The sequence below is a fragment of the Nelumbo lutea genome, chromosome 2 (assembly GCF_056320005.1).
Source record: "Nelumbo lutea isolate HS-2025 chromosome 2, American lotus-T2T, whole genome shotgun sequence".
In the NCBI taxonomy this organism is placed as follows: domain Eukaryota; kingdom Viridiplantae; phylum Streptophyta; class Magnoliopsida; order Proteales; family Nelumbonaceae; genus Nelumbo; species Nelumbo lutea.
This window is the reverse complement of record NC_142685.1, coordinates 83,596,865-83,741,043: the sequence shown is the minus strand read 5'-3', so window position 1 is coordinate 83,741,043 and position 144,179 is coordinate 83,596,865. Positions and strand designations below refer to the sequence as shown.

The 144,179-nt window shown below is 42.2% G+C and overlaps 1 protein-coding gene and 1 long non-coding RNA gene across 2 annotated transcripts; one reads left to right on the top strand and one right to left on the bottom strand.

Annotated features, from left to right (window-relative positions):
- The first annotated feature begins 30,200 nt into the window (after positions 1 to 30,200).
- Positions 30,201 to 141,001, top strand: LOC148871657 (DNA damage-binding protein 1). The gene is made up of 20 exons (XM_088970268.1): positions 30,201 to 30,423; positions 30,527 to 30,733; positions 36,184 to 36,232; positions 36,931 to 36,990; positions 37,163 to 37,254; positions 55,620 to 55,671; positions 55,910 to 55,972; positions 56,109 to 56,158; positions 64,749 to 64,824; positions 65,224 to 65,433; positions 65,603 to 65,709; positions 67,559 to 67,667; positions 73,889 to 74,089; positions 74,175 to 74,390; positions 102,213 to 102,323; positions 103,242 to 103,517; positions 104,158 to 104,432; positions 106,386 to 106,737; positions 131,520 to 131,804; positions 140,143 to 141,001. Exons 2-20 carry the CDS (start codon positions 30,630 to 30,632, stop codon positions 140,722 to 140,724), a joined length of 3,270 nt encoding a protein of 1,089 aa, XP_088826394.1. The 5' UTR covers positions 30,201 to 30,423; positions 30,527 to 30,629; the 3' UTR covers positions 140,725 to 141,001.
- On the bottom strand, positions 40,070 to 58,733 carry LOC148871658 (uncharacterized). The gene is made up of 2 exons (XR_016107310.1): positions 57,818 to 58,733; positions 40,070 to 40,306 (listed from the first exon to the last, which is right to left on the bottom strand). It is a non-coding gene; the product is annotated as an uncharacterized LOC148871658 (long non-coding RNA).
- Positions 141,002 to 144,179: the final 3,178 nt, after the last annotated feature.

Below are 144,179 nucleotides of genomic sequence, written 5' to 3'. Positions count from 1 at the left end.
TTGAAGTTGTGCTCACATCCTGTGTGACTCTTGCTAAAGAATTGGGGTTCTTGCTGAATCTCTTTGTTGACCCCACCTCACCTTAAGTTGTGTCATCTTCACTGGAGGAAAGATTTAGTGAACTCTTTGGAAGTAAACATTTGCATTGGGAACTACTGTTGATTCCGTATCAGGTATATCCCTTAATCTTGGTTTCAAATTTGGTCTAGTTTGTTTCAAGAACGAACCTTGAAAAATGTAGTTTTCTAAATCAGGGAATAGGATTCGCATAATGGAGAAACTTTTGAAATTTCACCCAGCCACCCTACATGATTTAGCCATCCATATGATGAATCTCCCTTCCCTTCAATTGGGACAGTATGGGGCAAGACTGGGCACATCCACAACCTATTACCCATAAGGGAATTGGTAAGTAGAGGCAACCAATAAGACCTTGTTCAAAAAGCTAAGCAAGATGGTGGTCGAGAACCAAAAGGATTGGGTAAAAAAGTTGTCTGAAACACTTTGGGCTTATCATACAACAATCAGAAAGAGTACACAGGCAACACCTTATTCTTTGGCATATGGCCAGGAAGTAGTTCTACCGGCGGAGATACAAACAATGTCTGCCCAAATAGCCTATGTAATGGGAAAACACTTCCAGAAAAAAGAGATGGACCAATTGCTTAGCAATAAACTACAATGCATATAGGAGGCTAGCGAAAAATCAATGCAGAAACAAATTAAGTACAAACAGCTCATGGCCTCTAACATGAATAAACTGATGAAGCCCCAAAAATTCAAAGAGGTGGACAAGGTACTAAAGACAGCAATCCATCTTAGACAAGGTAAATCAGGCGGCAAGTTTCCACCTAACTGGGCCAGGCCTTACATAATCAAAGAAGCACACACAAGAGGATATTATGCACTAAATGATGTATAGATGGACAAGACGAAACAGTGAATGGTCACCGGTTGAAGCTATATAATGAGCAATAATGTAAACCTTGTTAAGTTAGAACATAAATCCTTGAATAAAGCATGTTACATTTTGTACATATCAACAAAGCATGTTATGTTTGTATATATCATCAGTAAAACATGTTATGTTACTTTTTTACATTCCATCAATCTTGAGTAAAGAATATTATGTACCTTTCATCAATCTTGAATAAATTGATCAGAGTTCTCTTTCACAACTATGTTTACTATCTATATTATTATCTATACCTCGGTCCGCCGGGAAAGCCCTGGTCCACCAGGTGCGACGACCTATACCCCGATCTGCTAGGAGTGATGACATATAAACTGGTCCGCCAAAAAGGCCATGGTCCACCAGACACGAGGACATATACCCTGGTCTGCCAAGAAGGCCCTGGTCTACCTGGCGCGATGACATATACCTCAGTCTGTCGGGAAGTCCCTGGTCTGCTAGGAACAAGGACATATACCCCAATCCGTCTAGAAGGCCCTAGTCCGCCAGGAGCAATGACATATATCCCGGTCCACCAGGATGGCCCTAGTCCGCCAGGAGCGATGACATATATCCCGATCCGCCAGGATGACCCTGGCAATGCTAGGAGCAATGGCAAGTCCAAGCACTAAGCACTATAAGGAGCAATGAATTACCCTGGCAGCCACAAAAAGGTCATAGAAAAACCAATGGCGATGAAAAATCCCAACACCTAGTTCTCTTAGATGCGATTAATTACCCTAGAAAACCTAGGAAGGCCTAGCAGTACCAGGTGCGATGACAAAATCCCAACACTTGTCAACCTCAAGTGTGATGACTTACCCCAACAGACCCAAGAAAGCCTTGGCAACGCCAGGTGCGATGATAAGTTCCAACACTTAGTTTCCCAAACATGGAAACATGCTTTGGTAAATCCAATAAGACCCAAGATTCCCCAAGGTGGACAACGGACAATGGCAACAAAAATCGTAGCAGTGGTAAGTACAACAGTGAACCCCAGTACTTATCATACTTAAGCACGATGACAGAACCTAGCATGACCAAGAAATGCTTGATAATCTGAAATTTACCATAGGACTTTAATAGAGTAAAGCCCTCAGTAACTACAAACATAGCTTTCTACAATGCGATGAGATGACCAAGTCATCCCGCAAAAGTCTAAAAAGGGATCACATATGTGATTAGATAAAAAGTGGAATAACACGCCCGGGATGAGATGGCAATGACCTAATTATAGTTAGCAAGGTCATCAATTGTGATAAGCAATCCAAGCATATCATCACAAACCCAGTGACATAAACCTAGGCAGTAAAGTAAACAGATATACTCTGAGTATAAAAGTCTACTCAAAACCTAAAATCACTTTGTATCGTACAAACTTTGTGCATTTTGTTCATTACAAAGATGAACACATAAGACAAACTGCTAAGCCTTACAGTTAACCAGTCACATGGAGAATAATATTTCTGACTTGACAATTTGATGAATGGTCAAAAACACAGCATAAGTGAACCAGGCTACTGAGAACACAAATGGTTTTGATGAACATTACTAGCACTGTGTTCAGCCCAATGGGCCTATTGGCATTACGTTTACCCAATATTTCACACAAGAGCAAAATTTTACCACATAAATCAATAGGAAAAGAATTAGTAGATAACATACAGAGAATCAATTTTTGCTCAGTCAACTACCTGAACCTTCAATTTGCATCAAACTCTCAATCAGACCCTTATGATCCTTCTGAAATACCCAAAAACCCAAAAAACATGAATTTTACCACAAAGCCCTCAAATCCATCGTTAAACATGCAAGATACCTATCTGATAGCCACGATCGACCCCCATTTACACTGACCAAAACACTTACCCGTAAAATGTCAATTCAAGATTCCACCATTTACCCCCTCATCAAACAAAGATTCCATTTCAACCTTTTTCATTAGCCTAAACACTCAGAACCCATATTACCATGGTCTTGACACATCTGAACTAATCAGGCCACTCCTTTAGGCTCCAGACATACCAAAACATATGCTCATAAAGTTTCGCCCCTAAATTCCCACATTTGACCATCCATAAAAAAATTATATTCCAAAGCATTCCATTGACCCAAATCCCGATGATCTTGACCCTCTAAGACTGATCAGGCCTCATCATTAGATCTTGAACACCTCCAAATACCCACTTGTGAAATCTCAGCCCAAAATACCTTTATTTACCCTTTAATCAAACCAAGATTCCGTTTCAAGGTTTCAAATTGACTGGATTCCAAGTCCTACCAATATGGGTCCTTTTGACACAATTTCACCTAAACAATCACCTCAAATCACCCAAAAACCCTACCCTATGAAATTTCACCCAAAACAGAGGTTGTTTGCCCCACAATGATACAAAGATTATGTTTCAAAGCCGTAGATTAACCAAATCGAGTCATTTCCAAATCTGCCCAAACCGGGCCCAATTGGGCCAATTTCCCCCACCAACCAACTCAAAAAGTTTGAAAACCCCACCCTATGAAAGTTCAGCCAAAAACACCCCCATTTACCCTTCCATCTAAAAGGATTCTATTTTGGTCATCTTCACCTTTAAACCAGAGCCTCCGGTTTAGTCTCCTAAACTGGTCTTGACCCAGGTTCACGAAATTCCAAAATTACCCATAAATTTGGTAAAATTACAAAAACTCCCCTACATTCAATATATAAATGCCTAAACACTTCATTTGCCCTAATCCGAAGTATATTACGGAGGGAGCCACTGTTCATTCTCCTCTCCGCTCGAACCAGTGGCAGAGCAGCGAAAGATCTTCCTCCCTTAATTTTGCCATGCTTCATCTCTTTTTCTCCCTTTCTCTCTTGATCATCCTCCTCCTCCCCCTCTTCTTTTTTTTTTCATCTTCTGCCGAACATATTCTTAGAGACGACGACACTATGCATTTCTTTCCTCCACTAGACCCAAAAGAACAATGGAGGTGATAAGGAATCCTTCCCACCAGCGATGAACAACAACGGTGAATGAACCCCTTATGGTTGCTCTTTCATGCTTTGTATAACTCCTTCTCCCCTCTCTTTCTTCATTTCTTTCTCTTCCCAAATCCCTTGCTCCTTCATCGCCCATCCCACCTTCAACGTGAAGCAAAGGAGTTGGAGAGCAAGCTCCTATTTAGATAAAACCTCTATGCAACATCAATACTGATTTCATCAAACAATCTAGGTTTCTGTGAAGTCCAAAAGAAAGCCATTCCCCCTCCCACTAGAGCTCAGTCAAGCTATTCTCTTCTTTCATTTTTCAATAACATTTTGGGAATAAACGTCATCAGGTAATACTTCCTCAACCAGCTCTCTCACTTCTTTTTTCTTATTTTGTCTTTTTTATCTATTTATGATTGAAGGATAAGGGAGGGGAAGAGTCGACAGGATTGATTTCATCAATTCCTATAAAACTTGCATACCCTTCCTAATCCTACCATAGGTTGTCCTATTTTAAATTTGTTTCTCCTTATTGTTAAGCATGTCCACAGATGATGAATGCAATAGAGGATAGGTTATTATTTCTCTTAGATGGTTTTTAGCTCAAGTAATCTCCTTCTTGTTCAAGTAAGTTTAATAGCTTAGATTAATAAAGAAATAATTGCCAGAGTTACAAGCTTAGTTAACCTTTATTTCTAAAAATTAGCATGACACTCTCTCTCTTTTCATCTTGATACAGTTTGTCTAGTCCTCTTTGTTCTCTTTATATCTCATTTTATTTTATTTTATTTTGGTTACTTCCTCTTCTTATCCTTTTCACTATGGATCAAATGCGTCGCATTTGATTAAAGGATTTGCTTTTGGTTTGTCCAATATGTGGAATGTTAGGATTTGCTTCCGGTTTGTCTAGTATCGGCAATGATTTCTCTTTCGATTTAATTTTGTTTATTAACATGATTTCGGCTCCTGATTAATTCAGATTTCTTAGTTATTTTACCTCTTTGATTTATACATACTTATTCTCAAAAGCTCATGTGGGCCCCACTTATTGGATCCGAGAGAGAGGTGACAAATCCCTTCCCCCTCCCATCCAAGTCTTACCCAGATTGGTTAGTCAACGCTTGGGTTTTGGAGTCACTACAAAAATAAAAATATTTTTGCAAATCATTCTCGGAGGTCCCATCACAATGAACATCATCTTTTCATTAAGTAGTGAATGTCTCTACAAAGTGCAAACACTAGTCCTTATACCACTCGTCACTCAAACGAGTGATCTCCTCCAAACTCTGTCGTTAAGATCAGATCTCTACAATCTACTTATCCTCCTCCTCAAATTGCCATACTATTTTCTATTGGCGAGTAGCCTCATCAAAAAAGCATTCAGTTTTTCCCTAGCCCTTGCAAGATTTGCCCAAACAACCGTTTGGCGTTGGTGGAGTTCATCGAAAGCTTTTGCGGTCAAAGGATTGGACTCCCTATACTCGACCTTCCAAAAAATGTGTGTCAAGAGAACCACCCTTTCCTCTATCCAATCCTCTTGAAACCCAAGGAGGCAAATGATGCACAAGTTTTCATCCAGTAGGCAAAACTAGACCATGAGAGTTCATTTATCGATTGTCGTTACAGAGTTCATCATTGCCGCTATAGTGTTCAATGACCCTCCCATGATCAATGTCATAGTTTTTGCCAAAGTGTTCAAAACAATGTAATTTTCATGCTTGCAAAGGCTTTGAATGGCAACTGGATCGAAAAAAGAGTAATCCAGAGGCACGAGCTCATGCTTTTCACAATAGTCATAGTTTTTGCCAAAGTGTTCAAAACAACGTAATTTTCATGCTTGCAAAGGCTTTGAATGGCAACTGGATCGAAAAAAGAGTAATCCAGAGGCACGAGCTCATGCTTTTCACAATAGTCCTTGAGCTACGGATGAACCAATGTGAGCTCCTCAGATTACAACCAAGGCTCAGCTTGCGATGAAGTCTCAACATCCACAGGATCAGGTCCAGGCTAGGTCTCAGAACATACATTTAGCTCCATTGAAGCCATGGAATGCAGGGATGAAATGTTGATACCTCTCCACCGGTTTCAGTTTCCCCGGGTTCAATAGGTACAAGCTCCTCTTTGCACTGAGATTCTGGCATCGCATCCCCATCAAACTACTCGGGAAATATGGCAACAACACTCTTCTCATGCTCTTCCCTAGTGGGTTTCTTTGATACAACAATATTTGGCCTTTGGGTGCAACCAGTTCCGTCCACCAGACTCCCGGAGTGATACTCTAGCATTGTAGCCACTAGCTAGTCCTCTTGGCCATCCTCAGCCTAGCCCACTAGACTCCTCGGGGGCTGCTCCTATAGGCCCATAGTAGTTTCTTGCTCTCGCACAGGCGCGACAAACACTGAGTCACCAACAACGCCCTCTCCATCAACCATTGCATCCTCCAAGTCAACAGAATGCTTCTCAAGTGCCTTTTGCCCCTCAATAGAGGGCAACAAAGATTTCAAATCCTCCACCAAATGCCTGATCATCGGCGCAGCTAAGAAATCTATGAAGTCGCATCACAAAATCCCTGGGATGAAGTAAACAAACTGCAATTAGAACAAGTAAGCATAACATATGCAAGAATCAAACAAATAACTAATTTGCGCATACCTCTTTACACATAATACTCTCGGATGTAACTTGTGGGATTTCAGCTTTGGGTTGAGCCTTAGTAGCAACTACTCACTTTAAAACAAATGACTGCAATAGCACAGTTAGTACATAACAGCATTTGACACAATAAATTCAAACATAAATTGAACAAGAATAATATAAGCTTACCAATCCAGAACTTTCTACCTCCTTCCTCCGATGATGGGGAGCCATCTTCTTCACTTGCCCAACGGCGACTGAAACTAGGACCACCAATTGCATCGATTTTGTATCTACTGCCTCCCCAACTTCAAGAAAAGGAACTAGGAGATCCTATATAACTCCCGCAGAACGCTCCTATCGAGCACTTCCAACAGGATGATCCTCTGTTTGGGACACTGGAATGTCAAACTCTGATGCACGAACTGGCCTCGATACTAATGGCCATAAAGACCCAAGTGCCCTTGTTGTCCTGGACCTCTTCTGGGCACAGGGATGGCTGCCTTCACCATCTTAAACAGCAGGGTGCTTACCTTTACAGACAATGCCCAAGAACTCCTACTCCTCCGCACCAACCTGATGGACATGAGACTGGGAACGATCAAGTTTTAAAATTTCGATATGATACACCCAATATAGGGCGTATTGTATCGTATCTTAGAAAAATAGATATGGGATGTGCAAGGAAATCAAACGTTTCATCTTTTTCATGCGTATAAGACCCATATTGGGGGCATATCGGCGGTGTATCGGGGCGTATCGGTAGAGTACCGACAAAAAAGGTACGACCAAAAACTATAAAAAAAATTAAAGAGGGAAAGCAAGCTTCTTTTCCCCCGAAATAAGCCTTCTTTCACCCCCAAATGACTCTAAAACTCTGAACTTCATTCCTAGAGTGCTAGATTTTGCAAAATTTTACAAGAAACAAGTGTGAATGATTAATTTTTTTAAAGATTTTTTAAATTTTGGAAAAATATGACAAAAATAGGTAAATTTTTTTTCAATTTTTTATAGTATCTTATGATTTCTTTTTTTTCTTGAATGTTTAAATCTATGCTGATTTACATTTCTTACATTCAAAATCACATTTTTTTTTGTATTATCAGTAGATTTATGGAAATTTCATGAAGATATTTGGGAAATATAAATTAACAAAAAATTCAAAAATGATTTTTTTTCTCAACCTGATGTAATGCAATCTAGTTGCTCTCACGTGTCTGATGACTCAGACACTAATTTGGATGCTTGCCTCATTAGTGGCCAAGCTATGCTAGAGGTAGGATTAAAGTGTCCAGGTTGTTTTTACCCAGGGTGGGTACTCTGATGCTTAAGTCAACGACTTATATTGAGAGTTCTTAAGTGATAAGAGAATGCAAGAGCTTAATCGCGCGTACCTTCTTAGGTGAAAATGAGGGCTTTATATAGATGTAAGTGACCTGAGTCCCTTCGCAATGGGTTTCAGGTTCTCATTGAGTCATTTCCATTAACTCGGGAGAATAATTACGCCGATTACATAATCTACGCAGGGGATACGGTTCGCCTTATTCACTCTGATGCGTGCAGTGCGGTAGGATGGCCTAACAATCGACTCATTAGTACTCTGGAGATCTCGGACTGGCAACAGATCTATGAGACTAGTCATCAGGCTCGCACCGCTGGTCATCAAAGGTACTCTTCGTAGCTTGGTCGGTCTCTGGAATAGGTCACTATTTGCTGAAGACCTAACATCCCGGTCCAAGCAAGGTATTTGAGGTCAACCAGGGCAAGGTGTTTTAGGCCGACTTACTAAGGTGATCCGCTTATTCAGTATCGAGGTTTCACTTGAAAGCCATGTGTTGCGATGTAATTCGAAGGACCAAATTACCCCTCCTCAATTGCCCTCCATTCTCAAGCTCTCATAAGCTCGGTGAAGGGAGAAGTAGTTCTTAATAAGGTAATTGGTTTGACTGCTCTGTAGGTCACTCGGCTCACACACCTGACCCAATCTGAGATAAGGTGGGGTCATGGCAGAAACCAAATTTCAAATTTGGAAAGGGGGCATAAACAATGGTCACACAAGATTCAAAATTTAAATTTGTCCGCACGCGGCAGAGCCTTCTCGACCGTGGATTTCCTGGTAGTGCGCCTCAACCATAGATTTTTCTTCCTAGCAGACTATAAATATCGGGTCCCCATTGAGGTCCCACTCACACTGTTTTTTGATTTTTCTTCTGAAGTGGAGGGTGACCAATCAGAGGAGACCTTGGTTGATGTGTTGATGTCTGTTTGCCTGTTGTAATCCTGTTCGTCATCGGCACCAACTTCCTTGTCCTTCTCCTTGGTGAGTAGTTTCCTTAGCGATCAGGTCTTCAGGGCCTTCTAGGGGTAGGAATGTTAGGTGGGTAGGAGGAAGAGTTCCCCACGAGAAGAGGAGGTCTCTAAGGTCGAGACATCATCCACTCAGCAAGAGGTCGAGATGGAGGCCTGGGAGGAGGAGTTTCTCTTCGCTCACTCTAAGCTCTTAAGAGAACGAATAGTTGAGCTATATACCTTTTATCATATCCCCAACGAATATGATTGTGTTTAGCTCGATCCTAACCATTTTCCATGAAGTCACGGCCAAGATGAGGTTTGTGTCTTCGATGAGGCATTGGTCGCCGGCCTCTACTCTCCTTTACATCCTTTTATTCCCACTATACTTTCCCACTACGGTGTTTCATTAGGTCAGCTTCATCCCAATGCTGTCTGAACTCTAGTAGGTTTGATTTCTTTGAGCCATCACCTCAGCTTTCCCTTAGATTTTTACATCTTCGTTGGCTTGTGTATTATGAAGAAGGTTTCGAATGTGCCCTATTGCTTTTATCTTCCTTTCCACCGAGGTCGCAATCTTTTGGATGGCTTTCCTTTGAAATTAAAAGATTAGAAGAATAGATACTTCTTCCTTTTTTGTAGTATTGGTTGAAACATGGACACCATTTGGTAGAGGGATTGCTGGAGATTCGATGTAGAGTTCAACGACGAGCTATGACTTGATGTCCAATCCCTCATGTGCTGGAACTTTAAAGTAGAAAATTTTTTGGCTACGTATATGCTTATCCGGGCCAGCCTGAGCCATATAGGTCGGTCGGCCAACTTGTCTTTCTGCACTTTGCTTTTGTTGTTTACTTTCTAGCTCACCTAACCTTTTTCAGCTTTTTTTAGATATGGCAAGTATGGAATCACTTTTGGCGGCATCGAAGAAGAGAGCCTTGAGGAAGAAGAGGAGGACTGATCGCTTGTCTATGGAGGGCAGCTCGGCTAGTGCCAAGGTGAGGTCGCCATCACTTGCTCCTCCTATCATCGACCTAGAGGGAGGCGGCGACCCTATGAGTACTGAGCAGGACTTTATGGGCCCTGTTGCATTTCAACCTCAAGTCGCCTAGGAGGAACGTGCTGCCGGTCCTTATACTTCCAACATACCCTGCTTCATCTCGAATGTTGATGTTTCCATACTCGACTGCCTTAACAACCCATAGGTAGCCCTTCGAATGAGAAGAGGCATGTTGCTTCCAGAAGATGTGTAGTATTACCGCGGCTTGGACCCTACTAATGCTGGAGCTCGGATGACTCGTTGTATTCTTCAGGTTTCTCTTCTAGTCTTTTGGAACTTCTGTGTTTTTGTTATGTATTTCTTGTGCTGATTGCACTTTCTTCTTTTGTCAAGCGAATACTATGGGGAAGGTGCTGCTGGACCAGATCGCCTCATGTTGGAGAGAGAGGGTTGAGCTGCAGCCTAGCGTTGATGCTCCGCAGTCCCAGATGCGAGGAATCCAACTCAGCACTAAGGAGGACCGTCAGCAGTTTATCGAGCCAAGTGGAAAGGTGCAACATAAGCTAGGTGAGGTCTGGGAGACCATTGCTGCCCAGGAGCGTCAACTGGAAGAGAGGTTGACCAAGTATACAAAAGATATCCACCGAGCAGAATTGGTAACCATCGATCGATACCATGACTCCCCCAAATAGGCCCAGGAAAAGGCGAAGAATGCAGTCCCCGCTATTAGAGGGGAATTTAAACTTTGTTGCCACTACTTAAAGATGTTGCATCCTGATTTTGACTTCAGCACTTTATCTGTCAATGATGTGTCGAATAAGCTCACTATGCAGGTCGATGGGGAGCCCCTGACTCCCAACAAGGATGAAGAAGTAGCTAGCGCAAAAGAGGGTGAGGAGGGTGACGATGTCGATGATGAGTTGCAAGGCAATAATGAGGAGTAGGTCGGCCTTTATATTGGTTTCTTTTCTTCTATTGTTTCCAGGAGCCTACGTGCTCTTGTAAGTTTATGCTTCTTGGGCTTGCGTGCCCAAAATAACAAACTCTTTGTTAAAGAAGGTTTTTTTTTTAATGTACCTTAGCCTTGGGACTTCTCATGCTTAATGGAATTTACTTTGTTCTCATATCTGACTTCCCGGTATATGTTTTGGTCAAGTTGCCAATAGGTCGACCCAAGTGCCTTAGTGCTAAAAAGAGACTTGCAACCCTTCATCTTTTAACTGAGCTGCTAGGAGGTTTACGTAGGTGCCTTGGTGCTAAAATTGATTTGGCATCCCTTATTTTTTATTCACCGAGATGCTAGAAGATCGGCTTGGGTGCCTTAGCGCAAAAAGCAATTTGGCATCCCTTAAGTTTTTATTAGTTGGGCTGTTGGGAATGTCGGCCTGAGTGCCTTAGTGCTAAAAGCGATTTGGCATCCCTTAATATTTTTCTATACTTAACAAAATTTTGCTAAGTTGTGGTTATAACTCGGAACTCTTTTCCTTTCAGAGATAGTATCTCCTCATGTTGTCTACATTCCATGCACGAGGTACCATCTTCCCTTCCAGTGCTTCGAGTTTGCATGCATTTTCACCTATCACTTTGAAGACTCTGTAAGGGCCTTCCTAGTTTAGTCCCAACTTTCCTACATCGGGCTCAGGTACCATAACCTTCCTGAGTACCATGTCGCCAACTCTGAATTGGTGTTTCTTGACCCGGGCGTTATAGTACTGAGCCACTCGTTGTTGGTATGCTATGGTTCGAATGTAGGTGAGCTCTCGAACTTCTTCTATTAAGTCAGGGTTAGTCCGTAAGTCATCCTCATTAGTCTCTTCGTAAAATGTCTATGTTTGTAAGGTCAACACTTTAATCTCTATCGATATCATGGATTCAGTTCCATATGTTAGGTTGAAGGGCATTCATCCGGTCGCCATCTTGATGGTTGTCCGGTAGGCCCATAACACACTAGGCAGCTCGGCTCAGGAAAGCCGAGCTTTGAGGCCACAGAGGATTGCCTTGTTTGTTACCTCGGCCTGACCATTAGCTTAAGGATGAGCGGCCAAGGTAAAGTTTTACTATATGCCCATCTTCGCACACCAATTCTGAAATTTGATATCTTCGAACTACTTACCATTGTTTGAGATTAGTAGCCTCAGTATCCAAATCTGCATACGATACTCCTCCAAAAGAAGTTCTTAATGTTCTGAGTTGTAATGGTTACTAGCAACTCGACCTCTACCCACTTTGTGAAATAGTCTACTACTACAACTAGGAATCTTCTTTGCCGAGTCACTGGTAGGAAGGGGCCTAGTATATCAATTCCCCACTGTGCAAATGGCCATGGACTGGTAAGTTATTTCAAGTCGACCGCTGGTTGGTGTAAGATATTGGCGTGTCGCTGACATTTGTCGCACCCCTACACTAGCTCGATTATCTCCCCTTTCACCATAGGTCATTAGTATCCTTGTCGCAAGGCTTTTTGGGTGAGTGCTATGCCCCCCAAGTGTCCTCTGCAGAGTCTTTCATGAATCTCCCATAGTACTTAGTCTGCTTCAGCTCGGCATAAGCAGCGCAGGTATGGGGAGCATGAATGATCTTCTATATAGTTGCTTGCCCATGATTATGTAACAAGCTGCTCGTCTACCCTCGGTGTTGCGTTACGTTCCTTTAGTAGGGCCCCACGACGTAGGTAGTCAACGAGCAGATCCATCTAACTCAGTTTTGTTGTCATCACTGGGATGACCTCTTCTACCACCTTTTCTATAGTCGGGCGCAATAGGTCTTCTATGTAAACCGTCCATCATGTAGAGTTGATTGCACTAGCTAACTTAGAGAGTGCATTGGTTTCAGTATTCTTTGATCTCGGGATTTACTGGATATGCCAAGAGTTGAAGCTAGGGAGGAGCTCTCTTACTTTGGCCAGGTAGGCCGACATGGTGGGCTCCCAAGCTTCATACTATCCATTCACTTGGCCGACTACTAGTTGAGAGTCACTACATGCTACAAGATGTTTAGCCCCAACTTCTTTTGTTAGCGACAGCCTGCCTATGAGTGCCTCATACTCGGCTTCATTGTTCGAAGCTCGGAATAAGAACCAAAGGGCATATTCTAGCTTTACTTCACTAGGCTCATAGAGTATCAACATAGCCCCACTTCCGCACTGATTGGGTGAGCCATCCACATGGAGAATCTAGGGCTCCTCATCCCAAATTGGGTTTTCCTGAGCCGAGGTAGGTGCCACGCTAGATGAGGCCTCTGCAATAGTTTCTAGCTCAAAACCTCTAGGGCTTGACAAGCTAAAAGTGCATTTGGCATTGAAATCCGCTAGGACCTACACCTTGATTACTAATCGTTAGACCTCAGGCTTTCTGAAGGACTTGCCTCAGAGGTTGGTTGGTCAAGACCACGATAGTGTGAGCTTGGAAATATAGTTTTAACTTTCAGGCTGCTACCACTAAAGCAAAGACCAATTTCTCAATGTCCGGGTATCTAGTGTTGGCAGTATGCAGCACTTTACTTACGTAATAAACAGATCGCTAAACCTTTTCTACTTCTCTAATTAGGACCGAGCTTACCACCTCATCGCTCACAGAAAGGTAGAGCTTGAGCTCATCCCCGATCTCTAGTTTGGTCAATAAAGGTGGTAAACTTAAGTACTTTTTCAGCTCGTCAAAGGCAAGTTGACACTCTTTAGTCCATTCAAAGTCCTAGATCTTTTTGATTGCTTTAGAAAATGGTAATCATCACCCAACCAACTTACACAACAATCTGTTCAAGGCATCTATTCGGCCAGTTAGTTTTTGCACTTCTTTAATTGATCTAGGGATCGTATATGTAATATTGCTTGGATTTTTTCTAGGTTGGCCTCAATGCCACGTCGGCTAACTTTGTATCCGAGGAACTTGCTTGATGTGACACCAAAGACACACTTGTTCAGGTTGAGTTTCGTGTTGTATTTTCTTAAAATGTTGAAAACACATCCCATGTCAACAATTAAGGAGTTTAAAAACTTAGTTTTTACAACCATATCATCCACATAACATTCTACTATATTTCCAATCAAGTCTGAAAAAACATGGTTTACAAGTCGTTGGAAGGTCGCTCCAGCGTTTTTAAGGCCAAAGGGCATGACTTTGTAATGGTATAAGCCCATTTCAATTATAAAAGTGGTTTTTTCTTCATTGGTTGGGTCCATAGAGATCTGGTTATAGTCAGAGTAAGCATCCATGAAACTCAACAGCTCAAACCCTGAGGTCACATCTACTAGGCAATTGATTTGTGGGAGAGGGAAGCTATCTTTTGGGTAGGCTTCTTGCCATTGGCTTTCTTCATGGGCACTGGGTTTGTAATCTAGCTCAAGTATTGAACCTCCCTAACAAAGCTGGCTACGAGTAGCTTCCCTACCTCCCCGTCAACTAATTTCCATCTTTCCAGAGCTAAGTTCATTTTCCCTTTGCCAGACTGGTCTGATTGAGGGGTCAACATTCAACTCATGAGTTATTAGCATATGGTCTATACCAGGCATTTTTGCTACCGACCAAGCAAAAAATCTAAGTTATTAAGTAAGAAGCTTACCAGGTTGGAGTGCACCGATTTAGTCAAGCGAGCCCCTATTTGTACCATCTTCTCTGGCTCGGTCTTTGAGACCGGCACTAGGACGGTATCTTCCATGGGCTGAGCTCGCTCATCTATGTTCTCAAGTGGTGGCTCTAGGTTGAAGTCGACAACAACCATGCCTTTTGCCTTCAAGGCTACTACATAACATTTGCGAGACTCTAGCTGATCACTTCGCAAAACTCTGATACCTCCAACTGTGGGGAACTTCATTGCCAAATGATAGGTTGATACTACTGCCCGGAGGGCATGCAAAATAGGTCTGCCCAAGATGGCATTGAATAGGGGGGCGTAGTGACCACAAAGAAATCATGATCAAACCAAACTAAGTTTGGGGGTGAGGCCGCCACAACTGGCACCCTCACTCGTCCAAGGGGCCAAACTACTTCTCTACTGAAGCCGACCAGGGGTACATCGGCGAGTTGTAGGTCCTTTTTGTCGAGCTCCATGCGCTTGAACGCTTCCTAGAAAATAATATCGGTCGAGCTCCCTAAGTCAACCATAATTCTTTTCACCTCAAAATCATTGATCGTCAACCTTACTACCAGAGCATCGTCATGTGGATATTGTATTCCTCGTGTGTCGTCTTCAATGAAGCAGATTACTTCTTCTTTTAGGGGGCACTTTGACAGATTGTCATTGTCATGCTCTAAGTTCTGGACTAAAATCTTTCCAGCCGAGGTGGTACAACTGGCTACTATGGACCCTCCGTTGATCATATTGATGACCCCCCGGATGGGCTGCTCATGTTGCTGTTGTTGGAGACCTTGGTTCTCTTCCTTGCTCCCTGCTTGTCTGGGGTGCCTCCTTGCGTTGCTTGGTAGGTCGGCCTATTTCTTCTTTCTTTACAAATTGTCTCAGGTATCCATGATGGATGAGTTCCTCGATCTCATCTTTAAGTTTTCTACAATTTTCAGTGTCGTGCCCCATATCACGATGCAAATGACAATATTTGTGCGGGTTCCTAGTTGATGGGTTGCCCTTCATCCTAGGCGACCATCTAACATACTCTACAGTTTTTATTTGCATTAAGATCTCACCCCATTTTGCATTTAGGGCGATATAGGTTTTATTATATAAGGGTGGGGTTCTGGACCGTCGGTTTAATCTAGAATTCCAGTGAGGAGACTTGCTCTTCCTTCTGGGTGACTTACTTCACCTGCTTCATGGTGACCAACTTCACTTGGGCAATATGCTCCTTCCCCGTGACTTGCTTGTTGCCTCTTCTTCTGTTTGCTTCCTTTTACCTAACAACTCTGACCGGGATCCTAGCGCCTCTTTAGCCTTGATGAATTTGTCAGCTTCAGTGAGGAATCTTTCCATGGAGGTCAGAGGATTTAAGTCGATCTCCTAGTGTAGATCAAGGTGACGGATGCCATTTGTTACCGCGGTGAATTGCACAGCTAGGTCAAGGTTGGGAATTTGTAGATGCTCCAGGTTGAATCTTCTGATATACTCATAGTGTCTCATTAGGTCGATGAACAACATTTAGCAGGCAAGTCACAGATTTGGGGTGCCTCTTATTGGTGATGAATAGATTAGCGATCTGATCCCAGCTTTTTATGGAACCAGGAGCCAATTCAGAGTGTTTTCACCATTAGTAAGGTTATGAAGATTGGTTGAGTCTCCGAATGTCTGGAGAAGACAACAAGAAAGAGAGAGGTTGTGGGGAAGAGAGAGGAAGAGGGGAGAGAAGGGAGAGACCCCCTTGTGAGAAACCCTAGGTCAAAGTTATATTGTTCTCCCTTAAGGAAGAGTTACTCTCCCCTTTTATAGAGAGAGAGCCAAAGCTTATATAAGGAGAATGACTCAAAAGGAGACCTTTCCTGTAAGGAAAGGGGATCTTTCCTTTACGTTTGCTATTAAGGGAGCATTATTGGAGTTTCGCCACGTGTCCAGCGAGGTCATTTAAAACAGGATTTTTCTTTCCCTTAAGGATTCTCTACGTATGCTACTTCTTTTTGTGACCCTTTTGTACTGAAATTTATTCATATCCACAAAGCAATTGAAATTTATTCTTTAAAAACTATTTTTTAAACATATTATATAATGTTTATTTATTTTTTATGACTTTTGAAAATGAATAATAAATAATTATTAATTATATTTTCACATAGAAGTTGTGCCAATGAATGTTTTATGGTTGGATAGGAGAGTTGAGTTTTTCCAATCCCATAAAACATTAAAATTTAAGAATTATAATTTATAAATTATAGTTAGGCATAAGATTTTTAATGAAATTATAATTAACTACAATATATTTCTTCATAAAACCATTAAAATATATTAATTTAATGTACATACACCTCATTGAGGTCTTATATTTAGTGTTGTTGATGTATTTTTATGATTTATTAATGTATTTATAGTGATTCCAAGCATATCTATGTGTATCTTAGTTTTTTTCCGATACACATGCTTATCCAAGGCATATCCCAATATGTTTCTTAAAATTGCCTTTCCAATACACTTGGCATTTTAGATACTTTTAACCTTGGTAACGATTAAAGGAGATAGCCAACAGGGAGTAACACTGAGCGGAAACCGCTCACAAATAAACATAAAGAGAAAAGGAGAGAAGATGTAACTGCAATGCCGCTTGTAGATTGGATCCATTATTTGATGGACAGTGTCATCCATTTGGTCAAATAGGTTGTCCAAAAACATAGAGGCCAATCACAATTAATGGCCACCAACAACAAGAACAACAAGAGGAGCCAAAACTATCCAAAGGTCGTAGTCAAGGACACGGGAAACAAGAGCTGGGGCGCAACATAAAGGATAAATGTTGCAAGATGAACTGGTTGTCCCCCTTTCGATATGGGTTTATTTAAACTAGGTGTTTACTCTAGAGGTTTGATTGAGGAGTTTGAAGAGATCAATAATGTTTTGACAATAGAACGATAAAATTAGGATTATGAAAAAAATTTAATGATAGTTCTAAATAGTCCAAAATGTTTTATAAGTAGAGCGCCTATTGATGTTATGTGGGGCTTAGGGGGAATATGAATCGATCTTTTCATGAGCAATTTGAGCTTGACTCATGAAAAACTTGATTCGATTAGGTTTAAATTGAACTTCAAGACAAGCTAAAGCCTAATATGTAGGCTTGTTTTCTAATCAAGTCGAGCTCGAGCCTAAGTTTGTGAGGCTCTTGAACCTAATTGAGCATATATTATATATAATATTTTTAATTTATATATAATAACAAGTAAAGTTTTTATATAATTATATATATAATTTTTAATTTTTTATATGTATAGTTTTTAATTTTTACATGAAACTCGACTTGTTATAGAGCTCAAGTCGAGTTGAACTAGAACATACGAGTTTTGAGTTGAGCCAAATTTGAGCTCATGTCTCTAACTCACATTGAGCTCCAGCCCAAACATGAGCCTAATGTTTTTTTGCTGAACCGAGCTTGAATAGTTGGATATTGAGCTTGGCTTGACTTAATCCACCCGTATATGTGGCTGTCTTAAAAAGTACATATAAATAGTTTTTAAAACTAGATGACAAATAAGTATTTCCCTCAAACTTAGGGCACACATAAGTAATTAACCCTATTTTTTAAAACTACAAAACATATCAAACCAAACACCAAGGGGAAGATATATGATGTTCGAAACATATTGGAAGAGCATTGACAAATCAAAACCCCCGTGAGTTATGATGAAAACCACCCTTATTGGTTACTGATGGAGGGTGATTTGGCCCGACCTTGTGGCTCAGGTACACGTGGGCGTAACCTTGCTCAAACAGTGACTCAGCATGACAGCGCAACGGACGTGAGCACAACTCAGAGGGAAAGTCCCACCGAGTTCAGCACGGCAACTCGGCAGGTAAACTACTCGCCGAAAGCCGCCTTGCCCGCACCTTCTCCCAGGGGTTGAGGCACTTCGGGGGGTCCCGAGTTCGTGGCACCCTGACCCCTTTTGAGTCCCGAGCTCCTCCCAATGGACCTCGGGCCACTCCTAAACAAGAACACACCGATTTTCTCCAGACGTCCTGAGGCACAAAGACCTCGGGTCGGATAGCTCGGCATAACCGGCTACAGGCAGCCCGTCACTCAAAGGATAGCCCAACCTAGGGTGATTCAAAGGAGAATAGTTCGGTATCCCATATGTGGGCTTCCTGCCCGACCGCCATACCCGACAAACCTGTGGACAGCAGGCATGTCCCCCTCTTCGCGTCTACCACCTTTAGAAAGGCGTCCCACACCTGACAGACACGTACCCAACACAACGGCCCCGTGCGTGCCACCACAGCCCTGTTTGTAACGGCTATGACAGACTGACAGTTGCGGTTATACCTGCCCTGTTAGAGGTCAAAGGGCCTAAAGCAACGATATTCAGTTATAAGGGGTTTATTCTCAAGAAACAAGGTATCTTCGAATCACCTGCGTAACCCGCACTCTTAGCCTTCGTTCTCCTTTTGCTTCTTGCACTCAATACTAACTTAAGCATCAGAGCGTTCCCGCTGGGAAACCCCCCGGGAATTCTTCCTATTTCCTCTCGTCTTAGGTACCTCTCAGGAGCCACGCAAGCGCCAGGTAGGAATGACTAGATTGCGCTACATTAATTGGCATCGTCTGTGGGAAGCACTTCAAAAGGCCTTTCTCTCTAAACTTTCTGAGTTCTTTTCTTCCTCGAAACAATCCAACGCTTATGGCTTCCTCCAGCAATGTCGGACGAGGCACGAAAATGGATAACTCCAGGGAACAACCCCAGCTTCCTACTGTCTGTATCGGATAGTTCACTGTCCCCCTCTCAACGGACGGAATCCGCAGCTTGAATGTGTCTCTCACAGTGGCACCTGTCGCCGTCCCACTCCCTGCTACAGTCGGATCGACGTTCACCGAACCCTTGGTCGGCCCCCAGCAGCCAGCTCAAACCAACTAGAGGACTTGATGCAGTGCATGCAAGCCATGAAGGCCTAAATGCAACAGTTCCAGCAACTTCAGCTCTATCAACAACACGTACTGCACTAAGTCTCCTAGAATCAGTATCAGCAGTAGTTTCCCCAGCTGTCTCAACCTCAACTTCAGCAGTCACAGTTCCCACCTCGGCACCCAGCCTCGCAGCAAGCTAAGTCTTGTCGTCAGGACGAGCACCTCTCTGGCCAAGGAGAGGCCCCCGAAAACCTCCCAAAAAACCTGGCCTCCCCCCGCAGCAGACGAGAGAGACCGGCTACCCCGATCTCACCGTGGGCGAACAGGTCGGGAGGACCCCAACTCGACAGGCCTACGTCACCTCAGCAGTCGAAGTTTGAAACCCCGCTCCTTGAGAACCGGTTCGAGGTCCTGGCAACAGACTCCAAGCAGGACCCCTCTGTTCGCAACCGTCACCAACAGACCGGGGTATTCCCCGCGTAGACTATTCCGAATAGCGCAGAGGTGAGCAGCACGAACGCCGAGCCCACCAAGAAGTAGAGACGCCACCACTGGGCTCGTCGATCTATCACCCACGATTTGCTAGAGTTCATGGGCAAAGAAGAGGTAAGCTCAGCCGGAGTCAAAGCTCCCCTCCTCTCGGTTCCATTCCCCCAGTCTTCCAAACACCTGGCGCGAGCCAGTGAGTCGTGCATGTACGTGGCCTTCTCCACTACTTATAGGGGAGCAGCCTGCATGTGGTACCGGAACTTGGCACCCGGGTCAATAAGAAGTTGGGCGTAGTTCGCACAAACCGTCACGTTCCACTTCGTTACTAGCAAGCGGTGTCTATGAACTGAAGAAAATGTCTCCTCAGCATAGTACAGAGAGAGGGAGAATCCATCCGAAGTTATATCAAACGGTTCAATGATGCCTATATGCAGATACCGCGCCTGGACCCTGCCGTACGCCTTGCAGCAACTAAGAAGGGCGTAGCGCACAAAGAGTTTAAATGGCACATGGTCGTCAACCAACCAGCGACCATAACTGAGTTCCTGATGCTTGCGGACAAGTTCATAGCCACCGAAGAGGAGATTAACCAAAAGGGCGAGGGCACGCCCGGAAAAAGAAAGAGGGAAGGAGAGCTCTCCAATCAAGGAGACAACCGAAAGAAAAAGGACACAGCTCGGGGGACAAGGCCAGGTCAATTATTCTGACCTCCTGTAGCGGAGCGGTGGAAAGCGGTCAACGAGGAGGTCGAAAAGCTCCTTGCAGCTGACTTCATAAGAGAAGTCCACTACACGAGTTGGGTAGCCAACCCTGTCATAGTAAAAAAGGCCAATGGCAAGTGGCATATGTGTGTCGACTACACTGACCTGAACCGGGCTTGCCCAAAAGACTGCTTCCCGCTCCACAGAATTGATCGATTAGTGGACGCGACCTCAGGGCATGAGTTGCTAAGTTTCTTGGACGCCTATTCAGGCTATAACCAGATCAAAATGGACCCGGCAGACGAAGAAAAGACTGCCTTCATCACGGAATTCGGCCTATACTATTACAAGGTTATGCCCTTCGGGTTGAAAAAATGCAAGGGCAACCTTTCAAAGGCTTGTAATTAAGTTGTTTGCGCCGTTAATCGGAAAAAAAAGTAGAATGCTATGTAGATGACATGGTCGTCAAAACTCGATTCTCACATGAATTAATACAAGATTTGCATTCTATTTTTGAAATTCAGTGTAAGCTTAATATGAGACTTAACCCAAACAAGTGTGTGTTCGGTGTGACCTTGGGCAAGTTCCTAGGATACATCGTTAACCGGCGCGGCATCGAGGCCAACCCGGACAAAATTAAAGCTATTTTAGATATGAGACCGCCCTAGAAGTTGAAGGAGGTTCAGAGGTTGAATGGCTGCATAGCCGCCCTGAGCCGCTTCATGTCTAAATCGGCGCACCGTTGTCTACCGTTCTTTAGGGAAATTAAGAGCAAAGGGTTCGAATAGACCCAAGACTGCCAGCTCGTGTTCGACGAGCTCAACAAATACCTCACTAGTGTACTGACCTTAACCCGGCCCAATGAGGGCGATGCTTTAGAACTTTACCTCTCGGCGAGCGACGAAGTGGTCAGTTTGGTACTAATAAAGGAAGTAGATCGGGTCCAACGACCCATCTATTATGTTAGTAAATTATTGCAGGGAGCAGAAACAAGATATCTAGAGATGGAAAGCTAGCATACGCACTGATAATCGCAGCTCGGAAGCTCCGCCCATACTTCAAGCTCATACTATTGTCATCCTCACCGACAAACCTCTGAGGCAAGTGTTGCTCAAACCCGAGGTCTCTGGTTGGTTGACAAAGTGGGCCATTGAGCTCAGCGAGTACAACCTCCAGTACAAGCCGCAAACTGCCATTAAGGCCCAAGCCTTATCAGATTTTATATCCGAATGTACATTCAGCTCCAAAGTTCCCAGGCCTGTTGAGCACGAGGCTCCTAGCTCGGATGAGCCCAAAGCTCCTAGGTCGATCGAGTCTGAACCCCATGAAGTAGTAGCCAGTGTGGCATCTCTCCTTCACGTAGATGGTTCATCGAACCAACAGGGCAGTAGAGCCAGAATAGTTCTACATGGCCCAAGCGGCACGGAACTGGAATACGCGCTACGCTTTGAGTTCGCGGTGTCTTACAATGAAGCAGAGTACAAGGCGTTGATAGCTGGATTAGCCCTACCCAGGGAAATAAAAGCAAAGCACATTGTTATCTGCAACGACTCCCAGCTTGTGGTTAACCAGGTCACCAGCGAGTATGAAACTCGCGAGCCAACCATGATTGCCTACTTGACCAAGGTTAGAGAGGCCCTGCTTGACTTCCAGTCACACTTCATCAGATAGATCCCTAGGTTGGAGAACGCTGAGGCCGATGCCCTATCCAAGTTAGTCAGTACTAGCGACATCACCATGACAAACGTGTACATAGAGGACCTGTCTCGGCCTAGCATTCTCAGGGGGCAGAGGAGGTCACTCCCGTCGTTCAAGTAGAGTCGAGCTGGATTGACCCTCTCGCGAGCTTCTTGCTACACGGGACCCTCCCTGCAGATCGCAATGCGGCCAGAAGGGTGCAACGCCAGGCAGCCAAATACATCATAATAGACGAGCGGCTGTACAAGAGATCCTACACGCTCCCCTATCTATGTTGCTTGCGGCCTACCGAGGCCGAACTCGTACTCCATGACACTCATGAGGGTTTGTGCGAAGGGCACTTGGGGGGCAGGGCCCTTGCCCAGAAAGTGCTTCGACAAGGGTATTATTGTCCAACAATGAAGGCATACGCCATTGAACTCGTTAGAAAATGTGACAAATGTCAGAGACATGCCAATATCCACCACCAACCCACTGCTGACCTCAAGTATCTCACCAGTCCGTGACCCTTTGCACAATGGGGCATCGATCTACTCGGGCCATTCCCGTCAAGAATGGGAGGAAGGAAGTTCTTAGTGGTAGCAGTGGACTATTTTACCAAGTGGGTAGAAGTCGAACCCCTTGTGACGATCACAGCCCGAAATGTCCAAAACTTCTTTTGGAAGAACATCGTGTGCCGCTTCAGATTACCTCGGGTATTGATCTCTGACAACGGCAAGCAGTTCAATGACATCAAATTTCAAGACTGGTGCCGAGACATGGGAATCCAACAGAATTTTACTTTAGTTGCGCACCCTCAAGCAAACAGTCAAGTAGAAGTCACGAATAGAGCCATCCTCTGTGGACTAAAGGCACGACTGGACCAAGCTAAAGGATTGTGGACAGACGAACTACCCAGTGCCCTATGGGCCTACCGGACCACGGAGAAGACGGTCACAGAAGAAACACCCTTCAATCTCACCTACGGCACCGAAACAATGATCCTCACAGAAATCGGAGTACCTACATTGCGGCTAGAAACATACAGTGATCAGATAAATGAAGATGAGCTACATACCAACCTTGATCTACTCGACGAAGTAAGGAACCTCACGTACATTAGGACCGCAGCCTACCAACAGAGAGTAGATCGGTACTATAATGCCAAGGTCAAGAAGTGGAACCTCCGCATTGGCGACCTGGCCCTTCGTAAAGTTATGGTACCTGAGCCCAACGCTGACGAGCTTGGGTCCAACTGGGAAGGTCATTTCCAAGTGAAACGAGTGCTCGGGGAAGGAACATACGAGCTTGAGACCCTCGAAGGGAAATAAGTACCTCAAGCATGGAATATTGTCAACCTAAGGCAATATTATCTGTAAGAATCGAGTAGGCCACGAGCCACTCCCTAAGCCTAAGGGCCAGAATACCGAGCTAACATGACCTCAGCACAATAGGACCCAGTCACCTCTATGGCATGAGCAAACCTCGAGAGTGGGCCACGAGCCACTCCTCCAGCCTAAGGGCTAAAACACCGAGCTAATGAAAAGATCTCAGCAACGTACAAGACTTAGTGGCCTCATCAGCATGAACTAAGTACTTACAACACCCAAGGTACAGGCGATTCAGGCACGAACCTTGTAACAAATAGCCCGCCCTGGCATGCGACGAGTCGAACCCATTAAGGACAACCGATGCCAACTTAGCTCAAGCGTAGACAGGTCAGGCATGTACCCTACTTTGTTGCTCACTTCGGGTACGCAACGATAATAGCTCGGGTGTTAAAATCGCCTTAGCAAAGATAAAGAGTGCACACCATACTTAGGGGAGAAAGAAGAACTTTCATTACACCATATTTAGGAACATACTATGAATCCCTCCCAAAGCCTAACGGCCACAAAACGCCAAATTGACAAAAACCTAGTTATTTCTAACCCTTAAGGGAAAGGCAGCTCGGGTATGAACCCTACGATGTCTACACCCTTGCTGCTCTTACACAGCTCGGGTAACCTATACATTAAATTGACCAGCTCGGAGTCCACTCACGCTTAGAAGTATTTTTGCACTAAGAGATACTCGATAGAAAATATATTTCATTAAAAAGAGAGTTCAAGTTCAAGAATTTTTACCCGAGCTCAAAAGTTCAAGATAAATACATTCATATTTCAGAAAGGGAAAATACTAAGTTACAAATATAAAGAGCAAACTACTTCGGGGGCTCGCCGCCTCTATCAGGGACCCCCTCAAGGATAGTATCTGGACCAGCATCCTCTGCTTCATCTTCGGCGCCCTCATCATCGAAATCGGGGTCATCTTTTGACTAACGCATGATGTTGTCAGTAATTTACGAAGTAGTGATGGCACTTGTGTCCAGCTCGGGGTAGAGGTGCCTGATCAACCACTGACTGAGCTTGAAGCCCTTACGGTAGGCCTCCGTCATCACGCCGTCGAATCTGGAAGAGTTGACATAGTCAATGACGGCCTGAGTCTTGGCCTCCTCAAGAGCGCCTTTGAAGATTGCAGTCTTCTCCCTTATGTCCTCCTAGAGGTACCCCACTTCATGCTTCAGCTTCCCCTTCACCTCCTTGAGGCTTTGCACCTTGAGCTTCATGGCATCCCGCTTAGCCTTGAGGCTGCTCACCTCGAGCCCTAAGGCCTCCTGACCGACCTTAAGGCCATTCACCTCGGCCCTCAACTTGTCCCTGTCTCATACCAACTCCCCCTTCTCTGCCATTAACACCTCGATGAAGCTCTTTTGAGCCGAGGCGTCACTCTCCAGGCGGTGAACCTGACAACGAGCTGCCCTCAACTCAGTATGGGCTACACGAGATGACTTCTCAGCCTCCAGAGCCCGCCTCAGGTGCCGATCTAATTGGAAGGTCAAGGCGCGAATGGCGGTGTTCACCTACAAAAGGGAAACCAATCAAAAAAAAAAAAAGAAAAGAAAAAGAGAAAAAGAAGAGAGACTCACCACCATAGTATGAGTGGTAGCTCGGGCGCCTAGCTGACCAGGAGTGAGTTCAGCCCACTCGCTGACCTCCCCCGGGTATGCAGCAAGCGTACTCTTCTTCAGGCTGCACTTAGGGTTCAAGACAGTTTGGCTCCACTGACCCTCCGAGCTGGAATCCATCATCTCCACATTGTTAGTAGAGCTCTCGGAGACCTCGGCAGCAGCTTCAGCAGAATGAGCCCCGGCAGTAGCAGCATTGGCTCGTCAATGTTTTCTCTCGCAAGTCTAGTGGGCTCGACGGGCTTAACGGCAGGTTCTGCCATCACCTCGGGCCCCTTAGGCTTAGCCCCCTCTTCCAAGTCGATGACGGGGCGCGGTTGCCACCTCGAGCTTCGAGGCAAAAGTCTGTGGAAGTCGAGGCTCAGCTGAAGCTTGCGGGGACCCAACGCGCACCTTCTTTGCCACACATTTCTTCCTCTTCATCTGGTGGAAGAGCTTATGATTGTCTATTTTCTCCACCTCCATGGGACCTACGGTGAAACACGACATCAGCATCCCGAAGCAAATATATGAGCGGAAAGCCGAAATGGGGAAAACCTACCCAGACTCAATCCCACTCGGACGAGCTTCTCCTTAAAAGTGAAGTCTTTATAATGCAACCCGAGCTGAGCCAGTGACTGGAGCTCCTTCTTGGTCTTCCCGTCCAGGATGACACCAGGAACTTGAACAGCTATCCTCCAATCGGTGGGGAAGGGCCACTCCGTACTGCTTCGGACTATGAAGTAGCCCCTTTGCCAAGCTGGGACTTTGCTTGGGAGCTTGTGCATGAGTTTGAAACTCGGGCGGGACAGGTAGTGGGATCGCCTATGCCCAGGGAGAGCGCCTGAAGCGCTCTTCTTTATAGCCAAAATTGTACTGAGAACATCTAAATCTATGGAGAGGGAACAGTCAAAGCAAAAAGAAATGGACCCCACCACATTCCATATGGAGTTCGGGTGGAGTTGGTACAGGGTGATGTTAAAGTGTACCAACACCTCAATGATCAAAGGGTGAAGTGGAAGTCTAAGCCTGGCTATCAGTTGCTCCCTGAAGATCACGATCTCATTGGGACCATGCTCCCATGAGAAGTTGCCGGTGGGAAGACTATACGAGTACTCGTTAGGGAGGCGGAACCTCTGTATGAGGTCCTGAAGCCTCTCTGAGGTCATTATGGAAGGCCTGAACTGATCTGGTTCCCGACCTCAGTGGGAGGTGGACGCCAGATGACCCAAAGCCACCCGTACTTCGGACGGCTGGGCAGCAGAGGAGACACCCCGAGTCGAGGTACCTACCTCTGGCTCGTCGATGAGACTGTCCACACTAGACGACATACTGAACTAAAAGAAAGAAATAAACTAGAAGGGAAAAGGAAGCTCGGGAGGACTTGTTAGACAGTTTTGTATGCCCTTAGCTTCAATCTGATTTGATGTACTTTTGTTATTTAGTGGAAATAAATAAAGTGCATGTTTGATTCATGTTGTTTGGTTTAATTCTGTATAAAACCCTAAAACTGGACATTTATAGAGACTCATGTTAGTTTTAAATGTTCACAGCCTTTGGATAAGTCTGGGGAGATTAATCCTGCCAAGGCTGATACTGGTGTGCCACCAAGTATTGGGATGGCCTGTCTCAGCCATCAAGGTAAGACCCGAGGCACATGTAGTATTGGATTATTTGAATCCTTGAACCGGACCAGATTTCCAGTATTGCCCTGGACCTTGGAGATAGATGGGCAAAACTAGAAAGTTACACTTGACCCCTAGACTCGATTATGACATTTCACTAGGTGTTGGATCAGGCTGCCTTTGATATGCCATTCAGTGAGATCCTTAGCGGGGATCAAAACCTGGGTATGTTGGGGCAGTTTGAGAATTCATCTGAGTGGGTGATCATAGTGACAAAATCAGCCACTTTGTCGGACAAAGGGTAATGATCGGGAATGCACTCTCTCTGATGGAAACCAAACTGCCGGCAGTTGATTTCAATCGTTGGAATTTTGTTTTGCAAAATTAATATATTTATATATATATGTACGGTTTCGAATTGTTTGCAAATGGTTTTAACTCTCGGGATCCATGTGAGAGGAGAGTGCGGCACTGTTCCTTGCAGCCGAGGGAGAGGTCCTCTCTTGTCGGGCAGTGCTTGATCATTAAGGGCTAAGAGGTTAAGTGTAAGATCATTGAGGATAATACCTGATGGGCTAATCTTGCACCTGCCCACAGTCCCTGGGTTTTTATAAGATGGCTTGGCCTAGGGACCACTTAATGTAAGTGTTGGGCCCATAGGGTCCATATGATGGACTCAAGGGGTTCATTGAGTTTTTTAGTGAATTTCGGCTGGACTTTGTTTTAGAGGCTGGGCCGAACCCATGTGGCTGGTGTGTAGATCAATGCTTGGGTCCCACGCCATACAAAGAAGCCCAACTAGGCAGCATATTGGAAAGTAATTAGACACTGAACACTTAATGGGCCAAAAGCCCATTTCGAGGTGGGCTGATATGATCACCCATCCATGGGGCGAATTTGAGATTAAAGTTAGTAAAAGGATTGGGCCTTTAGCCTTATCCACTCTTAGAGACCAAATTTTAATTAGATTTGAATCTGGTAACCTCCTGATAAGATCAGGAGTAAGCTAACTTTATCTGCAGAAAGGATTAAGATTATCCCCTATCCAAATACTGATTTGGATTGGGATAACTCCTAAAAAGGAGGTTTCTTAATCAAGAAGAAAGGAGGAGATTTCGAACCACCTTGAAGAGGTATAGGATATCTCCTACGAATTGAGAGAGGATCTCATTCATACTCTCCAGAAAAAACAGGAAAAGCAGTTCAGCCTTTTTCGTTTTGGAGATCTCCTCCTGCTGCCGCCATCTGCCATTGCAAGATTAGATCTTTGCAGAAAAGAAAGTCAAGAAATCTGTTCTTGATATCAGTCTTGCAAGAAAGACTGAAAAAGATTCAGTGTTTAGTACTTCCAGAGGATTCTTGTGAAGGATCCAGTGTGTAGGACGCACCCTGCTGGTTTTGTTCCATTCACAGCTATGTCATCTTCAGCAGGAACGGATCTTGGAGCATTTTTTGGGCGTGAACACCAACTTTGGGAGATACTGTTTCTCCGGATCAGGTATATTCCTCCCATTTATCTTTTGGTACAGATCTGGTTCGATTATGGTTCAAGTAGGATCTTTGAATATTGTATTCTAAATTTAGGGAATATGATTCGTAGTTGAGAGAAGGTAGGAAATTTTTGAAATTCGCCCACCCATTCCGCAACCTTTATGGCGTCCATTAGATGGATCCTACCATTCTTTCAGGACTCACCAAAGAAATGCAACCGAACTGGAAGAACAAAATGAACTGGAGGACCTGAGCTAAGAGACCCCTGGCACGAGCTCAAATGCTAACGACGAAAGCTTTGTGGCAAAGAAAATGGCCAAGGGACCCCCTATTTATAGTCGCGACCACGGGTTCTTCGAGGCGAAGACGATTTAGCGTGTTTTTAACGTCCACGAAGTCCAAGTCGTGTGAAGTTCGCGCGTAATCTAGACGCGACTCGAATCTCTTTTCGGTTGAGCCGAGCGCTAGACCGGTACAACTAGACAGAACGCGCGACAACGCAGCTTAAATACCAACGCCAACGCAGGGAGTGGGGGGAATTGATGGAGGGTGATTTGGCCCGACCTTGTGGCTCAGGTACACGTGGGCATGACCTTGCTCAAATAGTGACTCAGCATGACAGCGCAACGGACGTGAACACAACTCGGAGGGAAAGTCCTGTCGAGTTCAGCATGGCAACTCGGCAGCTAAACTACTCGTCGAAAGTCGCCTTGCCCGCACCTCCTCCCAAGGGTAGTTCGGGGCACCCTGACCCCTTTTGAGACCCGAGCTCCTCCCAATGGACCTTGGGCCACTCCCAAGCAAGAATGCACCGATTCTTCTCCGGACGTCCCGAGGCACAAAGACCTCGGGCCGGCTAGCTCGGCATAACCGGCTACAGGCAGCTCGTCACTCAAAGGACAACCCAGTCTAGGGTAATTCGCAGGAGAACAGTTCGGTATCCCATAGGAGGGTTTCCTGCCCGACCGCCATACCCGACAAACCTATGGACAACAGGCATGTCCCCCTCACCACGCCTGCCACCTTTAGAAAGGCGTCCCACACCTGACAGACACGTACCTTGCACGATGGCCCCGTGTGTGCCACCTCAGCCCTGCCTGTAACGGTTGTGGCAGACTGATAGTGGCGGTTATACTTGCCCTGTCAGAGGTCAGAGGGCCTGAAGCAACGGAATTCAGTTATAAGGGCTTATTCTCAAGAAACAAGGTATCTTCAAATCACCTGCGTAACCCGCACTCTTAGCCTTCATTCTCCTTTTGCTTCTTGCACTCAATACTAACTTAAGCATCGAAGCGTTCCCACCGAGAAACCCCCTGGGGGTTCTTCTTCTTTCCTCTCGTCTCAGGAGCCACGCGAGCGCAGCTAGGAGTGACCAGATTGTGCTACATCAGTTACTACTTTTATGATGTTGGTTGATTGGTTATAAGTTTTTCAGATATGATGTCTTTCAAAAAGCCAAGGTTTTACACGCTATATATTTGTATTTTTACTCTTTAGAGAACCTTATGTTTTTCACTTTTTTTCTCTCTCTCTCTCTCATTTTTTCGGTAAAAAGCCTTGAGTTTTTCAGGTACTTTAGAAAATTACCATCTAGGGGGTGCTCATTAAAATTTAAAAAACCGAATTAAACCAAAAATCCAATTAGATTCAGTGTTTTTGAAAAACTAAGGGTAGCAGTTCTATTTGGTTAACCGATATGAAAACCCGGTGGTTAACCGGACCACCGGTTAAATATATATGCATTATATTTATATGTAGATATTTATTTTATATATTATTTTTAATATAATATATAATATATGACATTGACATTATATTATTTATAATATAATATATGACACATGTCCACAGACTCACACGTGACACATGTGAGAATGCAAAGCATTGGTTTTGAGCTCACTGCTCACCATGCCAATTGCCGAGTTCGGCTTCAGTCAGGGCAAGACCGAAAGCGAAAAGCTTCATATTATTGCTAATGGTAATTCTCACTTGATTGATCTTAACTAAATGCCAAAACCCTCCTTAAATCGTCTCTATCGTCTTCTAACCACCGCTTCGGACCTGCAACCCCCCGTGACCCTACCCTCTGTTGCCGCTGGCGCCGCTGCTTATCATCGTCGAACAGTTCGTATCAGAACCTGTGCTATCCTCTCTCTCTCTCTCTCTCTCCTTCTTCACAGCTTCGATCTATTCCTAATTTTTTCTCTTTTTCTGTTATGTTTCTCAGAAATTGAGGAGCTTGAAAGGTTAACATTCATCATAATAGAAAGAGAGAGGTTTCAGGTTTTGACTGGAAGCTGGTAGAAAAAGAAGAGATCTTTAGAAGCGAAATGAGTGTATGGAACTACGTGGTGACGGCTCACAAGCCGACGAACGTCACGCATTCGTGCGTAGGGAATTTCACGAGTCCACAGGAGCTCAATCTGATCATAGCGTAATCATCTCTATACATATATCTAACTATTTCTTTGATTATTTGTTTGTAAATCCATTCGATACTTAGGGCTCCTCTTTTTCGCGCTCCCCGTGTCTTCTCCTTCTAAGGTTTTCTTTAATTTAAAATCATTTGCCCATATATTAGGTAGTTTCTTTTTAATTCAGATTGAAAGGTTTGCCTTTCCCCCCTTATTGTTCTTTAAAGGATTCAGAGCTGCATCCTTTTCGTCAGTGTTGTTACCATTTGAAAATTTGAATAGTTGTTGGTGAACCTGCTTTGTCTTATTACACTAATGTAATCTATGTGTTGATAAGATCATAATATGAGGAGACAGGCACTGCTGGTTCTAGTCTTAGAATTGATCTCTTGTTTTGGAAATATGAATTTAATACTTCAATAGTAGGGCTAAAACAAATTAATACAGTGCTTTACCAATCTCTCGAGCTCAATTACTGATACACGCTTGAATGACTTGACAACTGAACATTTATGTGCATGAATGGACTACATTTATTGGGGATAAATGAGATCACTGTTTTTATATAGGATGCTCAATTTGACAAATCCACTTGCCATTTTACAAAAGAGTCCTATATCACCACATTTTCTTGATAAAAATACCAAAGAACCTGTTGCAATCCCATAATATATCCAGCCAGTAAAGATGATTTCAAAGATCCCCAGTGTATCTTTTTATTTATTTATTTTTTATTTTTTTATAGGAAACTGTAACTTTCATTAAGTTTAAAAATTATAGAATTACACCTGCCACCTTCCTAAAAGGTGACCCCTCATAACATAATCAAATTATAAGCATGCCCAAAATAAAGTCTCCCCATTAACCCCTTGCTTTGCTAAAACATCAGCCAACCTATTTGCTGTTCTCCTAACCCAGTTAAATCATGCTCCTGACTCCCATTTCAAATTCATTATTTCCCTTATATGCTGTCTAAGGGGCCAAGCGCCCAAGTTCCTTGTTTGCATCCAGCCTATGACCAATCTTGAATCCCCCTCCACTTCTAACTGTTGGAAGCCCAACTGTTTAGTCAATCTGAGCCCTTGAAGGAGTGCTGTTACTTCTGCTCTTAGTGAGTCACCCACTCCTAAAGGGCTAGAAAACAAGGCCAAAACTCTTCCTTCCATATCTCTAAACACACCCCCGATTCCAAAAGGAGCAGGGTTGCCCATAGAGCTGCCATCAAAGTTCAGTTTCACAGAAAACTGTATGGGTGGGGTCCACTCCTCATTAACAATAGTAGGAGGGATGGAGGAGTCTGCTACTATGTTCCATTTTCTAAGCAAGTCATCTGCAGAAAAATCCTTGAAGAGATCCATAGTTTTCAGCCAATGTTTTTTCTTGCCCTTGGAAAATCTTGTTATTTCTCTGTTCCCAAACTGCCCTAGCTGCTCTCGTTGTTCTCCACATCACCCTTCCCTTCTTCTTTGGTTGTCGGAAGAAACTAGAGTCAAAAAGTTCTGCGACTCTTGGGGGGGAGTCCACTTGCAATCAAAGAGGGAAGAGAACCATTCCCAGATATGAGTAATAAAAGGACAGGATAAAAATAGATGATTCACTGTCTCACCACTATCAAGAAAAGGCTACAGACATGTGGGGATAAGCACCAGTTTGGTCTCTTTTTTGAAGCATATCCAAAGTGTTAATTTTTTGGAGTACCACATGACTTGAAGCTTGTTCAAGGAGAGGGAGTAGATGACTGAGAACCTACCCTTAGGAGGGGAATCCTCAATTCCAGAAAAGAATTTTATTACTTGAGCAAGCATCATATCTGATGAATTGAGAGAACAAAGGTAGTACACCAACAATAGCTTTCCACGGGGAGAAAGAAGAGGCCCTAGGGTCTAGTCCAGCATCCCATCCATTTGCTGCCATTCCATGGATACTTCCCACTACTCTATGCCATAAACTTTTCTGCTTCATGGGAAATCTCCACAGCCATTTGCCTAGCAACACTATGTTTCTCACTCTAATATTTCCAATCCCTAGCCCCCTTTATGTTTTATTTATTTTTTCTGGAAACCACTTCCCACTTTACCAAGTGATCTTTTTTTTAATCTCCTGGCTCCCAAAGAAAGTCTCTCATTATCTTCTCATTCTGATTTGCAGATTTGCTAATGTAGACTTAATTAGGGTGATTCTACCCCCAAGCGAGATGTAATTTCTCTTTCAACCTGTTAACTTCTTTGTGAATCTTTCCAAAATTGGGTACCAACCTTGGATTTCTCCCCAATGGTAAACCTAAGTATTTCAAAGGCTACTCACTTACCTCACAACCTAAGATACTAGCCAAGACATGCACCTCCTCCCCTATCCTATTTATTCTAGCTACACAACTTTTGTTCCAATTTACTCTTTTTTTTTGATCAATAACAGAAATCAGTTTATTAATGGGCAATAAAGTTACAATAATCCAGGAAGAGGTAAAGAGGCTTAACTCTCCTGAAAAAGAAAAAAATAGGATTACAATACAACTGAAAACATCTGTTCCCATCCCACCCCTTGTTTCGCCAATGTATCTGCAAAAGCATTTGCAGTCCTCTTCACCCATTGAAACTGAACCTCCATCCCCCTAGTTAACCATTTAGCTTCCCTTCTTTCATTTGCATATTTCCACAGTCCATTGTCCTTCTGTAACCAGCTTAGAACCAGCTTTGAGTCTCCTTCAACAATTAGCCTATTAATACTCATCTCCTTTGTTTTTTGTAAACCTTCCATTAAAGCACATATCTCAGCTCTGAGTGAGTCACCATTCCCAATGGGGCCTGAAAACAAAGCAATGTTCTTTCCATTATCATCACTGAACACCCCACCAACACTCGAGGGCCTAGGATTACCTTCACTACTGCCATCAAAATTTAATTTTACACACCCTAGGCCTGGTGGAGACCATAAGGGAGATGCAACTGATGAAAAAGAAGCAGAATTTGCCACTTCCAGCCAGCTATTCAGTAGCATAACCGTAGAGACATCAGCAAACATATCCAAAGACTTCAGCCAATGCACCACCCTAACCAATATTACCTCAATGATACCTTCTTTGTTCCTTTCCTTATCAGAAAAAGGTTCTAGAGTTTCTCTCTTCCCATATAGTCCGGCAAATGGCAGCCCTCACACACCTCCACATAACCCTACCCCTTTTCTTAGGCCATCTAAGGAAAGAGGTGGCAAACAAGCTTCATATATTTGGTGGAGGGGTCCACCTGCAACCAAATAAAGAAATAAACCATTCTCATATATTATAAACAAAAGGACAATAAATTGGTAAGTGGTAGGAGCTTTCACCATTAGCCTTGCAGAGGGTATGCTGGTTTGGGGACAAGCACCAATTTGGCCTTTTGTTCTGGAGTAAATCACATGTGTTACATCTTTCCAAGAATACCTCCCAACAAAAAGCTCCAATCCTTGGAGGGATCGGCTCATCCAATATTTCCTTAACTGGGAAATGGGTGTCACTTTTAAATTTAAAGTGTTGCTAGCTCCTCCCAAAATTCTTCCCTTTCCCTATATGAATTAGGTCAATAGACATTGGTTAATGCCCATTCCAATCCATCCTCTTTTCCTCCTTAATTTAGTTGTAACTGTGAAATTACCAATTAGCTCTTTAGTACAATCCATCTCCTCTGTCTTCCAAATTGTAGGAGGCTTACAGGTGCCTCAATATGGAAAACATCTTCCACATTGAAAGTTGAACTAATTCCCATGTCCAGGTAAGTCAAGTTCATATGCATTAGGTTCTATCCAAGGTTTTTAAAACTGGACCGGACAAGGAACCGTTCTAGGGTCTGGTTCCCGGGTTGAATGGTCTGACTGTTCGGGCCGAACGGACAGCCCGCTTTGACAAAAAAATAAAAAAATTTAAAAAATTAAAAAGGTAAAAAATTGACCACCAGGGTCAGCAGTTCACTGACCAAATGGTGGTTTTTGGCTAAAAAGCAGTTTTGGGGTGAAGCGGAACTGGTTAGGTGACTGGTTCCCGGTTTTTCCGGTCCAACTGTCTAGTCTGGTCCAGTTTTCAAAACACTGGTCCAATCTTTTGGGTGATGCGAAATGGGCCATTGGCTTGGGCATATAACTTTTTGTAGGAGAGCTTTGGGTAGCACTTAGGATGCACATGAAGGCAATTGAGAATTTCAACTTAGTACCCTAGAATTTCCACAATGTTATAAAAAAATCAACAATCCTAACATCTCAATTAAATACACTTGAGAAATATTTGCTGATGTGGGAAATCTGGTTGTCGACCAGGTTTTGGCTTTACCAGAATTTTCAGAGATTGAAAAGTGCTTTCAGGGTGGGTTTTTAGGGTACTCTTGGATTATAAGGGATTGTGACAATATAAGCTATTGTCCCAAATGAGTTCTGTTGTAACTTCTCTCATATCATAGGTGCCAGCTCATCACCCTACTTTTATTGTAATCTTTTGACTTGTTTAATGAAAGTCTCTTTAACTCAGAAATTTGATGTTGAAGTAGAAGTTTTCCATTGTTGATGTTAGGTTGTTGCAACCAGATAGAAAGGAACAATTAGATGATCCTTTAGAGCATATATCCTAACTAGAGAATGTTCTTCACCTTAAAGGAGGATCTTGATTCCACCCAACTGTCTCTAATAACCTATCACTAATTCACTATATCTGAAGTTGGAACAGAAGCCAATCGTCTGTCATGGATCTATGAAGATTGTAGGGTTTTCAAGTCATTCTTTTTGTCACAAAACACAAATAATGGTTTTTGGTTACATGCTCCACTTTTGCTTGGTTGAAATATGGCAGACAGATAGATAGATAGATAGAGATAGAGATAGAGATAGAGAGCTACTTCTTTCTTTTGACTCTCTCTACTTTTGTGCTTAATGCAGCTATGGTATTTGTCCTTGAGAAAAAGCCCTTTCCTGGGTTCTTGATTGATTTTCGAGATGTTAAATTTGCTCAATGTAAACCATTTCCTTGTGCTTATTGGTTTCATCAAATCCTTTTGATAAATTATTCAAACTTTTCTAAAAGCATGACTTCCTGTTCTCAATGATGAGGCTTCCTTTCCTTGCTCCTGTTTCAAATAATTTTGAAAGTTTATTTTGAACAGAAGATCCCTCTTTTCATGTGTTTTTTTGGTTTTGGTCAGCATTCATTATATTGTATACCATAGTTTTGTGCTCCCTTCTTCTAGAATTTCTTAAGTGTCAGGTTTTTTCTAGTTTTCAAAACATTAATAAAATTTGCTGACTAGCACTCATAAGAAGGTAAATCGAAAGCTTTCTAGGATAACATGGCTTTTGAAAAGTTATTATATCGAAGTAGTTTCTACTTTCATTTATATCTAATTATTTATTTTTTCCATTCATTTGCATGGTTTTCTTTTTATTTTATCTAGTTATATCTTTTCTCCCTTCTTGTAAAACCCAATATACTGATGATGTAATTTTCCTCCAGGAAATGCACACGTATTGAGATTCATTTGCTCACACCTCAGGGCTTACAGGTATTTCCTTTTGACCTGCTAGTGCTGCATTGCATTTATCTGGTTTGTTTTTTATCATTGGTTATCGTGGCAATGGTTTTCCAGTGGTCTTAAGTGATTTTACTTGTCAAGTATTCAACCAGTATAATTGATTAAAAAGAAGTTGGACAGAGATAGAAGAGAAAGAACTAAAGTGGGGTGAATATCCCTTGGGTTAAAGTAGAAATTGAATGGGGGTGGGCGGAGCAGGGATAGACTATGTATCTTGGTGCCATTTTTCTTCTTTGTTATATGAGTGTAGTATACCTTGTACATTTTTTACCATCAAGAAAATTTCATCTGTTCTGATAAATACAATCAGTAGAATTGATTGAAAACAAATGGGAGAGAGAGATAGAAGAGAGAAAAATCATGTACACACCAAAAAGAACAAGGCTTTAAGCCCTCTATTCTTCATATGTAAAGCATGTACAACGAGAATAATGCCCTTATTTCACTGAACAGTTGTGTGTGCCTCCACTGTCTTGTCATGGATTTGAGTTATTCTCTGTCACATGTATTAAGTTGTGTGGCTATTATTTGCTTGTTTGGTTTACTATTGGAATTTTATGGATTAAGTACTTTTCAAAATCTGTCTTCTCTAATCTCTCAGTAGGAGTTTTTATTTCTCATAATATGGTAGCTTTTCTTGAATGAGAAATAGCGTATCTGCTTTGCAGCCTATGTTGGATGTGCCAATATATGGAAGAATTGCAACACTTGAGCTTTTCCGTCCTCATGTAAGTTTCTTTATTTTTTTTGTATTGTAGATGTATTTTGCTTTTTCCAGTTAACAAATTTTCTTTTTTGTTTACTTTAAAAAATAAGTTTCTTTATGTTTGTGCTTAAAAGACTTGGCCATGGGGATTATGTTTTATGTGGTGTCTATTTATTGGCCCTGTTTTTGTGCAGGGTGAGGCACAAGATTTTCTATTTATTGCCACAGAAAGATACAAATTTTGTGTTCTTCAGTGGGATGCAGAGACATCTGAACTCATAACAAGGTTTAAGCTTGAGATGTTCTTTTTTTCTTATCTATGATTTGATATCTGGCAGTTTTGATATCTGTTATTTCTTGCTTTTTTCTATCTTGCACTTCTTTCAGTTGCCAAATTTGCAACTACCCTTTTCTTTTTTTAGGTTTGTGGTCTTATTGTTTGCCTTTCTTTTTTTTTTCTTCTTTTCTGTTCTTTTTGAAAGTAGTGATTGCAAGTTTCAAAATTTTGACACAATACGCAACAGATTAGGCGTATTGTATCAGCAAGCCCTCGATACAAGAAATACAAGGCTTTTGGGGTTTGGACTATTTTTAGGGGTAGGCAGGCCTAAGACCAACCCCCTGACCAACCTTGAAAAAAAACCCAGAAAAAAGTTATGAAGCTTTGAAACACCAGATACACATTTTCATGTGTATTGGATGTATCGTACGTTGTGCCCTAAAAGATTGTATTATTCAATGTTTTAAATAGGTGCATAGGTGTGAACCTAGTTGAAGCACTTTTCAAAAGCTGCCTAGTAAGCCTCAGTATATGCTTGATGCACCTTGCCTTTTTATGTGTTCTACATTTTTGTAATGGTTAAGAGAACATGAATTGTAGTTATTTTAGCAATTGAGGCAAACATCTCCTCATAATCAATACCATACTCCTGTGTAACTTTGAGCCACAAGACATGCTTTATATCGATCTAGTGAATCATCATACTTCAACTAGATAATGTAAACCCATCTAATCCCAATAATAGAAGCATTTGAGGGGGTATGAACAAGATCCCAAGTGTCCTTCTCATGCAAAGCTTGAATCTCTACATCCATGGCATCTCTCCAATGAGGACTGATAATGGTCTGTTAGTAAGAGCGAGGGATATCTGTGGAAGATAAGACAACAGAGGAACTATGGTTTGAAGGAAAACCATAGTGATCAGGTGGTCTAGAAATACAAGTAGAACAATGGCATAGGTGCTGACTAGTTGGTTAGTATAGTCTCCTACTGGTTGTAGCGAAGATTTGGGATTGAATCCCGCCTGCACCTGGGTTGGGGGATGGGCTACCCACCCACTGTCTAGCCCTTCATATAAAAAAAAGAACGATGCAAAGGAGCAGAGGGATCAATAGGGTTATTTGAAACTGAAGTATCACTTATAGGGGTATCTGAAACAGACTGATGATCTGGGTTGGGAGGGAGTTGTGGGCATAAGTGCTGCAACATGAATTCGCTTGTGAGAGAAGACGAGAAGATCCTTCACAGTAGTCGAAGAAGGGACATCCTGTGAATCAAAGTCACACAGAACAGAAAAAGATGGTGTAGATAGTTTGGCTACTCTAGCGAAGAAGGAAATATGCTCAAGGAAAACAACATCATGAGAAATACAAATGCGGCAAGTGGTAAGATCATACCAAAGAAATCCCTTGTGGTCAGGACTATACCTTACAAAGGTACACATAACACATTGAGTAGAAAGTTTAGAACGTTCACAAGAAGGAAAATGCACAAAACATACACATCCAATAACATGAAGATTAGATAAATTTGGAGGACAACCAAACAATTTCTGATAAGGAGACATATTAGCAAGACTAGAAGGACACATTTGATCAGAAACACAACTGTACTAGTTGCCCCTACTCAAAAAGAGGGTGCATGTGACTCTTGTAGAAGAGTTCCCACTAGATTGAGAACATGCCCATTCTTACGTTTTTCCATGCCATTTTGTCAATGAGTATATGGATAAATTCATTGAACTTGTATTCTATGATTCTTTAGGTAGGACAAAAATTTTTCTACAGTATTCTTTCCCTGAATCTGAATGGAGGATCTGTACGCTTAATTGAAACTGAACTTGAACCATAGCATGGAATAGCCGAAATGTTGGAAAATTCTGACTTGTGCCTTAGGAAGTAAATCCAAGTGTACCTGGTACAATTATCGATAAATAATATGAAATACTTGTATCTCAAGCGTGAAATAACAGATGAAGTCCATACACCACTATGTATAATTTCAAAACGGAGAGGTAGCATGCTCAACCATGTGAGGAAAGGGAAAAGTATGGCTTTTACTCAAATAAACCATAGTTTTCAAGGCATCTAGGTGATTCTAGGCGACATTGGGGGTGCCTAGTCGCCTAGGCAATAAAACTTTTATAATATAAAAAACTAACTTTTGGATGGTTCCCTAGTTTTATATACCATTCAGCATGTATATTATTAATTGAAAAAATAACAATTCTCTTTAGTAAGAACATTAAATTTCCTTTAAAAATGTGGCAAATCATCACATCTAAACGATAAAAATCTTTTACATATATTAATTTCATTATTTTCAAAAATAATACTACTATAATAAGTATTTAATAGAGCAATTTCATATCAATTAGCGGCTAAAGAAGGTTATTAACTTTATATGATAAATATTCAAGATGGAAAGTATAATAGAAAAAACAAGGATGGAGTTTCTGTTTTATTTAATTAGAGAGCGAGAGAGGATGGAAAAAAATAACCTCTTTATAATTCTATTCTTTCTTTCTTTCTTTCTTTCTTTCTTTCTTTTTCTCTCCTCAAAACCCTTTGATCTTTTAAATTTCAGTAGTAAAACATTAAAACAAAGTATAATTGATATATAATAATAATAATAATAATAATAATAATAATAATAATAATAATAATAATAATAATAATTTAACACATACATTAATAAGATACAACAATATAAATGGTATTATAAAAGGCTCCCACCTTATCAAGGCATTTAAGCAAGGTGCCCTACCAAGGGTGCCTAGTTGCTTAGGCGACGCCTTGATAACTATGATAAACACAAGATGTATCAAAAGTTTGTAAAGAAGCACTTTTATTTGTAGTAAAGCTAGAGTCAAACAAAAACTTAAGTTTTTCAGAGTTGGAATGACCTAAACGTTTATTCCATAAATCCCAATCATTATTTCTTTGAACCAAAACAGGACTAGATGAAGAAGAATTAGAATAAGTTGATGACTCTGTTGTTTGAGATTTCTTGAACTCCAACACAAGCAAAGCTTACACCCCTTTCCAGTGCACCGGCCCTGAACAAAACAACCATTAGAAAAAAAGGTAAGAATGTGACTTTCATCAACAACCAATTGAAATAAGGTTAGTAGTAAGATTGGGATAAAAAAAGGTCTTCATAAGGGGAAAGAAAGTTGAGGGTGAAAAGCTTAAGCACAAATCATTACACCCAATGATGCTTACTTTCTCACCATTGGCAGTAACAATGTGCTTATGGTGGGTCTCAGAAAATTTACTTGAAGGTTCAAGGTAGGCTCCGTTCATATCATTTTGTAGCCTTAGAATCAATTATCCAAACATGAGAGGGAGGAAATGCAGTAGCTAGAGAATTCACCAGATAAGCCAATAGCAAAAAAGGTAAAGAGATAGCAGAGGATATTGGTTGTTGTATTTTTTCCTCATCCATAGTAGTAGAAGATTCACCTTTGGTAGCATAAGCATTAGTAGTCTATTCCTTAGTCACCTGATATGCATGTGGCTGATTCTTCTTCTGAGTACCCTTGTGTGGATGAACAGGAAAATCTAGAATAATATGACCATGCTGTTTACAATAAGTGCATTCTTTTTCTTGCAATGAGAAGTAATGTGCCCAAACCCTTTACACTCATAAGACTTGGTTCTAGAAAAATCCTTACAGTAGATTTTTTACTCCCTTGTGCAATAAAGACTATCAACCCTAGAATCAACCAGTTTTCCATCAATGTTTGCAATAGTTGTAAGTCTAGTATCTTCCCTTAGCAACTCTCCCATCATAGAATCTAAATCTGGAAGGGTGCCCTCTACTCAAAATATTAAATCTTATTATTTCATACTTAGGTCTAAGCCTCATAAGGAACTGTCAGTGCTTTTGAAGATACTTGGTGCACTTTGAGGAGTCCGAGGGATTAATGTGAACCAATTCATATTCTGCCCACAAGTCAGAAACCCAACATAGTATTCTTATATCTTCTTATCCCCTTGGCAGTAAGCAAAAATTTCAGACTCAATTTGATATTACCTTGACATATTGTCTGATGATAAACCTTCTTCAAATAGGCATACATCTCTTAGCCTGTTTGCATTCTTGTCATGGGTACAACAATGTGAGATCCAATTGAACTCTGAATCCAGGAAACTATTTTTCCATTGTCCAACTTCCATTGTGGAAAGGCCTTGGTATCAGTTTCATCAGGTTCAGTAATTGTCCCATTCAAGTAACCTTCTAGGCCTTTTCCTTCAACAAATAAATCAAAATGGAACTTCCACATGCTGTAGTTATTTCTATCAAATTGCACCGGAATAATATCAACCTTTTTTTTGATAGATAAAATTCAATTGATTTCATCAGAAGCAAATGATAAATAGTTCGTTACAAGCATCCCAATATGAGGCGTGAGGTGCAGCCTCACTCATTGATACAGAAACATCATAAAGGGAATAATATCAACCTTCTTAGCTATTCTAGATAAAAGATACAGTCCAAAGAAATAGAATGACAGCACTGAAACTGATTTCTCAAGGTGATTAACCATTCAAACTTGCTCAAGAAACAGTCCAAACACTAAAGTGAATATCACAACACCTGAACAACGAAGATTTTTCAAGGAAAAACTCTCAACAGCAAAGACAAAATGATGAAATAAAGAAAATAGAAGAGAAATTGAATATAATCAATCTACTTAAGTCCAAAGGGCAACAGAGATGTTCCAGCATAGAGAGAAATCGAAATCTTCCAAAAGATGCCAAAACAAACTCCAGCAAATAGATACTTAGTGTTGACAGTCCAAACAAAGGCAAGCAAGCAAACTGTACACCACTTATTCTACTCATGCCAGCTAGCAGACTGCATCTGGAGTTTCTTCTGTTTTCTTTTTGGGATGCCTATATTCCATCCATCTACTTCAGCAGAGATTTTCTCTTCATGGCCAAAGTTTAGGGGAAGTCTGAGAGCTAAGATTGTCTAGAGCTGTATCCCCTTTGCAGTTTGTTGGTCATTGTGGGGGGAAAGAAATAGGAGGCTGTTTGAAGGAAAAGAAAGGACTGAAGAGGTTGTGGCTTCAGTGGGCAAACTTGTCACAAGCTGGGTCATCACTTTGCCAGAATTTGAATATATCAGATTTTCAGATTTTGCTGATGACTTATGGGAAGTGTTAGAAGTTCAAAATTGTAATGTGATCTAGTTTACCAAATCTGAAGTTGTTGATTGTATTTTGCGCGGGGTGCCACCTAGACACTAAATGTTTGATTGTAGCTTGTTTCTGTTTTAATAAAACTTTATTCTTACTCTTCAAGAAAAAAAAGCAAAGGCAAGTTTCAGGACTGTCAAACTAAGAAAGGGATAAAACACCCTCTAGAACCAATCTAAAAACTCAAACCAAATGACTAAGAGGCAAGAAAACCCTAGGGCAACACCAAATCTAGAGTTCCAAGTGTATTGAATCAGCTGATTAAAAGAAAGAAGATTTACCGACCCGTTAGGGGTTTTTTCCAGGAAAGCTGAGGTGTTTTGTGCTGATGATTGAAACAACCTCAAAGAAACTCCAAACAAGAGCTTGAATCAGATATTAGACCTTGGGATTACCCTTCAAACTGGAATAAAAAACTGAGGTCACAAGCTGGTATTAGATGACCTGCTCTGATACCATGCCATGTTACCAGTTTGAACAAGAAAGGAACACCAGAAGTTAGGGGGTTGGCGATCTGGGAAGTGAATCGACCTTCAATTATTGGAAGCCTAGATTCGGCAAAGGCGCGAGGGAGGTTGGGGGTTGACGATCTGGGTACAGAATTATTGTTTGCAGAAGATTCTAATACTGGTATGTTATTGCTGAAAGAGGTTAGGTCTGGTGAGGCCTCCCTAGATCATGAGGTGGTCTCGCCTGTGGCTGATGAAGAAAATTAGGCAACCTTATCTCAAGCTAAAGGGTGGATCTTAACTCTTGAGGGCCCTGGATGTAACCTGCAGCAAAACAAAGAAGCACATGGCCTTGGTCCAAAAGAAGACATCCAATTCTCACCTTTGAAGGATTCCAACCAGCCTGAGCTTGTTAAGGGTGGGGCTTGCGAAAGTATTGAACAGGGAGTTCTCTTTCCTTCTCTGTTTTCCTCCTCTGGTAATTGTTCCTTTGATCATTTAGTAGTTAATGCTACTACTGATGTCATATTGTCCCCCTCCATCCTTGCAAAACCAGCCTTGTTTCAGAAGCCTGCAGTTGCTGAAAATCCTTGTGTCGCAAAACCTGAGGGTGTTTTGGATTTAAGGGGAGAGAGGAAGGCAGGGGAGGAAAAAGGGGTCCCATTGCCAGGAACAAGGAACCTAATATTTTTAGAGCCACAAGAAAAAGAAAGGGAGATGGTTGAGCTAGGAAACCAAGCAAGTGTTAGGTCTTACTCTAGAGTGAGGAAGGTGAGTTAGAATTCAGAGAAAGCCTAGGGGGTCACAAGGACTTCCCTAAGGCTCCGTTTGGTTTGTGGGATGGGGATGAGAAAAAGGGAATATTTCAAAAGTATTCCCTTTTCTCTTATTTGGTTTGAGGGAAAAAGAGGGATGCGATGGGAAATACGTGGGATGGCAGTTCCCAAAATCATGGAATCGGGGTCACACCAAAATAGTGCAACCCCGGTGGAAAAACTGGGAAATCACTGTTACCACTTACCATCACGATGAGCAGAGGAGGGAAGGTCGAGAAAAGCGAACCAGCAACAATGAAGAGGAAGGAGGGAAACAGTGCGACTCTGTGTTCTTCCCTTTCTCCCTTTCTCAGCGATGACGAACAAACGGTAGTCCCCTATCTCTGTCCCTGGGTTCGTCTTCCTCTTCTCTCTGTCCCCTGTCCTTGTCTCTGTCCCTTTCTCCCTTTCTTAGTGCGACTCCATCTTCCTCTTCTCTCTTCTCCCTTGTCTTCTCTCCCTCCATCTTCTCTCTTCTTCCTCTTTAGACTATGACGGGCTCAACGGGAGGTTTCGGCTCGGATGGAGGGGGTTGGGAGATGGCGAGAGTGCGCATGTTTTGATGAAGGACAAACTGGGGAATCGTCTTCATCGTCGTGCCAAGACTCCGACTCTACCCAGAAACGTACAAACCACAATTTCGCAGCCCAATGTCACCTAGAATCATCTCTTCTAAATTGCTAGACTATTTTCCTTTTTTTTTTTCCATTATTCAGGGTTTTAATGTGAAAGCAACCCAGATACTCTGCTTAAAAGTTGATTGATTCCCAAAAGTAACGTCGGTTAAAACGATGCAAAGAACAAAAATTTCTCATAAAGCAGGAGTTACAATATTAGCAGAAGAAAAGATACAGGATCATTGTATTTTAATCGGAGAGATATCGGTTGAAACAACCACAATCGAATATATTCTATTTCCCATTCTACTGAAACAACCACATATCTTGCTAAACAGCCACGAACAGCCGTGCCTCTGTTCGTGAAATTCCTGAGGAAGGACGAACGGAAGTTCCTGAAGGGGTTTTTTGATATGGCGGTGCCTTCTATCTGAAGGGGTAGTCGTGCCTCTGTTCGTCTCGAATGAAGGGGGAAGGTGAACAGTGCCATCTTTTACACTTTCCCATCCCATCCCATTCCAATAAAACCAAACACTAAAAAGTTAAATTTTTATACTTTCCCATCCCATCCCATCTTTTCCCATCCCACCCAAATCTTTCCACAGGCCAAGCGGAGCCTAAAAAGAAGAAAAAGAAAGCCAATATTGAGAAACGTTTAGGAGTAAAGGTATACTCAAGAAAGGAAAAAGACAAGGTTAAAGGCAGGAAAAGGAAGAAGCAAAGTGGAAAAGTTTCTTAGTGAGATAGACTATGATAGGGAAGAGAGAAGAGGGGTAGGAGAGTGGAAGGCTGTCAGATAAGTTTCTAAAGTTTGGGCCCAAAGGTTGGTGTTGGTATGAAGATTCTGAGTTGGAATGTGAGAGAGCTAGGGAGTGTGAAGAAGAGAAGACTAATAAGAGAAACCCTTAGAATGAAGAAGCCGGATGTGGTGTTACTAGAAGAAACAATACTCCAGGAAATTGATAGGAGATGGATTATGAAAATTTGGGGTGTAAGGGGTCTAAGCTGGGCCTTTGCTTCGTCTTAGGGAGCCTCTGGAGGCATTCTCACTATTTGGAAGAGTGAGGTGTAGGAAGGCCTAGAGGAGTTAATAGGGCTTTTTTTCAGTCTCAATTAAAGTTATAAATTTGGCTGATGGTAAGGAGTGGGCATTGAAAAATGTTTATGGTCCAAACGCTTGTAGAGATATATTCATCAAAAAAAAAACGCTTATAGAGATAGGTTTCAATTTTGGGAAGAGCTAAGTGCAGTTAAAGGTTTGTGGGAGGGACCATGGTGCTTGGGTGGTGGCTTCAATGTAGTATGATTTACGACAGAGACAAACACACCAAGCTGGAGAATCACTACAAGCATGAGGAAGTTTAATGGGTTCATGGAGTCTTTTGAATTGAAGGAGATCCCTCTCTTACAAGTAGGACTTGGTTGAATTTTCAAGGCTTCCTGATTTGCTCTAAACTGAGTAGGTTTCTCTTTCCAGTGGATTGGGAAGTTATGTGGGAGGATTTAATATCTTGAGCTTTGACTAGAGTTACCTCAGATCACTGTCCTGTTTGCCTAACACAAGGAACTCTGTTGGATGCCCCATCTCCTTTTAGGTTCAAAAGCATGTGGTTTAGAAGATCTCACCTTCGTGAAAAAGGTCAAAGATTGGTGGCAAGAATTAAGTGGAGAAATTAAAAGCCTGGAACATGGCTCTCTTTGGTAAAGTGGAGGAGCTTAAAGAAAGAATTATTTTAATGATAGAGGAGTTGGACAAGAGAGAAGCTCTTAGAAACTTTAGTGGAGGGGAAAAAGAGGAAAGGTGGAGGCTAAAGTGTGAGTTGGAAGAAGTTCTAAGGAAGAGAGAGATTTCTTGGAGATAAAAATCTAGATGTAAGTGGCTCTTGGAAGGGGATGGCTACATGAAATTCTTCCGTTCTTTAGCCAGTGGTAGGAGGGAAAACCTAATTGCCAAGATAGAAGTGGAAGGCCATGAGGTAACCGGGGTGGTGGATATTATTAAGATTTTTGTAGACCATTTCAAGGGCATTTTCTTGAGCCTTAGGGTCATTGGGATACAGTGCTTGAAGCTTTGGCAATATCTGTGGAGAGTGGTTTTACCCTTGAAGGAATTAAAGAGGCTGTTTTCTCAATGGAAAGATCTAAAGCCCCAGGACTGGATTTGTTTTTCCTTGGCCTTCTATCAGGAGTGTTGGGACTTTTTAAAAGGAGATTTGTTGGAAATCTTTAATGAATTCTATTTCGAAGGGAAAATCTCTCAAGGAATAAATTCAACCTTCATTGCTCTAATCCCCAAGGAGGCAAAAGTACCAAAGGATTTCAGACCAATATGCATAGTGGGAAGCCTCTATAAAATCATAGCAAAAATTTTAGCTGGGGGTTAAAGAAAACCTTACCGCTGGTAATCTCACAACATCAAGGTGCCTTTGTGGAAGGGAGATAGATTATTGATCAGATTTTGGCGTAAAATGAATGTGTAGCAGAGAAGAGAAGAAAGGGAAGGGTGTGGTGTGCAAAATGAATTTAGAGAAGGCATATGACTTTGTGGATTGGTCTTTTCTCCTAGAAATAATGGAGAAAATTGGCCTGGGGGAGAGGTGGAGGAGATGGATTAAGGTTTTTTAAGCTCAGTTCTTTATTCTATATTGATTAATGGTGTGGCTAGAGATTCTTTCCAGCAAAAAGAGGTTTGAGACAAGGGGGTCCTTTATCTCCCTTCCTTTTCACCCTAATTGCTGATGTTCTAAGTAGGTTTTTTCTTAGGTTTTTTCTAAGGTTGACTAGAGCAATCTATTTAAAGGTTGGAGGGTAGGAAGACTTGAGTTGGTAGTCACACATTGTAGTTTATAGATGACATTATTTTATTCAGTGAGGGAGGCAATCAAGCAAATATAAGGAATTTGAGAGAGCTTATTAATTCCTTTGAATCTGCTTCCAACTTAAAGATAAATTGGGGAAAGAGTTGTATAGCAGAGATCAACTTGGAAGAAGAAAACGTGAGACTGTTAGCAGAGGTTCTGGGATGTGAGGTTAAACACTGGCCATTGGAGTACTTAGGTCTTCCGTTGGGAGGGAACTCAAGATCGGAGGCTTTTTGGAATCAGTGGTAGAGAGGTTTACAAAGTTGGCTTTGTGGAAGAGGCACTACTTGTCCCTAGGTGGGAGAATAACTCTGATTAGAGCTACCTTAGCCAATCTACCAATCTACTAAGGTCTTCCGTTGACAGATTCCTCCTGTTCTCTAACCTCTCCAGAAGGGAAATGCATTCTTCCAATTCTCTATCCAACATAATTCCTCCTGAACTTTGGACACCAGACCAACTGCTCCCCCCTTATTTCATAATATTGACATATGGTTATTTCAGCTTCAGATAACCTATACAGACTTGGACAAATCTGACATAGTTTAACTGCTCTGCACCAATCATCCTCCCAAAATCTGATTCTTGCTCCATCACCAACTGAGAAACTTGTTAGACCCCTGAACTCCTGGTTAAATTTCATGATCCCCTTCCATACACTCACCCCATATGAAGACCTTACCTCCCTGGATTCCCACCCGAACCTCACCATCCCATTCTTACCCACTACCACTCGTCTCCATAATGTGTTTTCCTTCCTCCCTGAACCATATCCACACAACCATTTTCCAATCAATGCCTTGTTAAAAACCTTGACTCTCCTAAAACCCAACCCACCCTTCTCCTTTGGTCTACAGACCTTTCCCCAGCTTACCAAGTGAAACTTCTTATCCCTACCTTCCCCACATACTCCTTCCCAAACCCCTTTGAATTTTTTCGGTTCTTTCAGCCACTTGTGATGGAATCCTAAGTAAGGATAAGTAGTAAGTTGGTAGACTTGAGAGAACACTCTTTATTAAGGTTATTCTTCCGCCCAAAGATAAATATTTTGCCTTCCACCTATCCAGTCCAGCCTCTTCTCCACTCTTTCCACTATAGGTCTCCATAATGCCATTGATTTTGAGGATCCTCCAGTCAGGATCCCTAAATAAATGAAGGGGAGTTCTCCCAGTTTACATTCAAAGGCTTCAGCGCACTCCACTAGAACCTCCCTTTCAATCCTCCCAAGTCCCAACTCCAATCAGCACTAGGGGTGACAAAAAAAACCAAAAAACCGAACCGACTGAAACCAAACCAAAAATTCGGTTAACCAAACCGGTGGATTTGGTTTCAGTTCAATATTTTAAAAAAACCAAAGGTACTGGTTTGGTTTCGGTTAACCAAAATAGAAAACCGGTAGTTAACCAAACCGACCGGTATCCATATATTTATATATATTTTATGTATATTTATATATTTTATATTTTCTATACATTATAAATTAATAAATATGCATTATATATAAAAATATATAATATATTTATTATTTAAAATATAATATTATATATATATATTTCTAGTATTTTATTATATTTATATATTTTTCTATAATAAATATTGTAAATAATAAAAAACTGAAAAACCGATGAACCGAACCGATGGTTAACTGAACCAGTCAACCTGTTAACCGATCGGTTTCGGTTTCCGGTTTTCCAAAAATTGGTAACCCCGGTTCGGTTTCAAAAATTAGCCCACGGTTCGGTTAATTGAACCGTGAGCACCTCTACTCAGCACACTTTCTGATAGGTTCACCTTTAGCCCTATCAACAGCTCAAAGTTTGCCAAAACTGCTCTCAGATTTAAAACCTGCTCAAGTTAAGCGTCCAAAAAAAAAATCAAGGTATCATCTGCACCTTAGCCCTATCAACAGCTCAAAGTTTGCCAAAACTGCTCTCAGATTTAAAACCTGCTCAAGTTAAGCGTCCAAAAAAAATCAAGGTATCATCTGCATGTTGCAGATGAGAGATACATGGTCCATCTCTGCCCACCTGCTTTCAGGTGGATAAAATTCCTCCTACCCCCCACTCCTGTCTTACCCCTTCCAGTTCCTCCCACATCTCTAGCCTTGCCCTTTCGTCATTAGGATGATAGACATTTGTGAGACCCCACTGCCACCCCCCTTTCACCATCTGAAAACAAATTGATATTGAATGTGCTCCCCTCCTTTGTCTGATTTTCTTTAAATATCTAGGGTCCCATATGACTACTAAACCTCTCGATAAACCATTCGCCTTCACCTCTGTCCATTCCCCACTATTGTTTCCCCAAACTTTATTTTTTTTTATGCCCAAGTCAAAAACCTCCAGCTTTGTTTCTTGCAGTAAGACTACTTCTGGAGCAATCTTCCTCAACATTTTTTTTTTCTGAAGATAAATAAAAAAAAAAGTATTACTATTAAAAGAGTTTACAGCTCATAGGTGACAAGAGGTCACCCCCAAGAAATAGAAAAACAGAAAGGCTTACAAACAAAATACATCAGAAAACCAGAAATTAAGCATTCAAGGAGGTCCAAAAGTCTTCCCCATAATCTTCTTTCCTTAGACCTTGAAAATCTGGCAGGATTAACACCCAACCTATGACTGAAGAACTGATTTGAGCCACCACCTCTTCCCAACTTTCTCCTTGTTCTCAAATAATCTTTTATTTCTCTCTTTCCATACTTCCCAGCACACTGCGAAAGGAATACAACTCCACAGAATCTTGACCTTAGAACCACCCTGAACTTTTGGCCAACATCCAAAAATTTCAGCTTGATCTGAAATGGACCACCGGTCCCTCTTAAACAAGTTGAAAAAATAGGACCATATTGAGGAAATGAAGCTGCACCTGTAGAACAAATGCAGTATGTCTTCTCCAGATAGACAAAGGATACTTCTGCTTGGGAATTGAAAGCCTCGGCTCTTAATGTTGTCCTGTGTCAGGATACACCCCTTGGCTAGTTGCCAAGCAAAGGCCTCCACTCTTGGGGGCACAGGTTTCCCCCAAACTCCCTGAACTGGATCAGCTTCCATATGTTTCTGATCAGAATTGAGTATATTAACTTGACTGTAAATTTCCCATCCTTGCACTCCTTCCACCACTTGCTATCAACTGATGGATTGATCTCCACTGACTGCAAATAGCTAAAGCTCTTCTTCTTTCTTCTCTCAAACCCCGCACATTCCAGGAGACCAGTTTCATTTTCTGAGCGTGTTCCTGATCCCCTGCTTAAGCCTGCACTTTTCCTCACCAACTAGATCATCTTCCCTCCCTTCTCCTTCATCCCAAGCCTCTCCCCCTTCACTTAAAACCTTGCTTTTATTGTGCTCTTCCCTTCTATTCTTCTCAAATTGTTTGATGGCTCTCCTTATTGCCCCTTCCCCTCCCAGAAAGAATAGTCCGAGAGCTTTGCCTATCTCGACCTGTCTTCCCATCAATCTATTGATATCCACCCTCCCTCTCCCTGTGCTTACTTCCCCTTTTTCTTTTTCTTTTTCTACTTCTTTCGAAGATTTTCCTTTTCCCCGTATCCCTCACCTCCCTCCTTCACATCTCACCACCCATTTCCACATTTTTCCTCCTGTTATAAGTTCTGTCAGTGTCCCCCCCCACTCCTTTTCCTTTTCAGACTAGCTCCAATCCTTCATTCCCCTCCCATGTCACACCGCCATTAATATCTGGATCTCCCACATCTAAGGGTGAAGGAGAGAAGAGAATAGCAGAAGGGGGAAGAGGAGGGATATTGATTGCCCGAACTTACCTCCTTGAATTGGATCTCAATGGAAGATTTGTTTCTTACTTCCTCTAGCTCGCCAAGTCCCCCAGTAACCTCTTGTGAAATTCCAGCAACATTGGAAATGAAGATTCTTGTGTTTTCAACTCTTTCCACTTCACTACTTGTTAATTGCCTATCCTTAGAACTTCTTGCTCTTTGGGAAGGGGAAAAGTGTGCAGGAGCTGAGCTCTCATACTTCTTCTGAGCAGTGAGCAGACCCTCATTCACCACTGATGTCTCTACAAAAGTAGCTGCCTCTCTTCGATCTCCATCAGCGAGTTGTCCTTTTAGACTTCCTTCTCTTTGAACGACACTCTTCTTCTCCCTCTCATATTTTGTAATTACCCAGACCCTTTTGTCTTTATCTACCATTCTTTCATTTTTTGCTCGATTTGTTCCCAAAGAGTTATTTACTCTTTGATTTGAGTGAACAAACCTTTTTCCAAAACTATGCTTCCCCCTTTGCATCATTTTCTTCTTTTTAAAAGCTCTTTTAAAGGCACTGACAACCGGTTGAGCTGGCCACCTCAACCCCAGTCCTTCGTTCTCCCAATTCTTTCTACCTCCTTTTCCCCGTTATCTGATTTTTCTTCCTCCTCCCCTCTAACAATTTGCCTTCCTCTGTATCAATCTCCATTTCCGCCACCTATTCTTTCTCACCTGAGTCTCTTGGTTTAGATTTGTCTAGCTGTACATCCCTGTCCTTCCACCTGACCTTTCGACTCCCACCTTCCCTCCATCTTCTTTTTCGTCTGAAATCTCTGTTTTCTCTCCTCTTCTTCTGTCTCACATCCTCAGTTTGCTCTCTTCTCTTCTCTTCTGCAACAACATCTCTATCTGGTTCCAAGTTGTTCAACGGAGAGTTAGCCTCCTCTTGCCAAACTGGAGTGTCGGAACCCTCGATAATCAGTCTCGGATGGTTTGCATAGGTAGGAACAGGAAGATGAGTGAAGTGGAGAGACTAAAGGAGAGATGTGGAGGGCACAAGGAATTTAGTGCGATAAAAGGTAGGTTCAGAGGGGACTAGAAGTAGTAGGAAGAAGGGGAATAACATCTAGGAAGAATAAAGATTGTGAGCTGGAAAGTTAGGGGTTTAGGGAGGTCAAGGAAGAGATCCATTGCCAAAGAAGCGTTTAGGAGAGAGAAGCTAGATATTGTGTTAATTCAAGAATCCTAGTTAGCTGAAGTTGATAGGTGGTGGGCTAGGAGTATCTAGAAAGCCGGAGGTCTGAATTGGGTAGTGGCTCCTTCATGGGTAGCTTCAAGAGATTTAGTGACAATGTGGAATAGTGAATCTTTAATTGGACTCAAAGAATTGGTGGGAAAATTCACAATTTTAATTAAGTTCAGACAAATGACAGATGGTCTTGAGTGGGTGATGACTAATATTTATGGTCCCAATGGATATAGGAAATGAAATGATTTATGGGAAGAATTGGATGACATTAGAGGTTTATGGGATGGACCTTAGTGTTTGGGAGGTGATTTCAATGTGATAAGGTTTGTGAAAGAGACCAACAATCCCAGGCAAAGAATCACGACGATCATGAGAAGATTTAACCAATTTATTCATGTCTTTGAACTTGAGGAAGTGCCTTTATTGTATAGTATTATGCAAGCCAATCCAATTTGTTCCAAATTGGATAGGTTCTTATTTACAATGGATTGGAAGGAACATTGGAGAAGTCTAGTGTATTCTGGTCCGGTTGGTGATGGAGACCCATTGAGAGCAGAGATTATGGCCTTGCTACAAGGTCTAAGGCTGGCTAACAATGGGGCCTACACCAGATTGAGGTAGAAGGGGACTCTAAACTATTAATTGGGTGGCTGCAGTCACATAACTTGGGGGCTTGGGTACATTCAATTCATGAGGGAAATAAACTGCTTAGCAAGGTAGGTTGGGGCACTGCTCAGGTGGACAAGGAGGTCAGTGAATGGACTAGCCGACACCCTTGCAAAGCAAGGAACTTTCAGGGAGAATTTGTTTTGGGCTGTTCTGTAATCAGAAAGCATTTTTCTAGGGGTAAGCACCCTTAACTGGGTGGTGACAGTGTATTCTCTTAATTTTTCTAATGAAAGTTCCTGTTTCTGATAAAAAAAGCTCTACCAAGAGTAATGTCGGATCATTGGCCGATTTCCATCTTTAAGGATGATGTGGGTGGTAGTGGTCCAGCTGTTTAGATTCAAGAACATGTGGCTATGTTCAAGTGGTTGTATTGATAAAGTCAATGAATGGTGGGAAGGGAGCAATCCAAGGGTGAAATGGGAAGGGATGAGGTTCCACAACTAAAGATGGAGATTAAAGACTGGAATATATAACATTTTGGGAGATTGGAAGAACTTAAGCAAGAGATAATCAACAAGATTGAGGTTTTGGATTCAAAAGAGGGGGCTGGCTCCTTTGGGGAAAGAGACAAGGAGGAAAGATGAGCACTTAGGAAACAATGGGAGTTGGAGATAGAAATCTAGGAACAATTGGCTTAAGGAGGGTGATAGGAACACTAAATTCTTTCATGCTTTGGCTAAAGGGAGAAGAAGGAAGGATTTTGTGTCCAAATTAGTGGTGGATGGGACCACATATTCTCAACCAAATGAAATTGCCTGAGCCTTTATGGACCACTTCAAATCTATTTATTGGAAGCCCTTGAATGACAGGTTTTGGATTGAGGGGTTGGAGTGGTCTAGGTTGTCTGAGGAATCTAAAGTTTGGCTGGAAAGGAGGTTTGACTTAGAAGAAGTTAAGGAAGTAGTCTTTTCCATGGATAAATTTAAGGCTTCCTGGTCCTGATGGTTTAACAATGGCCCTTTACCAAGATTGTTGGGAGATTTAGAAGGATGATATTCAAAAGGTCTTTCTAGAATGAGGCTGCATCTCGTGCCTCCATTGGGGAACTTGTAACAGTTGCTTATCTTTTCTGATTTAATGAATTTTTAAAGACTCTTTTACTTATAAAAAAAAGTATTTCTGGAATTTATGAGAGGGGAATGATAAACCCAGGCCTCAACTCAATGCCAAGGTTCAAAGTGTCGATGCACCCCGATATGACGCAAGAGGCGTATCAGTACTTTATGCTCATGTAGTGCAAGGAGTGATAAACCCTGCCCAAATTAGCTTCGGCTCCTCCCCCTTTTTCGCCAACTTTAAAAAGTTTCTACAAATGTTTGAATTTTCATTGACCACCACCTGCACATAAGATCTAACATGCGCCAGAGAGTTTGCTTGCACTTTATGTTTGAAACCTTCCACCTGCCCCACTTCTTTTTGACTTTTCAGATCTTGTTCACCCATTCTAGTATTACTTCTGCTAACATCTGAAGTTCTGAAGTAGCCAGTCCCTGCATGCCACGCAATGCTTCTTCTTCCACCTTCTCATCTCCTTCCCTGCAAGCCTCCTTTCATGGAGCAGTTTCAATGGAGGAGGCTAACCAAACTAAAAATAATCTCCCCTTTACCTTTACCTCCAACTTCTCAGGACTGTCCTTGGGCTTCACTCTCCTCAACAACACAGCCACAGAATGATCTCCCTAGAAGATACCATCTAACTGCCTTCACACACCACCGCAATGGAGTTTGCTTTTTCTTGTTTCTGCAGATGAAATGGCAATCCCAGAACCCACGCTACCACTCAATCTGGATACAGTAAAGTTCCCACAGTAGGATTGGAAGTTGAAGGCTGAAACATCTACATTGTTCTCTACCAGGTCAATCAAGGCTTTACACTTTTCAGAGGGTGTTAAGATGAAGGTATTCCTCAGCTTCAGCTTCACGGGAACTAACTCAGCAACTTTCCTCCAATCTTTAACTGGTTGCTTAGCTTCTACTACCAATTTTCTTTCCTAGTCTTCCTTCCCTGAAATCAATAACCAGCTTACAATTACCTTTGTTATTAGCCATTACCATGAATTTCTGTAGTGGGGCTTCATTCTCAACAGTAGCCTTGATATTTTCTCCTGAACTTTGTCTGTTTCCATTTGAGATGCATCCAGGCGATTAAGGAAATTGGTTAGCATTCTAGAAATCTCTTGCCAACCTTTACCTCTTCTCCCTTCAGGAAAGCACACAGTCTGCTACCTTCCTTTGCTGAAGAATTCAGATAGAGCCAAGAACAATCCTTTGCATTTCTCCTGTGTTCTACTTCATAACTTCTCCATATCATTTCTCATCTTCTTCCAAACTACCTGTCTACTAACAGGGATTGCTTCATTCAAAAGGTATCTTAACCATTTTTTTTGAACAAAAATAAATTTTATTAATTCAGAAACTGATGTAGATTTGTAAGCTCTTAGCCATTCAATCGCTTCCTTCCCTACCACCAATACCATGGCCATCTTCACTAACCTTATCTTCAAGCTCCGGAGTCCTTTGATTCTCAATACTTCAAACAAGAAATCTTTGGCTTCAATCCTCATTGCTCTCCTCCACCGAGCTATCTCTACGAACCTGGTCTCCATTCTCCAGCCTCTTCAGTGCTCTCCAATCAAAGTTTTTTTGTTAATGGCTAAAGCTTATTTTTATCAACTTTCTCCCAATTACCAATAGTTGGTGTAATGGTTTTCTACAGTTTTTTGAGAACTTACTATCTATGGCTAGAAATTTGTAACCTTATTAATTTCTATTCTCGTTGTCTAGAGCAATGGGGGATGTCTCAGATCGCATAGGTCGACCCACAGACAATGGGCAGGTATTTTCTCTTTACCAATAAGTTATTGGCTTTTCCTCTTTTTGTTAACATCAGAGCTTGAAGTTTTCTATTATTTATCAAAAAAAAAAAAAAAAAAAAAAGAAACATCAGGGCATGAAGTTCTAAGTATCATTGTCAAATATCTTGATGCTTCTGTAGAAGAGTGAAAGCATCATTTGACACTTTTTGGGTTTTTAGTACCTTCTGCAAGGCTGAGTTTTATTCTTCTTGTGTTTAGATTGGTATAATTGATCCTGATTGTAGATTGATTGGCCTCCATCTTTACGATGGATTATTCAAGGTATGTTCTCATTGTATAGCTCATGTTGATATATGGTCTTAGTTTATTGTTTTATTCATTTTGTTGGAACTGCTAACAAATTTATTCTGATTCTCATCTAGATGTTTAAGAATAAGACACTCTATTTCTTCTTCAGGTTATACCATTTGATAATAAAGGGCAGCTTAAGGAAGCTTTTAACATTAGGTATTCTCTCTCTCTCTCTGTGTGTGTGTGTGTGTGTGTGCATGTGTTTCCCCCTTTTTCATTGTTCTAGATTCTTATAAGCCACATTTTTTTGGTGTTTTAGTAGTTTGATAAACTATAAATTGGACTACAATTTCCACTGTCAATTTGGGGACAGCTTTTATGACTTTATCCCTGGCAGTTGTAGGACATTGGGGGTGTTTTGTTAAGCTTCCTCACTGGCATGGTCCTTGTTTGTTGTATGGGTGGGACTGCTTCTTTGTCAATGTGGATGGCCTCCTTGAGTCTCACCATCTGCATGAGCCTTTTAACACTTTGTTTCAGTTAGCCCAAAAAAACAAAAGCGAAGACATTGAAATTCTGTGGAACTTGAGGAAATTTTCATTGAGGCGTGGTTCCATGATTAATGTACAAAATGGCTCATCAAACAACCTCAATAACAAGTATGACCATTTTAGTGACTAAAAACACATATTGGTAGCAGAGCTCATGATAAGATACATCTAGATGTGTATTAACTTCGCTTTAAGAAAAAGAAGAGGCTTATTTCTAAGCCCATGCAATCCAATAACTTAAGGATTGTTCAAAACCTAATTAAGCGGGTTGGGATTTTGTCTTTGAAAGAAGGCTAAGAGGCTAAGTAAAGCCCATTTAAGCCACTAAAGGAGTGTCCCACAGTTGGATTTCCCTCTCTTTAAGTTACAGGCCAGGTTCCAATCACTCAAAGAGGGGTAATTACCTTAGTCATAGCCACCCCAATCCCTATTTACTCTCCTTAGAGGGGGACTACAACCTCCCCTTCTGGAGTAAGATTTCTAAGTAACCCCGACACTTTTGGGAGTCTTAAGGAGTTCAATATCTAGAGTGATGAGAGAAAAAAGGAAAGGTTCGTAGAGAAGAAAAGAGGCAAAAAAGGAGGAAGAGAGAAAAAACACTCAGAATATCTGTTTTGGGAATTCTCTATCAAGAGAAGAGAAAAGCACCATCATTCTACATATTTACAGGTAGGCAGGTGGAAAATTTCTTTACATATATCCTGCTCAAATATCTTCTCTCATATTACAAATTTACAATCTTTTTTTTTTTTAATATTTTCCTCTCTCTTAAACTTGATCTCTAAACCTCTTCTGTAAATGAAGAAATTGCAGATGTAGAGGGAAATAAAAAGGGGTAATCATTTCTAGTTTGTTGAATCCAACTAACTACTGTTTCCTCTGACATGCAAAGATCAAGAAGAGTAATGCTATCGACAATTGGAATATTAATCTGGTTGACTAAGGTGTATCATGAAAAGAAGAAATGAGAAGGAAACTTGTAATCTAGGAAGTATTTATACTAATCATTTTATTTATACAAAGTGATATGATCAATGTTTTAGAAGCATAAGGTGCAAGAAAAGCGCAAGGTAAGGCACACACTTTTTTTATGCAAAGCATACATTTTTGAAAAAAAAATTAAAGAATAAAAAACAACAAATGATACATAAAAGATGTAAACTTGAATTTTAAAAGAAATTAAATGTTTTAAAAAACCTATTGGATTCAAAAACAATAATACATAAAAAATTTAAACTTGTTTTGTGTGGATTCAAAATTTTTTTCCGGTTGACAAGTAGTGGACTCAACATACTTAACATGTAGTCAGGAGATAGGTCCTTACTAATGAAAAAATAAGAGAATCTTGGAGTTGGCCGCCCTTCTTTTAAGTATTTATGAGAAAAAAAGATTGTAAAGAAAGGTCTCGTCAACAATAATAGCCAAAGAATTCATAACAGAGATGGGACGGAGGTATGAGGTGGAATGCAGGAAAAATCATAAGGGTTGTTTCATAGCACTTACAGAGCATTTTGGTAACAATAGGAAGCAAATGGTCTGTGTACCAGAAGGAAGAAAGAGCCAAGGGTGGACTGAAATTGTCAAAGTCTTGAGAGAGTTTCTATTAAGAACGAAAATGGAAAAGGAGGAAGGTTTGGATCAGGTGGAAAAAAAGGTTTTCTCGAAAACAGTAGTGAATCCTGAACCCCCCAACCGAATGGTTCCTACCTCGGTGCAGGATGGAAATAGAGTAGCCATACTGGTATCGGAGGAAAAAGGAGATTGGGCGAACAAACTGATTGTTGAAGTTGACAGACCAGGGAGAAGCTGGGAGGAGATTGCTGATTTGGTGACAAAACAGCTGAAGATGAAGACTACATATGTATTAACCCCATTTAATGAGTGCAAAGTGGTACTTGATCCTTTGGATAACAAGCTAAATCTTGAGGCTGTATGTCTGCAAGATAAACTGGGGTCTGTGAATATATTCAGATGGTCTCTCCCTCGTCAAACTCGAAGGAATCCACGATAATGGATGGAGTAACAGTGCGTGTGGTTGGACTTTCCATCTTTGGAAGTTTGAAGTTGCAGAAGCTATTGCAGTACTGTGCCGAGCAAGACTGGCTGGTGTTTTTTGGGGAGACCTCAGGTCTGCAGCTACTTATTAAATGGAGTAAAGCCGTAGGAAATTCCCAGGAAGGTAAACTTGAGAGTGGAAGGAGCCTTAATGGCGGTCTGGTTGGCTTTCTCCATTGAAGCTGGAATGTGGAGGGAAGCTCAAAGGGAGGAAGATGGGGAGGTTGAGGAAGCAGCACTACGTGGCAGAAGGGGAGTGGTAGATCTGCAAGAATCAGACACTTACACAAAAAAGGAAGAGCAAACTTTTGGAAATTCAAAAGCTTTGCTGAAGAAGGAAAATTGGAGACGTGCTTCACATGACATTAGCTGGAGGTCTGACAGATCCTATGTTTTAGTGGTTACTAATGGCGGTAAAGGTTCTGCATTAAGCACACCTGGTCGCAGGACAGATGGTCAAAAGGGGCAACTGAAACTTCTCAAATCAAAGGAAAAAGGGAGTAGGGGAGTTGAAACGTCGGGCCTCATCAATAGGGCCCAGTCTTCCCCCAATCTTGTCCAGGTAAATAGGAATGGGCCTTTTCAGAGAGGTGGGCCTAAGAAAATCGGGCCAACTTATAGAAGAGTGGGGGAAACTCGTAGTGGGCCGCCCATTGTGGGCCTGTCTAAAGTGGGACAGGGCTCATGTTAAAGCGATAGTTGGGCCGAAATTAAAAAGCCCATCGAAGGGACCCAATACACCTTTAAGTTGGCACGTGAGGGGGAGGGTGGCGTCGATAGATGGTAAAAACTATCTATCATCATCTTCGTTGAGCTCCGCAGGCCAAAACTAGTGGTCTTCGAATCTCCCTGTACCTGGGGCCTCTCTACGATGGGCCGTGCCGGAGAAGATGAACACGGTGTCGCCAGAAAAGAGAAACCCTAGGTGTATCAAACGAAGGGATTTGGAGAGGCTAGAGTTGTTTTCTCATTCGGAGGAGGAAGATTTCAGCACCACTGATTCAGACGACACAGTAAGTTTAGGGAGTATCGACCTAAGCAGCTCAAGGAGTGTGTTTGATGAAGACAGTCTGGGAACAGAGGTACTTTTTAAAGAGAACAAGGAAGAAGACGCGGCACCAAAGTTTGAGGAAGACATCGTGAGGTTTAAAGATTGGCTGGCCAAGGCTACGGTTCAGGTGCCGCTTGTACCTGCAAAGGAAGTCAGTCCATTAGTGCAGAAAGAGCAGGGTATGATGCTGGTAGGAAACTCTTCTCACGCTCTAACCTGCAACATTACACTAAAAGGACAGAAATGGAAGAGTCTTTCACCAATTAAAGCAAGCAGGGTTTTGATTCATAGTGTAAACTCTCTCATGCAAGCTCAGTCACAGGGAACAACTTTAGGCCCATCTCCTTACGAGAATCCCTCTCCCTTGGAAGTCATCCCCTCAGTCCCAAACATTACAGGTACTGTTGTCCATTCGGTTTTGGTCACTAATGTGCCTTCTGTGCTTGAAATAGATACACCAGCATCCCGAGCGGAAGTTCCAGTTGGGGGGATGAGAAGAGAGACTGGCAGCTCTGACTGTGAACTGAGAGAAGGTGAGATGACAGTGGAAGAGAGACAGGAGGAACTAGAGAGAATTTGGGAGAGAATCTGTGCATTGCTGGAGGAGTATAAAGAGAGGGAGGAGAAATTAGATCAAAGTGAAAGAGTGACAACTTCTCAAGAAAAGGACTATTACAGGAGCTCTAATCTGGGGGGGGGAGATAAATGAAGCTAGTGCGTTAATGAGGAAGACTGAGGGTAACAATAGGAGAAAAAAGAAAAAGAGATCTGAAGTGGAGGGATTGATTTCAGATATTGAGGGTGACATTGAATTTAGTGGGAGAGGGGAAAGAAGAAAGACTTCGCTGTAAAATGGAGTCTTTGAGTAGGGGTTTTCTCGAAAAAGTGCTTAATGAAGATAATTAGCTAGAATGTGAGAGGCTTGGGAAGTGAAAGAAAGAGAAGGGCAATTAAAGATTTATTGAGGAGAGAGAAACCGGACATAGTCTTGATGTAGGAAACCAAGCTGGCAGAATTGGATAGAAGATGGATCAGAAGTGTATGGAGATCAAGAGGAGTTTGTTGGACTTTGGCGCCGTCCTATGGAGCTTCTGGAGGTCTAGTAACCTTATGGAGGGAGGATGCTGTAGAATCAGCGAAGAGTTGTATGCCCTATGAGGTCTGTGGGAGGGTCCTTGGTGTCTTGGGGGGACTTTAATGTAATTAGGTTTTGTACCGAATCTAATAATCCCCAAAGGACAATTACAACCAGCATGGGGAAGTTAAATGATTTCATTGTAGTCTAAAGGAGTTGCCCCTCTTACAAGCCAATTTTACATGGTCTAATTTCCAAGAAAACCTCCTTTGCTCAAAATTGGACAGATTCCTCTCTACTGAAGAGTGGGAGAACCATGGGACGAACTTGATGGCTAGAGCCTTACCAGAGTCACCTCTGGTCACTGCCTTATCCAGCTAAGTCCTGAAACCTTAACTTCTGGTCCTCGGCCTTTTAGATTTGAGAATATGTGGTTAACTCATCTGGATTTTGTGCACTTGATTGGGGAATGATGGAGGGAAGATTTAAGAGGAGTGAATTGGGAGTAAGATTCCACAAAAAATTGAAAAGGTTGAGATTCAAAATTAAGGAGTGGAACAGGGAACACTTTGGAAGGATAGAGGAGCAAAAAATTAACTTGATGTCCAGGATTGAGGAACTTGATTCCAAGGAAGCTCAAAGGATGATGAGTGAGCAAGAACGGGTTTTGAAGGAAACCTAAAGAAGGATCTAGAAGAGGTCCTTTTGAGAGAGGAGATCTCGTGTAGGCAAAAATCGAGACACAAATGGATTAAGGAAGGGGATGGAAATACTAAATTTTTCCATGCATTGGCTAATGGGAGGAGAAGAAAAGATTTTGTGGCTAAGTTAGAGGTGAATGGGCAGGAAATCACAAATCAAGATGAGATAGCTAGATGTTTTGCGGACTATTTCAAATCAATCTATAGGAAACCGTTGAATAATAGGCCAACCTTGGAAGATTTGGAGTGGACTAGATTGTCTGAAGAACAAGCAAACTGGTTAGAAAGGGACTTTAGTGAAGAAGAGATCAGACACGTGGTGTTTTCAATGGATAGATCCAAAGCACCTGGTCCAGATGGCTTTAGAATGGCTTTCTATCAGGATTGTTGGGATGTGGTCAAAGAAGACCTTGTTGGGGTGTTTTAGGAATTTGCAGATAAAAAAATGGTGAGCCCTGGAGTTAATGCTACTTTCCTAGCCCTAATCCCAAAGAAGGCAGATGCAAAGAACCCTAAGGACCATAGGCCAATTAGTCTAGTGACAAGCATCTATAAAATCCTGGCTAAAGTGTTGTCACTGAGAATCCGAGTTATACTACCCTCCATCATCAGTCAAGAACAAGGTGCTTTCATGTAGTGAAGGCAAATAACGAATCAGATCCTAATAGCAAATGAGTGCGTGGAGGACATGAGAAAGTCGGGAACTCAAGGTTTCGTTTCAAAACTAGATTTGGAGAAGGCTTATGATCTTGTGGATTGGAGTTTTTTACTAGAGGTCCTAGGGTGCTACGGATTTGGAGCTAGATGGTGCAATTGGGTAAAGGGCTGTATTAGTTCTTGCAACTACTACATTTTGGTTAATGGGATGGTGAAAGACTTTTTCCCAGCTTGTAGAGGCCTTAGACAAGGTGACCCTCTCTCCCCTTTTCTTTTCACCCTAGTTGCAGATGTCTTCAGTAGATTAATCTCTAAAGTAGATAGGGAAGAGGAAGTTAGAGGCTGGAGGATTGGAAGGAACAATGTCCGGGTAACCCACATGCAATTTGCCGATGATATCATAATTTTTTGTGAAGGGGGTGACAGGCGGGAAGTGAGGAATCTCAAACCATTGTTACAACACTTTGAGAATGTCTCCAATTTGAAGATAAACCTGGATAAGAGTTGTGTGGTAGGGGTTAATCTGAATGAGAGGACTTTGCAGTCTGTGGCTGATTGTTTAGGTTGTCCCATTTCTTCTTGGCCCTTGTAGTATCTAGGCCTCCCTCTAGGGGCTAACCGAAAGGAGAGTAGATTTTGGACTCCAATTCTGGAAAAGTTTGAAAAAAGATTAGCTTCTTGGAAAAAGAACTACATTTCCATAGGGGGTAGAGTGACTTTATTGAGAGCTACCCTAGCAAATTTACCAATCTATTTTCTCTCTATCTTTAGGATTCCTATTAGGGAAGCTAAGAAGTTGGAGAGGATAATGAGATCTTTATTGTGGGAGCCTGGGGAGGAAAAGAAAGATCATCTAATCAATTGGGAGATAGTTTGTAGGAGCAAAGAGGAGGGTGGACTGGGAGTAGGAAGGTTAGCTCTAAGGAATAAAGCTCTCTTAGGGAAGTGGTTGTGGAGGTGGCCTAGAGAAAGGGAGTGATTGTGGTATGAAGTGATAGCTAGCATACATGGCAGACGAGAAAATGGTTGGGATGCGGGTGTATCATGTCATGCTACGTCCGCGTCTCCTTGGAAAGCAATTCAGAGTGTCCTCTCTCAGTTTCTCAACTTGGTCAGGTATGATGTTAACTTTGGTGACTCAGTTTCTCAACAGTTTCTCAACTGTTGCCCTTAAGGACAGATTCCCGGCTCTTTATTCTCTTTCCCTTTACAAGGAAAAAACTGTTTCTCATTTTCTTCCTTCTATTACTTCACCCTCTTCCTTAAGCTGGGACTTTGGTTTTAGGAGAGGTTTGAGGGATGTTGAACTTAGTAGTGCTTCAGAACTGTTGTCTCTTCTTGGCAGCATCTTTCCGGACCCTCTTCGGTCGGATGTGAGACTATGGTCCCTTCATCCCAAAGGTTTTTTCACTTGTTCTTCCTTTTTTAAGTCCTTTTGCCCCTCCATGGAACAGTTGGATTTCCCTTCTAAGGAGATTTGGTTCAGACCTGTTCCTCCTAAAATTATAATTTTCTACTAAAAGGTGTTTTATAGAAGGATCAATACTCTGGATTGCTTGCAGAAGAAAAGGCCTTTCATGTGCTTGTCCCCTAACTGGTGTGTACTTTGCAGGGCTAGTGATGAGGATTGCTCCCACCTATTTGTATATTGTTCCTTTTCTAGTGCTATTTGGAGTTGGATTTTTTCTTTGTTTGGATGCAGGTGGAATCTGTTCTCAAAATTAAGTCAGCTATTCAATCCTTCTTTCTTTGTGTGGCCTACAAAAAAAGGAAAAACAATGTGGAGATGTATTAGAGCAGCAGCCATGTGGACAATTTGGGAAGAAAGGAATGCTAGGGTGTTCAAGGAAAAGGACAGAAGCATACAAACTGTGGTGGATTGTATACTGACTAGAGCCATTCATTGGCTAAGAACTTTGGACTTCTTTCATATGTTTTCCTTTGATAACATTTGGAGTAACTAGAAGGCGGTAGCCAATAGTCATACGAGGAGGGACAAGGCAGCTGCAGTGTGGAAGCCTCTGCCTGAAGGTTGGGCAAAGCTGAATTTTAATGGTAGTAGCCAAGGAAACCCAGTCCCTTCTGGGATAGAGGGGTGCTGAGAGATAGAGCGAGCAACATTTTAGCTTTGTTTTCAGGCCCTGTGGGAATAGGAGACTCAAATAGAGCAGAGATCTTAGCGGCTGTACAAGGCATCCAGATTGCTGAACAATTAGGAGTTCAACACTTGATAGTTGAAGGAGACTCTAAAATTGTTGTGGGATGGCTGACAAAGACAGCTTCAGCTATGTGGCGATATAGAGATTTATTGGGGAAAGTCAATTGGCTCACAAGAAATATGACAGTTACCTCTCTTTGGGTAGAAAGATAAGCAAATTCCTTAGCGGATGGACTAGCTAAGCAAGGGGTTGTAAGGGATCATCTGTTTTGGGCTGCTATGTAATTTTATTTCTTTTTATTTCTGCTTATCCGGTTCTTAAATGATGTAATACCTTGTTAGGAGAGGTAACAGCACGTGCCTCTTCATGGGTTTCCTGTATTGCCTTATATTCTGAATTAATAAATTATTTTCATTCATAAAAAAAAAAAAAAGAAATTTAACTTTGACATAAATTTGTGTATGATGTCCCTGTTGTCATTGTAGCATATGTAGTACATTGCTGTTTTGTTCTCTTGGTTTTTGTAAAATTTTAATTTCTTTAAATTTGCTTTTCAGGCTTGAGGAGCTTCAAGTGTTGGATATCAAATTCCTATATGGTTGTTCAAAGCCTACGATTGTTGTCCTCTTCCAGGTTTTCATTTTTATCGTTGTATCTTTTATGTTTCTTGACTTCCTTGTCCTTTGAATGTCTCATATTCAATTATAAGCCTTTCAGATTTTTTTTGATCAATAAGCCTTTCAGATTATCTCTTGTCATGGCTTTTTTAACCAAGAGTTGATTATTGTTAGAAATGGTTTGGATCTCTATATCAGGTAGAACCTGTCAAATGGTAGGTTCCACTTTCTTGCATGTGCAACATATTTGTGTTTTTTTTGGACATATGATCATCCCATTGGAATGTGCTTTTCTAAGTTTTTCTGTTTAGTAATAAGCTTGTTATCACTATCATTGTCAAATGTAAGGTGACTGCTACATTTGGCAGCACAGCTAAGGGAAGCTTATTGAGTATTTAACATTTTTAATCTGCAGGATAACAAAGATGCACGGCATGTTAAGACATATGAAGTTGCACTCAAGGATAAAGATTTTGTTGAGGGTCCATGGTCACAGAATAATCTTGATAATGGTGCTGGTCTGTTAATACCTGTCCCCATGCCTCTTGGTGGTGTTATTATTATTGGAGAAGAAACAATTGTCTATTGTAGTGCTACTGCATTCAAAGCAATCCCAACCCGACCAGTAAGTGTATCTTTACTCAAACATGCTGTGCATTGTAGATTGTCTGTTTACTCTAGTTTCTTTTTCTTTAATGCATTTTGCTTTTATTACCAAAGACTTCGAAGTTGTAGTTGTGCTGGATAGCTATTTTGCTGTACTGCTTCTTAATCTGTTTGATGTGCCTTTCCAGTCGATAACCAGAGCTTATGGAAGGGTTGATGCTGATGGTTCTCGATACTTGCTTAGTGACCATTCAGGGTTGCTTCATTTACTAGTTATCACCCATGAGAAAGAAAGGTGACAACATCTCTTTATGAGTTTTTAATGTCTGAGTTGCTTATTTGACTAGTCAGATTCATATGTTTGAATTAAAATAGATTGCCATTCCAGAGTTTACAATTAATGGATCATCATCATCATCATCATTTTTTTTTTGAGAAATTTTAACCAGAATTTATTAAGAAAAAGAGGGGGAACAAGGGGAGATATACAAAGCAAGGGGAGAACCCTACAAGTTACAAAGGAGGAAGCTTGTCGCTATACAAATGCTCCAAGTACACACCAAATTTAGCTAGGCCATCTGCAGTATGATTGTGTTTCTAGGAATCCAAACTAAATTAACATTCAAACAATCCAAAGAATCCCAAGCTTCAGTCAGATAATGATTCAGTCTCCAAGGGCCCCCCTCTTTGTCTCTTAACCATTTTATCGTATTTGCTGAATCACCTGCAATGATCAAATTCTGAATTCCCAAATTTTTTATTATCCTGATTCCGGTGAGAGCAGCCATCACTTCAGCCTTCGTGGAGTCAGCCCAGCCGATTGGACCACTAAAAGTCCAGCATATATTGCCCCTTTTGTCCCTTACTGTACCTCCAATACCAGCAAGGCCTGGATTACCTAAGGCACACCCGTCAAAATTAAGGGTTATCACTCCTTCACTGATGGGTACGGGCTGCCTCAAGGATGTTTGCTGGGGATGAGGGAGAAACAGAAAGGGGTGAACATCTCTGATAAGATCATTGGCTGAAAGTCCTTTGAACAGAGCTGAATTCACTGTCCAAAGGATGCAAAGGTAGGTAACATCTGAGATTAATTCCTCCAAGGTTCTGCTTTTATTGTCAAAGAGGCGGTTGTTTCTTTCATCCCAAACACCCCACAACACTGCATGTAGCACTGGTTGCCAAAAGACTTTACCCCTTTTGCTTAGCCCTGTTCCTTGATATTGATTCAATATGTCCATAATGTGTTTTGGAAAAGCCCAGCTATAACCCGCCATATTCAAGAGGTGGGACCATATCCTTTGAGTGAAACTGCAGTGAAGAAGGATGTGATCTGCAGATTCACCTGCACTGAGGCATAAAATACAAAAATGATGAGATATGGATCGTCTTCCCAAAAGTTTTTTCTGTAGGAAATCACAAGTATTAACTTTCTGGAGATAAGCTTCCCAAACAAAGAAGCAAATTCTTGAAGGGATGTGGCTACACGAGATTTTCTTGTAAGGAAAAGAGGAATGCTGTTCATCAGCAATCAAAGCCCTGAACATAGACTTAGAAGAGAATTTGCCATTTGGGTGAAGAGTCCATATTCGGGTGTCAGGATGAGAGGGGGATATGTAGGCATCTGAGGGTTTGAATTAGGTAGTGCCATCCCAATTATATAATGTAAACTGGTTTTCACTATCTTTGGAGTAGAGGTTTTTAAAGAAAGAAAGGAAAGCTTCTGAAATTTCCTCAGGATTCTCCACTTCCCTTTGATTTAGGTTGAGCTTATAAATAAAGTTCTTCCTACTTCTTCCCGAGGCATAGGTGTGAAAAAATCTGGAGTTATTGTCTCCTTTCAACCATCTCACTCTTGATGTTTGTCTCCAATAGATTTCTTTTCTTCTAACTAGCTGTTCCTATTCCTTTCTTAATTCTGCTCTTTTATTTCTGTTTAAGGCATTAAGGGTCTCATTTTGCTCTCTACCATCCAAATCCTCTAATTCCAAAAGAATTCTTTTCTTCTTTTCTTCAACAGCTTTAAATTCTTCTCTCCCCCAAGCTTTAAGATTTTTCTTCAAAGCTTTTAATTTCTGAAAAAACATCATTATCATCATCATTTTCATGTTTCCCACTTAAGTTTGTACATTCTTTGTCCTTAGGGTAACTGGACTCAAAATTGAGCTCTTGGGGGAGACATCAATTGCATCAACAATATCATATCTTGACAATGCATTTGTATATGTTGGATCATGCTATGGAGATTCACAGGTTTGTTGCTGAAACTGATTTTGTGTTTTTCTTGATATAGGAATTTGTGTATGTATTTATGTAACAAATCATTCTATAAATTATAAAAGAACTGTATATGTTAAAAGATTAAGTAAATTTGACAAGGCAGCAATTTTGAGAAATTATAAATAGCTTTAAAAGCTAGATATAAAGCTAGATATAGGTGTATAAATGAGATGCACCTACTCATATGCATATCCTGGATCTTAGAAAATAGGGCATCCCCGTTCCCCATATTTGTGTCTTAATTGGTGTCCATGTTTGGGCATCATACCTTGTTTATAGTGCAGGGGAGGAGTCTGGAGTTTTTATTTTTCTTCTATTTTTGGGTTTGGAGTAATAAACTGTTATTCTCATCAGTGATTTAAAAGGTACCTAGGTGTATACAGAAGGCTCATTTCAAGGTTTGTGCCTCGCCTAGGCCCAAGCACAGCTCTTTCAAAAAGGCACGTGCCTGGTGCGCCTTGTGCCTCAGTCCAGGTCAGTGTTTTAAAAGCGCAAGGCGCAAAAAAGGCGCAGAGGTCAATTTGCGCCTGAGGCACAATGCACAGGCGAGGTGTGTGCCTTTTTGAAGCAAGGCGCAAAAATACAAAAAAAGCTAAAAAATAAAAAATGTCAGAAAATTAAAAAAAAAGCCAAAAATAGTAAACATAACATTACTAAAAAATGTAAAGTTAAATTTCAAAATAATGTTTTAAAAAACCTATTATCTAAAATTAAAATACATAAACATAAGATATAAACCATATTCAAATGAGAATTTAAAAATAAAATCAAACATATAAAACATTTTCAAGCATGTAAAACCTCTAATCCCTTTTTTCACTCAATTGCAGTACTTCACATAGCTAATGTACCCGACCAAGCCGTTATGTTAAAAAAAAAAAATAAAAAAAGCGCCAAATTTTCAAAAGGCGCATGCCTGGGCTGAGGTGCAAGGCGCATTAGGCGCACCAGGCATGCACCTTTTGAAAGGGCTGCACCTAGGACCTAGGCGAGGCGCATAACCTGAAATGCGCCTCCCCTGTGTGCCTAGGCGCACCTTTTAAATCACTGGTCCAGGTATCCGCCTTAGGCAAAATTTGTGGTTTTTGCTATTTTCTCAAGCATGGTGGCTGGGCCAGGGGCTCAATACAAAGCGACTTGTAGCATTAAGGTAATGTGATTAGAAAGAAATATAAAGATTAGAAGTTTCATATGCTTGAATTGTTGAGTGCTTGAATATGTTTTATATGTTATATATTTAATTTTACTTTTTACATTTTCACTTGGACATTTTATGGAAAAAAAACTATGCTACTAGAAAGACAGGATCCAGCTTGAGTACGAGACCTCCATTGCAATGGTTTCCAAGAGCAGAGGCAACTCAAATAATATCAAATGGGTCTGCGAATGATGGTCCAAACCCAAGTATGTCAGAAATCATTCTGAGAAGGACGATGAGGATGAAGGCTGGGTGAGCTGTGGTTTGGTGGAAGATGAGGAATCTGATTCAAAGTTGGATTAATTGGAAGACAGCATGGGGGAAGATGCAGGTCTCATGCAAGAAATAGAAGACCACCTGAATGCAACTTTTTTGTTCACAGAGGAAGAGAGAGAGCTACATGAGGCCTTGACTTTATGTCCAACACAGTGGAGTGTCAGTAGGTAGTAGGGGAGGGAAGCCGGAGCTCTAATAAAGTGGTACCAGAACGAATTTCTTGTCATAGGTAGGGTGTTGTGAGAATGGTCAGGAGGTGAATTTAAGTATAGAAGAATTCCCAGCAAAATATCCAAATGTGGTTGCTAGTAAACTCTAGGTTTTTGAACAGGAAAAATAGCAAATCAGACCACTGTTGCTGAGAATCCTCCTTCCTCAAACCTAGGTACACATGTCGTTTCAGTTTTGGTTACTAATGTTTGCTTTGTGCTTGAAGTCTTTTCTCCAGGTTCCCAGGAAACTCTAAGGCTGCAAGACTGTGATAAGACGGGTGGTGAAAAGAATGTTGGGAGTGTAAACAAAGTTGGTTCAGAGGAGGAGCAAAGGAGAAGGAAAATCTGGGAGTTAATTGGGAGTTTTTAGAGGCCCTTAAGAGGAATGAAGTTGAGAAGCAAATGTCTGAGAATGGAGGGAGCAAAACCACACTGGGAAGGTGTAACCCAACTTCTAAGGAAGGACGTAATGGTTCTAACCAGAGGGAGGATGTCTCTGAGAATGATTCAGTGGCTATATTTGTGGAAAAATTGAGTGTAGAATTCAGAATCCAAATGATTTAAAAGCTTTTTTAAAGAAGGAAAAGGTGGGAGATAAAGCGAGGAAGAGAAATATGAGTGAAGTGGAAAGATTTAAGGGAAATAAGTAGGAAACTTAGTAAAAATGGGTTGAATTGATTTTGGAAGGAATGAATATTATGAGCTGGAATGTAAGAGGTCTAGGAAGGGCTCGAAAAAGATCCATAATTAAGGAGGTTTTTAGAAAAGAGGAACCAGATATAGTACTAATATAAGAATAAAAAATGGCTGAGTTTGATAGGAGGTAGGCCAGAAGTATCTGGAGAGCTAGGGGCCTTAGTTGGGTTATGTCCCCATTTTGAGGTGCTTCGGAGGGGGGGGTGGGTTAGTTACACTTTAGAACAATGAGTCTCTACTTGGAATTGAGGAATTGGTAGGCAAATTCACCATCTCAATCAAATTTAGACAAGTAGGAGATGGATATGAGTGGGTTTTGACAAATGTTTGTGGTCCCAATGGTCATAGGGAAAGAAAAGAGTTGGAAGACATTAGGGGTTTATGGGATGGGCCTTGGTGATTGGGAGGTGATTTTAATGTTGTAAGGTTTTTGGAAGAAAAATAACAATCCTAGGCAGAGAATCAATATGAGCATGAGAAGATTCAATCAGTCCATTTGTTGCTTGCATTTGAGAATGGTTTTTTCTTTATTTGGGTGCAAGTTGTCTTTGCCAACAGAGTTGCCTATATTATTTGCTTTAGGAACATTTACATGGCCAAAGAAAAGAGGTAGAAAGTAGAATATTATGGAGATGCACAAGATCATTTTAATTTGGACAATTTGGGAAGAAAGGAATATGGGGATTTCCTTGGAGAATGAAACAAGGAAGTGGCGGTGGAGCATACTATGATAAGGGTGATATATTGGGTGAAGTCCTTGGAAATATTCTCACCTTTATCCTATGATGTTATTTGGAAAAAATGGGGTGAGGTGCCAAAAAGTTACTCAAAGAAAAAGCGTTTACAAAAAATTTTGGTCACCTCTAGAAGAGGGTTTTATAAAACTAAATTTTGTGAGCAGCCAAAGCATTTCATGTCCCTTGAGTATGGGGGGAGTATTTAGAGACAAAGAAGGTTATATAGTAACCTTGTTCTCATGTCTGATTGGTATTATGGATTCTATAAAGGCAGAACTTACTTGCTGTTCTTCAAGGAGTGCAATTGGCTAGATAGATGAACATTGACAGATTGATCATTGTAGGCAGTTCAAAGGTAGTAGTGGAATGGCTCACAAGGATGAAATTAAGAAGTTTAAGTGGCTCACAACAAACATGCTTACAAGGGTAGAATGGGTTCAAAGGATGGCAAATGGAGCGGCTGATGCATCATAAATTAACAAAACAGGGTGACAGCAATATGGGCTCACAAGGATGAAATTAAGAAGTTTAAGTGGCTCACAACAAACATGCTTACAAGGGTAGAATGGGTTCAAAGGATGGCAAATGGAGCAGCTGATGCATCATACATTAACAAAACAGGGAGTTAGAAAGGGATCAAATCTTTTGGGCTTGATTGCAAGTTGATGAAAATTATATGGAATAAGCTGTTCTGTACAAGACTTGTTGACACTCTTTTATAGACCCAAAATATTTACTTCCAACTCTTACTTGGACTCGTTAGACTCTAAAAGCTTCCTTTTCAAAGTTTTACAAAATATGAGAAACCAGAAATTGCTAAAAATAGTATGTTGTGATTTATTATAAATAGTGATGTTGAAGCTTAATATAAAAGAAACCATGGTAATTGCTGTGAATGTCAGTGGACTCCACTGGTCAACCTGTTCACTTTGGCCTTGACCACAAGTTGACAACTAGCACAAAACAAAAAACAGTTATTTGAAGCCTTTAGTTTGGGCACTTCCTGATGTTGGATTGAGTTAAGAATCTGTAATATGGGAGTACTTGTTTGACCATTTTATTAGTCACTTCTTTTTAGGTATGTTGTTCATTTTGCAGGTTATGATCTGACCACTTGTAGTTCATTTCTTTCTTTGCTTTCGTTTTTGCATTACTTCTTTAGGATAATTCTTTGGTTGTAAATTTATTCAAATCATTTTATCAATATGTGAAATTCCTTAGCCCTTCTCACTCTGCTGTAGGAGTACAACTTGGGCAGGCCTGAATTGAGCATTTGTAAATTTCACTAGGGGCTTGGCCTGGGGTCTGGTTCTGATACAACTGAAATTCTTCAACTTGGGTACCTGAATTTGCAACCGTACTTTGTTCCTCAATGTTATCATAGTCAGTAAGTAAGAAATAGCAGTGACCTCAAAGCACCTAAAGTCTAAACCTTGGAGTTGGAGATGGCTGGCTAATACACCACCTGTCAAGGTAAAAGGTAAGCAAGATAGAGTGTTAGCCTGATACCTAAATTTGCAACCATATTCTGTTCCTCAACATAATCATCAGTTAGCGAATCAGAATTAGGAGTATCTTCAAAGCCTACTCTAAACCTTAGATCTGGAGATGACACCAGCTACAGAGGATTATGGTAAAGAAGGGTAAGAGAGAGAGTGGGCTAGCCTGATAAGGATGCAAATTGGGTACATGATTTGAAGAATTTAGAAAGCATCTGATGGCCCAATTTCTTGTATCAGGTTCATTCAAATTTTAACAAATGCTCAACCTGAGTCTTCCTAAGTTGCAACCCTTCAGTCTGCTGAAAACCACATTACACAGAAAAGAAATCTCTGGTGAGCCGTTCAGCAGGATAGACTATTTGAGCAGTAGAAAGACAACCCAAATCCATTTCTCCACTTGGGAGAAAAACCTGTCTTCTCCAAAAAACCAATCTAGGAAAGACCAGTCCACATGCTTGGGTCATAAGTTGTCATCTATTTAAGTACTTATGCATTTGTAGTGATTGTCCATGTTTCTGCTAGGTCTTCTGATACCTAGAGAGCTGTACATACCTAGCATACTGGTGTCAGACAAATATGTACCTGATGCAATACCAGATACTGCATGAACACTTATATGGCATATTGATAAGCATTACCGCCTTCAAAATTTGTGAATGGTATATTTTAACAAATTGTACTGTAAAATAATTGTCTTTATTGGAAGTTCAATTACATTTTAGAATATACAAGCATGGAGAAATGACACCTAGCTTCAAAAGCTAGATACAAAGGCATGATATTAGTATATTCAAAATGCTTATTCTTGTACAATTTCTCAGATCTTTGGATATGGATAATTGTCTCCTCATTTCCTGTTCCTGTTTCTGTGCCAGTATACATATACTAGGTATCCTAGTAGGCTAAAGTAATATTGATGTCTTAACTACTTTGACTAGCAAAATTGCCGATTGTTTGGATTACTTACATGTAATGGATACAGTGCAAGCCCATTTTCATGCTTTCATGATACCAGGTTACCCCAGTTGTATAACATTGTTCCATTCTGTTTTTTCCATTGGAATCTTGATGCTTGGACCCCATTGGAATCCTATTTTAGTATAAACAAGTACTCAAATTTCAAGATTTTTGGTACTAATTTGAACCAATTTTGTAAGATTCGAACTGTACTAAAAATCAGAATGCTCTACAGGTCATAATTTTGCTGGTTAATTGGGCTGTTGGTATGTTCAACTGGTAAAAAATCATCATTTAACTGGGAACCAGTGACCAACCAGAATGGTCACTTGTTCCCAGTTTTCATGGTCTGACCATCCAGTCCAATCAGAGTCTTGCAAGAACTTTCATTGTTGTACTTTGATCATTTTGATACTTCTAATTTTCTGTGGTCAGTGTTGGACATTGTTTGTAGTATTCCCCCTTAGGCATTTTTTTTTTGCACAATGTGGCTACTCATACTTGAATCCATGCCCTCACTCTGTCAGCCTGAGGTTTTGATCTGTTGCTGATAAAAAAATAATTTTGATCATCTGTGTTAACTGAAACTCAATATTATGCAATGTCATTGATACAGCTTATAAGGTTAAATCTGCAACCTGATGCAAAAGGTTCTTATGTGGAAGTCTTGGAAAGGTATGTTAATTTGGGGCCTATTGTGGACTTCTGTGTGGTTGACCTTGAAAGGCAAGGCCAAGGTCAGGTTGTGACATGCTCAGGAGCTTATAAAGATGGTTCTCTTCGCATTGTTCGAAATGGCATAGGGATCAATGAACAGGTATGCGTTATTTACAGTGACTTCCTTATTTATGTGTTTTACATAGTAAGAGTTTTCTATATGATGTACAATTGTCTCAAAACAGGCATCTGTGGAACTTCAAGGCATCAAAGGAATGTGGTCTTTACGGTCATCTACTGATGATCCATATGACACCTTCTTGGTTGTAAGCTTTATCAGTGAGACACGTATTTTGGCAATGAATCTTGAGGATGAGTTGGAAGAGACTGAGATTGAGGGTTTTTGTTCACAAGTGCAGACCTTGTTTTGCCATGATGCTGTGCACAATCAACTTGTACAAGTAGGTTTCCTTGCTATTGCCTTATGTTGTTCCTTTCTTTCATTTTTTGTTTTAAATATGGATTTATCTTTTTGATTTTTGTTAAGGAGATATGCATATGTATATACTAAGGACAGCAAAGCCCTTAGAAGAAAAGGCTTTTCTCTACAGCAGAACAATAATCCTACATAGAGCAAAGCATAGAATTTTTTTTTGATAAATGAGTGAAATTTTATTAAACCAGCAAATAAGACTTACATTCAACCCATGGAAAGGCATGAGATGCGACATTTCCTTTAAAGCTAATTACAAAATTATAAGTACAAAAGAAATTACACTGAAGCCTAAAATAAAGTATCCCAGGAAACCCCTTGTTTTGCAAGTGAATCAGCCAATGAGTTTGCTGATCTGCCTACCCACTGAACTCTGATTATCATATTCCTTGTTAACCATTTAACCCTTTTGAGAAGATCTCTAAAACCCCAAATCATAGTGTCTGGATCCTTCAACATCCACTATCACCTAGGGATCTCCTTCAATAATCAGATGCTCTATTCCTAGCTGATTTGCAAGCGGGATTCCTTGTACAGCAGCCAGTAATTCGGCCCTTAAAGAGTCTCCCACACCCACAGGACCTGAGTACAAAGATATCACATTACTATCTTTGTTTCTCAGCACTCCTCCTATGCTTGAAGATCCTGGATTTCCTCGGCTACTTCCATCAAAGTTCATCTTGATAAACTCCTCCCCTGGTGGCATCCATTCAACCCCATGTCTGTCCTTCCTAGTAGAAGTATTAGCAACTGCTAACCAACTTCTCCATAAGTCATCCAAAGAGTATGTATCAAAGATCTTTAGAGTTTTCAGCCACTGAATTGCCCTTGTCAAAATACATTCTTTAACTTCCGAGAAGCTCCTTTCTTTTTCACAAAGGATTCTGGTGTTCTTTTCTTCCCAAACTGTCTACAACAAAGCTGCTCTTATGCACTTCCACATAATTCTCCCTCTCTTTGTGTGCCATTCAAAATAGACGGACTAAACAACAAACTAGTATCAGATGGCAGGTTACACCACTCAAACAATGTAAGAATCCAATTCCATAAAGCTGTAGCAAAGGAGCAAAAGATCAGTAAGTGGTGACAGTCTTCATTCTGAGATTTACAGAGAACACACCAATTAGGGGATAAGCACCAATTTAGTCTTCTCTTTTGTAGGTTTTCAAAGGTGTTAATCTTACCATAATAAACTTCCCAACAAAAAACAACAATTTTTGGGGGAATGGGCCTAGTTCAAAATTCTTTAACTGGGAAATTCTGAGGTGCAGAAGTGGAACAAAGGGACTTGAAGAAAGCGGAGCAAGTGAACAAACCATTCGGGTTAGGGGTCCAAATTCTTGTGTTAGGTTTGAGGGGATCTAAACAAATAGACTCTAATGAAGACAATAAATCTGAAACACAAGCACTTTCATCATCACGTAACCCTCTACGGAAACCAATATCCCAGTTTAGGGCCAAAGACGAATTTGAGTAGGAAATAAAATTGGAAACTGACTCTTCCTTATAAAGGGAAAGAGAGTAAAAAGAGAGAAAAAGGTCTTTAAGAGGTTGGTTGTCCACTCAAATGTCTTCCCAAAAAAGAACATTGTGTCCAGAATTAACATCATACTTGACCAGATTGAGAAAATGGGGTAGAATTCCGTGAATGGCCTTCCATGGTGTTGCAAGAGTCGCCCGTCGAGATACCCCGGCATCCCAACCGTTTTGCAAATAATCATGAATACTATTCACCACTTTGTGCCACAACCTCTCTCTCTCTAATGGCCATCTCCAAAACCACTTCCCTAGTAAAGCTTCATTCTTAAGAACTAGATTTCCCAATCCTAATCCCCCTTCTTCCTTACTCCTGTTGACTATCTCCCACCTAATCAAGTGATCCTTCTTCTCTTCCCCTGGCTCCCACAAGAAATCCCCCGTCACCTTTTCTAGCTTCTTGGCTTCCCTTGAGGGTATCTTGAATACAAAAAGAAAATAAACCGGAAGACTAGCGAGTGTCGCCCTAATCAAGGTCACTCTACCCCCTATAGAAATGCAACTTTTTTTCCAAGCAACCAGCCTCCTCAAACTTTTCCACAATTGGATACCAGAACCGACTTTCTTTTGGGTTAGTTCCTAATGGAAGGGCCAAATAGGTTGAAGGCCAATCAGATATGGAACACTCTAGAGAACCTGCTATAGCCTCTACCTCCTAATCTTCCAAATTGATTCCCACCACACAACTTTTGTCAAAGTTAATCGATAGGTTTGAAGCAGACTCAAAGAATTTAATAAGATCTTTTAGGTTCCTCACTCTCCCTAAGTCTCCCCCCCCTTCACAAAAGATGATGATATCATCACCAAACTGAAGATGAGTCACTGTGACATTATTCCTGCCTATCCTCCAACTTCTTATTATCCCTTCCCTATTTGCTTTAGAAATCATTCTACAGAGCACATCTGCCACAAAGTGTGAACAAAAAGGGGGAAAGAGGATCTCCTTGCCTGAGCCCTCTATGTACTAGGAAGAAGTCCTTGACCCCTCCATTAACTAGAATTGGAATTTGGCAAGATGTTATGCATCCGCTCACCCACCTACACCATCTATCCCCAAATCCATATTTCCTTAGCACTTCTAATAGAAAATCCCAATCCACTGAGTCATAGGCCTTCTCAATGTCCAGCTTACAAATAAAACCTTGATTGCCAGGTCTCCTCATTTCCTCCACACATTCATTTGCTATAAGGATCTGATCTATAGTTTGCTTATCTTGGATAAAAGCACCTTGGGTTTGAGTAATGAGAAGCGGAAGGACCTTTTTAATCCTTAAAGAAAGCACTTTTGCCACAATCTTATAGATGCTAGTCACCAAACTAATCGGCCTGAAATCTTTAGGGTGTTTGGCATCTGATCTCTTTGGGATGAGAGCTAAGAACGTGGCATTAACTCCGCAACTAATCACATGGTTGTTTTCAAACTCCCTAAACACCTCAAACAAATCTTCCTTAATAATGTCCCAACACTCTTGATAGAAAGCCATGGTAAAACCATCTGGTCAAGGAGCCTTTGGCCTATCCATAGAGAAAACAACTTGACTTATCTCTTCCTCTTCAAAGTCTCTTTCCAACCAAGCTGCCTCACCGACTGATAGACCTGGTCAATCTAGATCTTCCACTCTCACCCTTCTCTAACGGCCTACTCAAAATGGATTTAAAGTGAGTTACAAAGCAATTGGCTATCTCCTCTTGTGACTCAATTTCTACTCCTTCAACCTCAATCTTGGTCACAATTTTTTTTCTCCTCCCATTGGCCATAGCATGAAAGAACTTGGTATTCCCATCCCCTTCTTTGATCCATTGATGCCTAGATTTTTGCCTCCAAGATATCTCTTCCCTCAATAGAACCTCTTCCAAATCCTTCTTCAACTTCCATCTCAATTCTCTTTCTTGTGCACTCATGGTCCTTTGATGTTCCTTTAAATCTAAATCCTCAATTTGGGATGTCAATCAGTTGTTTTTTTTTTCTTTTCTCTGACATCCAAATGCAGAGAATGAGGTTTTTGCATATGGCATCTAAGCTTTAAAAAATTGTTATTTTACATTTTTATCCATGTGGTTGGAAATGTTTGTTTAACAATTTAATAAACTGATAAGAAAGTACTAAAATGGTTAAAAATGTAATAAAATGATAAAATATTAATAAGTTGATAAGTTATTTAGTAAAATGGGTAATTAATTATCAAATATTTTGTAATTAGAAATTACATATTAATATTATAATTTGTTATTATATTTTGTTAAATAGTTATTAATATTTGTAAATTATTAATTTATTATAAATTAATAATTATTTATTAAAAATTAGTAATTAATAATAAATAAATAGTTACTAACCATGTACTATTAATTATTAATACAGTGATTAATTACTATTAAAATAATAAATTTTAACTATTAATAAATAATTTATTACTAATAATTAATAATAAAGATTAATAATACTAAATAATTAATAGGGCATCTAAAATGATCAAATTTGGTCAATTGGGAAATTTGACTATATTTAGAAATTTATAGAAAAAACGAGTGGGAAGAAAAAAGTTTTTTCTTGGGACCAAATTGCCCCTAACACATTTCGTTGTTCTTTCTCTTGCTTTCTCTCTCTAAACTTCTAATCACTATTCCTCTTCCTCAACTGTCCTCACTGCTCCACCTATTTCTCTCTCCACCAACTTCTTGAAGCAACCTATAGTCATTCTCTAAGAAGTATGGAATCATTTGTCTTAGTGGGTGTTGGTGCTCAGATTGGCCAAGGACAACAAAGTAATTTCGCCCCTAGACTCCGAAGGCTTCGAGGGTTTGGAGAGCTTGTGCTGAGGCCGAGGTCTATGGGCCGAGGCAAAATGGGCTCCGAGTACTATAGAAGCCGAAGGTAGTTGGCCGAGGCACTGCAAGACAAAATGCGTTAGAGGCCCCGGGTGAGAACCCGAGGCAGTCTTCGACGGTCAAGTTAGTATGAGGTACGAAGAGGGGAACCATGATATAGTTTTTGAGACCAGTTCCAGGTCCAGATGCAGATTGTATCAGATTAGCTCCGATTCCATCCCTTTACATGGAGGGGGGCACCCTTATTTATACTTGAGCTGCCTAGAGGTAGGTGGAGATGAACGCTCGAAATGGGAGCCGTACAAAAGCGTACAACGAGCTTGGAAGGATCATGTGAATGCTCCGCAATTGGCTCCGTACGAGGGGAGCAGGATAACCCCTACTGTAGCGGATCTCGTTCCTGGATTTGGCGCTCGTGGGCTAGGCCTCCCAGCCTCAAATGGTCTGGGTTGGGTCACCCCACATCACTTGCCCCCCATTTCGGAGGCCGAGGAGGAGAGTTCGACTTCAGCTGAGGGTAGTAGTAATGGTGAGCGCCAGTGGGCCTAGCAGCCGAGGTGTACCCTGTAGTGGCGTCCTCTTTCGTTTCTCTGCCTGGTTCGTCTTTGTAAGTTGGGCCGAAGTTGCTAGTTGTCTATGGCACTATTGCTTTGGATAGGTGGCCCGGGAGGCGTGCTCAGTGTGGGTGCTTAGGTGTCGTCATTTGGGCCAAGGACCTAGAGGGCCGAAGGCTGTTTAGGCCGAGGACCTGTGAAGCCGAAGGCTGTTTAGGTCGAGGACCTGTGAAGTCGAAGGGCCTGTGAGGCCCAAGGATCTATGTGCAGGACGACTTTCTGGTTGAACCAGTGTGTGTGCTCATTGGAATGGGTCACTTTGGGTGGACGCACTGGCTTGTCTTGAGCGTCGCTTCGTCTTTCGAGGGTGAGCACTTAGGGGTGCGACACGACTGGATCGCAGGTGTGGAGGTGCTTCTCATCTGTTAGATTTGAAATGATCCGAGCCGTTATCAGCGCGTTGTTTTGCCTTCCGAGGCTAAACGTCATGCGACGCGCCATGATTGGGTTGTGGAGGCGGTGGCTTCTTAGCCATTGGATCTCGAGAAATCTGGGCCGTTCGTTCTTCTTTAAATAGGGGCTTCAACAGCAGAATTCTTGTCATTTTGCCTCCAAGTTCTTTCGCCTTCGAGTGAACTCAGCTCCCAGATTCTTCAGTCTTCGACACTCCTTCACTTCTTTTTCTTTCACTCCCTTTTTAGGTAATTTCCTCCCTATGAGAGCGCCGCATCTATGATGCCGAGGGAGGCCGAGGGGTCCCCCCAAGCCAAGGGGGAGCAGGACCCGGACCTCGTCCTCGGGACGAGGGTTGAGAGATTTGTCGGGGTGGCGGCTGAGATTGATCCTTCTCGCCTAGAGTTCAAAGGTTCTCTGGACTAGGATCAGGTCAAGGCCCTGACGAGGTAGTACTTCATCCCTTGGTCCTATGGAGTGAGGGAGCCTGAGGCGAATGATCAGCCGTGGACTTCCAAGGAGGGGGAGATTTGCGTTTGTCAACACTTCTCCAATTCGGTCTTCGGTTCCCCCCATCATTCGTTGGTCTTTGACTTATTGAGGGTGTATGGCATTGCCCTTAGTTAGTTGGAGCCCAATGTGATAAGGACCATTGTGGCAATGCTGGTGGCGGCTCAGCTCCAGGGGGTGGAGCTGATGCCAAATCTCTTCTAGGCGGTCTTCGCGCTGAGAAAGCACACTTCCGAAGCTAGTGTCTTCTACTTCCAACCCTACAAGTCCAAGCCCGTAGATAACCCCTCTTCCGTGCACAACTGGAAGAGTAAATACTTCTTTTTGTCTTGTCCCGAGGACTGGTTCTTCAAGTCAGGGTGGGGAGAAGCCAGCTTGTCTGCGGAGAAAAGTGTCCCCTTGCTTACGAGTGAGAGCGGCGATCTTGCGCGACTGCTCAACCTAGGGATAGTCCGAGCCCAGCCCTTGGTGGAGGAAGAGGTCCCACTAGTTTTCGCGGGGCTCAACCCTGCCCCCTCGGTAGGATAGGCCACGCAATCCCTTTCCACGTTTTCCTCGTCGTCGTCTTTGTGTAGTGGTACTAACTACTGTTTTGTTTGCAGAGGTGCCAATGGCCGAAAGGCTCTAGTTGATCGTGCCCGCATAATGCAGAAGGAGCGGGCAAAGGTTGGCGGGCAGACGCCTCAGAGGGCCACCGGGGGCACGCCAACCCAGAAGAAGGTGCCGGCCCCTGCGAAGGGGGGTTCTTCTTGTCAGGTCCCTACCAAGGGGTTGAAAGCACAGGTCCCCGCCAAAGGGACTCCTTCAACAGCTCCCCCGAAGGAAGCCACTCCACAGATCCCCGCAAAGGGAAAGGGGCCCATCGAGGAGAGCCAGCCGGGGTGTGAGGAGCAAGCGCTATAGCAGTCAGCTGAGGTGCTGGGGAGATCTATCGGCGAGGCCGGGATAGGAAGAGACTAGTCGAGGGGGCCGTAGAGGGTCAATTGCAGCAGAAGGTGGCCCGCATCGGGAGTTCTGCCGGTGATGCCCCAAGGAGGCCCTACAAGAAGCGAATGGTGCCGTTTTTTGCTCCCACGTCGTTGGAGGAGCTTGCCACCGGTCTGACCAAATCTTCCGCCCTGAGTGGGAGGTCCGCGAGGGGGACTCTATCCACAATGCGTTTTTTGCCCGACGTTGGCGAGTGGGGCTCTTTTGTCTTGGGACCGCTTCCAGATGCCGGGGATGGCCCTATATAAGATGTACGACCAGGGGCTGTAGAGCCTGGCTGAGGTAACAACTTGCTCCCCTTCCCTTTTCTTCTTTTCTTCGTTTTTCTACTGTGTTAACTGTTTTCTAGCTGCAGGTCTACCTTCACTTTGTTGGGCTAGGGGATCGGTTGAAATTGACCCTAGCCAACATGGATAAGCTGGAGGTTGAGAAAGACAAGCTTCAACAAGTCGCCACCACCGCCGTGGAGAAGTGCCGCGAGATGCAGTGGTACTTAGGCGACAAGCAAAAGTTCTGAATGGCTGCCGAGGAGAAGCTGAAGACGACAGAAGATCTCCTTTCCAAGGAGCAGATGGAGAGAACTCGTGTAGAGAGCCTCATTTTTGAGGTCGAGCGACGTCTCTAGTAGGTCGAGGCAGACACCGCCGAGGCAAATAAGCTGGTGGCCGAGGCAGAGAAGAGGGTTGAGGAGGCAGGGAACGAGCTGATGAGTTGGCCGATCTCGCTTCCAAGGCTTACTTGAGGACACCAAGAAGGCACTTGCAGCGGTGCTTCCAGACTTTGATGCCAAATCTTTGAAGGTTATCCCTGACTCTCCCGAAAAGGCTGCTGATTCTGCATTTCCTCCTTCGGCTGGTGGCAAGGCTTAGGCCATGCTTTTTCCCTTTTTTCTTTCTCTCTCTTTTTTTTGACATTTACATATGTTCGGCCCGAGGGGCCGTGAAACAATTTTGTAAAGCCAAAAATTTTTGTATATAATGAAAACCAATGGCATTTTAATCTTTGCCTCAAATGTTGTACTTTTGCTTTGCTGTGTTGTTTTTCGTTGTGTTTTTTTTTCTTTTTTGCACTATTTTTGCCCTTATTTTTTTTTTGCCGAAGAGGCCTGTGATGGAGGGAGGCCGAAGCGGAGCATGAGGCTTGCCTGGCTCTCTTCCCCTTGAGTAAATAACAAGATGACCTGTCGACGTGAGAGTGGGGCCGAGGCTGAGCTGAGGCTCACCTGTCTCCCAATCTTTTAAGTATTGGCTTCGGCAAGGCCGAAGTGTTCTACCGTATTGGGGGGTGGCCGAGACAGAGCTAAGGCCCTTCTAGCTCCGTGGGTCCTAGGCAGAGCCGAGGCTTGCCTGGCTCCCGTATCCCCGCGCATTAGCTTCGGCGAGGCTGAGATGGCTTGCCCAATTGTGGGGTGGCTGAGACAGAGCTAAGGCCTGTTTGGCTCCGTGGGGCCTAGGCAAAGCCGAAGCTCGCCTGGCTCTCATATCCCTGCGTGTATGTTTCGATGAAGTCGAGCGCAACGCTCCGAGGAGGCTAGCTTCCTTTGCTAGTAGCGCTAAGTGTGAAATTCAAGAGGCTAGCTATCGCCGTGGTGGGGCGCTGAGGCTCATGAGGCCCTCGGCCGTCCTGGTGTATTCTGATGCATTAAGTCATAGCTAGGGTGTTCGCTACTTATTCGTTAAGTCTTGGCATCGGTCTAGCAAGGGGGTACAGCCCTCGGAGGAGCCCGTGCGTCCCTGCCAGTCGCGAGGCCGAAGAGTTGTAAGAACTTAGTAGGTACACACCCTAAGCATTGAGCCGAAGAGGAACTTTGCTTCATTCCTCCAATAGTTTCAAAAAGATATTACAATCACTTGTAGTACATCCGGAGGTTCTCCGAGTTCCATGTCCAAGGTACAGGTCTTCCATCTAGGTATTCCAGGTGAATGGTGCCGGGGCCGAGGACTCGCTTGATTCTGTAGGGCCCTTCCCAGCTGGGGCCCAACTTCCCTACTCCGAGTTCAGGGGCCATGACCTTTCTGAGGACAAGGTCTCCCACTTGTTAGTGTCTTTCTTTTACCTTGGAGTTGTAGTAGCTGGCCACTTGCTGCTGGTAAGCGGCAAGCCGATCTCTGCTGGGATTACTGCTTCTATGCCGTAGGTTAAGCCGAAGGGAGTTTCTCCTGTGCCTGTCCGAGGTGTAGTTTGGTAAGCCCAGAGTACACTATTAATCTCGTCAGCCCATAGGCCTTTTGCTCGGTCCAATCTGGTCTTCAATACGTTCAGTATTCTCCTGTTGGTGACCTCGGTTAGGCCATTGGTTTGTGGATAGCCTACTGAGGTGTATTGCTACTTGATGCCGAGGGAGGCACACCACTCCCGGAACTTGGCGTCATCAAATTGGTTCTCGTTGTCGGTGACTAGCATGTAAAGTAGGCTGGAGCGGTAGATGATGTTTTTCCAAAAGAAATTTTGGATGGCTCGCACCGTAATGGCGACCAAAGGCTTGGCTTCCACCCACTTTCTTCCCCCTGTGGCCTGAGGAAAGGGGCCAAGGAGGTCCATGCCCCATTTGACGAAGGGCCATTGGCTGCTCAGGGCTGAGAGAGTGGTGGCTTGTCGGTGGCATAAGTTGGTGTGCCTCTGGCATGGGTTACACCTTCGCACCAATCTAGCTGCGTCCTTGTGGAGGGTAGGCCAGAAGTAGCCCTACCTTAGGGCTTTTGGGGCTAGGGCTCTCCCACCGAGATGATTACTGCAAATGCCTTCGTGAATTTCTCATAGCACATAGCTGCCCTCCTCCAGACGGAGGCATCAAAGGTAAGGGAAGGTGAAGGATCTTCGGTACAGTTACCCTTCTAGTAGGGTTTAGTGGGCTGCTTGTTGTCTGAGTCGTTTTGCCTCATTTCTGTCTTCTGGCAGCCGTCCAGTTGATAGGAAGTTGACGATGGGATCCATCCATGAAGGTTCGACCTCTATTGGGAATACTTGGGATTTTTCAATGGAGGGCCGAAGTAGCTTCTTGACGAGCACGGTCTGGCTGGGGGATCCGCTCGAGGTACTTGCTAACTTGGAAAGGGCGTAGGCTCGTGTGTTGTCGGCTCACAGGACCTGTTACAGGGAGAAGTGTTGGAAGTGGCGGGCTAGATCTTGGACTTTGGCGAGGTACTTGGACATACTTTGTTCCCTGGCCTTGTACTCGCCGTTCACTTGATTCAACACTAGTTGAGAGTCGCTGAAGGCTTCAATGTATGAGGAGCCGAGGTCCCTAGCAAGTTGCAGACTAGCGAGGAGGGCATCGTGTTAGATAGTTTTGTATGCCCTTAGCTTTAATCAAAATGATATACTTTATGAGTTTATTCTAATTGAGTAAAGGTGCATATTTGATTCATGTTTCCTTGGTATGTTCACAGCCAGTGGGTCGGTCTGGGGAGACCTATCCTGACAAGGCTGACACTATGGTGCCACCAAATCGGTTGGGGTGGCTTGTCTCAGCTACTGGGGTGAGACCCTAGGCACATACAGTGTAGGATTAATTGAATCTTTGAACTGGACCAGATTTCCAGTATTGCCCTGGACCTTGGAGATTGATGGGCAAAACTGGAAAGTTACACCCGACCCCTAGACTCGATTATGATATTGCACTAGGTGTCGGATTGGGCCGCCTTTGATGTACCAATCAGTGAGATCCTTAGCGGGGGTCAAAACCTGGGTATGTTGGGACAGTCTGAGAATTCATCTGAGTGGGTGATCATAGTGACAGGATCAACCCCTTTGTCGGACAAAGGTAATGATCGGGGATGCACTCTCACTAATGGAAATCAAGACTGCCGGCAACCGATTTCAATCGTTGAGATTTGTTTTGCAAAATATATTTTATATGAGATATAAAAGTATATAAATTATAGTTTCGAAATGATTTGCAAAAGGTTTTAATTCCCGGGATCCATATAAGCAGAGAGTGCAACACTGTTCCTTGCAGCCGAGGGAGAGGTCCTCTCTTGTCGGGCAGTGTATGATCATTGGCTGAGAGATTAAGTGTAAGACCATTGAGGATAATACCTGATGGGCTAATCTTGCATCTGCCCACAGTCCCTGGGTGTTACAAGGTGGCTTGGCCCAGGGACCACTTAGGGTAAGTGTTGGGCCCATAGAGCCCATCTGATGGGTTTTCAGGGGGTGCACTGTATATAACAATGTATTCGGCCAGGCCTTGTAACAAAGGCTGGGCCGAACCCATGTGGCTGATGTGTAGATCAATGTTTGGGTCCCACGCCATACAAGGAAGCCCAACTGGGCTGCAGTTTGGAAGGGTAAATGAATACATAACCTTAAATGGGCCTTAAGCCCATTTCGAACTGGGCTAATTTGATTAGTCACTTAAGGGGCGAATTCTGAGATGGATCAGTTGATAGGAATGGGCCCAGACCCTATCCACTTAGAGAGTCCAAGATCTAAATGAGATTTAGATCTGGAAACCTCCTAATTAGATTAGGAGATGGCTGATCTAATTAAGGGTTATCCCTTATCTTAAAGGGACTTCTAATTCAAATATGATTTGGGTTAGCAACTCCTAATGGGATTAGGAGCTGATCCCTTTAAGATTATAAAAGGAGAAGGGGGCAGCAGCCTTTAGACATGCAAGCAATACACATTCTTGTCTTCAGAGCTGAAATCACAAGAAGAGAGAATCTGCACCCTGCAAATACTCTCTTGCCGCCTCCTTCTTGTAGTTGCCGCCTATAGCAGTTCGATCTCCAGTTCTTGGGAGAAATCAAGATTGGATCTTGATACCAATCTTTTGGAGAAAAGATTGGTGGGAGTTGTATTCACAAGCTGTTTAGTTGAATCTTGCGAAGGGTCAAGTTCTTTTGGAAGAACACTGCTGATTCTGCTCCACCCTGCACTGCGCCATCTTCAGTGGGAGCATATTTTGGATCCTTCCTTGGGCGTGAACACCTCCATTGGGAGGTGAGCAGCACGAACGCCGAGCCCACCAAGAAGTATAGACGCCACCACCGGGCTCGTCGATCTGTCACCCACGATTTGCCCGAGTTCATGGGCAAAGAAGAGGTAAGCTCAGTCGAAGTCAAAGCTCCCCTCCTCTCGGTTCCATTCCCCCTGTCTTCCAAACTCCTGGCAGTCCCAATGTCCAAAGACTTCAAGCTCCCCCCTCTTGACAAGTATGACAGGTTGTTTGACCCAAATGACCACGTAGATGCCTTTCAGTCACAGATGCACCTGGCGCGAGCCAGTGAGTCGTGCATGTACGTGGCCTTCTCCACTACTTTTAGGGGAGCAGCCTGCACGTGGTACCGGAACTTGGCACCCGAGTCAATAAGAAGTTGGGCGCAGTTCGCACAAACCTTCACGTTCCACTTCGTTATTAGCAAGCGGTGTCTACGAGCTGAAGAAAATGTCTCCTCGGCATAGTACAGAGAGAGGGAGAATCCATCCGAAGTTATATCAAACGGTTCAATAATGCCTATATGCAGATACCGCGCCTGGACCCTGCCGTACGCCTTGCAGCAACTAAGAAGGGCGTAGTGCACAAAGAGTTTAAATGGCACATGGTCGTCAACCAACCAACGACCATAACCGAGTTCCTGATGCTTGCAGACAAGTTCATAGCCACCGAAGAGGAGATCAACCAAAAGGGCGAGGGCACGCCCGAAAAAAGAAAGAGGGAAGGAGAGCTCTCCAGTCAAGGAGACAACCGAAAGAAAAAGGACACAGCTCGGGGGGCAAGGCCAGGTCAATTATTCTGACCTCCTGTAGCGGACCGAGCCGATTACACACCACTGAACGCGAAGCGGGCTGAAATCCTGATAGCAATCAAGACGCCATGTACGTGAAGTGGCCACCCCGTCTGAGGGGAAATCCCAATGAAAGGAATAAGAATCTGTATTGCAGTTTTCACAAAGATCACGGTCACAGTACTGAGAGTTATAAAAACCTCCGCGATGAGATAGAGGAGCTCATCCGTCGCGGGTATCTAAGAAACTTTGTACAAAATAATAATAATAGTAATAAAACAGGTCGGCAAGGGGAGCGTGGTAAGGATGCTCCCAAGTCCAGTAGCAGGTCGACCGAACAACCGCAGAGGTAGCCTCCAGAGGAGTGGCCAGTCAGGGGAACCATTCACTTGATAGTGGGAGGTTCTATCGTCGCGGGTTGCACTTCAACAACAGCTTGGACTTTGGTTCGTGAAGCCACCCTACAGGAGCAAAACCCCCCGAAGCAGTCGAGGACAGAAGAGCCAATTTTCTTCACAGAAGATGATGCGCGAGGATCCACTACCCCCATGACGATGCGCTCGTAATAAAGCTAAGAATCAACGACTTTGAGGTCAGACGTGTACTCGTCGACTCAGGCAGCTCAGCCGACATCCTCTTCAAAGCTGTGTTTGACCAGCTCCAGTTGCAGAGAAGCGACCTGAAGCCCGCAGACACTCCTTTGGTAGGCTTCAACAGAGAAGAAGTTCGGCCCCTTGGGAAAATAACAGTACCTGTGGAAGTCGGCACATGGCTTTGTGTGGTCAGATTCAAGCACGACTTCTTGGTGGTCGCGACCCCGTCCCCCTACAATGCCATAGTAGGTCGACCAATCACCCATGTCCTACGGGCGGTGGTCTCCACTTACCATTTGGCTATGAAGTTTCCAACCAACTTCGGTGTGGGAGTAGCGCGGGGCGACCATCTCGAGTCCCGTAAGTGCTACGTCGCCGCCCTGAAGGGAAAAACCAAGGTAGCCGATGACCTCGAGCTGGAGCGACCTATGGAGCAAGGCGAAGAACAAGCCGCGCCAATAGAAGAAACAGTCACAGTTCCGACCTTAGCAGTAGACCCAGCTCGAATGCTTTGGATCGACGCTTCCATCCAGGAATTTTTACGATCAGAACTGGTAAGTTTCTTACTTCAAATTAATATATTTTTGCATGGTCGACGGCAAAGATGCCCGGTATAGACCTCGAACTCATAACTCACATGCTGAACATTGATCCTGTAGTTAGGCCCGTTAGACAGAAGAAACGCAACCTAGCCCCGGAGCGGTGGAAAGCGGTCGACGAGGAGGTCGAAAAGCTCATTGCAGCTGACTTCATAAGAGAAGTCCACTACCCGAGTTGGGTAGCCAACCCTGTCCTAGTAAAAAAGGCCAACGGCAAGTGGCGTATGTGTGTCGACTACACTGACCTGAACCGGGCTTGCCCAAAAGACTGCTTCCCGCTCCACAGATTTGACCGGTTAGTGGACGCGACCTCAGGGCACGAGTTGCTAAGTTTCTTGGACGCCTATTCGGGCTATAACTAGATCAAAATGGACCCGACAGACGAAGAAAAGACTGCCTTCATCACGGAATTCGGCCTATACTATTACAAGGTTATGCCCTTTGGGTTGAAAAAACGCAAGGGCAACCTTTCAAAGTCTTGTAAATAAGTTGTTTGCGCCGTTAGTCGGAAAAAAAGTAGAATGCTATGTGGATGACATGGTCGTCAAAACTCGATTCTCACATGAATTAATACAAGATTTGCATTCTGTTTTTGAAATTCTGCGTAAGCTTAATATGAGGTTGAACCCAAACAAGTGTGTGTTCGGTGTGACCTCGGGCAAGTTCCTAGGATACATCGTTAACCAGTGCGGCATCGAGGCCAACCCGGACAAAATTAAAGCCATTTTAGATATGAGACCGCCCCAGAAGTTGAAGGAGGTTCAGAGGTTGAATGGCTGCATAGCCGCCCTGAGCCGCTTCATGTCTAAATCGGCAGACCGTTGTCTACTGTTCTTTAGGGCAATTAAGAGCAAAGGGTTCGAATGGACCCAAGACTGCCAACTCGTGTTCGACGAGCTCAACAAATACCTCACTAGTGTACTAACCTTAACTCGACCCAATGGGGGCGATGCTTTAGAACTTTACCTCTCGGCGAGCGACGAAGTGGTCAGTTTGGTACTAATAAAGGAAGTAGATCGGGTCCAACGACCCATCTATTATGTTAGTAAATTATTGCAGGGAGCAGAAACAAGATATCTAGAGATGGAAAAGCTAGCATACGCACTGATAATCGCAGCTCGGAAGCTCCGCCCGTACTTCCAAGCTCATACTATTGTCATCCTCACCGACAATCCTCTGAGGCAAGTGTTGCTCAAACCCGAGGTCTCTGGTTGGTTGACGAAGTGGGCTGTTGAACTCAGCGAGTACAACCTCCAGTACAAGCCGTCTAGTTGATTCTTGCGAAGGGTCAAGTTCTTTTGGAAGAACACTACTGATTCTGCTCCACCCTGCACTGCGCCATCTTCAGTGGGAGCATATTTTGGATCCTTCCTTGGGCGTGAGCACCTCCATTGGGAGATACTATTTCTTTGTATCAGGTATTATCTCTCCCTACTCCTTTTGGTTCAGATCTGGTTCAATTTATCGTTTAAGAATGATCCTTGAAAATATGATTTTCTAAATGGGGAATTCGATTCCCAGTTGAAGGGAGAGAAAATTTTTGAAATTCGCCCCCTTATTCTACAATATTTGGGCGTCCATGTGATGGATTTCCTATCCCTTCACATTGTACTCGGCTTCGTTGTTTGGTGCTGGAAAGTCGAACCTTAGCGCATATTCTAGGACCACATCATCTGGGGTGAGAAGGATGAGGCTCGCTCCACTTCCTTTAGCGTTGGAGGAGCTGTCGACAAAGAGCTTTCGGGGTTGAGCCTCGTCATCTACATGATCTTCCTTAGCATTTTCTGGGGGCTAGCGAGGGACATGGTTGAAGGTGCACTCTACTATGAAATTTGCCTGAGCATGTGCTTTGATCGTGGGCCTCGGCTAGTATTGGATGTCAAACTTAGACAGCTTGATGGCCCACTTCATTAGGCGTCCCAAGGTCTCGGGTTTGGCGAGGACAGCCTTAAGGGGTTGGTTCGTTAGGACGACTACAATGTGGGCCTGGAAGTACGATCGATGTTTCCTTGCCGAAACCACGAGGGCGAAAGCCAACTTCTCTACTTCGGGGTACTTGGTCTCGGCATCGCAGAGGACCTTGCTGGCATAGTACACTGGATTTTGCGTGCCATCTTCCTTGATGAGGACTGAACTGATTGCTTCATCCCCGGTCGAGAGGTACAGGTACAGGGTTTCCCCCTCGCCCGGAGGGGAGGCGAAGTAAGGTACGCCTTGAGCTCGTCAAAGGCGTGTTGGCATTTCTCCATCCATTGGATCTCTTTCAGCTTCTTGATGGCACGAAGAAGGGTAGGCAGTGGTCGACTGATTTTGACATGAAGCGATTGAGGGCTGCTATTTGGCCGGTGAGTTTTTGGGTCTCCATCATCCGGGGGGGTACCATGTCTAGTATGGCCTGTATCTTCTCAGGGTTAGCCTCAATGCCTCTCTGAGTGATAACGAAACCTAGGAATTTGCTTGATGTAACGCTGAAGGCACACTTGCTGGGGTTGAGCTTCATGTTGTACTTCCGCAAGGTGTTGAAGGTCTCGGCTAGGTTCGAGACGTGGGTCTCGGCCTTCAGGCTCTTCACTACCATATAATCCACATAGGCTTCGACATTCCTCCCCATCTGTTCTTTAAACATCTTGTTGACAAGGCGTTAGTAGGTGGCCCTAGCATTCTTGAGGCCGAAGGGCATCACACGGTAGCAGTATGTGCCATGTTCAGTGATGAACGAGGTCTTCTCTTCATCATCTGGGTGCATCTTTATCCGATTGTATCCAGAGAAGGCATCCGTGAAGCTAAGTAGCTCGTACCTTGCAGTGGCGTCAACGAGGTGGTCTATCCTTGGCAAAGGAAAACAATCATTGGGGCAGGATTGGTTAAGGTCTGTGAAATCAATACGGATCTGCCATTTCCCGTTAGCTTTCTTCACCATAACCACATTTGACAACCAGTTAGGGTAGTGTACCTCTCGGATGAATCCGACGTCGAGTAACTTTTCAACTTCCTCCTCTATGGCCTTCCAACGCTCCGGTGCAAAGTTCCTCTTCTTCTGCCGGATTGGCCTAGAGCTCGGGTCCACAATCAGCCTGTGTAATGACCGAGGGGTCAATTCCGGGCATATTAGCGGCGGACCAAACAAAGATGTTGGCATTGAATATGAGGAAACTTACCAATTTGGATAGGCTCTCGGGGGAAGGTTGGACCAAGACAAGGTCCTCGGTCGGCTGGCCTTGGCTCGCTGGCTCCTCCTTGAGGTCGAGACCCTTTAGTGGCAGAGCTTCTTTATTCTTGCCCTTCAACGCTGCCACGTAGCACTGCCGGGCGGCGTGCTGGTCCCCATGAACAACTCCGATGCCGTGCTTAGTGGGGAACTTCAAGGCAAGGTGGTAGGAGGAGATTGCTGCCCAGAGTGCATGAAGAGTTGGTCTCCCCATAATGGCGTTGTAGGGTGAGTCAGTCTTCATGACTAGGAACTCTGTCATCCTCATCACCTATTGGGTTTCCGTCCCCACTGTGACTGGTAGGGAGATCTTGCCCTCTAGTTTGACGATGCTGTCGAAGAAGCCGACTAGCGGGGCCTCTATTGGCTAGAGGTGCTTTGAAGCTATCTTCATCTTTTCAAAAGCTTCATAGAAAAGGATCTCGGCTAAGGAGCCATTGTCAACACGGATCCTCTTGACTACGAAGTTTGCAATGACGACTGAAACCACCAATGCATCGTCATGGGGGACTGCTACCCCCTTCAGGTCCTCGTCCATGAAGGAGAGGGACTCTTGCTTCTACTTCTTGGGGGTCGGTCCCTGGATGTTCAATTGCCTAGCATAGGCCTTGTGGGACGAGGCCAAGGCTACACTCAAAGCTGTGCCTCCCACTATGACGTTGATGACGCCGGTTGCTTGTTGGTGCTGCTACTGTTGAGAGGACGAGGCGTCGGCCTCGCCTTCGACGTACTGCTTGAGGTGGCCTTGACGAATGAGGGACTCTATCTCATTTTTGAGATTATAACAGTCCTCGGTGTCGTGGCCGGTACCTCGGTGGAACTTGCAGTACTTCTTGGGATTCCACCGGCGGGGATTCTTCTTCAACTTTTCAGGCCACTTCATAAATTTCTCCTGCCTGATCTGCATCAAAATCTGTGTGCAGGTGGAGTTGAGTGTCGTGTACTGATTGTAAGCCAAGGCCGAGGCCGGTGGCTTCTTGTTGTTGTTGTTGTTGTTGCTGTGGCCCTGGCCTCCTTCTTCCTCTTCTTCTCGGGGGCTCTGTCCCGATGGTCTGTGCCTCTCTCATGGGCGTCCGTAGCCGAAGCCTCTTCGACAACAATGAATTTTTGGGCCCTTTCTAGGGACTCCAACTTCGTCTTTGACTGGCTTTTGGCAACAGAGCATTTGAGAGCCGAGCCGGGGAGGAGCCCGCTAATGGTGACATGCATGGAGACTAAGGGGTCGAGGTCACGGACCTCAAGTTCTTTTTTAAAGTAGTCGATGTATGACTGCGTACTCTCTCCTCGTTTCTGCTTGATAGTCATCAGCAAGACAACACTTTTTTGGGGGCGTCGGCTGCTGATGAAGCAGGCAAGGAACATGCTGGAAAACTATTCCCATGAGGTGATGGATCGAGGTGGGAGGCTGGAGAACCATCGCCGAGCGGCTCCCTTGAAGGTTGCTTGGAAAGTCCGGCACGTCAAGGCGTCGGAGTACCCGTACAGGATCATGAGTGCCAAGGCTGAGGCCGGTGGCTTCTTGTTGTTGTGTTGTTGCTGTGGCCCTGGTCTTCGTTCTTCCTCTTCTTCTCGGGTGCTCTGTCCTGGTGCTTTGTGCCTCTCTCATGGGTGTCTGTAGCCGAAGCCTCTTCGACAACAATGTATTTTTGGGCCCTTTCTAGGAACTCCAGCTTCGTCTTTGACTGGCTTTTGGCAACGAAGCATTTGAGAGTCGAGCCGAGGAGGAGTCCACTAATGGTGGCATGCATGGAGACTAAGGGGTTGAGGTCACGGACCTCAAGTTCTTTTTTAAAGCAGTTGATGTATGACCGCAAACTCTCCTCGTTTCTGCTTGATAGTCATCAGCAAGACAATGCTTTTCTGGGGGCATTGGCTACTGATGAAGCAGGCAAGGAACATGCTGGAAAACTACTCCCATGAGGTGATGGATCGAGGTGGGAGGCTGGAGAACCACCGCCAAGCGGCTCCCTTGAAGGTTTCTTGGAAAGTCCGGCACGTCAAGGCGTCGGAGTACCCATACAGGATCATGAGTGCCCTGAAGCTCTCCAGGTGGTCGTTCGAGTATGTGTTCCCGTTGTACATCTCCAAGGCAGGATCCTTGAAGTTTGGGGGTAAAGGCTCGGCAACGATATCAGGGGAGAAGGCATCCATTCTCCCTAGGGAATTGCTTTGTACGACTGAGGTGTCGGTTCGACCCTCCTTAACCTATCGGAGCTCAGCTTTGACAGCACCAAGCTCGGCTCGGAGTTCAACAAACAGGGGGTTGGGCATGGCCTGTGCTCCATCTTGGTCTTCATGGGCACGATGGTGATCGGCGCGGAATCCGGAGTGCTCGGAGGTGAGACCGTGTGCTTCACACCTAGCGCAGCGGTTGTTCAGAACGTCCTGGAGGTCCAAGATGTGAGGGGAAGAGGCTCGATGCCAGCCCTTAGCCCCGGAGTGGGTACTCGGAGGGTTGACGCCTATCCTCCGATCGTTCCGGTTCTTCCTCCCTTCAACTGGGTGGTCTGGAGGTCCTGGAGAGCGGGTCGGCCGAACGACTGCTACCAGACTCTGAGGGCTCAGTCTGCTACGCGTGGCTGAGGCTGGGGACCGGTTGGTTGGTAGACCCTTGCCGGCTCGGCTGTGTTGACTCCCTGGCGGGGTGGTCACCATGGGGGTGACCTCCTTCCTGGCAGTTGAGCATGGCTTGGAATTGTCCATTGGTAACAAGATTCTGCGTGTTTCTTGTTCTTCGTACCATGTTGGTTGGTTGGAGCTTAGGGACTTGATAGCTTGTTATAGTTCTTTTTAGGGAATGTCTTAGCAACGCTTCCCACAGACTCCGTAATATGGAATCATTTGTCTTAGTGGGTGTTGGTGCTCGGATTGGCCGAGGACAACAAAGTAATTTCGCCCCTAGACTTCGAAGGCTGGTCGAAGGCTTCAAGGGTTCGGAGAGCTTGTGCTGAGGCCGAGGTATATAGGCCGAGGCAGAATGGGCTCCAAGTACTATAGAAGCTGAAGGTAAATGCCCGGGGCACTGCATGATAGAATGCGTTAGAGGCCCCGGGTGAGAACCCGAGGCAGAGTCTCCGACGGTCAAGTTAGTACGCGGTACGAAGAGGGAAACCGTAATATAGTTTTTGAGACCAGTTCCAGGTCCAAATGCAGATTGTATCAGATTAACTCTGATTCCATCCCCTTACCTGGAGGGGGCACCCCTATTTATACTTGAGCTGCCTGGAGGTAGGTGGAGATGAACGCCTGAGATGGGAGCCGTACAGAAGCGTACAACGGGCTTGAAAGGATCATGTGAATGGGCTGGGTTGGGTCACCCCACATCAGTGGGCTGGGAGCTGTAGCGGATCTTGTTCCCGGATCTGGCACTCGTTGGCTGGGCCTCCCAGCCTCAAATGGGTTTGGTTGGGTCACCCCACATCAGTGGGTTTCCAACAAGTAGTTTGTTTGTAGACTTCTAACAGCTGCTTTTACATTAAATGTCTAACATTTAGATTTTGATTCTCTACATAAAGCTATGTAATCGTAAGCATGAGGCATTCAAGTTCTTTTTTTGTTTTGTGAAGATAAGCTTTTTTCCTTTCCTTTTTTTGAGAGTTGAGAGAGTTCTATCTTCGGTGAGTCCCCTCTTCATTGTATGATGAATTCCCAAACTTGTTGCTTTCATCCAATTTCTCTTTTCTCTCTTATTTATTTGAGCAATTTATTCCACTTTCATTATTCATATTTGAGCTACATCAAGTGGTATCAGAGAAGGTTGAGTTAGAGCTTACAAATCCATTGCTCTACTTTCTTTCTCGATTCAGAAAATAGTGGTGCTGTTCAAGAAATTAGCATAAATGACATCCTAGTTTGGGTAATGAATTTTTCATGAACATAGGGTTTGTGATATATCATTGGAAAGCTTTTAGAGTCTACTTTCTAACTCAACAAATGGTTTGTCAATTGGAGTTTTCTATAGAAAGTTATAGGCAAAGTAAAATCAGTCACCGAAGGTTCCTGAACATCCGAATCTTTCAGGATTTGAGATACAATGCCAAGAGGCTGACCTAAGACTCAGTGTAAGGTTTCAATAGAGGATAGTATTTACATAAGAAGTCAATGAATTAAAGCAATCCTATAGTACTATTCAGCACATGGTGGAGGAGGTTTTGTGAAGGCTCCTTGGGCAAGCATTTGAAGAACCAATTGCGTTTGATTAAGAGAATCATTTTAATACCTTAAGTTTTACTAGAGCACAAACATCTACACCTTCACAACAATCTTGGGCTATGGATCTACTTGTATGGGCCTTGGAAAGTACTGGCAAGAACAATGTGTTGACATTTCCAACTTTGAAATAAGCTTGATCTTGAATCTTATTGTGATTTGGTTGCATCTTAAGAAACTTACTTTGAATGGAAGGAACTTGTTGCTACAAAGCTCAAAAGTCAAGTTTTAGTTTTGTGTCAAGAATACCAACTATGTTGTGAACGTAGAGGAATTTGGCGAGTTGATACTTGGGGAAAAATGAAAATAAAATTAGATGAGAAGTTTATTTGTTCCTCTTGATTATTCTCAAACTCCATATAGGAAGTTTCACCATCTCTACCAAATGATTGATCAAAGCGTTTCCAACTATACGAAGGAATTCTATTAATACTTGAGTAAATTTACAAGAAACTGATGACTGATTGGTTGCAAGGTATTTAAGCGGTTTAAACTTGTCCATTCAAGATGAAATATTTTTTTACTACTTAAGTAGTTTTGAAGAAGCCTACCAAATGTTTTTGAAGGAGGAAGGGAAATTAAAATGTCCTCCGTTAATCGAATTGAGAAACCCTCGTTTAGGATTTTTAAAGAAAGGAAAATGGTGACCCGAACATTTGACCATCCCAACTATTTATCAAAAAAAAAAAAAAACATTTGACCATCCCAACTTGCAAGATGCGGAGGGCTTGAAGGAATGTGATACTTTCTCATGTGAAAGAAGTTGTGATGGAACCCAAACAAATAAGTGTTTCCAATGTGGGAAGAGAGGACATTTAATCTATGAGTGTTCCTCAAAGAGGATAGACAACTGGTTAAACTTTATAGTTGAAAATGATGAAGATGTTTGGGAAGAAAGGAATTCAAGAATATTCTTGGAGAAGGAGAGCAGTAAGGAAGACATAATTGAAGCAATAATGATTAGAGTGGCACATTGGCTGAAATCTTTGGAAGTATTTTCAAATGTTTCAATGTAGGGTTTACTTAGAAATTGGATGTGGCTGGCTCTTGCTCAAATAAGACTATCATTAATCACCAATGGTCTCTATTGAAAAGAGGGTTCATCAAACTTAACTTTGATGGTAGTAACATGGGAAATCCAGGAAACTCATGTCTTGATGGTGTACTTAGAGATGAGGAGGGCAAGATAATTGCCCTATACTCAAGACTGGCTCGGGAGTGAGATTCTCTTAGAGCAGAAGTATTGGCTTTGATGGTGATTTGAAATTAGTAAAGTTAGCTGGACACAAAGTAGGGAGATGAAGTATTGGATTTGTAGTCATTGGTGTGTTATTTGTAAAGCTGATGGGGAGACTCGTTTCAATCTACTGGTGTCTTGCCAGTTTGCAAAATCTATTTGAGAGTGGGCTTTCTCTCTGTTTGGGTATACTTGGAATCCTCCATCAAATATGCGAAGTCTTTTTGCTCCTTTTTTCAGGTGGCGTATGAAAAGGGGAAGGAGTACGTGGAGAGGACTGATGGCAGCAGTCTGCTGGTCTTTATGGGAAGAAAGAAACTCCGGGATTTTTCTCTAAAGAAGAGAGAAGTGCTGAAGATCTAAGGGCCCTGATCCATATAAGGGCTGTACGGTGGATGAAATCCCTAGAGCTATTCACAGAGTGGATGACATGCTGAGGAAGTGGGGTGAGATTGCAAGCTGTACCCAGACTAAAGCAGGAATGAGTGTCTTGGACTCCCCCACCGGCGGGCTTCATAAAACTAAACTTTGATGGAAGTAGCAAAGGGAACCCTGGACAATCAGGGATTGGGGGTGTTTTTAGGGACGAGAATGGGGTTGTTTCTGCCATGTTTTCAGGCCCAATTGGAGTGGGTGACTCCCTTAGAACTGAGATCCATGCAGTCATGGAAGGAGTCCAGAAAGCTAGGGAGATAAACCTTAGAAAACTCATAATAGAAGGGGACTCGGAGGTGGTGGTAGGGTGGCTGAATAAAGACGATAGTGGTTTATGGAGATATAGTAATATGAGAAGGAAATTCAGATGGCTGGTTTGAGAAATGGAAGTTAAAATCAGTTGGGTAAAAAGAAAAGCTAATTCTTTTGCTGATGGGTTAGCTAAACAAGGGGTGGACAGGGAGTCGATGTTCTGGGCACAGTTGTAATTTAAATCTGTTTTTTTCCTTTTTCCTTTTTCCTTTTCTCTTTCTCTCTTTTCCATTTCTTGGGGCTCAAGCTGAAGTTGGAAGATAAGAAAGTTTGTCTTCCTCTTTGTAATTCCCATTTTGATAATTAATGAACTGTGTTATTGATAAAAAAAAAAAAATTCCAACAGTAGGAAGATGATGAATGGTTGTGTAGTAATATTTTTCATACTTTTTGTGCTGCTTATTGTAAGAAGTGTTTAGTTTTGATTGATTTGGGAAGTTGTGAGAATATGGTACTAAGGAAAATATGATGGTCAAGATTATGTGTGAGTATGGTACATTGCCTATTGATGCATGTCACCTTTTACTTGCACATCCTTGTTAATATGATAAACAAGTTTATCATCATGATAGGAAAAATACCTATTCCCTCTTTTTCAATAGAGTGAAGTGCATTTTAACTTCTTTGAAGGAAATTCCTTCAAGAGTGACTCGTTATCATCATCACCTCTCTTGTGTAGCATAATTTGTAGCATTTCTTTCAAGAGTGACTAAGGAAGAAAATTATAGTCTCTTGTCTCTAAGATGATTTGAGGATTCTTGAAAAGAAAATTCTACTGCTTATGCCCTTGCTGTCCTTGAGATTATTAAGCAAGAAAGGAAGGGAAAAAGATACCGTAATGCTTGGCAAAGCTCCTTAAAGGATTTCGTGATATTACACTGGAGGGACTTCCAAGTGAGCTACTGCCTATGTGTAGTATTCAACATTATTGACCTAATTTACAGTGCAACCTTATCTAACTTACCCCATTATGATATGAGCCCAACAAAACAAACTGATCTCTCTTGAAAAAGGAGTTTATTCAAGAGAGTCTTAGCCCTTGTGTAGGACATGCCCTCCTTACACCAAGATGGGACTTGGAGGATGTGTCTGGATAGTTGACCTATCAACATGTATGGGGCAAAGCAATTTTTTTTGATAGATAAAGAAATTTTCAAAAATTGATCTTAGAAGTGGATACCATCAAATCAATATTTGACTTGGTGATGAATGGAAAATTGTTTTTAAGACAGTGTTTATGAGTTGTTATTCATGCCTTTTGGGCTGTCTAATGCATCTAATACTTTCATGCCGTTAATGAATCAAATCTTACGATCTTCTATTTTAAAATTTGTGGTTGTTTATTTTGATGATATTCTTATATTTTGCTTTTCACATTTTGAACATATTTACCATGTGACACACGTGTTGTGGGTTTTATGTAAGGAGAAGTTATAGATTAACCTTAAGTAGTGTTCCTTCATGATTGATAAGAAGCTTCCATGGCTTAGCCACACATTATAGGCGGTTCATAAAGAACTTTAGCACTATCATTGCCCCAATGACTGATTGCATAAAGTCCAAAAGTTTTGTTTGGACAAATGAAGCTGAAGAGAGCTTCAATCTAATCAATAAGAAGCTGTGACACCCATTCTTACCTCATCTAATTTTAAGTAGTATTTGAGGTAGTATGTGGTGCATCTCATCTAGGAATTGAAGCTGTCTCAAGTTGAAAAGGACACCAGTTGAATGAAGCTAAGAAACATTATTCTACTTATGACCTTGAATTTATACTATAATACAAGCTTTGAGATTTTGGCGTCACTACTTCATTCACAAGGAGCTTGTGCTATACTTATTAGGCCTAGTCATGAGTTGGGATCGGGCTGGGCTTTACCACTTGTTAGCAGAAAATATTCAGGGCCGAGCCCAAAGCCTAGTCCCAAGCCTGAAGCCCAATCTGAAGCTTGTTTCCAAGCTTGAAGCCTAACCTGAATAAAAGTAAATTTGAGATCCAAGAAAAGTTTATTATATATTATTAATATATTTTTTATTATGAAAAAATCTATGCTGTTAGAAAGACATGGCTTTGACCAATCCAAAACTCCCCGTGAATTTAATAACCACTTTTATGATATTCGTTGATAGGTAACATTTTTTTTTTTTTGATAATTGAAAGTGATTTCATTAAACAATAGGAATAAGATTTTACAAGAATCCCTTGGAGAGGCATGAGATGCAGCCTCCCCTAAACGTTACAAAAGATCAGAAATAAAGTTACAATGCTGCCCAGAATAAATGGTCCCTACTAGACCCCTGTTTAGCAAGATGATCGGCCAAAGCATTTGCCTCCCTACCCACCCACTAATATCTACATGTTATCTGCCTTGTTAAACATTTTACTTTTTTGATGAAATCCCTATAACTCCAAACAACTGAGTCTGGATTTGACAGCCAGCCCACAGTCACCTTAGAATCCCCTTCAATCAATAGGTTCTCCACTCCTAGTTGATTAGCAATCTGAATTCCCTGTACTGCAGCTAATATCTCAGCTCTTATAGAGTCCCCTATCCCTATCGGGCCTGAGAATAAGGATTGATGTTGCCATTTTCATTCCTCAATACTCCTCCAATGCCAGACAGTCCTGGGTTACCTTGGCTGCTTCTGTCAAAATTCAGTTTAAAAAAACCTTCTGGGGGAGTTACCCAAACTATAGTGGCTCTGGTTTTCCTAACCGAAGTGTGTGCAACTGTGGCCCATTTCTGCATATGTCATCAAATGAAAAAGAACTGAAAGAAGCCAAGGATTTCAACCAATGGATAGTCCTGGTTAAGATACATTCTTTCACTTCTGTAAAGGACCTCTCTTTATCTTGGAAAATTCTAGCGTTTCTTTCTTCCCAAATTGTCCATAAGGTGGCTGCTCTGAAACATCTTCACATACTCCATCTTTTTGTTAGGCAAACAAAGTTAGTTGGTGTGAATAATGATTTTACCTCTGCTGGTTGATTCCACCTACTTCCAAACAAAACAAACATCCAATCCCAAAGAGCTGCAGCAAAGGAACAAGAAACCAGTAAGTGGTAACAGTCCTCACTACGAGAATGTCCACATAGTGAGGTCCTTTGTGAATGCACAATTAACCTGAACTATTGGGATTTTTCTCACTATTTGAAGGTCTTCTGTGAATGTCCACATAAATCATATTCGATTTGGGTATTTAATGATATAGGCAACTATTTATTTAACCTGTGAATTGATCATAATGAATCGGTTCTCAAATCTTTGGGTATTTAATGATATAGGCAACTATTTACAAATCCCACTGCCACTAGGATTTATGGGTTATGGGTATAGGGCATTCACATGTGAGCAACAATGCTGGGAACAACCTGAAGGAAATTCCCTGATTTAATTGTGCATTACATATACATTCTACTCACCCAAATTACGGAAATTCTTTGCAACCAGTAAGGTGCTTTGCTCATAAAATGGCAATTCAGTATTATCTTAATCCATAACATTCTACCTGGTCCTGAGTATTAATTTTTTTATCAGCAAGGAAAATTAATTTTATTAAAAAGCAAGAATTCAAGTTACAGAATTACAATATATCACAAGATATCAATCAAGCCCCAAAACAACTGCTGCCTATAGACCCCCTGCTTGGCTAACGAGTCAGCCATCCCATTAGCAGTCCTTCTGATCCAAGTGAAAGTGACTTTGGGTTCCTTTGCCAGGCTTTCTACTTCCCTCAGGGTATGTATATAAATCCAAGGAACATTACACCTTTTGGTAGTCCAAGAGATAACCAGTTTAGAGTCCCCTTCAACCTCCATGTTTTGTAGGTTTGCTTGCTCAGCCTTTAGCAAATCTCCTACCCTTAAAGGACCTGAAATTAGTGCCATCACTTTGCTTGAGTAATATCTAAACACGGCACTAATACCTGCCAATCCCAGGTTTCCTATAGAGCTCCCATCAGAGTTCAGCTTAAATTTATTGCTAACTGGGGGCTTCCATTCCATCACCTTTTTTTCTTTTACATTAGAACAGTGTTCTGCTTCATTCCACATTCTTATTATGTCAGTCGCTGAAAAGCTTTGGAAGAGCTCCAATGTTTTTATCCAGTGTGCAACTTTTATCTTTATAGTTTCCACAATTTCTTCCTTTGACCTGTGCTTTTCATTGAAGATCTTTGCATTTATTTCCTCCCAAACAGTCTACACCACTGCTGCCCTAACTGTTTTCCACATCACTCTTCTACTTTTCGTTGGTTGTCTTAGGAAATTTGGGTTGAAGAAACTTACTGCATCCTGAGGAGTGATCTACCTGGAACTTGGTCCTGAGTATTGACATTCTTTTCATCTTCTTTTTGTATTTTTACCCCAATAATCCTGAATTTAGTGATATTTCTCACTATTACATTATTATAGCAGAAGATATAGCCCTTGAAAGAATGGAATGACAAATTTTTGCTAACCTCAAATAGTTGGCTGCACTTGTAAGTTGTCAGTTGAAAGATAATTGGCTGTTAGTGCCAAGCTCAAGCAAGTGTTAGGTTTTGTTCTATGTAGTTCTTTGCAGATATGATTCAGTTTTTCTCCCATCTCTGTGACAGGTAACTGCAAACTCTGTACGTTTAGTCAGTTCTACATCTAGACTTCTGCTTGATGAATGGAAAGCCCCATCAGGATTTTCAGTTAATGTGGCTACAGCTAATGCAACTCAGGTTCTTTTCAGACTTTTGTCTATTAAAGTATTAAATTGCAATTAAAGTAAAAATATTTTTTCAGAAACATGATCAGCAGTGTACTATGACAAAGATGTGAAACAAAATTAATATTGTTAAGCCTTTTAATTTGTAAGAGGTGTTGGCAATAGATATTGGTGCCGCCACTTGCTATGGACTGTTCATTTGGAGCCCAAGATCTAAATCTTGCAATCAGGGAATCTTAATTGGCCTGATTTTAGCTTAAGTTTGGATTTTATGATCTTTGGGTTGTACATTAAAGCATCTGGGTCATTGTTATTTTTGGCCATAGGCATATACAAGAGGTTCCACTAACTGAAGGTTTCAGTCGTTTTCAGAAGGTCAGACTTATGGTCTTTGGTGTCAGATCACCAAGTTGTGCATTACTTTACATAATTTATCTTGTTAAGGATGTTAAAATAGCTTTGTTTTTCCTTCATGTCAATGCATGCCTATGAGATGATTTAAGGACTGTTATTAGTCTATTATCTATTTTTCCAGCTCCATACTCTGCATGTGCATTCTCATATTCTGTAATGTGTAAATGGGAAACCAACCCTTGTACTGTATTATGATCTAGAGATAATGAGTCAGATAGCCCTGACAAATGAGGGAATTGACTTAGAGTTCATCTGCCTTGACCGTATTGCCATTGTAAAGTGGTCAAGGATTTTGGTATCACTTTACAGCTACTGTTTGTCTGAACTAACCTTCCTTTTGACTGTAAGGAATTAAGGGGCAGTGGGAATGTTTGCCCTGTGTGCAAGAGAAGACTGATCATTTCTATGGAATGTTTTCATAATTTATTCTGTATAAACGGCTATGTATTTGTATTCAGTATGGTATGTAACAGTTTCAAAATGCTTATTGAATTTTGGTCTGTCATTTTTCCAACAGGTTTTATTGGCTACTGGGGGTGGTCATTTAGTTTACTTAGAAATTGGTGTTGGAAAATTGACAGAAGTAAAGCATGCACAATTGGAATATGAGATATCTTGCCTTGACATAAACCCTGTTGGTGAAAACCCTAACTACAGTCAGCTAGCTGTAGTTGGAATGTGGACTGATATAAGTGTTAGGATATATTCTCTTCCAGGCCTGGATCTCATCACAAAGGAGCATTTGGGAGGAGAAATAATTCCTCGTTCTGTTCTTTTATGTTGCTTTGAAGGGGTATGTTTTACTTTTACTTCTCTCTTTTTTTTTTTTTTTAACTTGGTATGGAATTGCTTCTGTTGGTTGATGTTATGACAGGATATGTAAGGTGCTGTTGATGAACACCATGGATAGTCTACCAAGTAAATATTAGACATGGCATACATGGGATACATGTAGAGATGCTAAGATTCAGAAGGGTCATTGTAAGGGATCTCACATGCATAAAATAAACCCAATGGAATGATTGTTACTATTGGGAAAAGGTTCCCAACTTTGCACTGGTTACAATTGGGCCTTGCCGGTTTCTGAAAGTAGTGGCTTTTTAGCATGCTGTTCTCAGTTTTAACAGGTAAGGATTCCCAAAGGGAGGTGGGAGTCTTTGAAAACCTGTGTATTTCATGGACAATGAGGTGCAGTTGACTTTCTACTTCCCTGAGTCCAAACACTGCCAAGGAAGTTGACAGGTTGGATGGAAAGAGTTTATTTGCAGTGTAGGAATTCTCCTAGAATATACAGTGGTTTATGGATCAAAAGTTGCATGTGTGCCACTTGGACCATTGTACTATCAATAACACATTTTTGCAGTATCTGAGATGATTTTCCCTTAATGTCGCACTTTCTTCATTTTGTCTTCTAATATGTATTTTTACCCCAGGTATCTTACTTGTTGTGTGCTCTTGGAGATGGGCATCTATTCAACTTTTTATTGAACATGAGTACGGGTGAGTTAACTGACAGGAAAAAGGTCTCTCTTGGGACCCAGCCTATCACACTACGCACTTTCTCCTCCAAGAGTACCACCCATGTATTTGCTGCTTCAGATAGGCCGACTGTCATCTACAGCAGTAACAAGAAGCTACTCTACAGTAATGTAAATTTAAGAGAAGTCGGCCATATGTGTCCTTTCAACTCTGCTGCTTTTCCAGATAGGTATTCACATTATGTTTATGTTTTTGTCCTACTATAATAAAGGGAAATCTAAGATGATTTCTTTTGGCAAAGTAATTATAATCTGTACATGAGATTAGTATGCATAATCCGATGATGTGTTTTATGCCAAAGTCAACACGATCCTAGAATCCATTCTTGTCTTTCACCATTCTTTTGCATAATTGCATGAACTACCAGATAGGGAAGTTAGATTGGTTATTAGTCTTTAGGTTCATTTGACATAGTATGTCTCCTGAAGAGAATCATCATCATCTATGCCTTGTTCCAACTTGAGGTTGGATAGATGAATCTTGTTTCACCATTTCATTCTGTTCACCGTAATATCCATTGTTAAATTATGGGCACTTAAATCATTTCTTATTGCTTCCATCCAAGTCCTTTTCATGCTACCCCTAACACTTCTAGTCCCTTCAATTTGTAACGGATCACTTTTCTCTAACAAGTGCTGTAGTTAATCTTCTATGCACATGACCAAACCATCTCAATCTATTTTCTCCCATTTTATCACCTATTGGAGCTACTCGTGGCTTTACCACTCATCCATTTAGGTATTTGCATTTTTGCCATATTCATTTTTTATTTGACACATTGTTTCTTAACTACCTAATACTGTACTTCATACAATATATCTGGCCTTACAACTGTTTTATAGAATTTTCGTTTTAGTCAAAATTGTATTCAGTTATCACATGACTTCAGATGCACCCCTCCATTTTACCCATCCTGCTCTAATTCTATTAGTGACATCCTCCTCAATCTCTCTTTTGTTATAAGTTTTTGACCCAAGGTAGTGGAGTAGGTCACATTGAGTTATCTCTTGGTTTCCAATCTTAAGTATACTTTGGTTTGCACTCCTATTATATTAAATCTACACTGCATACTTTGTTGTTTAGTTCTATGTATTTGAAAACCTCTTCTTTCTAATATAGTTGCCCATAAACATAAATTTGCATTCCTTCACTAGTTTCATCGGCAAACACCAGACACCATACAATACACTTGATACAGGGCATATCATATTGAAATTTGATCCTTGATTGAACCCTCCAAGATTTCAAAATTTGAACCAATAAGCAAGGGAAGAACTTAAAATTTTGTCTAATCAACATATTTTCTTCTTCCACCTTTTCTTTTCTTCTTTTCCTATAACAAAAGTAGGGGTTCATCCCCTATGTGTTTTGAATTTTCTTTCCTTTGTTCTTTTTCTTCTCATAAAATGTTGATTTTCTAGACTTAAACATGTAATTTATACTTCTCTTATGAAAATTATGGATAATTATTAAGGAAAGATGGTTATGGAACCTAGGGAACTACCCTAGGATATATGGTTTTACTCAAAAAAAAAAAATCCATCGCCTAGGCAACAAGACGCCCCACCTGTCGCCTAGCCTCGCCTTGGTGTCTTGAAAACTATGAATCTAAGATTTCAATATTCTAGCCCTGTTTTAAGTATGTGAACCCAACTTATGTTAAGATTGAAAAATCTTCATTTGTCTGCTACTATAAAAGGCAGAAAACATAACAAATGAGAACTAAAATATGGAAACATGAGTAGCCCTTTGAAAAGCTCTGCTTACTTGCACCATCAAGTTGTTTTTGCCTCTACATACCCATAGAAAGCATACTTGCAATCCTCTATATTCCATTATTAACAATGACATTTGAGCTATATTTGATGGTAGGTACTGCATGGAGGCTTCTAGTGCAAGTTGTATCTTCCAGCCATTTGTATATTTGTTTCTCTTGATCCTGATCACACTGTTGGTATTTTTCAGGAAAAAAAATTATTCGGATTTTTTATGTCAATTTAAGAAACTTAGAAAATATTAGAAACTCAACTGAATATTGCAGGATAAAATTATAACAAATTTACTTGGATTACAGAGCTAGGGATAAAAAGTTTAATGAAGCTCCTTACTGATTTATCAACAGCCTTGCCATTGCAAAAGAAGGTGAGCTCACAATTGGCACCATTGATGACATTCAAAAGCTTCATATCCGCTCAATTCCTCTTGGGGAGCATGCACGTCGTATCTGTCATCAAGAGCAGACTCGTACCTTTGCGATCTGTAGTTTGAAGTACAACCAGTCGAGCACAGAGGAAACTGAAATGCACTTTGTCCGCTTGTTGGATGACCAGACATTTGAGTTTATATCAACTTATGCACTCGATACCTTTGAATATGGATGCTCTGTCATCAGCTGTTCATTCTCAGATGACAGTAACGTGTATTACTGTGTTGGTACGGCATATGTTCTACCTGAGGAAAATGAGCCAACCAAGGTATGATTGAATTATTAGTTTATTTATTTTGGATAACTTTGCAGCCTGAATGCTATAGATGAAACTTGCATACAGGAGCAAGACAATGTTCTGTTCCCATCATGCTTGCCTTGTAAGAAACCTCCATGTTATGTTCAGTCTCTTTTATTTAATAATAAAATGTTGAAAAAGCAACTTCCCATCTTTTAAATGAACTCAGTCAATAATCACCATTCAAATCACTGTATTTTGTGTTTAATATCCAAAGGAAAATGGGAGGTTGGAATGATAGTTATAGCCATTCTGTTTGGTCCTCATCTAGTGATCTATTTGGTGGGACATGAAATAAGTAGGCACCAACTATGCGTCATAGGTTGTCACTTTTCCTGCATGATGCTCTACCAGGTTTACTTTTGTATTGGCAAACCTATCTAAGATGGTTTCTTTTATTGTAAAAGTGTAATACAAGATACTAGTTAACAGCCACTCATAGAGAATGGCGCAAAACCTTAGGTGCCATCTTCCTCCCCTTCTTCATAGCAAATCCCAAAGAAGATCCTCCTTCCTAGAAACCTTCTTTTGTGGCTGTACTTTCCAAGTTCTCTCTAATTGCCACTTCTCTACAAGTGCCAGTTATTTCTCCAACGTTGAAATAAGGTGAACCAGCAATAGTCTTCCCTAAGGAGGTCCTTAAACAGTCATATTATCTTTTCATATGATGACTCACCAGATACACCAATGGTTGAAAATGCAAAGGAGATGGCTAAGGATACTAGTCACATTCTCTTCTATAAAAGCACTATGGAAGTGGCAATGTCACCTTATATATTCCTTTTATGGTGGTTTGGTTAGCCTTATTCTTCTTAGGACTCAGACCATTCCCCTTAGATGGTCAAGTGGGACATTCAATTATTATATAATTAGGAAAGGTCTTTCAATTAGCAAGACTCCTATTCACCATATTCTTTGACTAGTCAAATTAGTCAACTTCTAATCTAATTAGAAATCATCCAAATAGCTCTCAATCATCCAAAATAGCAACTACAAGCTCTCAATCTGAACCAACTTGTGCCACCTCTTCATTAGGAGATGGACCCACCTACACTGATTTCACTCCTTTCATAAAGGAGAAATCATGCAAGCTAATTAGACCTTAAATCAAGCAATGCCACCTTAGGATTAGGGATTTAGAAATGATCCTAACTGATTATTTGCAATGCAGTCTCTCTACCAATAAAATCTACTATTGGGGATTGAGAAATGATCTCTACCTCTAATCTCAAAGCCCAATGTCACACTCTCTTTAATGATGGAACTTGAGGAAAACACCTTGCAAACAATTGTTTTTTTTTTTTATCAGTCACTTTGCAAACAATTTTCAAAACAAACTATTTATTTTGCAGATTGATTTCAAAGTAATTTGAAATCCATTGCCTGTAGCTTTGTGGTTTTCATCAAAAGAGAGTATGTTGGGGATATTCTCTTTGTTTGACAAAGTAGTAGATCCTATCACAATGATCACTTGCTCAAATACCCACGCATTGACCCTAGAAGGATCTCACTAGTTGGTATATCAAAAGTAGACCAGACTGATAACCAACATAGTACTATTATCAAGTCTGGGACTATAAGCAGCAATCCATTTGTTCTACTAATTGAAAAGGTCCAAGAAGACATTGGAAATGCTCCAATTTTGTTTTTCACAAAACGCCTTATAAGACATCAATCTTATCAAAATAAACTGACCAAGTTTATCCACCGACTAAGAACGTTTAGTGTACAACATGTCTCTAATCATGATTCCATAATGTAGAACAAAAGCTATTTACACAGAAATATCTCCAATAACACATGCACTTAAACTAGACTTTTGTTCATAATAAAGACAGCCTACATCATGTATTGGACCCTAAAGACATTACATTGTCTAACAACATGTCCTTTGGCTTGGACTTGTTTGCCAAGCTACCTCTATTCCTGTGTCCGGTTTCACACTAATAGTGGACTATGTAATCATTTTTTTCCTTATCTAAGGAGCTCACCCAAGAATGAATTGGGAGTCGGTGATGTACCCCTACTACGAATAATCGACCTTATAACTTCATATTCTGGTCTCAGGTGCATGAAGAAATGCGTGATCTTCCTCCTGTTAAAATGCTCTTTTATATCCTTAATGCAGCATGCAGAAGTTGATCAACCTATATGAAGTAGCTCATACTCTTCCCACAAGTTCACAAAACCAGCACAATATTCTTGTATTTTCTTTGCTGGTATACCTTTTGTATATAGGCAAACATCTCACTAGCAGTCCAAAGGCTTCTCAAAGGGATGGCAATGCCCATTCAATCGAACCCAGAAGCCAAGAGACAACTGTGGCAGTGTTGATCTTCCATTGCTTTAGGCCCTTAGAATCTCATTCAGCAAGTAGCTTAGTTGTTCCATTGACATAGTGCCAAAGACCATTTCCTTCAACAAAGAACTGGAACTGGAACTTCCAAAAAGCATAATTGATCCTGTTGGTTCGGTTGTCTTAGTTTGTATGTTTATCTTTGTTGGGTCTTAAGTCATTAGTTACTGGGCCTAATCTTACTTAATGTTTATTTCGACTAGGTGTCCCATCACTAATCAGGGGCAGTGTTGTCCATTTATGTAACATTATGTAATGTCTTTATATATAATAGATTAGGGCTGGCCGAATAGATTACTACCGCCCATTTCATTTCTGTTCTTCTTCTTCTTCCTCTTCTTCTCTCATTCGACAGCCCTATTTCAGCAAACATGGTATCAGAGCACTGATCTTTCGACTGGTTACAGCAGCCGCATCTTCTTCTACTTGCAGGTAACTCTCCCATCTTTCTTGTTGGTTGCTGCAAAGAAACCCTAGGGTTGGTCGTAGAACACAGCTAGACCTACATCTAGGGTTTCCCTTGGTTGTAGGGCCCAAGGGGAGTTAGACCCAAAGGCTGATGCCCTAATAGACACAGTACAACAGACTGTAGCCATTTGGCTAAGATAGATCTGTGTAGAACAGATCTAGGCGGAAGGACTGATCTCAGCAGTTCTAGAACTGTTCGTGGGTGAGGTTATAACCTGCGATAGCAGTGCTTAGCACACAGTAGAAGCCAACACAGCAAGTTGCAGTGTAGTACTCGGTGACAACAGTAATTTGGGCACAGTGTGCAGTGTTTCAGCTCTGTGTCTGGTTCTCAGGACTGAGTTTACAGTGCAGCAAATTCCGTAAGTGTGAAACAGTTCTCTATACATTGCAGTTACAGCCTTGACACTTACAAGTAAGTGAAGATGTCTTCGATATCCGGGGAAGTGTCTTCTAGAGATGTTAGGGCTTATGGGAGGTCTCCTAATCTGGAGAATCCAAATCTGCATAGCCTACAGATCACAAGTGTGTTGTTGGATGAGTACAATTTCAGGGAATGGTCTGTCTCAGCCATGCTTTTCATCACATCCCGTGAACTCACTGGTTACTTAGACGGGCAGAAGAAGGAACCAGAAGTGGGAAGTGCTGAATATGGAACTTGGCGCAAAGAGAATGCTACAGTTATGTCTTGGCTACTTGCCTCAATGACTCCAAGAGTAGCCAGGACTGTTCAACATTTTTCCACGGCTGCCAAGATATGGGAAAAAGGTTTCTAAAACCTATGGGCAGAAAAAGAATAATGCCAGAGTTAACAGATTGAATCAAGATATTGCTGCCTTGAGGCAAGGAGATATGAGTGTTGCAACATATTTTGCTACACTAGAAGGACTATGGGAAGAGTTAGATCACCACCTTATCATTGACTGGGAGAGTGCCAGAGACAAAGAAAAGCATGACAAACAAATTGAAGAGGGTAGAGCATTTAAGTTTTTGGTTGGCCTAGATCCTATATATTAGAGCATAAGATCCCAAATTCTGGGAAGGGATGAAATGCCAGACTTACATCATGTCTACTACCTTGTGAGGAATGAAGAGGTGAGAAGAAAAGAGATGCAGGTTGATACTCAAACAAAACTAGCTGAACAGCCTGTGGAGCATTCGGCCCTAATCTCTACAAATCAAAGGGGAAACAGGTACTCTGACAAGAGACATCTGAAGTGCACCCACTGTGGAGGGGAAAGGCATGTGAAAGAGACATGTTGGGTTCTCCATCCGCATCTGAAGCCAGCTGCATTAAGGAAAGATAAGAAGCATCAGAAGGGTCAATCTGCAAGTGTGAATTTGGCTATGGGTCAAAGTGATGATGGTTCAAAACACACATCTACAGTTACTTCCTCTTCCATGGGACAAACTTCTAATTCCCCTCGAATCGAGTCCTTGGGTTTTACTACCGATGAGGTAGAGGTACTTAGTCGGGCCCTAGCCCGTCTAAGGACCAATTCTCTTCCATCCTCCTCCCTTGCCAGATCAGGTATTGTCTCTGCCTTTAGTGCAACTAGTTCTATTGATCCTGCTTCTTGGATTATTGATTCTGGTGCAACTGACCACATGACAAACATGTCTTCTCTATTTTCTTCCTATCATTTAATGTCTGGCCAAGATAAAATTTGGGCTGCTGATGGTTCTCTCTCTACCATCTCTGCGAAGGGAGTGGTTGACCTAAGCAAGGACCTCTCACTAAAATCTGTCTTGCATGTTCCCAATCTTTCTTCAAATCTCTTATCTGTTTCAAAGCTTACAAAAAATTTGAATTGTAGCATAACCTTTTTTCCTACTCACTGTGTCTTTTAGGACAGTTTGACGAAGAGAACGATTGGGAACGGTCATGAGTGTGGAGGTCTCTACTACCTTAATGCAGACATCAATTCGGCCTTGCAAACATCTGCTACTTGTAGTCAGTCTAATGTGGAGTCAATAGCTAGGTTACATCTATGGCATGCTAGGCTAGGTCATTTACCTTTTTCATCATTGGAAGTGTTGTTTCCAGAACTATTCAAAAGTGTTTCAAGTCAAGAGTTAGTTTGTGAAGTCTGTCAACTATCAAAGCAATGTAAAATTGTTTATTCAACTTCAAGTAATGAAATTCGAGCTTCTTTTGACTTAGTCCACTCTGATGTTTGGGGTCCTCCCATTATTTCTGTTGATGGTTTTCGATACTTTATCAGTTTTATTGATCACTATTCTCGATGCACATGGATCTACTTATTAAAAGCACGAGAGGAAGTGTCGCGGGTAACCATGACATTTTGCAAAATGATTGAAACACAATTTGGTACGAAGGTCAAACAATTCAGGTCAGATAATGCTGCAGAATACTTTGAAAGGTCATTGAATCTGTTTATGGAGGATGCTGGAATGATTCATCAGTCATCTTGTGCTAGTACCCCCCAACAAAATGGGGTTGCTGAGCGCAAGAACAAGCACCTATTGGAGACTGATCGAGCCTTACTATTTCAGCACAAAGTTCCTAAAAGCTATTGGTCTCAAGCAATCCTTACTGCATCATATCTGATAAATCGAATGCCATCCAAGGTATTGGGGATGAAAACTCCTTTCTCTGTTCTTTGCCCCCATCTTCCTGACTTTTCTCCTCCACCGAGAGTCTTTGGTTGTGTATGCTTTATACATGTCAAGGATCCGAAGAAGACCAAATTGGATCCTAGGGCTACAAAGGGAATCTTTTTGGGGTACTCCCCTACTCAGAAGGGATACAAGTGTTATGATCCAGTCACCAAGAAAAAATGTCACAAAGGATGTGGTATTCTTTGAGTCTCAATCCTATTTTCACTCTTCCCAGAATCCTCTTCAGGGGGGAGACTAGTGGGATGGAAGAGGATTCTTCTGTTTTCCCATTCTTTGTACCTCTCTCGACCTCAGGTCTTCCATCTTCTCCTCCTGATCCACCTAGAAAAAATGTCACAAAGGATGTGGTATTCTTTGAGTCTCAATCCTATTTTCACTCTTCCCAGAATCCTCTTCAGGGGGAGACTAGTGGGATGGAAGAGGATTCTTCTGTTTTCCCATTCTTTGTATCTCACTCGACCTCAGGTCTTCCATCTTCTCCTCCTGATCCACCTAGTTGTGGTATCCTGGGTGAATCTAGTGAGACTCCCATTGTACCAGCTACTACTAGTGATGTTGCAAATATTACTGAAGACTCCAGCAAGCTGCAAAGAGATATCAGAATCACCTACAACAGAAGGAAGAAGGATCCTCTAACTCATGACAGTGACCAATTGGACTCGGATCAACCTGTCTCATAAACTCAAGGTAATCCTATCAGTTCCTCTGACTTAGATCTTCCTATTGCCCTTCGTAAGTCTACTCGTTCTTGTACTATCAAATATCCCATTGCTGATTTTGTGTCTTACTCACAGTTGTCTCCTCGTTATTGTTCTTTTGTGTCTGCTCTATCTTCTGTGCATGTTCCTACCAGGTATACTGAGGCAGTATCCGACCCAAAATGGAAAAAGGCTATGGATGAAGAAATGAAAGCCTTAATGAAAGCAAGGACTTGGGAATTAGTGGATCTACCAGAAGGGAAAGGCACTGTTGGATGCAAGTGGGTGTTCACTGTGAAGCACAGGGAGGATGGGTCCATTGAGAGGTACAAGGCTAGACTGGTAGCAAAAGGGTTTACTCAAAAAGAAGGGATTGACTACAAAGAAACTTTTGCTCCGGTGGAAAAACTCAACACAATCCGAGTTCTATTATCTTTAGCTGCAAATTTCTCATGGGAGCTACATCAGTTGGACGTGAAGAATGCTTTCTTGAATGGCGACCTGCATGAAGAGGTGTTCATGGATCCTCCACCAGGTTATGTCTTTGGCAAGAAGGTATATAGACTGAGAAAGGCCCTTTATAGCCTTAAGCAGTCCCCTAGAGCTTGGTTTGAGAAGCTATGTGGAGTCATGAAGAAAGGGAGTTACACTCAAAGTGGAGCAGATCATACCCTATTCATAAGGAAGAGAAATGGCAAACTTACGACACTTATTGTCTATGTGGATGATATGGTAATTACAGGGGATGATCAGGAAGAGATTAAAAGACTAAAGGAGTTTTTGGTTGCTGAATTTGAGATCAAAGATCTGGGCCAACTGAGATACTTTCTTGGGATTGAAGTTGCAAGATCCAAAGAGGGCTTCTATATATGTCAGCGGAAATACATCCTTGATCTTCTTCAAGAGACAGGCATGATGGGGTGTAGGCCAGTCGATACTCCAATAGAACAGAATCATGGTGTACAGGTGTCAGTAGGAGAGGACTACCCTGATAAGGAAATATACCAAAAGCTGGTGGGAAAGTTGATTTACGTGTCCCTTACTTGCCCTGACATTGCTTATGCTGTACATGTTGTCAGTCAGTTCATGCACACTCCTAAGATCCCTCACATGAAAGCTGTGGAAAGGATCCTCAGATATTTGAAGTCTTGCCCGGGGAAAGGAATTCTGTTCAGGAAAAACAGTAAAATTGAAGTTGAAGGATATACTGATGCAGATTGGGTTGGCTCTGTTGGGGACAGGAAGTCTACTTCTGGGTACTGTACCTTTGTTGGAGGAAATTTAGTTACATGGAGGAGTAAAAAACAGAATGTGGTTGCAAGATCTGGTGCAGAGGCTGAGTACCGAGCTATGGCTCATGGTGTTGCTGAACTCCTATGGCCGAAGATCCTACTTGGTGAACTTGGAATAAAGATTGAGTGCCCTCTCAGGTTGTACTGTGACAACAAGGCAGCCATCAACATTGCAAATAACCCAGTGCAACATGATAGAACAAAACATATTGAGATAGACCGTCACTTTGTTAGAGAAAGAATTGTCTCAGGAGAACTCTGCATTCCTTATACTCCCTCCGAGATGCAGATTGCAGACTGACTAAAGGGCTAGCTACAGTGAAATTCGTGGACTTACTTGGCAAGCTAAACATGATTGACATCCATGCTTAGTTTGAGGGGGAGTGTTGGTTCGGCTGTCTTAGTTTGTATGTTTATCTTTGTTGGGTCTTAAGTCATTAGTTATTGGGCCTTAGTTACTGGGCCTAATCTTACTTGGTGTTTATTTCGACTAGGTGTCCCATCACTAATCAGGGGCAGTCTTGTCCATTTATGTAACATTATGTAATGTCTTTATATATAATAGATTAGGGCTGGCCGAATAGATTACTGCCGCCCATTTCATTTCTGTTCTTCTTCTTCCTCTTCTTCTCTCATTCGACAGCCTTATTTCAGCAAACAGATCCCATAAATTTTTACCGGAAAAATATCTCTCTTATCCAAGGCCATTTCAGCAAGGTAAGACCAAGTAAACACCAAGAGAAATGAAAGAAAGTGATTTCTTTAGACTAAAAAATGAGGAACATGGCAATCACTCCATTGAAGAGACAAACCGGTGACAAAGAGATCAATGTCCAACCAAATAGATAGCCAAAAGAGATCCTAACAGTAACAGTCCAAAAACAAGTTTATTGCACTGTTGATCAGAGAAAGCAGAAGAAAACCCTTCAAATCCAATACAATGTAGAATCTGATTACACATACAAGTAGAGCCAGCTTGGGCGACTTCAGATCTAATGTTTCACACCAATTGGATCAACCATTCAAGAGAAATAGAAGAAACCCCAACGCTGACTATGATTTTCCTGAAAAAAGAGAAACTTGTGATGATCAGAACAGCTTTCAAAGAGTTACCGAACAGGTGCAGATATCAATCTAAAACCCAAGTTTTAGATCTCAGTCAAAGACAGGTCCGAGGGACCTGTTCCGATAGCATGCTAACTCAGTTCAAGCAAGAGAGAGGGGTGAATAGGGTGTAAAAAGATGATTCACATGCCCAAGAAAATTATCTTATATATGTAAAATATACAAAGTTGAGAAAGGACCATTATGCCCCTCTCTTACAAGAAAGAATAAAGCTGTACTCTACAGTTCATCATCCTAAAAGAATTATTCTCCAGAGGAGGCTCACAAGCTTGTAAGAATGAAGCTTCCAATGGAAGAAACTTGCCCCTCAAACTACTTATAAAATAAGCTAAATTAGACTAAATATGCCCCAAATAACTACAAACATAAAACCACATAAGGGAAAATTACTAGATTGAGACCTGCTCCCTATTCAAACATGTAAATTTACAAAAATACCCTTACTGTCCAGAAGTAGAAGAGCAAATAAGTCCTGTTTAGCAGTAATTTCGACCACAAGAAGAGCATCTTAGGATGGACTGAAGATTCTAGGATGTTCCCAAGTTAGTTGTGCTCCAATTGGGCCCCATATCATCATAATGGTGCCAAATAAACATGGGAGCTGCTTTGGTTCTCATTTGATATGCCTTAAGTTGATTCCCATTAATTGTTTTTCTGGAAAGATATAAAATAAGAGCTCTTTTTTTCCACCATAGTTAACTTGTATGGTAGAACTTATTTTTGCTTCCTCTTTTATTTTTCTCCTTTATTTGCTTGTTAACACTTCTGACAGGATACTTTTGATGCATGATGGGTGTTTTCAACTTCATAATAGTGGTTGGTGTATCTTTGATTCAATTGTAATTTACTACCGACTCCCACAAATTTGTTTCATTAGTCATTTCTAGTTGATGGATTTGTTGGAAGGGCTGAAATTCTGATATTTCATGGCTGAACAAGTTAGGGTTTACGGCCAAACTTATAAAAAAATTTCAGTCCAACCCAGGAGCCGAATTCTCTGTACTTGAAAATCTGAATTTTCTAGATCAGAATTGCACTAAACTAGACCAGATTTGAAGCTCAAATTAAATCTGAGCGTACCTGATACGGAGTCTACAAATTGCAGCTCCTAGAGTGGTAGTTCATGCCAAAAAATTAGACCTAGATCAACCTCCCAACTGAAGATGGTGCAGCTGAAATATTGAGGTCAATCTTGCAACACTGCTTCAACTGATTTGCACTCCAATCAGTGGGATTTGATGCAGGAACAACTTTTTCTCTGATGTTTTTCTTCAAAACTCAGCAGAAAGATGGTGGAGAATCAGTCTTCAACAAGGTTGGTTTGAACTGAAGGGATAAGAGATCCATCATATGGATGGCCGAACCCTACAGGTAGGGCAAAATTTCAAAAATTTCCTCTCCCCTCATCTGGGAATCACATTCATTGTTTTAGAAAATCTGCATTTTCAAGGATCAATCTTGAACCATAACCGAACCAGATCTGAAACCAAAACCAGGAGAGGGATATACCTAATACGGAGAAATAGTATCTCCCAATGGAGGTGTTCACGCCCAAGGAAGGAACAAAAAACTGCTCCCATTGAAGGTGGCGCAGTGTAGGATGGAGCAGAATCAACAATGTTCGTCTAACAAACCGAACCCTTCACAAGAATTCGCTGGAGGATATGAGCACAACATCAGACCAGCCTTTCTCCAAAGGCTGATATCAAGATCCAATCTTGATTGTTCCTACTTGAAAGAGGAGATCGAACTGGCAGTTAGGGCGGCGACAGGAAGGAAGCGACAAGGAGAAAATAGCGTAGTCTCACTAGGTGCTATGTTCTCTCCCTGAATTTGAGAATGCCATCTTCTAAAGGCTATTGCCCCTTCTTTATTTTATAACCTTAAAGGGATCAGCTCCTAATCCCATTAGGAGTTGCTGATCCAAATCATATTTTGATCTGAATTCCCTTTAAAAGATAAGGATAGATCCATATCTTATTTGCAGATTAGATCAGCCCTCTCCTAATCTGATCATGAGGTTTCCAGATTTGAATCTGTATTCAGATTCGGACTCTCTGAGTGGATAGGGTAAGACCCTATCCTATTTGCTAATCTGATCTCAGATCCGCCCCTTTATTTAAATGATCAAATCAGCCCAGCTCGAAATGGGCTTTAGGCCCAATAAGTATATGTGCTCAATTAGCCTTCAGATTCAGATCTGGACTCTCTGAGTGGATAGGGTAAGACCCTATCCTATTTGCTAGTCTGATCTTAGATCCGCCCCTTTATTTAAATGGTCAAATCAGCCCAGCTCGAAATGGGCTTTAGGCCCAATAAGTATATGTGCTCAATTAGCCTTCCAAACTACTGCCCAGTTGGGCTTCCTTGTATGGCGTGGGACCCAAGCATTGATCTACACATCAGCCACAAGGGTTTGGCCCAGCCTTTGTTACAAGGCCTAGCCGAATTCACTGGAAAGCCCAATGAACCCTTTGAGCCCATCACATGGACTCTATGGGCCCAACACTCCACCTTGTAACACCCAGGGACTGTGGGCAGATGCAAGATTAGCCCATTAGGTATTACCCTCAATGGTCTTACACTTAACCTCTCAGCCCATAATGATTAAACACTGCCCGACAAGAGATGACCTCTCCCTCGGCTGCAAGGAACAGTGCTGCAGTCCCTGCTCACATGGATCTTGGGAATTAAAACCTTTCTGCAAACAATTTGAAACCGTAATATATATATATATTTATATCCGTATATAAAATATATTTTGCAAAACAATTTTCAACAATTGAAATTGGTTGTCGGCAGTCTTGGTTTCTGATGAAGGAAGATTTGGCCCGACCTCACAGTTACGCAACACGTGGCAGAAACAACAGCTCGGCAAAAGGGCCAAGCCTAAGGCGTGAACAAGGGGACACCAGCGGACCGAACTCCCTACGGGAGGCCCGAACTCACCCTTGGCCCAAAACCAGAGTAATCTGAACTGGCCAACCTTGTAACAGCTCGGGATATAACTCGCCGAACTGGCCAACCTTGTAACAGCTCGGGATATACTTTGCCGAACTGGCCAACCTTGTAACAATTTGGGATACACCTCGCCGAACTGGCCAACCTTGTAACAGTTCGGGATACACCTCGCCGAGCTGACCTGCCCTATAGATACCTCCGAACTCAAGACTTCACCTCGCTCACCACTCCGCATCACCTTCTGGGCACCAAAACCAAACAAGTCGTACCATGCCTGACACTGAGGAAGTCCGTGCCTGAGGGCGTTGCACCTAAATGACTTGGGATCTGACGCTTGGCGGCTGCACTCTAAACAGCCACCTGCCACCGTCACTGACACCGCCATCTCCAGTTAGAGAGACGGATAGGCAGTGACGGTTCTGTCCTAGCAGAAAGGACGACGGCCGAATTGACAAGCGCAAGGGTAATCATACCCGACCTGACAAGGGCCTCGAAGCGAGTGCGCAAAGTGATTATAAGAGCCCCCTGCCCCCAACAAACAAGGTATGCAAACTTTGCGCTATCTGGTGTTATCTTGCTGTTGAAGGATTCTAACTTGAGCTTCGGAGCTGCTACACCGGGTTCCCCCTCGGAGCTTCCTCATCTCCTCCATTTCAGGTTCCCCGCTACCTAGTTCAGAAGCAAGGTCGTTGACAGCTAAGACCGGCCGGATCGCGGTTCATCAATTGGCGCCGTCTGTGGGAAATGCTTCAAAAAGCCTCCCTCCAAACTTCCATAACCCCTTTTCTTCAAAAAACCCAACACTCATGGCCTCCTCCAGCAACGCTGGACGTGGCACGGAGACAAACACCACCGGGGAACAACTTCAAGTCCCCGTGGTGTGCGTTGGACAGTTCACCATCCCCCTTTCGGTGGATGGAATCCCCAGCTTGAACGCGCCACAAGCAGTGGCACCCGTAAACCTTCCTACCACAAGCATCCCCTTTCCTCCCCTATTGAGACAACCTTTACTGAACCGAACGTCGTCCCCCTGGCAACCAGCCAAAACCGGTTGGACGACCTGATGCAGTGCATGCGGGCAATGCAAGCCCAAATGCAACAGTTCCAGCAGCACCAACTTCACCAGCACCAGGTACTACACAACATCTCCCAGTATCACTATCAACAACAGTTCCCCCAACTGCCACTGAACCAACCACTACTTCCACCTCGCCACCCCGCTCCGAGGCCGGTCAAGGTCTCCCCGCAAGATGAACGCCCCCACCAGGGAAAGGCCTCCCGGCCCCAAAACCCCCCTAACAGCCAGGCCTCGTCCCCAGGCCGAAGAGAGAAAAATATCATCCTCGCCTCTCATCGCCCGCGAGGTCGTCACCCCGGCGCTCCAAGCCCGAGTTCCCGCTCACGGAAAACCGATTTGGCGCCCTGGCAGCAGACTACCAGCATTCTGGGCCCATCGAGCTCGGTAACACGGAGGCCCACTCAACAACGAAGGTGGTAGACTACCAGCAGCGCCAGTACAAGGCCCACTCAACAACGAAGGCACCGGTGAAGTCGCCGAACTGCCACCCGTGTCTTGTCAGAGCTCAGAGGCAAAGAGACGAGCTCGGACGAGGTAGGAGCTGCCTCGATTCTCTCGGTTCCTTCCCCCCTCGCATCAGAACTCCTGGCGGTCCCCTTACCTAGAAATTTCAAGCTCCCACCTCTGGACAAGTACGACGGGTCCTTTGACCCCAACGACCACGTTGAGGCCTTTCAGTCCCAAATGCACTTCGCCAGGGCCAGCGAATCGGGCATGTGCGTGGCCTTTACCACCACCCTCAGGGGGGTAGTCCGCACTTGGTACAGGAACCTAGCCCCCGGGTTGATAAAGTGCTGGGCCCAGTTCATGCAGGTCTTCACCGCACACTTTATCACCAGCCAACGGTGCCCCAGAACAGAGGAAAGCATCTTCGGAGTAGTCCAAAGGGAAGGAGAGTCCATCCGGGGCTACATCAAGCGATTCAACGAAGCATGCTTGCAGATACCGCGGTTGGACCCCGCAGTGCAGCTCGCGGCGGCCAAAAGAGGGGTAACGCACAAAGAATTCAAATGGCACATGGTGACTAACCAGCCCGCAACCGTGGCCGAATTCCTCAAGCTCGCGGACAAGTTCATGAGGACAGAGGAAGAAATCAACCAACGAACCGAAGGCGGGAACGAGAAAAGAACGAGGGAAGGCGAGCTCTCCAACCCGGTCGACAGAAAAAACCCAGCCCAGGAGCCGAAGCCGAACCAGTCGTTCCGAGCTCCCCTAGCAGTTCGGACGGATTACACGCCGTTAAACACAAGGCGAACCGAGATCTTAATGACGATCAAGGACGCCCCGTACGTGAAGTGGCCACCTCGCCTAAAGGGAAGTCCGAACGAGAGAAATAAGAATTTGTATTGTAGTTTCCATAGAGACCATGGAAACTTTGTACAGTACAACCTCCGGGACGAGATAGAGGGGCTCATCCGTCGCGGATACTTGAGAAACTTTGTACAGTACAACAATAATAGCAATAAGGCAGGTCGGCAAGGGGAGCACGAAAAGGATGCCCCCGAGTCTAGCAGCAGACCTGCCGAACCGTTGCAGCGACAACCTCCGGAAGAGAGGCCAGTTCGGGGAACCATCCATGTAATTGCGGGAGGTTCGGTGGTAGCGGGGTGTACCTTGGCAGCGGCCCGAACTTCAGTTCGCGAAGCGGCCCTCAAGGAACGGAACCCCCCAAAGAGACCAAAGACCGAAGAACCATTCTTCACGGAGGACGACGCGCGAGGGGTCTTCTACCCCCATGATGACGCGCTTGTCATTAAGCTAAGGATCAGCGACTTCGAGGTCAGACGCGTACTCGTAGATTCGGGCAGCTCAGCGGACATCCTCTTTAAATCAGCATTTGACCAGCTACAGCTACAGAGGAGCGAGCTAAAGCCCCCGAACACTCCCCTAGTGGGTTTCAGCGGAGAGGAAGTCAGGCCCCTCGGAAAAGTAACAGTACCTGTGGAAGTCGGCACATGGCCTTGTGCGGTCAGACTCAACCATGATTTCTTGGTGGTCGCGACCCCCTCCCCATACAATGCCATAATAGGGCGGCCGATCACGCATATCCTACGGGCGGTGGTCTCCACCTACTATTTGGCCATGAAGTTCCCTACGGACTTCGGTGTGGGGGTAGCACGGGGCGACCAGCTTGAGTCCCGCAAGTGTTATGTTGCCGCCGTGAAGGGAAAAACCAAGGCGGCCAACGACCTCGAACTAGAGCGGCCTGCGGAGCAAGGTGAGGAACGAGCTTTGCCCATGGAGGAAACGGTCGCAATCCCGACTTCGGCTACGGACCTAGCTCGCACACTTCAGATCGGAGCTTCCGTCGAGGAACCCCTACGAACCGAACTGGTGAGTTTTTTACTTCAAAACATAATATTGACCCTGTAGTCAGACCCGCTAGACAGAAGAAATGCAACTTAGCCCCAGAACGTTGGAGGGCGGTCGACGAGGAGGTCAAGAAGCTCCTCGTAGCAAACTTTATAAGGGAAGTCCATTACCCGAGATGGGTGGCCAACCCAGTGTTGGTAAAAAAGGCAAACGGCAAGTGGCGCATGTGCGTCGACTACACCGACCTGAACCGAGCTTGCCCGAAAGATTGCTTCCCCCTCCCCAGAATTGACCGTCTAGTAGATGCGACCTCGGGAAATGAGTTGCTAAGCTTCCTGGACGCCTACTCGGGCTACAACCAAATCCGGATGGACCCATCCGATGAGGAAAAAACCAGCTTCATAACCGAGTTCGGCCTATATTGCTACAAGGTCATGCCCTTCGAACTAAAAAATGCCGGGGCGACTTTCCAAAGACTTGTAAACATGCTGTTTCGGCCCCTGATTGGCACGAAGATAGAGTGCTATGTAGAAGACATGGTCGTCAAGACTCAGTTTTCACAAGAATTAATACAAGACTTAGATTCTGTCTTCCAAATCCTGCGTCAGTTTAGCATGAAATTGAACCCCAACAAATTTGTCTTCGGCGTCACCTCGGGAAAATTCCTAGGGTACATTGTCAATCGGTGCGGTATTGAGGCCAACCCGGACAAGATAAAAGCCATTCTAGATATGAGACCAGCTCGGAAAGTAAAAGAAGTTCAAAGGCTAAACGGCCGCATAGCCGCTCTAAGCCGCTTCATGTCCAAGTCGGCAGACCGCTACCTATCTTTCTTCAAAGCAATCAAAGGCAAAGGGTTCGAGTGGACCCAGGACTGCTAGCTCGCGTTTGACGAGCTAAAAGGTTACCTCGCTAGTGTGCCAACCTTATCCCGGCCCGAGGAGGGCGAGGTCTTAGAACTGTACCTCTCGGCAAGCGACAAGGTGGTCAGTTCGGTACTAATAAAAGAAACAGACCGGGTCCAGCGACCCATCTATTATGTTAGTAAAATTTTGCAGGGAGCAGAGACAAGGTACCCGCATGTAGAAAAGCTAGCATACGCACTAGTGACAGCAGCTCGGAAACTCCGCCCATACTTCCAGGCTCACACCGTCATCGTCCTGACTGACAAACCTCTGAGACAAGTTTTACTCAAACCCGAGGTTTCCGGTCGACTGACGAAATGGGCCATCGAACTCAGCGAGTACGACCTCCAGTACAAGCCAAGGACCGCTATTAAGGCCCAAGCTTTGGCATATTTTATCGCCGAGTGCATTATCAGCCGCGAAGACCCACAGGTCGAGCCCGAGGTCCCCAGTTCGGGCGTACCCGGAGCTCCCGAGCCAATAGAGTCTGAACCCCGTGAAGTAGCAGCCAGTGTGGCATCTCTCCTGGTCATGCGAAACATGAACTGGGATGAGGAGCCCTAGATTCTTCACGTGGATGGTTCCTCGAACCGGCAAGGCAGCGGAGCTGGAATAGTCTTATAAGGCCCGGGCGGCATGAAATTAGAATACGCACTACGCTTTGAGTTCGCGGCATCCAACGAGGCAGAGTACGAAGCATTGATAGTTGGGTTGGACCTAGCGCGAAAGGTAAAGGCAAAACACTTGGTCATCTACAGCGATTCCCAGCTCGTGGTCAACCAAGTTACGGGCGAGTATGAAGCACGCGAGTTCTCCATGATCGCATATTTGGCCAAATTAACAGAAGCCATGCTCAACTTCCAGTCACACTTCATCAGGCAAATCCCGAGGTCAGAGAACACTGAGGCCGGCGCTCTGTCCCGGTTAGCCAGCACAAGTCACAACAACATGAGAACTGTTTACATAGAGGACTTACCTCGGCCTAGTATTCTCGGGGGGACAGAGGAGGTCGCTCCCGTCTTGGAAGCAGAGCTGAGCTGGATCGACCCACTCGCGAGCTTCTTGATAGATGGAACCCTCCCTGCAGAACGCAACGCGGCCAAGAGGGTGCAGCGCCAGGCAGACAAATACGTCATAATAGACGAACGGTTATATCGACGGTCGTACATGCTCCCCTACTTGCGTTGCCTGCGACCTGCCGAAGCCGAGTTCGTACTCCGCAACACTCGTGAAGGCCTGTGCGGCGGACACTTGGGGGCAGAGCACTCACCCAAAAAGCACTTCGACAAGGATACTACTGGCCAACGATGAAGGTAGAAGCTGTCGAGCTCGTCGGAAAATGCGACAAGTGTCTGAAGCACGCCAATATCCACCATCAACCTGCCTCCGACCTCAAATACCTAGCCAGCCCGTGGCCCTTTGCACAATGGGGCATCGACCTCCTGGGGCCATTCCCACCACCAACAGGTGGAAGAAAATTCCTAGTTGTTGCAGTAGATTACTTTACGAAGTGGATAGAAGCCGAACCTCTGGCAACTGTTACGGCCCGAAACATACAAAACTTCTTTTGGAAGAACATAGTATGTTGCTTCGGGTGCCAAAACATGGGGATTCAACACCACCTCTGGCAACTCGATATCTTCGACAACGACAAGCAGTTTGAGGATATCAAGTTCCAAGAGTGGTGCCAGAACATGGGGATTCGGCAAAACTTCACATCAGTCGCGCACCTGCAGGCAAACGGTCAGACGAAAGTAACGAACAGAGCCATCCTGCGCGGACTGAAAGCACGTCTGGATCGAGCTAAGGGATTGTGGGCCGAAGAGCTACCAAGTGTCTTATGGGCTCACCGAACTACAGAAAAAACCGCCACGGGAGAAACCCCCTTCAACCTCACCTATAGCACTGAAGCAGTGATCCCGGCGGAAATCGAAGTACCAACATTGCGACTAGAAACATACGACGATCGGACGAACGGAGACGAGTTACGTACCAACCTTGACCTATTGGACGAGGTAAGGGACCTCGCGCACATCCGAACGGCGGCATACCAGCAGCAGGTAGCTCGCTACTACAATACCAGAGTAAAGCAACTAAGCTTCCGAGTCGGCGACCTGGTCCTTCGTAAGATTATGGTGCCCGAACCTGGCGTGGGCAAACTTGGACCAAACTGGGAAGGGCCCTATAAAGTAAAAAGAGCGCTCGGGGGGGCATACGAACTCGAAACCTTGGAAGGCAAACAAGTACCTCGAGCATGGAACATCGTGAACTTAAGGCAATACTACCTATAAACCGCCAAGCGAAGTGGACGAAATCAGGTCCTATGTGCCACGATGCAGAGCCAAGAGGAACCTCGGCGTAAACAAGCAAAGAAGTCGAGCATATTATCAACTCGGCAAAAAATCAGTTCGCTGCAAAAAGCCTTCGCGGAAAAACAGGTCGCGGAAGTATAATAACCTGGACAAGAAAGTGGCATATTCAGTTCAACAAAGAACCAGCGGACCGAACTCCCTACGGGAGGCCCGAACTCACCCTTGGCCCAAAACCAGAATAATCCGAACTGGTCAACCTTGTAACAGCTCGAGATATACCTCGCCGAACTGGCCAACCTTGTAACAGCTCGGGATATACTTCGCCGAACTGGCCAACCTTGTAACAGTTCGGGATACACCTCGCCGAATTGGCCAACCTTGTAACAGTTCGGGATACACCTCGCCGAACTGGCCAACCTTGTAACAGTTCGGGATACACCTCGTCGAGTTGACCTGCCCTATAGATACCTCCGAACTCAAGACTTCACCTCGCTCACCACTCCGCATCACCTTCTGGGCACCAAAACCAAACAAGTCGTACCATGCCTGACACTGAGGAAGTTCGTGCCTGAGGGCGCCGCACCTGACTGACTTGGGATTTGACGCTTGGCGGCCGCACTCTAAACGGCCACCTGCCACCGCCATTGACACCGCCATCTCCAGTTAGAGAGACGGTTAGGCAGTGACGGTTCTGTCCCAGTAGAAAGGACGACGACCGAATTGACAAGCGCAAGGTTTATCATACCCGACTTGACAAGGGCCTCAGAGCGAGTGCGCAAAGTGATTATAAGAGCCCCCTGCCCCCAACAAACAAGGTATGCAAACTTTGCGCTATCTGGTGTTATCTTGCTGTCGAAGGATTCTAACTTGAGCTTCGGAGCCGCTACACCGGGTTCCCCCCCGGAGCTTCCTCATCTCCTCCATTTCAGGTTCCCCGCTACCTAGTTCAGAAGCAAGGTCGTTGACAGCTAAGACCGGCCGGATCGTGCTTCATCAGTTTCCTTCAGAGAGAGTGCATCCCCGATCATTACCTTTGTCCGACAAAGGGGCTGATCCTGTCACTATGATCACCCACTCAGATGAATTATCGGACTGTCCCAACATACCCAGGTTTTGACCCCCTCTAAGGATCTCATTGATTGGCATATCAAAGACAACCCAATCCGACACCTAGTGCAGTATCATAATCGAGTCTAGGGGTGAGGTGTAACTTTCTAGTCTTGCCCACTAATCACCAAGGTCCAGGGCAATACTAGAAATCTGGTCCGGTTCAGGGTTTCAAGTAAACCTACACTGCATGTACCTCGGGTCTCACCTTGGCAGCTGAGACAGGCCACCCCAACACTTGGCGGCACACCAGTGTCAGCCTTAGCAAGATAAATCTCCCCAGACTTATCCAACGACTGTGAACATTCTAAACTAACACAAGTCTCATTATGTGTCCAGTTTAAGGGTATTACACAGAAACATACCAAGGGAACATGAATCAAATATGCACTTTTATTCATTTACAATAAACTCATAAAGTACATCATCTTGATTGAAGCTAAGGGCTACTATAACATGAATCAAATATGTACTTTATTCATTTACAATAAATGTCAAAAGTATATCAATCTGATTGGAGCTAAGGGCATACAACTGTCTAACATGAACAAGGGCTTTTGGAGCAAGGGAGAAGAGAGAGAGAGTTAGAGAATGCATGGTTTGATCTCTACCACTTCACCCTATATATAGAGCTTTCCTAATTGGATTAGATCTTGATAAAATAGATCTCCATACCCATTTCCAAACCCATACATGCGACATCATTAACTGGTCTTACTAGTAATGGGCTTAGGTGCATTTACTTTAGTGATTCACATAGATAGGCATTGCAAGTCTTCCTAGGTCTGATTTATGTATGGAGTGGGATCCACAAAGGTCTCATATAAGTCCATATGGATTCAGCCTATGTCTGGAAAGAGAGGCCAAATTCACTGTACAAGGGCAATGAATCCCTGAGCCAATCAAGTTGGGTTTAGTCTAGGCCCAACAGGCCAACACTTAAGTATTAGCTATCCTTGGTTTCAGCCACCCTATGAAGCCCAAGGATAATGGAATGATATGAAATCAAGTCCATCAGGTTATAAGCCTTATAATGGTCTCTTGCCCTTAACCTCTCAACCCTAAATGATCAATACACTTCTCACAAATGGATCTCGGGATTAAAACCTTTTGCATTTTTTTTTAGAAAATAATATGATATAAATATGAATACACTTTGCAAAGCTGATTTCAAATACAATTGAAATCCATTGTCGGCAGTTTTAGTATTCCATCATAGAGTGTAAACCCTAATATTCACTTTGTCTAGCAAAGGGGCTGATCCAATAGCTATGATCACCTATTCAAGTAATATCTTAAACTGCTCCAACATGCCTAGGTATTTGACCCTAGATGGGTCTCATTGGTTGGCATATCAAAAGTAGCTTATTACTTTAAGACCTAGTGTAGTATTATAATCAAATCTGGGGTTAAGTGCAATTTTCTAGTTTTGCCCATCTTCTCCAAAGTCTAGGGTATAACTGGAAATTGGTCCAAGTTTAGTGCTTCTCTTAAACACCCACTGATTGTACTTGGAGTCCAATCGACAACACATCAATGTCAGCCTTGTTAGGTTCAATGCTTCACTAATAACAAAATCACATGATTTTCTAAAGGGTGAAGAAAGGAAAAATGAATTCATCAAAAAAAAAGAAAGGAGAAATGAAGCATGTTTGAAACCTTGCCCTCTATAAGTTTTAAGGATGAAAGAGGTGGTCACAAATTCAACTGAAGGTACTATCGACCGACTTAAGTTTTTAAATAAATGCTTGTTTGGTCATTTCGTCAACTTAGAACCAGATGTTGAAGAAGTTTGGAGTTGGGCAGTGATTGAATGAAAGCCAAGTAGGCAATTCCAGGTGAATAGAATTGGCGCGGGGTTCTTTCTATTCTCCTTCAGTAGTGAGAAAGAAGCTTCGGATATTGTTGAGCGTAGACAAGATCAAGTATGGGTCCAGAGTTAAGATTGGGGAGGTGGATGTTGAAGAAGTTTGGAGTTGGGCGGTGACTGAATGGAAGCCAAGTAGGCAATTCTAGGTGAGAAGAATCGATGTGGGGTTCTTTCTATTCTTCTTCAGTAATGAGAAAGAAGCTTCAGATATGGTTTAGCGCGAAAAGGATCAAGTCTGGGATCTAGAGCTAAGACTGGGGAGGTGTAATCCTCTTGTTGGTGCGATGAGAAACATGGGACCTTCAAGTTTCATCTGGATTAACATTTTCGACATTCCTCTCCATGCTTGGAGTTTCCAAACTTTCAGGGCTATTAGTGATGCTTGTGGGATTTTTAGGTTCATCGATTCAAGAACTTTGTATTGGAAGAACTTAACGACTGAGCGTATCTTAATTGAGGTGGAGGAAATTCATCTTGTTCCAACATCCCTTTTGCTTCACTTTGGCAGAGAACTTTTCAAATTAAGAGTGGTTATGGAAGTTACTTTCCCTGGTGGTTGGATTGATTTTCCTCTTCTTGAGTAAGGAGGAAGTGTATCTCGAGCTCCATCCAGTTCGAGAAGGTGGAAGTCGAAAAAAACTACTCTCAGAAATAGTTTTGGAGGATGAAGATGAGGGTAGTTTGGGAATAAAAAAAGATATCAGTTTCAGTGAGGTTGGAAAGTCTCTTCAAGGGATTTATTGCGTTGGGGAAGGACATGCCAGGTGATGGGGGACAGGACCCACTCAGTGTCAAGTGATGGGGGTGTTGGAAAGTCTCTTCAAGGGATTTCCTACGTTGGGGAAGGAGATGTCACCGGGGCCCACTCTTCAATGCCTTTATCAATTCATGTGAGTAGGCCTCGTGTTCCATTCAAGGTAGGGTAATAAAAGGTTTGCAACAACTTTTAAAACCGTAGTTAAAGGAAGGCGACCGAGTTGCTTCATTTTGTACGTGTCTCAAAAGCAAAAGAAAGGTCAGAATTCACAAGGGGTCAAAGCTGAAAGCTTTTGAGAGACCTACAAACGGGATAACTTCTATTGACGCGACCTGTAACCCTAGCTATAATGAAGGTGATCCTGGTAGTTGCAATCAAAACAGGGGAAAATTGGTAGTTTTAGAAGCTATGAGTCCAATAGGGAACTTGTGGTGTCTCGAAGCTCTAGAAATAGGGCGACTCTGGTCATTGTGATCAAAGCAGTAGAGTTGGTAGAAGATCTTGAAGATGCTTTTCCAAAGAAGAGCTCTAGGCCAACATCCAAGGCCCCTCTCTCTCGACCGAAAAGGAAATCACAATTAATGCAGATAGGGAGATTCGCGAAGAAAAGGAGATTGGTTTGATGAAGAAGGAGAATGATGCCAGTGGGTTTGCTGTTGCCACCCTAGAAGGAGACAGTGCTCCTATTGAGGAATTTCATTCCCTATCCCAGTTCAAAAACAAGGTTGTTGATGTTGTTGATCTTTGTGTTTTCAAGGAAGTGGTGATCGGGAAGTTAGGCATGGATTTGGGCAGGGGGGCTAAGAAAAATTTAAGCGGGACTGACTCTGTGACATCCAAGAAGGTTTGAGGAGCCTTGGAGTTAGATACTCTCATACTGTTCACGCAACCAAAGTTTTTTCCCTTCTGAAACTTGGTTTGGTTGGGTCTGGACATACGGAGAACTATAAAAGGGTGTATAGAAGAAGGAACAGTGAGACCTCCAAAACATCAGAGAAAGCTCTTGATGTTGAGAACTCTCAGAATATTTCGAACCCATGTCTTGCTAGGGACTGGTCATCTTGTTGGTACTCCTGAAAAGGATTCCAATTCTGGTGTTAGAGAACCTCATAAATGTCTCAAAGAGGAGGTGGAGAAAACCGGTGTTGTCTCTTTCAAGACAGTGGCTAGAAAGGATGTAGAAATTGGTAAAAGCTTGGGTTTGTTTATCTAGGGAGGTGAGGATTTTTCCTTAAAAGCTTTTGAAGAGTTTAAGAGGAGGAAGGAAGAAAGATCGAGAAAAGGGTTAATTGGAGGAGGGAGATGGGATGAAGATGGTGACAACCAAGAGGAGTTTTTTGATGGGGAAGTCTAGCTTATCTCTTCTATTAGTTTCTTTTGTGCCGTGTGAAGTTGTCCTTTTGTTTTTGGTCTAGTTTTTGGTGCCAAAGGAGTTAGTTTTGCTATTCCTTTTGGAGTCTTTGTCTACTGTTGTAGTGTAAGAAGTGTTTGAGTCAGTCTTTCTTCTTTCAGGTGATTTCTTATCACCTTCCTTTGTATTTCTTTTTATTTTAATGAAATTTATCTTTACTTTTCAAAAATAAACTCCCCAAGTTTATCCGATGGCTGAGAACATTCTTAATGAACAAGTCTCATTAGTATTCAATTTAAGGAGTATTTCATAGAAGCACACCAATCTGAACATAAAACAATAATGCACTGATTGGAGCTAAGGGCATACATAAATGTTAGTGTACATTACTACATAAATGTTAGTGTACATCAATCTAATTGAAGCTAAGGGCATACATTATCTCATAGGATTTGAGATTTCATCTCATTTATGGTTTTTTTTTTGATAAGTGATAAGTGGAATTTTATTAATAATTATAGAAACTAATAGTAGATACAGTATAGAAGCTTCAAGAGGCATGAGCTGCTGTCTCATATAGAAAACAGATTTACAATTGAGCCCAAAATAAGTTCTTCCTAAACACCCCTTGCTTAGCTAGAGAATCTGCCATCCCATTAGTTGATCTTCTCTCCCATTGAACTCCCACTGTTATGTTGCCAATTAACCATTTCAATCTTCTCACCGCCCCCTTATAGGACCAGGCTACAGTCTCCGGCTCCTTCAGCCACCCAGTTACCACATTAGAATCACCTTCTATCAGCAGGTTCCCAACGTTCAGTTCTCTAGCAAGTTGTGCTCCCTGTAAAACTGCTTGAACCTCTGCATTAACCGCATCCCTTACTCCAATTGGGCCAGAAAATAATGCAACCATAGCTCAACCTCTTGGGGAATAGATCCTCAAAGTCAATGTCCTAGTCATCAAGATCTTTAGGAGTAGACCGACAAGTATACAACTTCTTTTATCTTATGAGGAAATTTTAAGTTGTAATTCATGATAATTTGGAAGTTGGAAAAATTTAACTTCAAAAACTTCGATTGTACATTTCAGTGGAGTCTGATCAGCTTGGATGGCTCATATTTGTTTGGATATTTGTTATTTTGTTTGGGTTGGGCAAAGTTGAAAATTATGCTCACTTTGAAATGTTTTGTTTACCTCAACATTTTCTTGGGAGAAAATCTGAAATTTGGCAATCTGAGTTACATCGTAACCAGATACCATATTTGTTCATTTGGTACTTGCAATTCCTTATCCACCACCCAACATGATATGATGATAATGGCATGACGCTATTGGGTTCAAAATTCCTGGGAGGAAAAGACTTATGCTTGACCAAGATTAAAGACTTTATTTTCTAAACTATCTATTTAACCATACTCCTGTTGATTATTCTATGATCATTTTTAAGTTACAAAATTTCGATTTGGGTGTCAATTCATCTCCTGTTTTCTTGCTAATGACTCCTAACAACTGTAGGGACGAATATTGGTGTTTGTGGTTGAAGATGGGAAGTTGCAGCTAATTGTAGAGAAGGAAACTAAAGGTGCAGTTTACTCTCTCAATGCCTTCAATGGAAAGCTTCTTGCTGCTATTAATCAAAAGATTCAATTGTACAAGTGGATGTTACGGGATGATGGTTCACGTGAGTTGCAATCTGAGTGCGGACACCATGGGCACATACTTGCCTTATATGTACAAACTCGTGGAGATTTCATTGTTGTCGGTGATCTGATGAAATCAATCTCATTGTTAATATATAAGGTATTTTCATCCTTTTGGGGTATATACTGGTGCCATTTAATATCATTATGACATCAAAACTGTTGTAATCAGTTTTTTATTGCTTTTGATGGTCATAACCAAAATCTTAAAGGCCTTGGTAATGGAACTAGTAAACCCTGTAATGGGGGCTCCAGGGGCCAACTTGAAGCCCAGTAAACTTCCAAAACCAACTTGGTCAATCCAATCAAGTAGGAGAAGATTACTATAAACCTTCCTATAAAGCAATGATATCATATAACTGGATTAAATGGTAATCCAGTGTTTTAAAAGGCATGCCTAGGTGCATAATTGAGGTCTATTTTGAGGCATGCATGCCTTAAACTCGAGCTATGCCCCCTTTTAAAAGGGGTGTGCCTGGTGTGTGTATGTGTGTACCTAGTGCACCTTACATTTTGTAAGTTTCCTTTTTCACTATCTTTTATACAATCATTTAATCTTTATGTTTTACACCTTTGTTATGGTTTATAACTTCTATGTTACTTATCATTGGAGTTTGTGCATCAGCAATGGTCTATCAACTTTTAAAAGAAACAAAAGGCCAAGACCTCTTGAATACCTAAAGCCCTAGTTGTTGTGGATAGGATCTCAGATGGAAACATTTTCACTAAAGAAACAACAAAAAGACAACTAATCTCTGATCCCTAACCATAAAATATATTAAACTGCAACCAAAATCACAAAACCAACCCCCGTATATATACTGGCCAAAAGGTCAAGTTGACGGTGTTACTGCCAAACTTCCATATGGTCTTATTTTGGCTCATTGGCCCTTCACCTCCAAAAAGTTCCAAACTTATGGTTAGGAATGCAAGATGTCTAACATCACACAAGTTACTTCAAGTGATGCAAATAAGAGATAGCCAAACATGGTTAGAATTTCATATGCTTGGATTGCCAAGTGATTTGTTTCCTTTTCACTTTCACTTTGAATTTGTCTTATATTTTATACTTTTGTTTTTATTTTGGCTAATTGAATTTTTAAAACATTTGATTTCTTTTAAAACCAACCTACTTGGCTGATCCAAGCAAGTATACAAGATTACTATATCATCATCATCATCATCATCTAAGCCTTGTTCAGTGCCATATCCAAGCAATGATATCATATTGTTGAAGATTAATTAGTTTTATGATGTTTTTCTAAGTAGATGTTTTATATATGTTTTTGTGTCCAAATTTTATTATGTTTTTGTGTGTTATATATGCTGTTTTATGTTTTGCCGCCCTATAAGGGCATAGTTGTCTTTGTACTGTTCTATTATTTTAGTATAAATAATAAGTGAAGGGGGTGTGGTCAGATTATTGCTCTCTTTTCTTTCAAACTTCTCTTCTCTTTTTCTCCTTCTCTCTTCTCCATTCAAGAAATTACTTTCTTTCATATTTTTTGATTCAGCATATTCCTACTTGGTATCAGAGCATCAGCTAGGGTTTCTTGAAGCATTCTCATGCAGCCCTAGATCAGCCGACTGCATGAAGTAGTAAAGGGCTGATTGATCTACTATAGATTGCCCAGTTCTTGGAGTTTTTGGTGGGATCTAGACATCAGGAAGGTGATCTACTGTTCGACAACAAAATTTGGAAGAACTGGAGTACGGGCAACAAAATTTGGGCACCCAAGTATTGTTAGTTTTCTTTTGATTTTTTGAAGAGGGCGGTTTGGTTTCTAGAATTTTCTAGGCATCCCGGAGTGATCGATTCACTTTTCTCTCTGTTGGGAGGCGTGGGGAGGAGAGAGATTTCCCTCCAGTTAGGGTTTCTTCTGGAAGGGTTGGTTTTTGTGTGTGATATTAAATTATTTTTTGAAGGTCTCCAATCTATTTTTTTCTTACTGTTGAACTGTTTGAAGTAAAATGGAGAGTTGGAATACCGAGATGGGATCTACCGGTACTATGGGGCTGGGTGTTGGAGGTAGCAGTGATATTTTTGGGTCTAGGATCATTACTACAGAAAAAACTTGATGGTACAAATTATCTGGAGTGGGCACAATCAGCTAAGATGGTTATTGGTGCCCGTGGAAAATTAGGGTATCTCACTGGGGAGGAGAAGAAACCTGATACAGACTCTTCCCGATGGGTGCAAGAGAATTACATGGTAATGTCCTGGCTGTGTAATTCTATGTTACCTCATATTGCAAAAAAATTCCTATGGGATAATACTACTAAGGAGATTTGGGATGGAGTGACTGAAACCTACTCTCAGAAGCAAAATGAAGCCAGAGCCTATCAGTTAAGAAATCAGGTGATAAGTATGAAACAGGGAGAAAAACCTCTTGCTGTGTATTTCTCTATGCTGAAAACCCTATGACAGGAAATAGATCACTTAGAAACTATGGTATGGGAAAGTGTAAATGATGCAGCAACTTATCACAGACTGGTAGAGAGGAATAGGGTTTTTGAGTTCTTGGCAGGACTGAACCCTGAATTTGACATTGCTAGGCAGCATATTCTTTCTAGGGAGGGTGTGACACTCTCTCAGGCCTATGCTTTTGTCTCGGGAGAGGAGAGTAGGAGGAATGTAATGCTGAGACATCCTGAGATTGACCAGTCGGCTATGGTTGGTACAACAAAACCTAAGCCGAATGGAGACAGGGGGAGTAGTGAGACTAGAAGGGAAGAAGGACTTGGTGTGTGATATTGCAAGAAGCCTAAGCATACCAGGGACACTTGTTGGAAGCTTCATCCAAATCTTATGCCTGCTCGGATAAGAAACAAGAAGGGAAATGCAAATGTAATCACTATAGGAGACTCTTCAACCCCATCTCCCAAACTGATTGGGAATCCATTGCAGTAGCAACAGTGATAACAGAATTGGAGAGGTTTGGACAGCTTATGAGTAAGAAAGATTCGCCCAGCTCTGACCTTCCAGATGGACAGCAGAATGCAGGAGCCAACTACACCACTTCCTTTACACATACAGGTAGTTCATATGCAACTGCAAATCTTGCATCCACTTCAGGTAAGGAGGGACCTCCCTAGATTATAGACTCGGGAGCATCTGAGCATATGCTAATGCCCCTACCTTTTCAAATTCCTATCAATTGTGCTCTGGTAGAGACAGAGTCTCTACAACAGATGGTTCACATATGCCCATTTCTAGGAAGGGGACAGTTAGAGTGACCGATGATATAACTCTGTCTTCTATTTTACATGTCCCTAAACTTCATACCAACCTACTGTCTGTTAGTTCTTTGACAAAAAATTTGAATTGTGCTATGACCTTTCTTCCTGGTAATTGTGTTTTGTAGGATCTGGAGTCAAAGAAGATGATTGGGAGTGGTCATGAGGTGAATGGAGTCTACCTTCTGGATGAGATTCCGAGACATCAGGGCCATCATGTTAGCAGTATTAGTAGTAGTAGTGAGTCAGAGTCAATGAACCAGATTATGCTTTGGCACAAGCGCTTGGGACATCTTTCTTTTAGTTCTTTGAAATGTCTTTTCCCAAAGTTGTTTGAGTCTGTTCAATTATCTACTTTGGAGTGTGAGAGTTGTCAGTTAGGAAAGCATTGTAGACAGTCTTTAAACCAAGTAATAAAAGTACTGCTTTTAATATTGTTCACATTGATGTATGGGGGCCATATCAAATCCCTTCCATGGGAGGATTCCGTTACTTACTCTTGTTTGTGGATGATTATACACGATATTCTTGGATATATTTGATGAGATCATGTGATGAGGTTCCTAACTTAGTACGACAATTCCACCGGATGGTTCTCACACAATTTGGAATGAGAACTAAGGCTTTTAGATCAAATAATGCCAGAGAGTACTTTGAGAAGGACCTGACCACGTATCTCTTAGAACATGGTGTAGTTCATTAGAGCAGTTGTGCATATACACCGCAACAGAATAGAATTGTTGAGAGGAAAAACAAACACATTGTGGTGGTGGCAAGGAGTCTTATGGTGTGTGCTTCAGTTCCTGTGCAGTTCTGAGGAGATGCAATTCTTACAATTGTGCATTTGATTAACCGTGTTCCTTCACGGACTTCAGGATTTAAGGTGCCATTTAGCCTTCTTTTTCCAGATGGAGAGATATTTCATATACCTCTGAGGGTTTTTGGTTGTGTTTTTTTTTTGTTCACATTCTTGGCCCTCATTGCAAGAAATTGGATCCTAAGGCCAAGAAATGTGTTTTTCTTGGGTATGCTCAGAACCAAAAGGGGTATTGTTGTTATGACCCAGTGTTGAGCAGATTTGTCACTATGGATGTTACCTTTTTTGAATCCACATTCTTCTTCTCGAGTGGTTCTCCTCAGGGGGAGAGTTTCGGGTAGAAGAACTCACAATCTGTTCCTCTTCTTGTTTCTGTGGTGCCTCCATCAGTTCAGCCAGAACCTGCACCTCCAGTTTCATTACCTGAGCCACTACGGGCAGCCTCACACCAATATCAGCGCCGACATATGATGGTTGACTCCACACATCCTCAACCCACACCACTCTCTGTCAGTCCTTCTGAAACTCCAAATTCAGCCAGCATCTACATCAGCTCAGCAACCACCTGCACCATCAATTCAACCACCACCTGCACCTCCAGTTTCATTACCTGAGCCACTACGGGCAGCCTCACAGCAATATCAGCGCCAACAGATGATGGTTGACTCCACACATCCTCAACCCACACCACTCTCTAACATTCCTTCTGAAACTCCGGATTCGGCAGATACAGTTCCAGGTATTCCTCTTGAGCCTGACCTTGTTATGTTTTTTGATGATAATGTTTGTCCCTAACACCATTGTTGCAAATGATCCCACTGACCTTGATCTTCCCATTGCACTTCTTAAGGGGAAGAGAAAGTGTACAACCCACTTCATTTTACACATCTTTCCTATAGTGCCTTATCACCCTCTTATTGTGCTTTTCTTTCTTCCTTGGATTCTATGCCTATAACCAGGAATGTTACTGAGGCTGTCGCCAAACCTGAGTGGAAAACAATCATGCAAGATGAGATGGATGCTTTGGTAAAAAACCAAACTTGGGAAATAGTTGATCTCCCCCTAGACAAGGAGACAGTCTGATGTCGATGGGTATTCACAGTGAAGTATAAAGCCGATGGCAAGATAGAGAGGTACAAGGCAAGGTTGGTAGCAAAATGGTATACTCAGACCTATGGTGTTGATTATCTGGAAACCTTTGCACCAGTAGCTAAGATGAGTTCAGTTCGGATCCTTTTATCTCTAGCAGCCACCTATTCATGGCCCTTGTTCCAGCTTGATGTCAAAAATGCTTTCCTCAATGGTGACTTACAGGAGGAGGTATATATAGACATTCCAACAGGCTTTTATGAAAATGTTGGTAAAGGAAAGGTGTGCAGACTCAGAAAATCTCTGTATTGACTGAAACAATCACTTAGGGCTTGGTTTGATAGGTTCAGAGGGGCACTCATCCGTTTTGGATATACATAAACATAGTCTGATCACACCCTCTTTGTGAAGAGGAGAGATGCTCTGGTGTCAATTCTGATTGTGTATGTGGATGGTATAGTGGTGCCAGGAAATGATCTGGAGGAGATTGATGATCTCAAAAAATCATTGCAGCAAGAATTTGAGATCAAAGATCTTGGTGAACTCAAATATTTCTTAGGGATTGAAGTTGCAAGATCCAAGCATGGGATCTTCATTTCATAGAGAAAGTATATACTTGACCTACTGCAAGAGACTGAGAAGCTGGGACCAAACCAGCAGACACTCCTATTGATCCAAATAACAGAATTAATGGTGTGGATGGTGAATTGGTAAAGGATGTGGGGAGATATCAAAGAATGGTGGGCCGACTACTATATTTGTGTATGACACGACCAAATATTTCTTATGTTGTCAGTGTTGTGAGTCAGTACATGCATGCACCTCGGGTTCAGCATTGGGAAGCTATTGAGAGAATACTTGCATATCGGAAAAAGCACCCTGGCAGAGGCATTCTTTTCTCAAATCATAAGAATCTGAAGCTAGAATCCTATATAGATGCAGACTGGGCTGGATGCTTAGATGACAGGAGGTCTACATCATGAGTGTGTACCTTTGTAGGTGGAGACTTGATCTCCTAGAAGAGTAAGAAGCAAGCGGTTGTGGCAAGGTCAAGTGCAAAGGCTGAGTATAGATCCATGGCTCATGGTGTCTCAAAACTTCTTTGGGTTAGATCTCTTTTGAGTGAGATTGGGGTGAAAGCAAAGGAACCTATGATATTATACTGTGACAATCAGGCTGCAATCAATATTACCCACAATCCAATTCAGCATGATAGGACAAAACACATTGAAGTTGATAGACACTTTATAAAAGAAAGGGTAACGACCGGAGAAGTTTGTTTGCCTTATGTCTCTTCAGAGTTGCAGCTGGTTGATTTTCCCACTAAAGGGGTGGCAAAGAACAAGCTTGAACATGATCTACACAAGTTGGGAATGTGTGACATTTACTCCCAACTTGAGGGGGAGTGTTGAAGATTAATTAGTTTGATGATGCTTTTCTAAGTAGATGTTTTATGTTAGTTGTTAGGTAGGAGGTGGGGACCACAGTAGTTATGTGAGTCCAAATTTTATTTTGTTTTTGTGTGTTATATATGCTGTTTTATGTTTTGCTGCCCTATAAGGGCATAGTTGTCGTTGCACTATTTTATTATTTTAGTATAAATAATAAGTGAAAGGGGCGGCCAGATTATTACTCTCTTTTCTTTCAAACTTCTCATCTTCTCTTCTTCTCCTTCTCTCTTCCTTCTCTCTTCAAGAAACTACTTTCTTTCATATTTTTTAATTCAGCAGATTCCTACTCATATAATTGGTTTAAATGGTCATCAGTGTTTGAAATGGTGTGCCTAGGTGCATAATTGAGGTGTACAAGGCATGTGCCTTGCCTAAACTGAGGTGATACCCCTTTAAAAGACATGTGCCTGGTTTTTATTTGTGTGTGCCTAGTGCACCTTGGGCTTTAGCTCAGGCGTTTACTTTTTCATTACCTTTTGTATGGTTCTTGTGTGTTTTATACCTTTATAATGGTCTATAACTTACTGTATTACCATTTTGTCAGTGCTTGTGTGCTAGCAATGGTTTATTAACTTCTAAAAGAAACAAAAAACAAAGACCTTTTGAATACCTGATGCCCTAGCTGTTGCGGTTAGATCTCAAAGTTTCACTAAAGAAACAACAAAAAATACAAATAATCTCTTATCCTAACCCTAAAATAGAACAAACAACAACCAAAATCACAAAAACAACGTCAAAGACCAAAAATTCAAGTTGAGGGTGCTACCCATGAATCCCCATATAGGCTTATTTGGTCTCATGGCCCTCTCTACCTCCATTAAAGCCCCATCCACTTAAGGAACGCAAAACGTCTAACGTTACATGTGTCACTTGAAGTAATGTAAATAGGAGAAAGACAAATATGGTTAGAATTTCTCATGCTTGAATTGCTAAGTACTTGAAGTACCTTTCCCCGATTTAGATCTGTTTTCTTTCACTTTCACTTTCATTTTGTCTTGTATGATTTGATCATGTTTTGGTTTGAGCCAAAAGGATTTTTAAAACATTTTATTTCTTTTAAAATGAAAGTTTTTTTTTTTGAAAATTATGGGCCTTTTTCATCTGGCTTATGCCTTAGGGTGCTAGAAGGCCCTTATGCCTCTCATTTTTAAAACACTGATGGTCACCCATCCATCCTCCTTTTATGGATTGGCAACTGGTGTCTTCCCCCTTCTCCAAGAGTGAGTAAAGTTGTTACTTCATTTTTTGTTGTGCTTTAATTTTCTTTATTTTTCAGTGGTTGGGGTATAGCCGTATAGGGTTATTAATGTGGGATTTCTAATCTTATCTTCCATTATATGCTCATTTGTTTCATAGTATTCCAGACAGCATTGGATTACCCGATTTTTACTTTTGGTTAGTGATAAAGTTACAGGACTGAGTGTCAGCCCATTTGTTCCAACAACGAAATTAAATAATGCTCAAGTTTAATGAGAAATCTGTGTATAAAAATCTCTCGTTTCTTTCAAGCCCTCCATCTATTTACTTATTATTGTTTTTAAAAGAGAGGTCATTAATTACAGAATGTTAAAGTATGTGTTTTTTTAATAATTTGTTGTCCTTGCTAGCCAAGGAGCAATGCTGAAACCATGACTTCTCCTTTCTACCATCGGAAAATGTTATGCTATTGTTTTTCCTATTTTTTTATACCAACCTCATTATGAACATGGAACATCTTTATTGGATTCTTAGCAGTTATGGGTAAGAGCCCATTCCATCATCGTTGTTAATTTTTGCTCCAAGAATTTGCCTTTTTTTTTCTCTTCCTGTGTGTTCATCTACAGCCTAATTGGTGTCATTTCCAGAATGAGGAGGGTGCAATTGAGGAGCGGGCTCGTGACTACAATGCAAACTGGATGTCAGCTGTTGAGATTCTTGATGATGACATCTACCTTGGTGCAGAAAATAACTTCAACCTTTTCACTGTTAGGAAAAACAGTGAAGGTGCAACTGATGAGGAGCGGGGTCGCCTTGAGGTGGTCGGAGAGTACCATCTTGGTGAGTTTGTCAACCGGTTCCGTCATGGCTCCCTTGTCATGCGCCTTCCAGATTCTGATGTTGGTCAGATTCCAACAATAATCTTTGGCACTGTTAATGGTGTGATTGGGGTCATTGCCTCACTTCCCCATGACCAATATGTCTTCTTGGAGAAGCTCCAGTCAAACTTAGTCAAGGTCATAAAGGGTGTAGGAGGGCTGAGCCATGAGCAGTGGAGATCATTCAACAATGAGAAGAGAACAGCAGATGCTAAAAATTTCTTGGATGGGGATTTAATTGAGTCATTCCTTGATCTTAGCCGGAGTCAAATGGAAGAAATTTCAAAGGTAATGTGTGTTTCAGTGGAAGATCTCTGCAAGAGAGTAGAAGAGTTGACAAGGCTCCATTGATGTTGTGGTTATTGCCTCACTTCTCAGTTCTAAATTGTTCTATATGTTTTTATTTTTGTAAAATGTACTATGTATTGCTTTGTATTTCACTGTACTGAAGCAGACAGGATACTTCCTGATAAAAAAAAAAAGGTTGGGGGACAAACATGACGGTTTTTCTTTTTTTTTCTTTTTTTTTTTTTAATGCTGGCTTCCATACGCAAAAGGGAACAATTGCAAATAAATTGTTGACCTGTAAAATTTTTTAGAATTTGTTGTATAGCCAATTCTGTAGTAATCTTAAGTTGTCCATTATAATATTAGAATCAAATAGTAAGTTTGCACGTGACAATTTTAGATGATAATAATGATAATAATAATGTTTAGTTGCCACATGGACAAAAGAAGGTTTTGTTTTTGGATAATTTTTTTTTAATTATTGGATATAGATCTAATTAATAGAATTTATTTATGAAAAAATACTTTAAATTGAGAGAAAATGAGATCTGATCTCATATAGAAAGTAGGAAATACACTGTTTTTAAAAATATTAAAAGAAATGTTCTTTGGTTTCTAAGAAAAATTAATGGAGTAATGACTATATAGATTCTTGATATTAATACTAATAGTGACGTAATTGTGTATAAAATATTAAACATTCCATCTTTGTTATATCATAATGTTTTTATATTATATGTAATGGGGGTTTTATGAATGATAAGAAGGGTACTTTTGGATTTTGTATTTATAATAGCTATTTTAATTTTGTTGTTGATGCAGTTGGTAAAATGGGTTTGGTTAAAGAGCCATGTGAGGTAGAGTTTATAACAGATTTTAAAGCTTTGTCATTCACTTATCGGAGAGTATGATAACAGTATAAACATGTTCGTATTATACCCTAAAATGTTAGACTTTTAAATGAATTTTGCATATGAGAGAGCCCCTTGCTTCTTTGTGCTATAAATTAGGGATGGCAACTTTCCCCATCCCCAACGAGGACTTGGCTTGGGCTGGGGAAGGGGATTGATATATATATATATATATATATATATATCAAAACATATTTAAAACATTATTTATAATTTAAAATTTTTATTTATTTTAATTAAATTTATTTTTCAAAAAAATACTATTATCTAAAAATAATTTCAAAAATTCGAGTCCTCGCAGGGAACCTATCCCCGTCATGGATTGGGGATGGAGGACAAATTTTATTCTAGACGGGGATCGATGACGAGGATGGGGTTAATTTCAAAATCGGGGGTGGGGATGGGGAATATGACCCCCACCTCGAACCTGCCCCGTTGTCATTCCTACTATAAATGAGTTGGATTTGGATCGAATTGAGCAAAATTCAAATATGATTTGATTATTGAGAACTTGCTTCCAAATCTAATTTGACTTGAAAATTTGCATTTGAATCTAATTTGAAATCCAATCGGATTTGGTTTTAATCTAACTCTACATTCATTTATAAAATAAAAAATAAAAAAGTTATTATTTTTCAACTTTTATATATAGTAAATTAATATAAATTTAACATTTTTATTTATTATTTATATAAATTCATATATAATATAATTTATAAAAGTATATTTTTTATAATTTTAGACATAATTGTAAAAACTTTATATATTAAAACCAATAAATATTACAATATAACCAGATTTAGATTTTAATCTAGGATTAGATGTAGTCAAATCTAAAATTGATTTGATTATTAATCGGACGCAAATTGCAAAGTCTAAATTATAAACGTGTTTAAATTTTTTCTATAATTTTTTATATTTCTATGTGTAAAAATAATTCTGATATTTCATGCTTAATTTTTTTTATTTAATATGACAAATGTATGATATCACACATGTCCTTTTTTTGCAATATTTATGTCTTTTTTGCATTTTTATGTTTTATTAATTTTTACTGTTTAATTATAACATTAAAGGTCAACACAACTGACCCAAAAGTAAAACTCCTAATTGTTACCAATCATGAAAATGAAGGGAAAAGAGATTCATCGTATGGATGGCCAAACTATGCAAGGTGGTTGGGCAAATTTTCAAAAATTTCTTTCTCCCTTCTGAGAATCCTATTCCATAATTTAGAAAAACTATATTTTTGAATGTTCAATCTTAAAACAAACCAGACCAAATTTGAAACCAAAATTAGGGAGATGAATACCTGATACGGAATCCACGCAAGAAGATTCTCCTAATGTAGGTGTTCGCGCCCAAAAAGGTTACCAAATCATTCCTCCACTGAAGATGACACAACTTAGGGTGAGACAGGATCAGCAAAGAAATTCTTCAGCAAAAACCCAATTCTTCAATAAGAATCAAGTAGGGATGTGAGCACAACCTCAAAATTGACTCTTCTAGCAAGAATCAATATCAAGATCCAATTTTGATCACTCCAAGAACTAGAAATCGAATAGGGTAGGACGTCAAGAGTAGAGGGAGAGAGAACTGAATGCAGAAAACTGTGTAACTTTTTTCTAATTCGCCCCCCTCCTTTTATATAAGAGTTAACCTCATAATCTGACTAGGAGTTTCTTGATCCAAATTTTTATTTGGATCTGGACTCTTTAAGTGATAAGGCTTATCCCTTATCTTATCTATAGATCAGGATCAACTGCTCCTAATCCAATTAGAAGTTTCCTAATCCAAATTTTTATTTAGATCTGGACTCTTCAAGTGGATAAGAGTTAGTCTCTTATCCTTATTTGTTGATCCCTACCTAGATTTGCCCCTTATTTAATTAATCAAATTAATTTAGGCCCATTAAGCTTTCAGGCTCATTTCCCTTTAACTACTGGCTAGCTTGGCTCTCTTTGTATGGCGTGGGACCTTATTATTAATCTCCACATAAGCCACATGGGTTCAGCCTAGCCTCTATTATAAGGCCTGGCCAAATTCACTACAGAATACAGTAAACCCCTGAGTCCATCACTATGGGCTCTTAATGGGGCCAATATTTACATTAAATGGTCATTGGGTCCAGCCATCTTATGAAGGCCCAAGGACTGTGGGTAGATGTGAGATTAACCCATTAGGTAAAAGCCCTAAATGGTTTTACACTTAAACCTCTCAAGCCCATAATGATCAAACATTGCCTGACAAGAAAGTATCTCTCCCTTGGCTGCAAGGTACAGTGTCGCACTCTCTACTCACATGGATCTTGGGAATTAAAACCTTTGCAAACATTTTGTGAAACCTTAATATATATGTATATCTCTATATAAATATATTTTGAAAAACAAATCTCAACAAGTTTGAAATCAATTGTCGACAGTTTAGGTTTTCATAAAAAATAGTGTATTCCCTGATCATTCACTTTGTCCGACAAAGGGGATGATCCTATCACTATGATCACCCACTCAGGTGAATTCTCAAACTACCCCAACATACCCAAGTTTTGACCCCCTCTAAGGATCTCACTGATTGACATATTAAAAACAATCCAATCCAACACCTAGT

Bases quoted from the DNA above. Each gene is read 5' to 3' on its own strand.
- LOC148871657 (XM_088970268.1), top strand. From the start codon at position 30,630: ATGAGTGTATGGAACTACGTGGTGACGGCTCACAAGCCGACGAACGTC. The intron at 65,710-67,558 runs GTGACAACATCT...CTTTGTCCTTAG, and splicing joins ATCACCCATGAGAAAGAAAG to GGTAACTGGACTCAAAATTG. The intron at 102,324-103,241 runs GTTCTTTTCAGA...TTTTTCCAACAG, and splicing joins CTACAGCTAATGCAACTCAG to GTTTTATTGGCTACTGGGGG.